The sequence below is a fragment of the Engystomops pustulosus genome, chromosome 10 (genome assembly GCF_040894005.1).
Source record: "Engystomops pustulosus chromosome 10, aEngPut4.maternal, whole genome shotgun sequence".
In the NCBI taxonomy this organism is placed as follows: domain Eukaryota; kingdom Metazoa; phylum Chordata; class Amphibia; order Anura; family Leptodactylidae; genus Engystomops; species Engystomops pustulosus.
The window spans coordinates 61,066,036-61,187,823 of NC_092420.1; the positions used below are offsets into that span (position 1 = coordinate 61,066,036).

At 43.5% G+C, this 121,788-nt stretch overlaps 3 protein-coding genes across 10 annotated transcripts; 2 read left to right on the top strand and 1 right to left on the bottom strand.

Moving 5' to 3' along the window:
- Positions 1-24,496: 24,496 nt before the first annotated feature.
- Positions 24,497-61,254, top strand: PRRC2C (proline rich coiled-coil 2C). 7 transcript variants are annotated; one of them, XM_072127364.1, is made up of 35 exons: positions 24,497-24,846; positions 30,932-31,104; positions 32,407-32,584; positions 32,676-32,785; positions 34,420-34,545; positions 35,274-35,515; positions 35,602-35,681; positions 35,813-35,931; positions 37,715-37,805; positions 40,005-40,161; positions 41,895-41,978; positions 42,501-42,987; positions 43,327-43,607; positions 44,270-44,516; positions 44,616-44,829; positions 44,968-47,265; positions 47,485-47,714; positions 48,335-48,486; positions 48,813-49,149; positions 49,399-49,484; positions 49,584-49,769; positions 51,487-51,738; positions 51,827-51,919; positions 52,231-52,332; positions 52,772-53,030; positions 53,113-53,316; positions 53,596-53,717; positions 53,833-53,951; positions 54,066-54,297; positions 54,387-54,488; positions 55,228-55,434; positions 55,772-55,878; positions 55,965-56,100; positions 58,411-58,638; positions 60,066-61,254. In XM_072127364.1, exons 2-35 carry the CDS (start codon positions 30,993-30,995, stop codon positions 60,339-60,341), a joined length of 8,256 nt encoding a protein of 2,751 aa, XP_071983465.1. In that variant the 5' UTR covers positions 24,497-24,846; positions 30,932-30,992; the 3' UTR covers positions 60,342-61,254. The 7 variants fall into 7 exon arrangements, with proteins under 7 accessions (XP_071983465.1, XP_071983467.1, XP_071983463.1 ...); XM_072127366.1 differs by having other exon boundaries at positions 55,246-55,434; positions 60,057-61,254; XM_072127362.1 differs by having other exon boundaries at positions 43,330-43,607; positions 60,057-61,254.
- Positions 61,255-68,622: 7,368 nt separating this feature from the next.
- Positions 68,623-80,868, top strand: LOC140104135 (allograft inflammatory factor 1-like). Of its 2 annotated transcripts, none has more exons than XM_072127520.1 (6): positions 68,623-68,706; positions 68,925-68,980; positions 72,003-72,069; positions 75,262-75,303; positions 76,293-76,455; positions 80,583-80,868. In XM_072127520.1, the coding sequence occupies exons 2-6, from the start codon at positions 68,957-68,959 to the stop codon at positions 80,785-80,787; spliced, it is 501 nt and encodes a 166-aa protein (XP_071983621.1). In that variant the 5' UTR covers positions 68,623-68,706; positions 68,925-68,956; the 3' UTR covers positions 80,788-80,868. The 2 variants fall into 2 exon arrangements, with proteins under 2 accessions (XP_071983621.1, XP_071983620.1); XM_072127519.1 differs by having other exon boundaries at positions 68,684-68,770.
- Positions 80,869-87,330: 6,462 nt separating this feature from the next.
- MYOC (myocilin) lies at positions 87,331-95,727 on the bottom strand. Its single transcript, XM_072127071.1, has 4 exons — positions 95,036-95,727; positions 92,740-92,814; positions 91,879-92,007; positions 87,331-90,931 (listed from the first exon to the last, which is right to left on the bottom strand). The coding sequence occupies exons 1-4, from the start codon at positions 95,568-95,570 to the stop codon at positions 90,147-90,149; spliced, it is 1,524 nt and encodes a 507-aa protein (XP_071983172.1). The 5' UTR covers positions 95,571-95,727; the 3' UTR covers positions 87,331-90,146.
- Between the last annotated feature and the right edge of the window lie 26,061 nt (positions 95,728-121,788).

Below are 121,788 nucleotides of genomic sequence, written 5' to 3' on the forward strand. Positions count from 1 at the left end.
TAAAGATCCCTGGCTACTAGCTTGTTCCGCGTTTCCTGGGTCTCTTCAAGGTACTGAGTTGCATCAATCCAGTGTCCTTTAAGCTGCGCCTTCCTCCCACTATGTGTATACTGAACTCCTTCCATGTCTCGATGCTCAAGCCTGTCATCCTGAACCACTTCTCCCGACAAGTGCTTCCTCCTGCTCCTGAGGCTGACTCCACCAAAATCTTTGAGGTAAAAGAGATCCTAGATATGAAGACGGTGAGAGGTAAGTGGTTCTTTTTGGTTGACTGGAAGGGGTTCGGGTCAGAGGAGAGATCTTGGGAGCCCGAGGACAATATCCTGGACCATGATCTTCTGCAGAGATTTCTCCAGACCAAGAGAGGGAGGCCAAAGGGGGGGGGGGACTGTCACGGGTTCTCCCGTGACCCATATTGTATCTCACTTGTCCTCGTTCCTGCTTCCAGCGTCCCTGGTTACTAGGGCGCCCATGCCGGCTTCAGCAGATTTAAAGGGCCAGCGCACCATTAATCGGCGCTGGCTATCTCCCACAATGCTATTTAAACTGGCTGCTGCCAGCCCTGACATTCTGCTCTGCCTCTGACCCTGACCCTTTGCCGCCTGTCTTTGACCTCTTGTCTGTCCCCGACCACAAACCTGCCTTCCATTTATGTACCTCGCCTTGGCAGCTACCACAGGAAAAGTTGCACATGTGGAACGGCCAGGTGGTACCACTCTGGTGAAGACTGGATGCCACATAGACTCCAGTCCCAGGTGTCAGCTTACGTCATCATTCGCGGACTCCGGTCCCATCGTCCGCAGTTGTTCAGGGGATTCACTACCTCCAATACTGACTTAGGCTATAAGGAATAACTGTTATATATACAGTACAAACAAAAAGTTTCCTTCTCATTAAAAGAGTTTTCAGTATTTTCATGACTGTAAAAATTGTAGATTCACACTGAAGGCATAAAAACTATGAATTAACATATAGAACTATATATTCAACAAAGAGTGAAACAACTGAAAATATGTCTTATATTCTAGCTCTTCAATGTAGCCACTGTCAGGCGCCAAGGGTAGTGGACTCACTGGACCACCGCGGACGATGACGTAAGTCAACACCTGGAAGCGGAGTCTAAGTGGCAACCGGTTTTCACCAGAGCCTGCCACAAAACGAGTTAGACTTGCTGCGGAGTGGTAAAACCAGGCCACTCCACAGGCGCGAATTTGACCCATTCATGAGGCAGAAGCGTGGTCAGGGACAGGCAGAAGGTCGATATAGGCAGCACAGAATCAGAGTCGGGGACGTAGCAGTAGGTCAGAACAGGCAGCACAAGAGCTAAGTCAGGAACGGAATTGAGGTCACAATGGGAAATCAGGATAAATGCACAGGGCAGGGAACACAGCTTTCTCTCAGGTATAGAGCACTAATATCCAGCAAAGGACACATGAAGGGCCTTACAGAATCTGCGTGCATGCGCCCTAGGAGACGGGAACTCTGGGGGCACAAGAAGGCACACGGGTGCGCCTGCGACCTGAGATACGTGACAGTACCCCCCTTCGGCCTCCCCCTCTTCTTGGAATGGAGGAACCTGTGGAGAAGAGCACGATCCAGAATGTTGTTCTCAGGCTCATAAGGCCTCTCCTTTGGGCCGAACCCCCTCCAGTCGACAGTCGTCTTTATATCAAGGACCTCTTTCACCTCGAAGACATTAGTAGTATCAGCTTCAGGAGCAGGAAGGCTTACTTGCCAGGAGAAGCGATTCAGGATGACAGGTTTCAGCAGGGAGAGATGAAGGCGGAGCTTATACTCCACAGGATCTTCAAGATGGCAGGAGGCCTAAGTTTTGGTGAGGGCGGACGCTTGAAGCAGAGACTGACGAGTCTGTTCCCAGATGGATTCAAGGTCTTCTAACAACTCTTCCATGGCAGGAACATCAGCAGACATGGTAGAAGTAGATGTGAATGTCTTCCATATACAAGAAAGAACGCAGTGGCACTGGCAGTCTCAGAGTCCATGGAGCTGTAGGAGAACTCTGCCCATGGCAGCAGAGTGGACCAGTTGTCCCGTCAGTCGGAGACAAAATGGCGGAGATAGCAGCCTTGAATCTGATTAATCCTCTCGACTTGTCCATTAGACTGAGGGTGATATGCTGAAGAAAAGTCCAATTTCACCTGAAGTTGGCTGCACAGAGAACGCCAGAACCTGGACAAAAACTGGACCCCACGGTCTGATACAATATGCAGAGGAAGACCGTGAAGCCAGAAGATGTGGGTGAAGAACAAGCTGGCAAGGTGTGGGGCATATGGCAGACCTGCAAGAGAAACAAAGTGGGACATCTTGGAAAAGTGGTTGGTTACCACCCAGATAACAGTATTACCTGAGGAAGATGGGAGATTGGTGATAAAGTCCATTGCCACGTGAGTCCACGGGCAGCTGGGTATCGGTAATGGCTGAAGAAGACCAGCTGGTTTAAGACAAGATGGCTTATTTCAGGCACAGGAAGTGCAGGAGCCCACAAAATCCTGTACATCTTTGACTAGATCTGGCCACCAGTAGAAACGGGAAATGAGGGCGACAGAGCGTTGCACCCCAGGATGCCCAGCCACACGAGAGCAGTGTCCCCAAGTCAGTATCTTATTCCACAGAGCAGGTTGGATGTAAGGCTTGCCGGGAGGAAGTTGCCGAAGGTCCACTGGAACAGCAAGAACCAGCCGTTCAGGAGGAACAATATGACAACTACATCCGAGGCACGAGAGAGGCCATCGACCTTAATATTTTTCTCTGCAGGATGAAAGGGTACTATAAAGTTGAAACGATAAAAGAAAAGGGAAAAACAAGCCTGACGAGGATTGAGACGCTGAGCAGTCTGGAGATAAAGGAGGTTCTTGTGTTCTTTGTAGTTACAGACTGGAAGACAAGCTCCTTCCAGCAGATAACGCCATTGTTCCAAAGCTAGCTTTATGGCCATAAGGTCTTGGAGAAGAAGCCGCAAGTAAGGGTTTGACCTTTGGGCCCTTTCTGGGTGAGAACAGCTCCAGTACCAACCAATGAGGTGTCAACCTCTAGCAGGAACGTTCTCTCTGTATCAGGCAGGGGGATAACGGAAGCAACGCCACAATGGGAGACATGAGAGAGGAGGAATGCAGTATAAACTGCCGTTAGTAGTTAGCGAAGCACAGGAACCTCTGGATAGCACATAGTCCTACTGGTCGAGGCCACTGAAGTACCGCAGATAGCTTGTCAGGGTCCATCTGAAGTCCCTTGTCAGAGATGATGTACCCAAAGAAAGGAAGATTCTTTTGATTGAACTGGCACTTCTCGAGTTTGGCGTAAAGGTGATTGGCCCTTAGACGTCTGGGGACTTGCCGTACATGGGACTGGTGAGACAAAAGGTCCATAGAGAACACCAGGATATCATTGAGGTAGACCATGACCCAGATATATAACAAGTCTCTGAAAATGTCAATGACAAACTCCTGAAAAACAGCTGGAGCGTTACAGAGTCCAAATGGCATGACCAGATACTTGAAGTGCCCATCACAAGTATTGAAAGCGGTCTTCCACTCATCGCTTTCGCGGATACGGATTAGGTTACACGCCCCACGTAGGTCAAGTTTGGTAAAGACCTTGGCTCCAAGTAAGCGGTCGAACAATTCAGTTATAAACGACAAAGGGTAGAGGCTCTTCACAGTGATCTTCTTAAGGCCGCAATCATCTATGCAGGGTTGGAATGACCCATCCTTTTTGGCCACAAAGAAAAATCCTGGACTTGCGTATGAATGCCCTCTCCTGGTTCTCCTTCATGTAGGCAGACGTGGCCACGGTTTCAGGTACAGAAAGAGGACCCACGAAACCCTGTGGAGGAGACGTGCCCGGCAATAGGTCTACAGGGCAGTCATAGGGGTAGTGCAGTGGCAGAGTCTCTTCTTATTTTTCTTAGAAGACAACAGCAAAGTCCCAATATGGAGTGGGGAGACCCACCAATGGTTTGAATGACATCGGAGAAGACACGGTGGAGACGGGACAAGGTACCTCCAAACTGCGTGACTGGCATTCCGATCCCCATCAGAGAACTTCACTGGTCAGCCAGTTGAACACAGGTGTGTGGCACTGCAACCACGGAAGGCCAAGAAGAACAGATGACGTTCATCCGGGAAAGCATGTAAAAAGAAAGTCTCTCCTTGTGCGAGACATAGGGGCTCAGTGTGGTACCGGACTGGGTCGTAGAGAATCTGCCCACTGACAGAGGAGATAACCAACCATAGACAGATGATGCTGAGAGACCAGAGCAGCATCCATGAAATTTCCTACAGAACTGAAATATAGGAAGGCAGAGACTTGAACCTGATTACCTGTCCCAAATCTGACATGTATACAAAGACATGTATGTTCAGACAAGCTTTGTTCACACCTAGGGACGCTTCTCCCAAGAATCCTAGGTGCGTGCGTTTCCTGTACGCTGTGGACGGACTGGACACGACATAAGGAAGTGTTCTGGACTGGCACAATAGATGCAGAGGTTCTCCTGTCTTCGTCTGCAACGCTCTTGGGAAGACACAGAAGATGGCTGAGGTGGTCTTTGGAAGACTGGGGCCCGGCAGGACAGACATCGGGTCCTGATTTGCGGTTGTTCCAGACGTTGCTCCTCAGAGCGCTCACTAAACCGGATGTCAATTGGAGTGGCCAGATAGATGACATCACTCAACGTAGATGGCAGAGAGGGCCTCTTCGATCCGCCCAGACAGTCCTTTTTTTAAAGTAGCAGGCAAGGCTGCATAATTCCAATCCAGCTTGGAGGTTTAAGTACAGAACTGGACCGCATAGTCTCCAACAGAGGAGTCCCCTTGATGCAGGTTCAGCAGTGCAATCTCGGCGTAAGATGGCCGGGCAGGTTCCTCAAAGACAGGCTGGAATCCAATGAGGAACGCAGTGAGAGTAAGCGTGACCAAATTGTACCTGTCCCAGAGGGGAGTAGCCCATACCAGGGCTTTCCTGCAAAGAACAGGAACCAAAAAGAAGTAGGCCATACATTAATCAATACTATAAGTCATCTGACAGTAATGTGACATTTCAAACACAGCAGGTCTTTGTCAAGGAGTCTTTTGTCATCCCTTGACAAAGACCTGCTGCAGTTGAAACACACGTCGGAGTTGCACGCCAGGTAATAGTTTGACCTCTTTTCTGTCATCTCAGTGCTACTTTCACCACTTTTTGGCATCTGTCTATCACTAGTTGTTTTGTGTTCCTGTAACTTTGGGCCTATATTTTCGGTAGCCTTATACAGGCTTTACACCATCACTATTTTAGCATGTATATGTATACTGGTCTCTGTATTGTGCTACTTTTGGCCTCATTACATCTGCTCTTGTGATTTTATACTATTTACTATTTGTACTATTTTCATTACATTTTGTTTATTCAGGAACTATTACCTGGCGTGCATTGTGTGTCTCGTCCTGTGATGTACTTATTTTATTTTATAGACACATTTTATGGTTTCTATTTGTAATAAAGATTACCATTTCTTACTAGTTATTTCATAGCCTTGTGTTCTTTTTTCCTCTTTTGTTGTTCTTCTTGGGTACTTCATGTTATTTCCTGGAAAGAAGGCTGATCACAAACGCGGAACCTTGGCAAGATCCATGGCCAGATCTTACTGTCAGGAACCAGGGTTAGTGGACACACTGGACCACTGCGGACAATGACGTAAGCCAACAGCTGTGACCAGGGTCTAAGTAGTACCCAGTTTTCATGTGAGCCCGTCGCAAAGCTGATTGGACTTGATGCTGCATGGTACCACCAGGTCATTCCACAAGGTGAGGTGAGGTGCAGAATTTGAACTGAGTCGCCTGTTCCAAAACTGAGAAGAACAGAAACATTCAGACAAGGAGAAGCTTTGCTCTCACCTAGGGACACTACTCCCAAGAAGGACTGGACAAAGCATAAGAAAGTGCTCTTCTGGAACGCTCTTGGAAAGACAGACAAGCTCTATCCACCTGCATGGGCTCCTCTGCAGCAGAGACGGAATACAGCTGAGGTGGTCTTTGGAAGACAGGAGCCAGGCAGGGCAGACATCAGATCTTGACTTACACTTGTTCAAGACGCTGCTCCTCAGAGCGCTCAGTAAACTGGTTGTCTATCTGAGTGGCCAGAAAGATGAGACCACTCAGCGTAGATGGCAGGTCACATGCAGACAGTGTCTAGAAAGCCCGTTTTTTAAAGGTTGCAACCAAGCCGGCTTCATTCCAGGCTAGCTCTGAAGCCAGGGTACGGAACTGAACCTTATAATCACCGACAGATAAGTCCCCATGCCGCAAGTTCAGCAGAAGAAGCCCGGGCTGGTTCCTCAAAGACAGGCTAGAACTCGGCAAAGAAGGTGGTGATATTAGCCATGAACGGGTCTTTCTTGTCCCAGAGGGGAGAAACCCATGACAGGGCCCATGAGGAGGCAGATGATGAAAGCCACTTTAGACCGTTCTGTGATGAACTGCGTAGGCATAAGTTCAATGTGCAAGGAGCACTGGGTGCCACTGCACAACCTGAGGTTGCCATCATATTTAGAGGGCATGGAGAGTTTCAGCTTGGGCTCTGCGGAAGGTGGACAAACCAGAGTAGAAGGAACCACGGGAACTTGACGCAACTTCGGAGTAGCCATCAATTGCTGCTACATGGCAGTGACTTGTCCGAGTTGCTGACCTTGCACAGAAATCTGCTGGGACAGCTGGACCACGACGGTGGTAAGATCAGGTCAGGTCACGGAACCTTGGCGGGAACCATGGCCGGATCTTACTGTGCGGCACCAGGAATAGTGGTGCCAAGTAAGCCAAGTGGCAACCGTTTTTCATCTGAGCTCACCGCAAAGCGGGTTGGACTTTCTGCAGCATGGTACCACCAGATCGCTCTACAGGCATGACTCTGTCCATGGTTGCAGCCAAGGCAAGGTACAAAATTGTGAGGCAGACACGGAGTCCTGGATAGGCAGGAGGTCAGGACAAGCAGCACGGGATAAGAGTCGGGGACATAGCAGAAGGTCAGGACAGGCAGCACGGGAGCAAAGTCAGCGTCGGAATCGAGGTCATAACGGAAAATTACAATAAGCGCAGAGGACATAGGGAACAAGCTTTCTTTAAGGCACGAAAATCCGGCAGGGGACACAGGAAGGGGCAAGCTATTTAACAGAATTGGCAGCCAGCTAGCTCCAAAAAGCAGCTCACTGGCCCTTTAAACTTTATAGAGCGCGTGCCCTAGCAGTCGGGGATGCTCGTGCTGAGCCACGGCAGATGCCACTGGAACCTAGAGAGGTAAGTGAGGCAGAGGTGCACAGGGAGTAGCAGGGGTGTGCCTGCGACCTGAGACATGGGTCACAGGGTCACCTGTGACAGGAGGTATATAGTTGCTATGTAATAGATATTTTATATAATAAATAGAGATGAGCGAACATGCTCGTCCGAGCTTGATGCTCGGTCGAGCATTAGGGTACTCGAAACTGCTCGTTACTCGGACGAATACTTCGCCCGCTCGAGAAAATGGCAGCTCCCGCCGTTTTGCTTTTTGGCGGCCAGAAACAGAGCCAATCACAAGCCAGGAGACTCTGCACTCCACCCAGCATGACGTGGTACCCTTACACGTCGATAGCAGTGGTTGGCTGGCCAGATCAGGTGACCCTGGGATAGACTAGCCGCTGGCCGCGCTGCTCGGATCATTCTGTCTCTGGATGCCGCTAGGGAGAGAGCTGCTGCTGGTCAGGGAAAGCGTTAGGGTGTTCTATTAGCTTACTGTTAGGCAGGAGTGATTCTCAAAGAACCCAACAGCCCTTCTTAGGGCTACAATAACGTTCTACTTTTTTATTTTAATTTGCATCTTTTACCATTTTGTGAGGAATTAGCAGGGGGACTTGCTACCGTTGTGTTTAGCTCTTAGTGGCACACATATCCATAGCAAAGACCGAAGTGGGAAAATTCAGTAGGGGTTGGATTTCTATTAGGCAATAACTCAGTGTCATCTCATCTGGCATAGTAGTGTGCTTCCTTTGATACTTGGCTAGAAAATAGCCATAGGAGAATACAAACAGCTTCTTGAAGCCTACAGTAGCGTTCTATATATTTGATTTCTGGTTGATCTGCTGGTGGCTGTAGTTTCTGCAGTGCATGTACTTGCCAATTCTGAGCAATTTGTAGTGAGACTTGCGACCGCTGTGTTCTGCGCTTAGTGGCGCACATATCCATAGCAAAGGCCGAAGTGGCAAAATTCAGTAGGGGTTGGATTTCTATTAGGCAATAACTCAGTGTCATCTCATCTGGCATAGTAGTGTGCTTCCTTTGATACTTGGCTAGAAAATAGCCATAGGAGAATACAAACAGCTTCTTGAAGCCTACAGTAGCGTTCTATATATTTGATTTCTGGTTGATCTGCTGGTGGCTGTAGTTTCTGCAGTGCATGTACTTGCCAATTCTGAGCAATTTGTAGTGAGACTTGCGACCGCTGTGTTCTGCACTTAGTGGCGCACATATCCATAGCAAAGGCCGAAGTGGCAAAATTCAGTAGGGGTTGGATTTCTATTAGGCAATAACTCAGTGTCATCTCATCTGGCATAGTAGTGTGCTTCCTTTGATACTTGGCTAGAAAATAGCCATAGGAGAATACAAAAAGCTTCTTGAAGCCTACAGTAGCGTTCTATATATTTGATTTCTGGTTGATCTGCTGGTGGCTGTAGTTTCTGCAGTGCATGTACTTGCCAATTCTGAGCAATTTGTAGTGAGACTTGCGACCGCTGTGTTCTGCGCTTAGTGGCGCACATATCCATAGCAAAGGCCGAAGTGGGAAAATTCAGTAGGGGTTGGATTTCTATTAGGCAATAACTCAGTGTCATCTCATCTGGCATAGTAGTGTGCTTCCTTTGATACTTGGCTAGAAAATAGCCATAGGAGAATACAAACAGCTTCTTGAAGCCTACAGTAGCGTTCTATATATTTGATTTCTGGTTGATCTGCTGGTGGCTGTAGTTTCTGCAGTGCATGTACTTGCCAATTCTGAGCAATTTGTAGTGAGACTTGCGACCGCTGTGTTCTGCGCTTAGTGGCGCACATATCCATAGCAAAGGCCGAAGTGGCAAAATTCAGTAGGGGTTGGATTTCTATTAGGCAATAACTCAGTGTCATCTCATCTGGCATAGTAGTGTGCTTCCTTTGATACTTGGCTAGAAAATAGCCATAGGAGAATACAAACAGCTTCTTGAAGCCTACAGTAGCGTTCTATATATTTGATTTCTGGTTGATCTGCTGGTGGCTGTAGTTTCTGTAGTGCATGTACTTGCCAATTCTGAGCAATTTGTAGTGAGACTTGCGACCGCTGTGTTCTGCGCTTAGTGGCGCACATATCCATAGCAAAGGCCGAAGTGGCAAAATTCAGTAGGGGTTGGATTTCTATTAGGCAATAACTCAGTGTCATCTCATCTGGCATAGTAGTGTGCTTCCTTTGATACTTGGCTAGAAAATAGCCATAGGAGAATACAAACAGCTTCTTGAAGCCTACAGTAGCGTTCTATATATTTGATTTCTGGTTGATCTGCTGGTGGCTGTAGTTTCTGCAGTGCATGTACTTGCCAATTCTGAGCAATTTGTAGTGAGACTTGCGACCGCTGTGTTCTGCGCTTAGTGGCGCACATATCCATAGCAAAGGCCGAAGTGGCAAAATTCAGTAGGGGTTGGATTTCTATTAGGCAATAACTCAGTGTCATCTCATCTGGCATAGTAGTGTGCTTCCTTTGATACTTGGCTAGAAAATAGCCATAGGAGAATACAAACAGCTTCTTGAAGCCTACAGTAGCGTTCTATATATTTGATTTCTGGTTGATCTGCTGGTGGCTGTAGTTTCTGCAGTGCATGTACTTGCCAATTCTGAGCAATTTGTAGTGAGACTTGCGACCGCTGTGTTCTGCGCTTAGTGGCGCACATATCCATAGCAAAGGCCGAAGTGGCAAAATTCAGTAGGGGTTGGATTTCTATTAGGCAATAACTCAGTGTCATCTCATCTGGCATAGTAGTGTGCTTCCTTTGATACTTGGCTAGAAAATAGCCATAGGAGAATACAAACAGCTTCTTGAAGCCTACAGTAGCGTTCTATATATTTGATTTCTGGTTGATCTGCTGGTGGCTGTAGTTTCTGCAGTGCATGTACTTGCCAATTCTGAGCAATTTGTAGTGAGACTTGCGACCGCTGTGTTCTGCGCTTAGTGGCGCACATATCCATAGCAAAGGCCGAAGTGGGAAAATTCAGTAGGGGTTGGATTTCTATTAGGCAATAACTCAGTGTCATCTCATCTGGCATAGTAGTGTGCTTCCTTTGATACTTGGCTAGAAAATAGCCATAGGAGAATACAAACAGCTTCTTGAAGCCTACAGTAGCGTTCTATATATTTGATTTCTGGTTGATCTGCTGGTGGCTGTAGTTTCTGCAGTGCATGTACTTGCCAATTCTGAGCAATTTGTAGTGAGACTTGCGACCGCTGTGTTCTGCGCTTAGTGGCGCACATATCCATAGCAAAGGCCGAAGTGGCAAAATTCAGTAGGGGTTGGATTTCTATTAGGCAATAACTCAGTGTCATCTCATCTGGCATAGTAGTGTGCTTCCTTTGATACTTGGCTAGAAAATAGCCATAGGAGAATACAAACAGCTTCTTGAAGCCTACAGTAGCGTTCTATATATTTGATTTCTGGTTGATCTGCTGGTGGCTGTAGTTTCTGCAGTGCATGTACTTGCCAATTCTGAGCAATTTGTAGTGAGACTTGCGACCGCTGTGTTCTGCGCTTAGTGGCGCACATATCCATAGCAAAGGCCGAAGTGGCAAAATTCAGTAGGGGTTGGATTTCTATTAGGCAATAACTCAGTGTCATCTCATCTGGCATAGTAGTGTGCTTCCTTTGATACTTGGCTAGAAAATAGCCATAGGAGAATACAAACAGCTTCTTGAAGCCTACAGTAGCGTTCTATATATTTGATTTCTGGTTGATCTGCTGGTGGCTGTAGTTTCTGCAGTGCATGTACTTGCCAATTCTGAGCAATTTGTAGTGAGACTTGCGACCGCTGTGTTCTGCGCTTAGTGGCGCACATATCCATAGCAAAGGCCGAAGTGGCAAAATTCAGTAGGGGTTGGATTTCTATTAGGCAATAACTCAGTGTCATCTCATCTGGCATAGTAGTGTGCTTCCTTTGATACTTGGCTAGAAAATAGCCATAGGAGAATACAAACAGCTTCTTGAAGCCTACAGTAGCGTTCTATATATTTGATTTCTGGTTGATCTGCTGGTGGCTGTAGTTTCTGCAGTGCATGTACTTGCCAATTCTGAGCAATTTGTAGTGAGACTTGCGACCGCTGTGTTCTGCGCTTAGTGGCGCACATATCCATAGCAAAGGCCGAAGTGGCAAAATTCAGTAGGGGTTGGATTTCTATTAGGCACTAACTCAGTGTCATCTCATCTGGCATAGTAGTGTGCTTCCTTTGATACTTGGCTAGAAAATAGCCATAGCAATAGGATAGGATTGTTTGGTTTTAAAAACTCAAAAAAAAAAAAAAAACACAAAAAAACACAAAAAAAACAAAAAGAAGTAAAAAAAAAAAAAAAGTTATAACTCTCATTTTAAAAATGTTTAACCCGAGGGCTAGGGGTAGAGGACGAGGGCGGGGACGTGGGCGTCCAACTACTGCAGGGGTCAGAGGCCGTGGTCCTGGGCGGGGTGAGACACCACCTGCTGATGAGGGAGCAGGGGAACGCCGCAGAGCTACACTCCCTAGGTTCATGTCTGAAGTTACTGGGACTCGTGGTAGAGCACTGTTGAGGCCAGAACAGTGCGAACAGGTGATGCCGTGGATTGCTGACAATGCTTCGAGCAATTTGTCCACCACCAGTCAGTCTTCCACGCAGTCCACCCATGTCACCGAAATCCCCACTCCTCCAGCTCCTGCACCTCAGCCTCCTCCCCCCCAGTCTGCCCCCTCCCAGGAAAATTTGGCATTTGAACCGGCATACTCTGAGGAACTGTTTTCTGGACCCTTCCCACAGTCACAAACCACTTGTCCGGTTGCTGCTGAGCAATTTTCCGATGCCCAGGTTTTCCACCAGTCACAGTCTGTGGGTGATGATGACCTTCTTGACGTAGTGGAAGTGTGTAAAGAGGTGTCCGACGATGAGGAGACACGGTTGTCAGACAGTGGGGAAGTTGTTGTCAGGGCAGGAAGTCCGAGGGGGGAGCAGACTGAGGGATCGGAGGATGATGAGGTGACAGACCCAAGCTGGGTTGAGAGGCCGGGTGAACACAGTGCTTCTGAGACGGAGGAGAGTCCTCGACCTGAACAGGTTGGAAGAGGCAGTGGTGGGGCCAGACGGAGAGGCAGGGCCAGAGCTGGTGCATCAGCGCCACTGTCAACTAGTGAAGCTCCCGTGGTGAGGGCTCTTGCGGCGAGGGCTAGATCTTCAGAAGTGTGGAGGTTCTTTAAGGAAACACCGGATGACCGACGGACTGTGGTGTGCAACATTTGCCAAACCAGGCTCAGCAGGGGTTCCACCACTACTAGCTTAACTACCACCAGTATGCGCAGGCATATGAATGCTAAGCACCCCACTCAGTGGCAACAAGCCCGTTCACCTCCGGCCGTGCACACCACTGCTCCTTCCCCTGTGTCAGCTGCTAGTCAGCCCCCTGCCCAGGACCCTGGCACAAAAACCCCATCGTCGCCTCCACGATCCTCCACAGCATCCACCAGCGTTCAGCTCTCCATACCCCAGACGCTGGAGCGGAAACGCAAATATAGTGCAACCCACCCGCACGCCCAAGCCCTTAATGTGCACATCTCCAGATTGCTTAGCCTGGAGATGCTGCCCTATAGGCTAGTAGAGACCGAGGCCTTTCGCAACCTCATGGCGGCGGCCGCCCCTCGGTATTCGGTCCCCAGCCGCCACTACTTTTCCCGATGTGCCGTCCCAGCCCTGCACCAGCACGTGTCAGACAACATCATCCGTGCCCTGACCAACGCCGTTTCTGACAAGGTCCACCTGACCACGGACACGTGGACGAGTGCTGCCGGGCAGGGCCACTATATATCGCTGACGGCACATTGGGTTAACTTGGTGGAGGCTGGGACCAAGTCTGACCCTGGGGCTGCTCATATACTGCCGACGCCGAGGATTGCGGGGCCTACCTCGGTCCAGGTGTTTCAGGCCTACTATGCCTCCTCCTCCTCCCACCCCTCCTCCACCTCCTCCTCCGAACTACCATCCGTGGGCACGGCGCCATCAGTCGGTAGCTCTAGGCACAGCAGCAGTGCCGTCGCTAAGCGACAGCAGGCGGTGCTCAAACTGCTGAGCCTAGGCGACAAAAGGCACACCGCCCAAGAGCTATTACAGGGCATTCCACATCAAAGTTGTTAACTTTGTCGCCACCCTGCTGTGTAATCCACAAAATATACTTGCAAACTTTTACCATTTAGGGATATTATTTCAGCGCTTCTTGCGCATCTGTTTACATTCCCCTCACCCGCCATATCCTAAACTTATAAGAACGCTACTACACTTGATCTTATACAAAAGGTTCTTAGAAGTGCTGTTTGGGGAGTAGCCTATAGACAGGGGCTTGGATTGGCGAAAGCTCGCCTGGCAGCGGAGCGCCAGCTCCATGCCAAGATCCAACTAACATAGTTTTAACTGCAGCACCTTTAATCTACTACTAGTTCACTGCCTCCATACATGGTCCCCTTATCAAACGAGCTGTGTCAGGCAGAATTTTGGGTTGTTTTCATGGCTTCCATGTTAACTTTGTCGCCACCCTGCTGTGTAATCCACAAAATATACTGGCAAACTTTTATCATGTACCGATATTATTTGAGCGCTTCTTGCTCACCTCCTTTGGTTCCTCTCTGCCACCCATTGGTTTGAAGCCTGAGTCCATTTAGGGTATGTCGCCATGACACTCTCTAGCCTGCTGCCGCTGCCTCTGCATGCCGTCCCCTATAGTGTCAGGGTCAATTATTGGATGTTTTAGATGCTATCTAGCTTCATTCTGTCACTCTGTCATGGCCATGCTGTTGCCCATAATTTTGGCATAATGGTGCGATTAGGCAGCCTCAGAGGCATCCATGCATGCTGCCCCTGCTGTTTCCTGTCCATTTCCGTGGTGTTTCCATCCTTTTCTGAGGTTCCCAGGTGTTTGGCCAAGCTTCCCTGTGCAGAGCCTTGGTCCCCTTGAAAAATGCTCGAGTCTCCCATTGACTTCAATGGGGTTCGTTATTCGAGACGAGCACTCGAGCATCGGGAAAAGTTCGTCTCGAATAACGAGTACCCGAGCATTTTAGTGTTCGCTCATCTCTAATAATAAACCGAGGTGCCTGTGGGTCCTGTATACAATTATACCTGGGGGGAATGTGTAATGAACTATGGAGGGCTGTACATAATTTAATCGTGGTGGCTCTATACATAGTTTAATTGTGGGGGTGTTTTATATGGCTTACTGCATGTAATCCAACTGGGGGGGGTCTGTATATGGTGTACTGTATATACTTATTGAGGCCTAAAAATAAATTAGAGGCACTAAATGTGCAAATTAGTGGGGAGCTGTATATAAATAACTGGAAGGGGCTGTAGAGAAATACATTATTGGGGGCTGTATATATAAATTATTGGGGGCTATATATAAAAACTTTAGGGAGCTGCATATAAATAAATTTGGGGGATGTTTATAAATTTATTTGGGGAGTGCTATTTATATTCATTAGTCAGGTAAGTCTATTTGGGGGCCTGTATATAAATTAGGAGGGTGCGGTATGTAAATTAATATAAAATATATTAATTATATAACCAAACACATAAGAGTTTTGCTTAACAAGTTTTAGTAACTTGTGTTTACTTGTGTTAATCATTATTGCTAAGTTTCAAAGGCAAAACTTATGTTGTTATCTATATAAATGAATTTGAATCCTGAATCTGTACACTTCACAGGCAAACAGCACATAGTACAGTTTGCACTACTTTTGATAAATGTGGCCATAAAGTTGAAATTGGGAACCACCACCCCATGTTGCACATCATCAAGCTTAAGACTTAGCAACATATTGGTTGTTGTTATGTTCAGTCTTGCATCTTTTCACTGTAGGCAGGGCCGGCGCCAGCACTGGGCATACCTGGGCAAGTGCCGGGGCCCAGGGCTCCGGAGGGGGCCCACATAAGGCTGTACATAAGGAATCCATGGGGGTGTAGTTAATGAATCTATAGGGGATGAGGGGGGCTTTATATAAAATAACCATAAGGGAGCTGCATATAAAAAACCATGAGGGGGCTGTTTGGTATGATAAACTAGAGAATATTTTAGTGAACAGGAGACTGTTTTCATTTGTGAATTTTTAATGCCACAACGTGAGTCACGCAGGGGCCTACAGAAACCTGGAGCCATCCCTGACTGTAGGACTTTAAGTACATTTAATTTTATGGTATATTTTTGTTACTTGGTCATCCGTTGTTAATTATGGAGTAAATTTAATAGCCTATAGAGCAACCTAATTGAATTGCATACCAATAATATGATGAGGCAAACAGACTTATTTGTTAGCCTGTTTATCAAGCTTATCTTTAACCCCTTAAGGACGCAGCCATTTTACAGCTTAAGGCTCAGTCCCATTTTTTGGATTCTGGCCTGCGTCTCTTTATATGGTTATAACTTTTGAACACTTTTACTTATCAAAGCGATTCTGAGATTGTTTTTTCCCCACATGTTGTACTTCATTTTAGTGGTAAATTTTGGCTGATAAGTTTTGCATTTATTTACAAAAAAAGGAAAAAAATGATGAATTTTTAGAAAAATTTGCCATTTTCGAAATTCAAAATCACCGCGTTTTCAGGCAGATCGATTTACCACCTAAATAACTTGCCAAATAACATTTCCCATTTGTCTACTTTACATTTTCATAATTTTTGAAATGTTTGGATAATTTATTTTGACGTCACGCGGCCTACAAATCGAATAGCGATTTTCCGTATTTTCAGAATTGACTATTTTGGGGATAAATACTGTTTGAAATTAAATTTTACATATTTAGCATCAAAAACCCCCTATATAACCAACCCATTTTCAAATCTGCACCCCACAAACTATCAGAAACAGCATTTACAAAGATTGTTAACCCCTTGAGATCTTCATAGTAATTGAATCAAAATGGCGGTGAAATTTAGAATGATCAAATTTTGTCGGTTATACGTTCATTTAGCCCTAAAATTTACACATTTCCAAAAGATAAAAAGAGAAAACCCACCATAAAATTTGTTCTACAATTTCTCCTGAGTGCAGCGAGGCGCAGAAGGGAAGGAGCACCCTGCAGCTGCCAGGGTTTTAGTTTTCTCGTTGCCCCCTTTTGAAGGCTATAAAATTTTTGCTTTTCCGTTATTTGGGTCATGTGACTGCATTTTTTTTGCGTGATGAGATGCTTTTTCCAGTGTTACCATTTTGGGGTTGGTATCACCTATTGTTGAAAATTTAGGAACTTTTTTGAGGTCATGAGTAGAAAAGCATCAATTCTGTAGTGGATTTTTTACTCTTTTTTTTTTCGTGTTCACCGTATAGCCTAATAATCCTGTTATCTTTATTCTATGGGTCGATACGATTACGGGGATACCAGACATGAATATTTTTTCTTATGTTTTACTAAATTTGCCAAATAAAACCCTAATGTGGGGAAAAATCTATCATTTTTGCATCGCCGTCTTCCAAGTGGCATAACATTATTAAGTTTTTGGCTACAGAGCTGGTTGATGGCTTGTTTTTTGCGGGATATGTTGTTCTTTGCAACAGTATCATTCTGGAGTACATATGTTTTGTTGATCAGTTTTTATTGCATTTTTAGTGGGATATAATAGGTAAAAATCATAATTTTGGGCGGGTTTCTAACGTTTTTTTTTACGGCGTTCATCATATGGGTTCAATAGTTATTTAGTTTTATTCTATGGATTGTTACGGACGCGGTGATACTATATATGTGGGGTTTGTGTTATGATTTAGACTTTTTTGAGCGTTACATGTCTCTTTATATGTTTTGGGGCTTATGGGCATTTTTAGTGATTTATAAAGTTATTTTTTATTGAAAAACATTTTGTTTTACATTTTTTACTTGATCCACCATGGGATATGAACAAGCAATCATTTGATTGCTTGTTCATGATAATACTCTGCAGTACTGATGTATTGCAGGGTATTAGCAGTGCCAGCCTATGCAGATGCCATCTTAAAGGCACTGCCTTCAGGCTTCTCTGGGGTCCCGATCGGACCCCAGAGGTGCCATAGCAGCGATCAGCCCGCTGAAAACGGCGCGGGGGGGGGCCATCGTGGGGTAAAGACCCGCGGAAGGCATGTTAAATGCCACGGTCGCGTTGACCGCGGCATTTAACGGGTTAAACGCCCGCGATCGGAGCCCACGGGTAGATTACCGTTGAAATCCCGCGGCTAACGATGCCGGTTCGGCTGCTATGCAGCGCTGAACCGGCATCGTCTCTGCGCAGTAGCTGTACTGCGCTGAGCGCTATTCGCGGGACTCAGCGCAGTACAGCTACGGCGCAGAGCGCTAAGGGGTTAAAGTGTAGTGGGATGTCCCTCCAACCAGAGCCATATGGGCGATTTTACCCGAAGGAGTGTACATACAGCATTGAGGGCAAGTTGGCACTCCCCCCCCCCCCCCGACCCGCCTAGATTTTGGAATGTACCCATTTTTAAGTAAATTCATTTTAATTAATGATTGCTGTAGCCCATCTACTATAATACATTGCTTTGTAACATGGGCCTTAGTAGACAAAAAGTCAACTTAAAGCTTAGTTCCTTTTCTTTTGCATTTCCAAGAGAACTAACAGAGGAATGTCTAATTTTCATGTGGAGAAATATCTGTGCTATATAAGATACTAGTTGTAGCTCCAATTATTGCCCGGGATAGTAAGTAACTGCTCTTAGCTATAACAAAATATAATGGGCTAGCAAAAAATATTTTGTATGCATCTCTCTCTCTGTTTCTGACTGTCTCTGGACTGTCTCTCTAGACTCTCTCTCTCTCTGTACTGTCTCTCTGAACATGACTGTCTCTCAGTCTGTCTCTGACTGTCTCTCTGTTTTCCTCTGACTGTCTCTCTAAACATGACTGTCTCTCTGCCTGTCTCTCTATAAGTGACTGTCTCTGGACTGTCTCTCTGACTGTCTGTCTCTCTGCCTGTCTCTCTGTACTGTCTCTCTCTATATCTTTATCCCTGCCTCTACCAATATTAGCACAAACATAAGTGTCTTATACTCATTGCCTATAGCAGTGGTAGCGAACCTATGGCACTGGTGCCAGAGGTGGCACTCAGAGCCTTTTCTGTGGGCACTCAGGCCATCACTGCAGGACAGAGTTCACCAAATAGGACCAAATCCACCAAATCTTCCTGCAATCCCAGGCAACTTAAGAGATGCTGCTTTTAAAGTGAAACATCATTGGCTGTTTGGAACTGCGGGGAAAGTGAGAAGGTGTTGACAGAACTGCAATACCTTTGGAGGTCCTCATTCTGGACCCACCATTCTTCCTCTACAGAGAGATCCTGGAGAGAAGCTACAATAAGAGTCTTTCTTTCAACTGTATTGGTGGCCTCAGGTGCCGATACGATTGAAAGATGTAAAACAACAGGTAGAAATAAGTTACTGCTTAAAATGCCATGTTGGTTGTAGCTTGGGCACTCTGTCTCCAAAAGGTTCGCCATCACTGGCCTATAGTAACCAATCAAAGCTCAGAGCACATATTAATGACCTATTGCAAAATGTTAACCAATCATGACTCAGCTCCGAACAGCCGCAGCAGCAGAGAATGGCTCCATATATGGTGGTTAATAAGTGAATTTTGGAAATGTGAAAATTTGGTTGAAAACCTAACGGTGCAGATTCCTTTACCGGACATACTTACACACACATATACTCAGCTTTCTGTATTAGATTTTAAAAATCTTATTTACTATAATAGTACTGTACACATGGAAACCAAGCTTCATTCAAGCCCCGGGTGCAGCTGGTTTTTGCAATTGTTTTTACATGTGCTCTTTTTTGTGGATATCACACTGAGGAACGTGAAAAATATAGACACATATCCTGGGTCGCAGGTGCACCCATGTACCTATGTGTGCCCCAGCCGGTAACTCACCTATCCTAGCTCCAGCAGGGGTCCTTGTGATGTCCACGCTCCGGCGCACGCTTTCCCATGTCCTAGGGCACACATGCGTCGGCTCTGTAAAATTTTAAGGGCCAGCGCGCCGATAATTGCCGCTGGTCAGCTGCCTGCCCTGATAAATTCCAGCCCCTTTCAATTCCCCTGCCGCATCTGTGTGCTTCCATGCCTCAGAGAAAGCTGTATTCCAAGCCCTCTGTGATTATCCTGATTTCCCGTTGCGACCTTTTTTCCATTCCTGACACCGATCCCATGCTGCCTGTCCCGACCTACCACTACGTCACCGACTCTGATCCTGTGCTGCCTGTCTCAACCTGCCTGTTCCCGACGACGAGTTTGCTTTACGTTTCTGCACTATGCCTTGGCCGACACCGTGGACAAAGTTGAACCTGTGAAACAACCTGGTGGTACCACGCCGCAACAAGTCCAACCTGCGTTGCGGTGGGCTCTAGTGAACCGGGTACCACTTAGAGTCTGGTCCCAGGTGTCAGCTTACGTCATCGCCCGTGGTGGTACAGAGGATCCACTACCACCGATCCTGACTGTAATATGTGGCCATGGATCCCCCCATGGTTCCGCTACCTGTTTTGGCACATCTTCCCACCATCGTGGCTCAGCAGACCCAGCAAGTTGCCTTGCAAGGTCAGCAACGCAGACAGGTCTCCGCTATGCTACAACAGCTATTGTCATCCCAGCAGCAGCAGCAGCAGCATCCGGTTCCTGCGGTACCCTCCACTTTATCTTCTGCAGAATCCAGACTCGTCTATCTATGCCATCTAAATATGATGGGGTTTTGCAGGGGCTTTATCAATGTGCTCCGTGCACATTGAATTCATGCCTAAGCAGTTTGCCACAGAACGGTCTAAAGTGGCTTTCATCATCAGCCTCCTCTCCGGGAAGGCTCTGGCATGGGCTAATCCCCTCTGGGACAGGAGAGACCCAGTCACAGCTAATATCACCACCTTCTTTGCCGAGTTCCAGTCCATCTTTGAGGAACCAGCCCCGGGTTCTTCTGTCGAGAGTTCCCTACTCAACGTGCGTCAAGGGGACTCATCTGTCAGGGACTATACGGTTCAGTTCCGTACCCTGGCTTCTGAGCTTGACTGGAATGAATTCGCCCCATTCAAAAAGGGATTGTCTGGTCAGATCAAAGACGCCCTGTCTGCACAGGATCTTCTGTCTAAGCTGAGTGAACTAATCTCTCTGGCCACTCAGATAGACATCCGGTTTACTGGGCGCTCTGAGGAGAAACGCCTGGAACAAGTTACATGCGCACCCGTACCCCTCTCTGCTGCTCCGGGTCCCTGGTGATCCACTGATCACTCTGGCAGCGCGGCATGCATGGCCCTGCCTCTTAGGGCATGTGCGCGGAAGCTTCAAAAAATTTAAAGGGAACCTGTCACCAGGAGACCCATTTTTAGCACTCCCCCAGTCCCCACAGAGCATAGTACATACACTGCCAAAGTGCTTTTGTATAAAAAATAGGTTTTACAGAAAAAAAGATATGTTATATTGTACCTTTCATTAGCATCTGCTGTGTGACTAGGTAGTTGCCTTTTGGGAGGAGATGGAAAGGAGCAGCTTCCCCCCCACCCTTGGGATTCAGCTTCTCCATGTGACCTTTTCAAATATATGAAAACACCCATCACTGGGCTTAGCGACACCTCCTGCTCCTCTACAGCCAATCCCGAGTGTGGGGAGTTATTCATATATTTGAAAAGGTCACATGTTTCCCAAGGGTGGGGGAAACTGCTCCTTTCCAGCTCCTCCCAAAAGGCAACTGCCTAGTCACACAGCATATGCTAATGAAAGGTACAATATAACATATCTTTTTTTCTGTAAAACCTATTTTTTAGACAAAAACACTTTGGCAGTGTATGTACTATGCTCTGTGGGGACCGGGGGAGTGCTAAAAATGGGTCTCCTGGTGACAGGTTCCCTTTAAAGGGCCAGTGCGCTGATACTTGGCGCTGGCCGGCCAGTCATATTGCTTAAATTTCCAACCTCTTCCTGTGTCTCCTGCTGGGCTAAGGTGGCATTCGTGATGAGCCTTCTCTCCGGGAAAGCCCTGGCATGGGCTACTCCCGTCTGGGACAAAAAAGACCCAGCGACAGCTGACATCACCTCCTTCTTTGCTGAGTTCCGGTCTGTCTTTGAGGAATCTGCCTGAGCATCTTCAGCTGAGACCACACTCCTGAACCTAAGGTCAAGGAGACTCATCTGTGGGAGACTACACAGTCCAGTTCCATACCGTAGCCTCCGAGCTGGATGGGAATGAGGCAGCCTTCCTTGCTTCCTGTTTGAGCATTCCTGTCTTACTCAGCTCCAGGATGGGTAAACCGTTTTCAGCCTCTGCTTTATTGGATTCCGGTTCAGCAGAAAACTTCATGGATGCTGCCTTGGTCTCTTAGTACCATCTTCCTATGGTCCGTCTCGAGAAACCGTTGGTCATCTCATCAGTCAGTGGGCAGATTCTCCAGGACCCGATCCGTCAGTATCTATACAGATCACAAAAACCTCCTGTACCTGCAGACTACCCAGTGTCTCAATCCAAGACAGGCTCTTCGGTCTCTCTTCTTCTACTGATTTGATTTCCTGATACATTTCCATTCTGCAGAGAAGAATGTTAAGGTCAACGCGCTCTCGTTGGGGAGGATCCAGCTCCTAGACATATCGTTCCTCCTGAACGGCTGGTTCTTGCTGCTCCAGTGGACTTTCAGCAGCTTCCTCCTGGTAAGACTTATGTCCGACCTGCCCTTTGGATAAAGATACTAACTTGGGGACATTGTTCTTGTGTGGCTGGGCATCCTGTGGTGCAACGCTCTGTCGCCCGCATTTTCTGCTTCTACTGGTGGCCAGATCTGGCCGAGGATGTACAGGATTTTGTGGGCTCCTGCACTTCCTGCACCCTTAAACTTGCTGGTCTTCTTCTGCCGTTACCGATGCCCAGCTGGCAATGGACTTTATCACACAGCGTGGGGAGCTTGTCACCCCTGTGTTTTCCTCTGCCTGTTTGCCAGCCTAACCAGAGCACTTAAGTTGCCGTTACTTAGGTATTATTTGCACTTTTAGATCTATTTATTTTTTGCAATATCTGATATGCTTGACTTGCTTTTTGGCAGTTTTCAGGACTTGTGAAAGAATTGGTCCGAGATCTCAGATCCATCTGGGAGCAAACACGTCAATCTTTGCTTCGGGCATCCATCCGCGCCAAAACGCAGGCTGACAAGAGATGCAGGCCTCCTACAGTCTTCTCTCCAGGAGATAAGGTGTGACTGTCTTCAAAATATGCCTGGCTTAAGGATCTCTGCATCAAGCTTGGTCCCTGCTATCTGGGTCCATTTAAAGCACTTCAATCCCGTGGCTTTCCTCCCACCAAGCGCATTCCGAGTTCCTTCCACATCTCCCTCCTGAACCCAGTCATCCTAAACTGCTTCTCTCGGCAAGTACCACCTTCGCCTACTAAGGCGCATTCCACCGATGTCTATGAGGTAAAAGAGGTCCTGTGTATGAAGTCAGTCAGAGGGAAGTGGGTCTTTCTTGTTGACTGGAAGGGATTCGGGCCAGAGGAGAGGTCTTGGGAGCCCGAGGATAACATCCTGGATTGTGCTCTTCTGCAAAGGTTCCTACAGTCCAAAAAGAGGACTGACAGTGGTCCCTACGATGTCCTGCTCCGGCACGCACGTTCCCGTGTCCTAGAGCACGCGCACGCACTGGCTGTGTAAAATTTAAAGGGCCAGCGCACCGATAATAGGCGCTGGCTAGCTGCTTGCCCTGATACATTCCAGCCCCTTCCTATGTCCCCAGCCGGATCTCTGTGCTTCCATGCCTGAGAGAAAGGCATATTCCAAGCCCTTTGCGATTATCCAGATTTTCTGTTTCTGACTCCAATCCCGTGCTGCCTGTCCTGACCTACCACCTGTCCCCGACCACGAGTTTGCCTTACGCTTCTGTACAACGCCTTGGCTGCCACCGTGGACAAAGTCGCACCTCTGTAATGACCTAGTGGTCATTCGCAACAAGTCCAACCTGCTTTGCAGCAAGCTCTGTTGAAAACCGGGTACCACTTAGACTCTGGTTCAAGAGTACAGAAGATCCACTACCACCGATCCTGACAGACACCAATCAATCTGTGTGCGGTCCATATTTGTGGATCAGTTGCTAGGTAACATAATAATGACTTTTCAAGGGGTTGAAACTGGCAAGGTATTTTTTGTGGATACGCAAAAACGGATGACACACGAACTGCATAAACGGACCATAAATCTGTTGTTTGCGGCCCAAGAACAGCAGTGTCTATACAAGTTTAAGCTACCTGCACATACAGATGCCAGCAGGAATAAGGCCTGCTCTATCTTTTTTTTTTTTTTGTCAAGGCCGCTTGGCTCATATATAGGGCCGGGGATTTCACAGTGTTGTGCATGGGCCCAAAACAGTGAATAAGGACGTGTGCTCGCTGTAGACAAAAAGCTAGCAGACTTCTAGAATTCTACGTCCTGCACTGGTTGCCTTCCACTGAACACAAAAGGAGACATAAGATTCTGATCTAGGGGCCAACTGCTAGGACCCCCACCAATTACAAGAACTATCTATGACAATGCTGGAGATAGATAGACCCCCTTCTCTTGCTCCATCAATTAGTGAGAACAGGACTACTGTTTTTGTGATCTAAAGGGGTCCCAGAAATTTGCCCCCCACCAATCAGATTATGATCCCATCTCCTGTGGAAAGGGTTTAACAATCACACAATGTACAACCCCATTAAGGCAAGGTGACACAAGTAGTTACCATAGTATTGTTTTATCTACCTGTGGGGGCTACAGTGTGAGCCCTCAACACTTGGCCTGTCAAGGGCTATCAATTTGGTAAAGCTAAAAAACCACTATGAACTAATGACCTTTAACAAATAATCAGACGACGTCTTTTATTTCAGATCTGCTGTGAAAGAACTGAACGATGCTTTTGATTGGTTGCTAGGGTCATCACACACACTGTACGCTTCTATACAGGTTACATCTATGGTCCACTTGGGGTCATCTTTTAGTGACCAGGCGTTTGGAGTGTGTACATATCACTGTCTATTAGTAAGATCCGGATTGTATGATAATGTAGCATCTCGCTCATCACCACGAATCCAGTCTCGGCATACAAAGCCGTCAGCCAAGCCCAGCACCTCCTTTCTCTCGTGCCTTTTGTATCCTCGTGCCCACACTAATCATGGCTGACCAACAATGCTCCACCATTCTTCGAACGTCCACCATCATAGGCCGGGAACGGCGTGCGCCATCTTTGTTTCTGGCAACTTCCGTAGAACGCCGCCTAGCCACGCTTCTACGCCTGCGTGCTGACGTTGTCCGTTGGCGGTCGGCCATCTTTTCTGGCGCCGGGGCTTTCGCTCTGTGGTGTGTGCGGAGGGGAGGATAACGGGAGTCCAGGCTGCGGGTGAGTGCTTGCGGCCTGTGCGACTCCTAGGTTGATTTAGTTTACAGTAACAGTCGCATAAGGAACGGCGATTAAGCAGACGCAGCAGCTGCATCCGTGCCGACCTCGTCCACAAGCGTCATAACTACGCGCCACCAGCACCGCCATTCACTCCGCTGCCGGGAACACACCGCTCAGGAACCGCGGGGAAGACGCAGGGCACCCAGGTGAGCGCTCCCTCCCATCCATTGTGCTTTCTTGTGGCCTTTCTGTAGAGATTGCCGGATGTGTCCGCTGTGTGGTGCCTGGCGCCGTGCAGGCCGCAGGGTCCTTACATCCTGCCCCATCACATAGTGGATGCAAGCGCTCAGCTCCTACACCTGGATCGGAGCCATTGCTCGTACGATCAATCGAAGATCGCACACGAGGGATGTGAGATGAAGCCCTGGTGGGCACTATGGCTCCCCGTATACTGTATAATTGTGCTTATAGCAAGTGATCTATTGTATGGAGGATCTGATTGTTACTGTAAGAGGGAATTTGTGGGATTCTGCTTCATATAAAATGTCTGGTCCCAACGCTGTGGGAGATTGCGCCTGATGGGGTCCCATTGCAGGGCTGGAAATGGGGGGGCTCAAGGGGTCCCGTTGTTGGGCTGGAAACGGGGGGGGGGGGTGGAAAGGGTCCCATATCTGGGATTGAAGGGGGAGCTGAAAGGGTTCCCGTTGCTGTGCCATAGGGGGGGGGGTGAAGGTACCATATCTGTGCATATGGAGAGTGGATGTGAAATCCCCAGGGTCCTCCATTGATTGATGTTAATATGATGAAAGGTACAGGCTCAGGGTTGTGTAATCTGCTCTATGGATTTCCGGTGCTGTGCTGGTTAATGGAATGGATGCTATTACATCTGTCTCCACCTGCTCCTCTCCTGACTCTCCTCTCTAGCCTTGCTTTCCTCCCTATAGTCCCTTGTATTGCTATATCACAGCACATACATGGTAGTATTATTTATAATGTATTTTCATGTTATATGCTTATTGCAGTACTGATTACATCTTGTGGTAGCTCCATGTATAGCAATACCTGCCAAGTAGATGTGAGATCCATTGTAATGTAGTATGTGGCTCCATCTCTTCCCATGTAGTGATATTTTACCCGCTTATTGCATAAGATAAGATGGGGGTGTAAGACCACCAGATGGGACAGTACCGCATTATCTTTGTCCCAGTATGGCCTCCCTGGGAGTTTAGAGACAATCTGTACACAAAAGGTTTCAGCTCATTATCTTCACAATGAAATCAGGAAGTGAGCTAATCACTGCTGCCCCTACCTCCCTTTGTGGTGTGAGCCAATAGTGGGACCACCTGGGCATTGTTTAACCCATTGGTTGCCTCCTGATACACAATGAATTGTCCATTATCATTGTAAATACTTTGCAACACTGTTTTGTGATACTGAGGTTTTTTTTTTACCAGTGTGATAAACACACAAATATGTACTATGTCCCATATTATTTCTAGCAGCAAATTGTACTAGATTGTACAATAATACGATCTTGTGGAAAATCAATAGTGGTTTTGTTTTTTTGTTTTTTAATGAAAACTACTTGAAATAATGCCTAAAAGAGTGGGTTTTTTCTTTGCTTCTTTTCCTCCAGTTGTAATGGCTGCAGATCTTTCTAGTGTTGAGGCCTGGTGTGCAGTTCCGTGACTTTGCAGGTGCAGATGTTCCATAACATTTTCTTTATATCCATTGTGGATAGGGCCTGATGACTGACCCCTGACCTTATGGTTATTTTAGCTATAATATGCACTTTTTCTTATGAAGGAGCTGTCTAGATCTATTGTTTTTGTATTGATCACTTATCCTTATCCTAGGTGATCAATATCAGAGCTGTGATCTCATAGGCAGCACCCCTAGTGGTCAGCTGTCATGTGGCCTGTCCCATTCAAGTCAGTATGGCTTTTTTTTTTTAATCTTCTGTTCACAGTAATAGGGTAGAATTGTGTAAAAGATGAGGGTCTGCTAAGGTTATTGTCTATTCACTTCTGTGGGCAGTGATGGACATCCCAATGGTACCACACACTTAAAAGGTTAAAGTACATGGCAGTGGTTGCTATAGTAAATCTGGGACTGTCTGGTGGCCGTATTTCATGGACTGACCAGACTCTAGCATCATAATATGTATAGTTCCTTCTTCCCTGTAGAACAGTGTCGAACTGTAATCAAAGAACGAGGGTCTCCTTGTATCATATATACTATAATGCTCAACCTGATATAAAGTTATTGCCAAGTCGGATGCCTGGACGTATAGTTATGTCCTGCTGCACAAAGGGGTTAAAATTCCCTGCTTCTCAGCTCCACTGATCATTGATCTTCCCAGTGAGATGGGTTGCCATACTTCATTGTGACCCCTGCAGCCTTTACATCTCTACTGCAAATGTGTATTGTGCATCCAGTTTGATGCTCCACATACCGCTCCACGCCTATATCATATCTTACATGACTGAAGTCAGTATCTGAGAGATTCAGAAAGGAACAGCAAAAATGTCCTAAATTGATAAGTCAAACATAACTTCACAGATTTAGGCCCCTATCACATGGACGTTGTGTGGGCGTACATCTTTAAGACCGGCTATGGCGCCTGGCCGCACACATGTGGCACTGTACTGTGCATGGGAGACATTCTACATGCTATACCTTTTCCCGTTTACGGCCAGACACTATGCCTTGTTATGGAGAGGGGAGGGGTGAGCAGCGCTCATCCCTTCACCTCTCCATTGAGTGGCTGTATATACCGCAGGGCCAGCATATGTCCATGTGTGCATATGGCCTTACTCTCCTGCTGGCAGTTTTGGTCATACATTGGCCGTCCTTTAGAATCCATAACCCGCTGTGCTCTTGTAGGCCGAGATATACACAGTGGGACCAGTCTCTTCAGACTATGGGAGTCTATGATGGAACAGCAAAAGGCAAATCTCCTATTCTCTAAAATGGTTTCCTATTGTATTTGTTTGTTTGTTTTTTTTTTGTTCAAGTTGGGTTTTTGTTAGATAAGCAGCCCAGGCATGCCTGGGGGCACCCAGTGATCACGTGAATGCCAAGTACCAAGGAGACAGGGGAAATGCCACTTCCTCTGCCTTACACTTCTATATAGTCAGTTGTTGACTTGTTTCTGCTAGGTTTCAGGAGCAGAAAAGTAACAGCAAGGATGTGTTTTGGTGCCTTTAACCCCAAAACCACCAGGCATCAAAGGACGGTGACAGATTTCTAAGAAATTAGGAAACCTACTGCAGTGAACCCCCCAACCATGTACCTTATTAGGGTCTCAGACCCCTCCGCACATTGGATAATAACTGGCTACATTTACTTGCGCTCTGGCGTGAAGACCAGACCACCTGGGTCATCCCAGCAATGAGCAAGAATCTCCTATCAACCATATCTGCTGAGCACCGTTGTGACCCTTGAAGCCTAAACCCCCATTCCTTGTCACGTGCCACCACCAGTAAAATTGCTCTGTGAAATTGAGAGCAGAATAAAGTTAACATTAAAAAAAATTAAATAGTAATAAAAGAATCTCCCTGTTAAATATGTACATAAATTATATATGGCATCAGTCAGTATGCTGGGGATTATTGATACCTCTGACTTTGTTAATGATATCAGGTATCTCATGAATATATTAAAGGTAAAGCTTCTTAATAGCATAAGTATGGTAACTGGAGAGACCCCCTCGCCGGTCTGGTTATCTCCGCAACCAAATTTATATTCTTGTCCCTCTGCTCATAACATGAGCTATTCATTATAGGTCAGCAGACGACCATAGTGACAGACGGCACACACTACATCTAGTCTCCTCCTGCACTTATATTTTCTTCCATCTCTTCCCTGTAATGTGACAGTAGGATTGCACTGTCCATAAGTTTTTCAGGGAACTCGCCGATCATCATTCAAAGCTTTCAAACCCACCCCTCCACCAACTGTGTGCTGAAACTTCATCTGCTGCAGAGGGAGGGGAAAGTGCTCTGGGTGTATGGGTGTAGAGGAGAAGGGTGAGACAGTGTAACACCCTGTGAAGCTGCAACATTGAGTGGCTTTGGTAACATTCCCATGAGGCGTTCAGGCTATTTATCATAATTTTAAAGATTTGTTTAGAAGAAAGGAGGCCATGGATAACAAATATAAAGTGCCTAGATCTATGAGTAAGTGCCCCTAGTTTATCATACCCTATTCTGATGGTAAATTTCCTTTGAGATGTACCATGTGGATGAAATTGGTAAAAATTGTTGTGATTGAACACTGGTCCTAAGTTGGTCAATATCGGATCAATCGGTGTCAATCACCTGGACCCCTTTTCCCCCACTGGTCAGCAGTTTTTTTTCCAGCTTCATAGGCTGTTACACAGGATCACTGTGTGCTGTGTCTTCCTGTGCTGCTATGATATTACACAATGAAATAGCCTTTGAAGCTACATCAAAAAGGGTCTCTGGTTTCGCTAACCCTTATAGCTTATTGGAATAATTGTAAAAGTTGTATTTTAGTAGGTAGGCCATGGATAATGGTAACGGTCCCTGGATATATGAGTAAGTGTCCTTTGACAGATAAGTCTTATAAAGGTGTGTAGGACTCATGTCTAGTAGTCTCTCCTGTAGTCGTGTTAGTGTCCCAGGTCGCCCCAGTGGCTTATGTTTTTATATAATGTTGAGGTACTGTAGACGCTTCCATACAATGTTCTGGCGCAGATACACATTTGGGGTTTTGGGATGAGCTGGGAGCTTTCTCCTGGGCAGCCATTAGCCTGAGGCTGGGTAAACTGCTAATAATTACCATTACCCTGAGGTGCGCTATTTATACAGAGAGGTCTCCGAGCGCAGCACATAACCATGACATTCAGCGCCTCCGCATACACAGGAAATATTCGTACACAAATTTTCCTCCCATTCATCTAGGGGAGATTCCGCTTGGAAACCAGTAGAATAAGTGATGCACTTTTCCCCCCACAAATTGGTCTTTGTGTTCCTTTTCAAATCCGTGAGATGGATTTTTTTTGACGTTTTTTTTTTTCCATGTCAAAATCAGCCTTGTGAACACACACTTAAAGGGGATTTCCTTGGGATTGGTAGCCTCCCTGGTCAGCTTTTTAAAGGGAATTTCTCGGCAAAATCTATTTGTGACTTATCAATATGTAATTGTTGGAGGAGGGGGGAAACTGGTTCTTCAAAAGATCCGCGGCTTTATGCGATGCTTTGGTTTGTCAGTGGTGGAGCGGCCATCCTGGCTCATTGTAGACTTATAGTGATACGCGAGTGGGGCCCGCACTGGCTGGGACAGCCATTGCACTCACCCCATGATCACCAATAGCTAGGTCATTGATAGGTTTTGCTTGGCATACTAAATGACCATAGCTTTCGGCTGTATTAATTTCCGGGACACTTATGGTAATATATTTGGTCCTTTTTAAGTGGAATAAAATCCAGATATGCATAAGTGTTCAGACGTGGCATTTGCATTGTGTTTTATAATGGAATATACTAGCTGAAGAGAGCATGCTTGCCTAATTACATTGTGTTAACATTGTATTGTAAATACAAATGTTAACACTGTGTTTACAGCATGTTAACAAATCTCTGTTGAAAGCGGCAGGTGTGAATGCAGCCTCCTAATACCAGGCCAGGATTGATGTTACATTATCAGTGTAGGGTGGTGTATAGTATTGTCGGTGCCTATCTGTTCCATGTTACAGGTACCTGATATTGGTCGGGTTTCTGAAACATTTCATGCCGTTTCCCATCTGTGCCAATTGTTTGCTTGTTAAATCTGTAAAATGTTCTCTATTTTATGTCATTTGCATTAGCATTCCTTTTCTACCTTGAGTTGAGAATGGGGCAACAAAGGTGATTTTCTTACCAGGCAGTAGTGTGTGGAAGCTGGGATGATCTGTCGCCCTCATATGGGATTGAATCTCGGCAGCCGCTGTATCCACTGGGGGTCATAAACACCAATTAAACTGTTATAGTCATTCTTCCCTACTTTCCATTACACGTTACTCCTGTTTGAACATGATTTATAGTATTTGCCATAAATGTCTGATATTTTGGCGTTCAAGCATTTGCTTTTCATAATGGCTGCACTTGAGCTTAATGCACTTGGCTGTCTTCCTTATCCTCCATCGCCAGTCACGGTCGTACTATATACCATTGATATCATATGCCATATGTCTAGAGGGACACATGGATAGAAGAAGGGTTTGCTACATGAATTCTCAGGATGTTCAGACTGATAACATTACTAACCCTGATTTCCTGTGTTTAGGTGAGAGCTGGGCATAAAATCGAGGCAGGGGCTGTATCAGACTCGATGAGTTTCTTCCGTCATGTCGGAGAAGTCGGGCCAGAGCACAAAAGCAAAGGATGGGAAAAAGTACGCGACCCTCAGCCTGTTTAATACGTACAAAGGAAAGTCACTAGAGACTCAGAAAACTACAGGTAAGTTACGGCATCGTCTTGTCTTTGGCTGGAAATGTGCTGTGTATTTTCCTTGTATGTGTGCTTGTTTTACATGTGCACAGGTATTGTGTGCCATGCCAAGCCTTGGTTTAGTCTAATTCAGACAATTTCATCTCATGGTTTCTACTGGTAAACCATCGTAATCTATTCTTGTAGTAAGTGCTGGGTTGTATGTACTTTAGCTGAATTGTGGGACAGCATGACAAACCTACACCCCCATTCACATTTAATACATTTTCTGGGCCATCCTTGGTATAGGTGGTAATTATGTGATCAATGGGGGTTAATACTTGGCACCCCCACTTGTTTAAATCCAGCAAGGCAATTCCTCTGACATCTGCATGTGTGGATTAGTCTGGAGCTATGGCTGGCTTCTTTAATATACATACTCTATACCCATTTTTATTCTCTTGCTAAAAGCATCAATGTTTGGTGACAAATGCAATGTTAAATCAATGGATGTGCAGCCATAGACATGTGAAGGGGAGACCTTCTGTGTTTGTGGGCTGGAGCTCTGCCATCCCTCTACTGGAGGGTTATGTGTCAGTCTATCTGATGTGAAATACATTCAAAATTAATCAGTATGATCTGTAATTGAATTTTCCTTCTAAATTAATGTCTCTCACCCATGATGATCTTATAAAACCATTTATTGGATTCATTGTTAGTTTATATCTTTTATTTCCATTCATAATAACCATTATGGCTGCACTTTGTTGAATTCAGTGCATTTCTAATCATATATTTAGATGTATTAATTGCTATAGATGTGATCATCTGTGTGTATAATCTCCTGTCACTTTCTCCATTTACAAGTAATTTGTACTTGTGCAGAGGATGTAATTTTAGTATTAGATAACAAAATATGATACTTAATTGTCAAACTATAATAATTTATGCAACAATTAGCCTAACCTGGCGATCATCACTGCAGCTGCAAACCGATGCTATAAGTCTCCTAGTAATGCAGGGACCACGCTGTGTAGAGCGCTGATGTACTGACGGGTCAGGATTTGCAGACGGTCACAGGTGCATCAGATCTGCTTTGCCTCTTCGTTCCTCTAGTTTGATGTTACTGTGGTTCAGCGACGGCCATTGCACATGTTGTAACCTGAGGACCCTGTAACTCGAGGCCTCACTGTGGTCGGTGATCTCGATAGAGGTTTTGCAAATTTAAAGCTGTAGCTGTTATTTTAATGAAAGGCACGAACACAAATGTTATGTTTTTGGGTTTTATGTTAACATTGTGTTTAATTTTTTTTTTCCTTTTTCAATGTGAAGTTGCTGCACGCCATGGTCTACAAAGCTTGGGAAAAGTTGCCGTGTCCCGGCGCATGCCACCACCTGCAAATTTACCTAGTCTAAAGGCGGAAAATAAAGGCAATGACCCAAATGTCAATATAGTTCCCAAAGATGGCACTGGCTGGGCATCCAAGCAAGAGCAGGCTGAAGAGGAAAAGTAAGCCGTCACCCACTTATTGTAATAACTTGTCAATCCTATAATGAAGAGTTGAAAGCAACTTAATTTTTATGTTTTCCTAATACTTTAGAACACCGGAAGTGCCTCCTCCACCTCCTAAGCCAGTGGCTCCCCCAACAGCTGAGGTTCCTACGGTGACTAAATCTTGGGCCAATACCAAGCCAGGTGGGCAAGGAGATGGTAAGATGTGTTTTGTTATTTATTTTCCGCCCTTTCCTTTTGTTATCTCGGTTCGCAATGATGGTTTCATGTAGAGTAACTAAAAAGTCCGTGCCTCTTCAATTTATTGCTGGCTGCGGCCAGTGACATTTGCTCACATTATTGCTGAGTACATTCCCTGCTCTGTGTATAGGTCCGTTCTGAGCCCAATGCTTGTCTACAGGGGTGGCCAGCACATCACCTGGCGACACCCAAACAGAAGCCTCGGAAAGTATGCTGGAATTGGGTATCAGATTAGTTTACTTATTTTAACACTACACTGATGTAGCTCTGAGTATATGTACCTTTATTAACTTTATGGGAACAGGTTTATAGAACATCCTAACCATACGAAGAGATGGTTATTAAGACATGTTAGGAGTTTGTAGAACTCAAGTGGCAACAATGGGGTCCCATCCTTATCCATATCACACACCTTCATGAAGAACATGTAGCCAGACCTTCTCATTCACTGTGTCTGGCCTCACAAATGCTCATGTCATAACATGGACAGGAATCCCCACACTTTTTGACGTTTGGAGAATATTTCAGAGCCTACATATAAGATGGCTAAGTGCCTGAGGTTTATTGTGGGGTGGCTTCCTAGATGTGTCATTTTTTATAGAACGTTTAATCAAAATTAATGGTTATGTGTGAACATGTACAGGCGGTCCCCTACTTAAGGACACCCGACTTACAGACGACTCATAGTTACAGACGGACCCCTCTGCCCACTGTGACCTCTGGTGAAGCTCTCTGGATGCTTTACTATAGTCCCAGTCTGCAATGATCATCTGTAAGGTGTCTGTAATGAAGCTTTATTGATAATTCTTGGTCCAATTACAGCAAAAATTTTGAAACTCCAATTGTCACTGGGACAAAAGAAAAAAAATTTGTCTAGAACTTCAATGATAAAATATACAGTTTCGACTTGCATACAAATTCAACTTAAGAACAAACCTCCGGACCCTATCTTGTACTTAACCCGGGGACTGCCTGTACTTATATGAGCATTGCATGGATACAGAGTTCCCCACCTCTGCATATATCAGTACACATCCAAAAAAGGAAAACACCATGCAAACAGATCAATTTCTTATATCTTTTAGTGAAAATTGTCATATAATACAAATATTTTCTTTTTTAATAATGATCCATAATCCTTTTGAGTAATACGTCCAAGGAAGCACATTATACTACATTCAGTTTGTAGATTACCTTCTTAGTCCTCTTTCTTTGAAGGATATTGCAGTCTTCCTATAGTTGGGTATGTCCATACTTCATATAACCCATGGTGTTAAATGTCCTAAAAATACAATGACAAAATAGTTACCCTTTTGTCATATTTCAATATTTTAGCTTAAAAGAGATGTATATTGTACAATTCTTTGTGTAATGTATCATATATCGCTTATTGTTAACCAGCACTACTATTAGGACCTATAGCTTCACATAACTCAAACCTGTCAGTCTGAGTAGGACCGCCCACTTGACTCTTAAGAGCTACTCCATAATTTGCATCAGGTCGTCTCCTGCTCTGTAACTTGACAGATTGCTGGCATGCTCAACAGAAAAAGATGACTGTAGATACTATATCTGATGTGTTTCCGCTCCAGGTGTTCAGGTGAACAGCTACTTCCAGCAAGAATTCCCCAGTCTGCAGGCAGCCGGGGATCCAGAAAAAAAAGAAAAGGATGCCACCGATGATAATTATGGACCTGGACCCAGTTTGCGACCACAAAGTAATGCATTTATCATAGTCCTAACTTGAAATTTTCTGCTACCTCTCCATTCTGCCCAGCTATAAAATAGTAGTCTGCTGTTCCCAGTTCTTAAAATAATTGTGGGTCCTAGTGGTGAGAGCCACAACAATCAGGTGTTCATGATCTTTCCCATGGATATGTCATTTATACCCAATATAAAAGCCAGCAGCTATACACTTTAATGACATTTTTAGTTAGTGTTAGGCATTTTGGGTATCTTTGTCTTGTTTGTTTTACCTGGTGAGAAGGGAACACCTGGCATCCTGAGAGCCTTGTTGTCCGCCACAATACTACATGCAGGTTGGGGGTGGACATCTCAGTCCCTTGTGTAGACTCGGCTTTCTCAGTAGATGGGTTATTAATACTTTTTGCCTGGAAAACGCTTTGGTCCAGGATTTAAACTTGTTAATATATGACGTGGGGGGGCTTGAAAAATGTACTTGTCTTTTTCCCTGCTTCTGTTCAATAACAGCGTCACCTCTCAGTGCCAGCCTCTGCTTCGTACACGTCCCAAACACTGCTGCGCACCCGCCACCACGTTAGTTTCCGGCTGTTGCAGTGGTTATTTGTAGTCAACCCCTTTTAAACATGGTGAAATCACTGTTCAACTAAAAAGCCATCAGTCATCTTTTTGGTGCTAGAGATGAATGTTTTGTTTAAATTTGTTACGTCTCATTTCTAACTTCCTGAATCTGCCCTGTACACAGCTGATGTGGCCAGTTGGCGGGAAGGTGGAGGAAGGAACCTTGGAACTCCGCTAGCACCATCTGACCAAGAAAATGCTGCATCACTACCGGAGGAAGGATCGGCACATCCGGCTCTCCCTAGTGCTGCAGATCAAAGCAAGATTGCTGAGAAACGTGCTGCCACCACACAGCTAAAACTGAATGGACAGCAACCAGGCCTACCTCCTCAATACCGGGGCATGATGCCTCAATTTGCTGGAAATGTAAGGAGTCTCTTTACTTTACTTGGATGTTTATTTTTAAGTATTTACACAAATTTCTTACAAATTTTTTTTCTTTTTGCATCCAGATGTTTCCTTCCTATCCCCGACTTCCGTTTCCTCCTGTACAGGGGCAAACAAGATACCCTGCACCGGCAGATGCCAACAGGTAAACTTTTTATATGTGATGGAAGGAGGGCAGCCTCCATATGTACCTGATTAAGTGCTATAATAACTATAGCAATGTCACTGTAGATCTTGGGGATTGCAAAAAATTTCTCAATTATTTCATATTTTCAGACCACCCCGACGACCACAAGCATGGGCCGCAGAGGGCATAGAGCGCCCCTCAATCATTAGCGCTAATGAACTGAAAGAGCTGGATAATCTGGACACTGAAGCGGATGAGGGCTGGGCAGGTAAATTCTACTTTGTATACCCTATGGTGCAAAAAAAAAAAAAACCTACGTATTGGGTATCACCACATCGGTAACAACCCGTACAATAAAATAAAATTGTCACTTAGTCCGTACAGTGAATGCCGTTAAAGAAACTGCAAAAAAAATCTCACAAATTATGAAATTTTCACATCTAAAAAGTAACATTTACCCCGACATTGTATCAAGAAAAAGTACAGCTTGTCCCACCAAAAGCGGCCAAAAATAAAAATGTTACCCATCCATTAATACATGATGATGCAATCGAATTTCTCACAAAATAAGTTCTATATTCTGTAATATAAGTCATCCATAAAAAAGCTATATAAATTGCTTATCAGGGTACCGTGGCGACCCATAGAATAAAGATAACACATTTTTATGGTTACGGTGAATGGCCGGGAAAAAAAATGCTATAAACTATATATATATAATTTTTTTTTTTTTATTTTTTTTTTAACCACCACCAAGAAAGAGCTTATTAAATGTCATCACTAACTATAGAACCCCCACTAAATGATGTACATGAAAAGTGCATCTCATCCCGCAAAAAAAATGTCCAAATTGCAAAAATATAAAGATTTTATAGCCTGTAAAATGAGACCGTGCAGATCTGATCTGCATGGCGCCTCCTTCCCTTCTATCCCTCGCCGTGCGCCCATACAGCAGTTTATCAACACATATGGGGATCCTCATATTCAGGAGAAATTGTGTATAAACTTTGAAGAACTTTTCGTCATTTAATACTTTGCGACTGTTTAATTTTTTGCTAAAATTAATGTGTTGTCTAAGAAAAATTAGTTTGTAAATTCCACCTCCATTTTTTTAACCCATGTGAAACATCTTAAGGGTTATCACACTACATTTCATACGTTGATACATTGAGAGGTGTAGTTTCTAAAGTGGCATAATTTGAGGTTTTACTGTTACTTAGTCCTCTCAAAGTCACTTGAAGCTGAGCATGTGCCTCTAAATAAGGGTTTTGGCTTCTTCTTTTTTTTCATAAAAATAAGAAAAATGGCACCCAAAATTCTGAACCTGCAAACAACCTAGGAAAAAGAGGATGCATAAAACCCTATGCTAATATAAAGCAGGCATTTGGAAACTTTATAACTACCTTATATACTCGAGTATAAGCCTAGTTTTTCAGCACAAAAAAATGTGCTGAAAACCCAAACTCGGCTTATGTTTTTGTGGTAAAATTAGGGGCCTCGGCTTATACTTGGGTCGGCTTATACTCGAGTATATACGGTATCTGTCTTAAAAGCATAAAATTAGAACTTTGAAAAATGAATAATTTATATAATATTTTTTTTTTCCAAATTTCAGTTTTTTCTAATTAAAAAAGTTCTTAAAAATGTTCTATTCATTTGAAGTACAATCTCAAAATCCCCTGGATGAAGTGTATAACCTCGTAGAATGATACAGGGCAGATTGTAAAAAATCAGGCCTTGTCCCAAAGCCCTAAAATGGCCAAAACACGAAGGGGTTAAAGGAGTGTTATGGTCGCAGTACTTCGCTCCTTGAATTTGTATGGGACTGCCAGAAGTAGCCAACCAGTGAGCCTCACCAATCAATACATTTGAATGTACCACTGAGTCCGTATAGCAGCCCCTACAGAATGATATACTAATGTCCACCAGTGTGAGGTGGGGAAAGGTCCTCTTTAAACCCCCTTAATTACTAAAATTAAGAATTTACCTTCTCATAATTTGTAACTACAAAAGTGTGTGAAATATCTTGACACGTATTTGGTCTCTTCTAGGAGCACAGAGTGAAGTGGATTACACAGAGCAGCTGAACTTCAGTGATGACGATGAGCAGTCTCCAAATCAGAAAGAGAAATCAGAAAGCTGGTAATCTACCCCCTTTTGTTTCTTATCAATTATCCGTGTATCCACTGTGAAACCTTAAGACTCTTATGTATATGTAATGTAGTTGTGTAACTTGTAGCTTTTGTATTTGTTTTTCAACTGTTTGTATTTATCCCCTTTTTGTACTTTGAATTAAAATACAGCTTTTTGTACTCTTCAAGCGTTCTCCCCTGTATTTTATTTGGGCACACTAACCACCTAAGAATTGACTATTTACTGTCCGTAATGGTAGAGTGCAACCCAGACACTAATGTTTAGAACAAAATCCTGCAACTCTTGAGGTGAAGCTTTAACTACAAAATTGGATTTTATGTTACACTAAGGGGAAGACTTATCAAGCCTGCCCGAGAGTAAGAATGTGTGTTTAGTTGCCCATGGCAACCAATTACAGCTCAGCTTTCATTTTACCAGTGCTCATGAATATTTTAAAGGGGAGCTGTGATTGGTTGTCATGGGCAGCTAAGCACATTCTTACTCTGAGTCAGCTTGATAAATCTCCCTCTTAGTGTAACATAAAATCCAATTTTATAGTTAAAGCTTCACCTCAGACTATAGAAAATCATGTGATCATCCGCATCTTGACTGAACAGAGCTGGAAGGAGTCATGGAGGTTGAGAATAGACACTGGGATGCACCCTTATAGCTTGCTTGATGTCCTATAGGGCAGGTAAAGCATCATAAATCGGTGGGTGGCAGCGGCTGAAGGTCTCTTATGGTGGTGGACTAGTCCTGTGTGACTTCATTCAGCTATAAGTGGTCAGAACTGTGTAACTCTGCTCTGCCCTGTGACTCTGAATACTACAGTATGTTCAGTATTTTTCTGTGCTGAATCTCCCACAATATAGGACATAATCATGATCCATCATGATCATGTTAGCTATATGTGGGCTTTAATTGTCACAACAGTTTGCACGCAAGGTCTACAAAAGGGTTAAATAATTTGGTCTTGTCAATAATATTTGGTTTGTGTAAAAATGTGACCAACTTTCAAAGGAAATTTACCACACGGATGCAGTGCTTCAAAACCCAGCACACTTACATGCTGGTGTGTGCTTCCAGAAATGGCATTCTTTGGTGTGTTTTTTTTTTTTTTTTTTTTTTTTCTTTTTTCTTCTGATAGCTTAGTTTTTGAGAAAAGTCTTTTACAATTATTCAAATGAGCCTCAGTCACTGAATCCTTTTCTGGCTCATCTTATTTTCCATGCAAATATTTAGTAGATGCCTTCGCCTGGGGCCCCTGAGACTCATTTGCATAATTTGAAGACGTTTTTCGCAGGAAGAACGGGGGGTTTTTTGGTGTTTTTTTTGTTTGTTTGGTGTTTTTTTTGTTGTTGTTTTGCTTTTTTCAGGTGCCACACTCTAACAACTTAGCAAGTATGTGTTCTCGGATTCGGAGCAATGTATCCAAGTGGTAGATTGCCTTTAACAAAATCAAAACCTATTAAAAGGGTCCATATATAGTCTATTTTTGTTTGGAAAATTCGGAAGCAAAAGATAAACTGCATCTTAAATCTATTCAAAGAACAAACTTGGGTATATAGTTTGCCAACAGGTCTGCTCTGATAATTTGGGCATGTGCTCTTTCACACTCAATCTCCTAACCCATTGGGGACAATTCTTCACAAACTGCTAAAAGTTATGTGCAGTAGATTTGTGTGCAATGAGATTAGTATATGGGTGCCGTGGATTTATTGTTGGAATCAAACCTTTCCTATCCCTCAGTCTTCTTTGATTATTGGCCTGGGTGAAATGTCCCTTTGTTTAAGGCCTTGCTCTTGGCTGAAGCTTTACTTGCCATAGACCCTGTCAGAGAAATGGACAATGGAAGAACTGGTTCTAATTTTCTCATTACAATGCAGAATAAGATAGTGAAAGGAAAATAACAGCATAGGCAAACAGAACCTTCTAGAATTAATCATGTACATGGTAGATCTACAAACTGTTAAGCAGTGATCATTGTGGTGTGAATGTAATAACACTAAAATGGTGAAAAACATGTACCAACTATAGTCCCTGGGTTGTATCTGGCTACACATCAAGCAATTACTACAGCAACAATGAGTGGTCCCATATCTTACACTAAACAAGCTCAGAGATTCCATTCCTATATGTATCTGTAATGTCAGTGGACTATGTAAATAACATATTCACATTAGATCTATATGAAACTTTTGTACTTAGGGATGATCGCATTGCAAAAACTGAGCAGGTTCAATCAAAACCTATTGATGACTTAGAAATCTGCCAAGAGACTGAAGAGCGGCCTGCCAGCGCATCTTCACAAGGCCCCGCCGGGCAGAAATCTCTACTTGGGAAAGGTCCACCCCCTGATACACAGGTAGGTTGGACTCTGCTTTTTCATATACTGGATATTCTAAAACATTTTGAAGTCGTTGATGGTTGGATGCAGAATCTTTGTCCATCACATGGTATTCCTGAAAAAGTCACCAATATTAATGACTGCAGTAGCCATGGTCTATACAGCTACATCTGCCATGCAGGTGTTCATTGTTATGCGGCCTTTGGCATTTGGACTAGGTAGACAAATGAATGTGTTAAAATTTCCCCCTCCTGCTTTTCTTAGAGAATAAGGCTACATTCACACGGACGTATCCGTACCGTTTTTTTACAGGCTACATACGGCCACATTCATTTCAATGGACAATATTGAAATCTATATTTCATTTATATTGACGTTTTTTAAACTGGAGCGTACCGTACCGTATACTAGCCGTATAAAAATATAGAGCATGTCCTATTTTCTCCTGTATTTCAGTTCCGTATGCTATAGAAGTCTATGGGGATTTATAAAATACGGTTACATACATGCTGCATACGGATGAAAAACGTCACGTATATACGGGCTGATACGGCCCGTAAATACGGGACTGGAGAAATCACACGGTCGTGTGAATGTAGCCTATTTAGACAAGAACATTTATACAAGATAATATGTATTCGCATGTCAGAATTTCACAACTTGACTGTGTGTAGTAGTAGGTGGTATTGTGTTTGTGTGGGTTTTTTTTTTTTTTTTTTGTTACCTAATTTTGACTTGGTACCAAGTGAGCCAAAGTGATACTACAGTGTCATATGTAGAAAACTGCTTACCTCTAGCCCCATGGTCATAAGCCTTGGATAACAAGGCACACAGTGCCGGATTCAAATCAACCATGCAGACGAAATACAGGTTTAATCCTTGTGTCCATGAGCTGGTTTGGGCTGATAAATTTTGTCAGTGGATTTTCTGGACCTGAACTAACAAACTGATTTAAGTTTGATTTCAGGCCCAAGAAATCCTAGCAGCGTGGCAGACTGAGCTTGCCTGTGGGCAACAGACTTGTGAACAACTTGAATTCTATGTATATCTGCTCACCTAATGGATCAGAATGTTGCCTCTATGGTTTAAAAAATACATAATCTAAAAAAAAAAAAAAAATTAGGATTCCTTGTTTAACACCTTTTGATCTCAGTCTAAGGCTGCATTTACACTGACATACGCCGACGTACATCCGCTGCGATGGTGAGGAGGAGGGGTAACCCCTCTCCATACAATGCATTGGTTACGGGTCGTAACACTGGGAAAAATAGGACATGTCCTATCTGTTTCCTGTGTACAGAGCAGTACGGTACTGTATCCCTCTGTGTGGCCATAGTCGTCTATGGAAGACCCTTCTCATAGTTTCTTATTAGGGGACAGAGATGCTTTGCAGCATGTACAAATGGGAAGAGGGGTACAAGCCACTACTATACGGTGTTGCCTGTAGCTTTGCCATGAAAACAATAAGACAAATGTCCCCCAAATGTCAGTTTGACTTTTCTGTTCACTTAAACCCTTATTATTGTACAGTCAGTTATTTCAGGCTCATAGAAATACTATACAAGAACTGAAAAATGTAAAGTTAACATAAATACTGGATTTTCCTACTAATATCCCTAATCCTGTGGTGAGTTAAAAAGGGTTAAGTGTCTGATTGCTCAGGAACCCCTGTCAATGCTCTGCCACCTCTTTCTTTTGGCATGCTTCATTTTTTTTTTGTCTTTATCATTTACTTTTTTGTCATGTTACAGGAGAGGCGCCAAATGCCTCCATCCCTATTATCTCTTGATAAGACTATTCCACCGCTATTGCAACCCAAAGGTGCTCCTCAACAGGTATCAGGTTTTGTTTTGTTTGTTTTAAGTTTTCATCTTTAATTTTAATATCCCCTTTCAGCAAATTGAGAGAACTTGCAGATAGGTTAGGATCTCCCTGTAGGATCTTCAAAATTACTCTTGTTTATATGGTGTATGAATGTAAATCGAAACTAGTATATTTTATAATTTGTAGCTCCAGACGAAAAAATTTCGTCCCAATTGGATTTTCAAGATTTTGTGCTTTCATGGGAATACGGATTATCAATAAGTCTCATTAGAGACTCCTTAAAGCTGATCATTGCAGCCTGTGACTAAAGTAAAGCATCCAGAGAGCTTCACTCTACTTTGCACAGTAAAATAAAATATGGTGTAGAATATATTTTCTATGTATACATTTCATAGCACTCTATAGGTGGGCAGATGTGTATATATAAAATTTTACTATAATTTTTTTTTTTTTACATATTAAAAACCTAGAACACCAGATTTTCCATTTAAGACCATGTTAACCAAATGAAAAACCAACTTTACATGTTACAGCATCCGTCTCAAAGCCGTCAAGCAGCACCCTCAAGACCGGCACCTTTACAGTCCCGTCCCAGTGAGGATGAGATATGGAAACAAAGGCGAAGACAACAAACAGAAGTTTCTGCCGCTGTGGAGCGAGCCCGTAAAAGGCGTGAGGAGGAGGAAAGGCGAATGGAAGAGCAGAGAAAAGCTGCGTGCGCTGAAAAGTTAAAGCGCTTGAATGAGAAGTTTGCCACTGCTGAAAAAACATCTGAGAGACCTGCATCTGAAAAACCCCTGGATGACAAACAAGTAACAGAGTTGTCTCCCCAAGAACCCTCCATCTCTCAGGAGGAAGAGGATGTGTCTAACCATGTGCATCCTGTGCAAGAAAAGGAGCCGGAGAGGGCCGAAACTCCAGTGCAACATGAAATTGAGGACGTGATCTCTCAGCCTGATACTGAACCTCCTGAAGAAAATGGCAGCATCAGTGGGTTGGAAGCCAAATCTCCAGAGCCAGGTATGAAATCTTTTGTAGACCATTTGCAGACCATGGAAACTCATTTGTGTGCTGGTTAGATCTCATGGACCAAGCACATTGCACTGGGTAGGAGTCCTTGCATCATAGTGATATCATACTCTGCCGACCAGACAGCAGTGCAGATGTTGAAACAATTGTCTGCAGGTAGACAGGTGATTCTGTCTCCCAAACCTGATGGAAAGGGGGGGTTGGAGCCATTGAGAATAGTTTGAGTATATTAATATTTGTGCTATTTAAAACAGTAAATGGTTGATCCCAATTTTTATTACCTTAATCCTGATTTAAACATGCAAATGTGTTGTGTTTTTTTCCCCCCAGTAGTGGCTGAAGAACCACCATTTGCAAGAAAAGATAGCATTTCAAGTGACAGAGCACACACTCCTCCTGATGTACCCATCCAGCTGCCATCACCTATTCTTCAGACCCCTTCAGTTTCATCTTCAGTGTCTAGTCTGCCACCTTCACCATCACCAGTCTCCGAGCCAATGATGCCACATGAGAGCGAATCTGAAAGTGGAACACAGACACGTCCTCCGCTTTCTTCTGGATACTCAAAACAGTTTCAGAAGTCTTTACCTCCAAGATTTCAGAGACAGCAGGTAAAATTCTTAAGACATCTTTACATGTTATAGCCTTGGCTCCCTACCGAGTGCCTTTTTTGTCTGCATGTATGAAAAAGTGAATAAGCCTTAAGAGTAGTATTCTGTTAACCCTGAAAACCCCTGGCTGACAGAAAAAGGTTCTTAAAGGGCTTGTCTCATCGTAGCAAGTTAGACCCCCACCGTTCAGCAAGTTAGGGCCTAAGTGATGGGACACCGACAATGACGAGACTTCGGGCCGATGTACCCCCTTCGCACCCCTAGATGACCAAAGCAGCATGAGTATGGCACTTGGCAATCTGAGTCAGCTCCATAGAGATGAACGGGGAAGCCTGCGCATGTGCAAACAGCTGCACCGATAATCTCGAGTTCACTGGGGGTAAGTCAGACCCGTTCTCGTAGTCTGTGGGGGTCCCATCACTGATAAACCCCACCGATCAGCAAGTTAAGCCCTATCCAGTGGATAGGGCCTATTTTGTTATGACGGGACAACCCCTTTAAAGTGAGAAGAAGGTTTTCTGAGTATAAAGAGTCTGTAGAGGAAGAAACTATAAAATTTAGTCAGGTCCTATAATTAGTCCTCGTGTGCACCATTATGATTATTCCAGGTTATGTGGAGGCATGATCCTCAGTGCCATTTATTTCCTTTTTATTTTTCTCAGGAACAGATGAAACAGCAGCAGTGGCAGCAACAACAACAAGGTGTACTATCCCAGCCAGCCCAGTCTCAACCTTCTAGTAGCCCTGTTCCACCACCCCAACACAGGCCTCTCTACCAGCCCTTAGGACCCCATCCTCAGCATTTGGCTTCCATGGCCTTTGATCCTCGCTGGTTAATGATGCAACCTTACATGGATCCCCGAATGATGTCTGGAAGGCCAGCAATGGACATTCCACAAATGCATCCTGGTAAAATATATTAATTTTTATTTTATTTTTTGTGTTCTGATCAATATTTTTTTTCTACTTGACATTATACCTTATACCTTGTGCTCTCTGTTTATGCAGGAATGATACCAACCAAACCCCTAATGAGACGTGAACAGATTGAACCCTCATCATCTGCTTCTGAACCATATGAGCACATGGCTCGATCAGTTAGAGACCACGGTGTCCCAATATCTGAGCCTCGTATGATGTGGGGAGCTGAGCCCTACCCACACCCTGACAGCCCACAGGTTCCTTCATCAACAAAAGAGCCAGAAGAACCTGAAGATTACAGGTAGGATTGTATGTCTTCTCCTACTGCATGTACATCGGTGCAGATCATTATCCTTAGCAGGGACTTCCTACCCACTGACCTCAGCAGTGGATTTTAGACTTCCCAAATATTCTTAATCAATTATTTTTATTGTTTTAGGTCTGAAACACCGCTGGAACAAGATGTTATGACTGAAAGCTACTCATTGGACCATAGTCCTTTTGAACCCCAGCACAAAGTAGATTTTTTCTCAAGAACACGAGAGCCAGATCTTCACAGTGCGCCTATTAGACAAAGCGAACCTATTCAACTACCTCAATCTGAAGAAAAAGATGCAGGAATATCTGCATATGAACCAGAGAAGCAAGTATCTCCCGAGGAAGTATCTCGCATTGATATTCAGCCTGTGTTAAAAAGGACTTTGTCCAATGAGTCAGGTCACGCACAGAAACAAGATGAGAGGAGGGTGGATACAATACATGTGAGTGCTAAAATATCTGTTAGGCCACCAGAACCGTCAAAGGAATCCATGGATGATAAGCCAAGGAAAGAAAGTTTTCAGAGTTCTAAGCCACTTGATATCTTGAAGACCGAAAAACCCTTCAAACCCAAGTCCGAAACCAGATGGGGCCCAAGACCAGGTTCCCGAAGTCGGGAAGAAGGTATTGATAGACCAGTAAGGCGTTCAGGCCCTATTAAAAAACCTATTCTTCGTGACATGAAGGAGGAGCGTGAAATGAGGAGAGAGAAGGAAGAGGAAAAGAGTGGGCATGAAAAACCTATGAGACATGAAAAAGTTGAAAAGAAAACACTACAACAGCAGCCAGTGCCAAGTTCTATGTCAACTACTACTAAAGCTGAGCTAGATAAGCCTTCAACTGAACCAGCTACTCTACCTAAAGTGTCAAATACTAGCGCATTAAATTCAGAAAAGTCATTGGAAAACACTTCAGATTCAATATCCAAGCCAATAGCCCAGCAGGCTTCAACTGCCCAGCCAAATAAGGAGGATAAAATGGTGCGAGTGGTTAGTAAAGAAAATAAAGAACCACCTCCTGAGAAGCCCAAGACCGATTCTAAGCCTCCATTAGCATCTCAGCCCACGCATACAATGGTACCACACCGAAGGGACCCAATTCTTCCACCCAGGGCTTACAGGAAAGAGGCTAGAGACAGAGACTGGTTTCCTGATCAGGGGTATAGAGGTAGAGGCCGGGGAGAGTATTACTCTAGAGGAAGAAGTTATAGGGGTTCCTATGGAGGCAGGGGACGTGGAGGTAGAGGACAAAACAGAGATTATCCCCATTACAGAGATTCTAAGGCACGTTCTGATCCTGCTCCCCCTGGAGCTTTAAGGCGTAGGGATGAAAGTGAAACGCGTAGTGAAAGCTCTGATTTTGAGGTCTTGCCAAAAAGGAGAAGACAACATGGTTCAGAAACTGACTCGGATAGTGAAGCCCATGAAAGCGCAAGTGACACTCCTCTTTCTGATAAGGAGACTGCCAGTCGGAGTAAACCTCGTAGAGATGAGCGCATGGATATTAAAAGAGCACCCAAATCTGTCTCTACTCTAAAGTCAGAAGCTGGAACTTCAAGGGCAGAAATCAGACCAGTCGAAAGGCATTATTCTAGAGACGACGAAAGCCGAACAAAACCTGGCTTCTTGCCAAAAGGCGAGCCTTCCCGTAGAGGCAGAGGAGCTGGAAGTTTTCGCCGTGGTGGTAGAGATCCTGGCATGCGTCCAACACGCCCCCCTCCTCCAAGAAGACCCAATTATAGAGACAATCAGTGGATTCCACGGCAGCAGGATTCAAGACCTCCACCACCTCCACGTTTAGACGAAGTTGACAACCGACATCAAGATCACCAAGTATTACCTTCAGGTGACAAGAGACCACCTATGAAGTTCGAACGCAAGTTTGATCCTTCCAGAGACAGACCAAGGAGGCAGAGACCTACTCGACCACCCAGGCAGGATAAGCCTCCACGTTTTAGGCGTTTAAAAGAGCGAGAGCGGGAAGATGCTGGCAAACCAGTGGAAGTGAGTGGATCTTCTAATCAAGGAGCACCAGCACCAAACAGTGTCCATGAACTCCCATCAGATTTTTCAGGGAACAAGACCCCAGATTTGTCCAATCACAATTCTTCTGACCAAGCCAATGAAGAATGGGAAACAGCGTCTGAGAGCAGCGACTTTAATGAACGGAGAGAGAGGGACGAGCGGAAAGCCGCAACATCTGCTAGCATCCAGACACCTGCCCCTAGCAAAACGACTGATGGTTTGGCACAATCGCCACCCAAAAGGGAAATCGCAAAAAGAAGTTTCTCTAGTCAGCGACCTGGTATGGATCGCCAGAATAGACGTGGCAATACCAGCGCTCCAAAACCTGGAAGACACTACTCTGGTCCCAGGGGTGAAAGGCGAGGTGGAACATCATTACAAAGGGGAAAACGCGGGTAAGACTTCTGCTAATGCTTCTGTATTTGTATAAAGATGGAGGCAGGAGCTGCCAATGATATAATAAACGTAAAGCAACCCTTAATCTTCTCCACTCTAACCAAGATCAATGGGAAATCCGATTGATGTTTTTTTTGCAATACCTTTTTAGATATGTTTATTCTAAATGCAGTATTTTGAAGAGGTGATCATTTTTTTTTTTATTGTTGATTTACTAGGACGGTCGATGAACAGATATCAGGATTAGGTGGAGTAGATGCATCCGGTGGCAACTCTCATCATCATTATCACAACTATCACCAACATTCTGAAGATGGGGGTTCCTCAGCCCAATCCAAAGCTGCCAAGGATGCCCCTGGCAAGAAAAAAGAAGAACCTAAGCTGGTTGTCAAGAAACCTAAAGAGAAAGTGGATGCTTTGTCACAGTTTGACCTGAACAACTATGCAAGTATGTTTCTTTTACCTATATTAAGCTTTATATAATGGTTTTTCCTGAAAGAAAGGAGATATAATTTTGGAAAATGACTGTTCTAGGTTTTTGGATTTTACTTTTGCACAGTGGCTTTTAGTCTACTGATATCTTAAGTTTAGAAGGTAATTGAGATAGTTTATGGAATGTTTATCTTCATATTTAACCTTTTTTGCTGCTTTTTACAGCTGTTGTGTTTTTCAAAATGACTGGTTCACTCCTGTGGTATAGTTTAAGGCCTATATTAATATAAGCGCTATTAAAGGGAATTTGCTTATAGATAAAGTAAGCATAACGTGTCCTGCCTCATAATCTTTCTTCAAAAAAATCTATGGCACTTTGAATCAGGTCTCATTGGATGGTGCTGGTTGATCTCCAGAACCTTGAATTCTGCAATAGTTGGGGCATGTCTAGAAACTCGCAAAACTGAAATTCTGCATCAGATGTGTCAATCAAATCCAGATGTTGTGTTGAAATGTTGCTGCAATGTCTTACCTGTCGGAGACTAGTAATTACTAGCATAGCTGATATGACTATCTAGTATTGCACTTGCTGCTTCATGTTATGCAGTAGATAATTGTGGTCATCTTTGGTCTCAGGTGTTGTAATAATAGATGATCATCCTGAAGTTACCACACTAGAAGACTCTCAGTCCAACCTGAATGATGGCTTTACAGAAGTAGTCTCCAAAAAGCAGCAAAAACGCTTACAGGATGAAGAACGCAGGAAGAAAGAAGAGCAAACGGTACAGGTATAATGTTCTTACAGCGCACAATCCAAAAAAACTTGCTGGTCCCAGAACAGCGAGTTATTTTAATGTTGAACAAATAGTAGAGATGGATGTGCACTGAGCTTATTCAAGGGAATGAAGTGAAATAAGCAAAGTCTGTGGCAACATGTATTTTAGTGCAAGCCTCTCCACATCATGTACACGCAGCCTTGTAGTATTTGCCATCTTGTCAGTGCTTTAGGATCGGAGTGCGCAAAATTGCCAAAAATGATCGAAAACTTGTTTAAAAATTGACTTTAATTTGTTTTCACATTAATTTCTGATGACCCTTCCCTTGCATTTTGTAGGTTTGGAATAAAAAAGGCTCAGGAGAGAAAGGACGAGGCCAAAATTCTAAGCTTCCACCCCGTTTTGTGAAGAAACAGCAGCAGCAGCAAGCAGCTGCATTACAGGCCCAGTCCTCAGGGCTTACTGCTCCACAAAGTATAACACCCACAGTATCTGCTTCATTGCCTCCAAGTCAACCTCCAGCTTCTGCTCAGACACAGGCAGCCACAAATGGCTCCGATTTTTCTGGACCTGTAAAACCACAACCTCCATCACAGGCACCCAGTGCGTTGGGGACAGAACTTTGGGAAAACAAGATGACGACCCCAAGTGTTCTGAATGATTTGTCCAAAAAATGTAAGTCATGTGTTACTGTGTTAGGCTACCTTAATACAAAGATGTACATTATTTGGCTGCAAACAACGGACCACGACTTGTGTGACAATTTTGGTCTTTTAATTTCAATGAAAGAATCAATGGCAGGGAATGTCTTTTGGAAATGCTGACTTGTGTGAAAATGGTCTAGATGGCTAATGCCAATATCTTAAACATAGTGAGGAATTGTAACATAATGAAAAACTTAATTTCTTCTACTTTTTCTTTCAGTGGGACCTATAAATCCTCCTCAGCCGCCATCTTCCAGTGCCTGGAATAAACCTCTGACAGGTTTTGTGCCGGCACCAAACTCTGAGGTACTATTTAGCTCACAGTTTTCTGATAGTATCCATGCTTATAGTAGAGATGGATTATGTTGTGATATTTAATAAATTCTGACATTTTTTGTGCTATAGACCTCTAAAAACGGCCAAGATGTTTCTGTTGACTTAACAATGGAAGCTATTCAGTTTGGTGCCCCGGCATCCAGCAACAGTGACAATGAAGGTACACCGTCCCTCTCTGAGAAAAGTGAGTCTCTACCAGAGCCGAAGGAGCAGAGGCAAAAGCAGCCCAGAGCCGGCCCCATCAAGACCCAGAAGGTAACAGTGTTGGCGAACAGGCAGTGTTGGCGAACAGGCAGTGTTGGCGAACAGGCAGTGTTGGCGAACAGGCAGTGTTGGCGAACAGGCAGTGTTGGCGAACCTATGGCACGGGTGCCAGAGGTGGCCTCTCAGTGGGCACTCAGGCTGTTGCCCTTCACAGAATTAACCAAACAGTACTTGAGGGATCCTCCTGCAGACCCAGGTAGGTCAGGACCTGAAGCATCTGGGTCTACCTGAGACTGCAGGAAGATGAGGTGTGGACAGGGTCAGATTATCATTGGAGCCATTGAAGCTCCTGGTCCTGGCCCCACAATTCTTCCTGTTCAGGGAAGCTCCAATGGCAATTCTCCCACCTTCTGTCAATGATATTGATGTCCTCCGGACCGTTGAAAGCTGTGGTATAACACGGAGCAAGAAGATTTTAATAATTTAATGCTAGAATTGCTGTGTTGGCACTGTGCAATAAATAAGTTGGCCTGGTTTGCATTTTGGGCACTCGGTCTCTAAAAGGTTCGCCATCACTGATTTATGGTGTAGCTGTGTTTTGTGGGAGGTGTCATGTAAGGCATGAAAAGGTCAGGTTTTGACCAACAAACATGAATTTTTATATATGTTATGGATTAATCTGCACTTTTGTACATGTAAAATGCTACACTTATCACCCTATTCAGACTTTTGGCTTAATAATAGAAACTGCTCCCAGGTGATAGAAAAGTGATGTCTTAGTACAGTGATGGCGGAGCAATGGCAGGGGTGCCACTCGGAGCCATTTCTGTGAGCACCCAGGCTGTCACCCCAGGACAGAGTTCACCAGACAGGACTCAAATGTTCCTGCAGTCCCACACAACTTAAAAAACCGCTGAAAACAGCATCTCTTAAGGTGACACATACTTGGCTGAGGTAACTGCAGGAAGAGTGAGAAGGTGTGAACAGGGCCAGATTATCTTTGGACGGCCCCTGCTGGTCCCATATTTCTTCCTCTACATAGAGACCCGAGAGAGAAGCTAGAATGTATGATTTGGCCCTCCTTCTTTAAACTGCATTGGTGTACTGAGGGGGTGTATATGATTGACTGTTGTGGAAGAATGCAGAGCAATATGTTACTTTTGTTATCTTGGCACTTGTCGGTAAATAAGTGGGTTTTTGTGGGGCACCCAGTCTCTAAAAGCTTTGCCATCACTGTCTTGGCATATACTTAAAGGGGTTGTCCAACACCCTATGAAAATTAGATATGTGGCCAGGGGGTGTTGGCTGTGTTAAAAAACAAACTTGTGCTTACCTCTGCCGTTCCACCCAGGAACCCTTGACCACAGTCTCCAGTTTGTTTACAGGGGCACAGAATCTGCGCTGTGAACAGCTTCTGGCCGGCCACCCATACCCATATCTCGGACCCTGATGCAGCGCTGGGAATGGTGTTTGGTGGACATGGCCAACTAGAAGCTGTTCACAGCGCAGGACACCAAAAGGGACCATCAAAGTACAAGTTTATTTTTTTAAGCAGCCCTCTTTGGCCGCATAACTATTTTCCATGGGGTCTTTGACAACCCCTTTAACAATAAAAATGTCACTGAATTTAACCATGCTGTGGCAGTAAAGTTTCTTATTGTTAACAATTACTTTTTGCTCTCATAACTGTTGTCTAGTATATTATTTTTGGGTGACACATGTTCCACATTGCATGAGTTTTTTTGTTGTTTTTTTTTTTTTGTTCTAGATTCAGGAACTTAATGTAATTCAGAGCAAGGAATATAAGCCAGGACCTATTGGTAAGGAGCGATCTTTAAAGAACCGTAAAGTAAAAGAGGGTCAGCAGTCTGAGCCTGAGACGCAGGAGAAGCAGATCCCAAATACAGTGCATACACCAGAACCGGTTCCAGCAAAGGACAGTAAAGTCATAACTGAAGTCACCACAGAAATCACCAGTATGTTATCTGTGTCTGCACCTGAATTTGGAACAAGCACTAAGGTAACTATCAGCAGATCTCCTGATTGGAAGCAATGCAGATTTATTTTGGAGGTAGTGAACAATAAATTCTTTCTTCCTTGTCTCTCAGGAAACTGTAACAGACTACACAAGCCTATCCACCACCCTCCCCAATACTGCATCATCTGGCAGCTCAAAAATGGAGTCCACTCTGGTGCCCAATGTAAGTTTACTCATAGTAAGCCTTTGCTTGTAAAGGGGGTTTCCTGGTCTTTGTTTGCTCACCCTAGGTATTCAATATCTGATCATTTGTGGTCTGACTTCTGGCACCTCTGATCAGTGAAAGTCTGTCCGTTTTTCACATGACCAGCTCTGTCCCATTTAAAGATTCCACATCAAGCCCTTTTGCTGTACAGAGCTGCACTTGTTGAGCCGTGTAGAAACTGCAGGATTTGTTAATATTTGGAAATCTACAAAGAGCTGCTAGTTTTTGGGTTGGAAACTTGACACTAACATGGAGTTATGTTGTTTCAGGTACCTCTTCCCCACAGCCTTCCCCTTTCACGAAGAGAGACCCTGCAGCAGAGTTCAGGCCTAACGCCTGTGTCTCCTGCAACTGTGGACCTGACTCTCAAGGTACTGAACATGTCATGTATAACATTCTGCCACCTTGCAGGTGTAGGTTTTATCAATGTGTGGAATGTATAATAAGCATTTGCCAATTTTTTTGAGTCTCCTATCTTTACATCTTGACCATAGACACATTAGTCAACTATAGTCATATGTTATTGAATTCGCAATTGATGGCGAGCTTGTGTAACTTCTACCAAGTCTTTAGATCTGTATTTGGATATTACCCATTGAAAATCTGCATTTGATCCTGGTTAGTGAAATGGTTTGTGACAAAATACATGCACAAATAGGTTTTCCTGCATGGAAAATGGAATGCTGCCTCCTTTTGGAACTCAGACCACTGTTTGCAGAGAAGGGTTTGTAGATCAGGAGGAGCAGTGTATCTACTACTTTATCTGCTTAACGCCAAACAAAATCTAAACTTTTGTGAATTTCTCTCCAGATGGAGTCGGCACGTAAGGCATGGGAAAATTCCCCAAGTGTTGCTGAAAAAGGATCCCCAATCACCTCTGCTGCACCTCCTACCAGCACATCAGGAGTAGGGGCCTCCTCCAATTCCAACCCAGTAGTTGGTAGTGTGTCTGCAAACAGTGGAAACGCTGGCCCTCCTCCGCCCAGCAGTGTGCCGTACAATTCTTTCTCCAGTGCGTCTATGCCACCAATCCCAGTAGCTTCGGTAACGCCAACCACCTCCTTGTCAGGTAAATGGAAAAGAGAATGTGTTTCTAATGCTGCACAGCATTCATTATATACCTGTGATATGCTAAGTCTATTTCTGTCTAGGTGCTGGAACATACACAACTTCATCGCACAGCACAAAAACCACGACAACCTCCGACCCTCCAAACATCTGCAAAGTGAAGCCTCAGCAGCTCCAGATCAGCAGCAGTATGCCCTCTGCCAGTCACTTCTCCCAGCTCAGCTGTATGCCCTCCTTGATGGCCCAGCAGCAGAGTCCGCAGGTGTATGTCTCCCAGTCTGCAGCAGGTATGTTTACTCTCTTACAATGTGAAAGTCTAATAGAACCATTTTATACCCGCATACATCAGCCATTGCTTTTATAATGATGATACTAAAAAGCCTCTGTCTAGGTTTATTGGAAAATACTCCCTTGTGTTTATATTGTGAAGGGAAGTGACATTTATAACGTCTCGTCTGTAGCATACTATGCCAAGCAGCTACTTTCCCCAATTAAAAAGGTTGTTGGATATTTTTTTTTATGGTTTACTGTGTGTACATTTTTTAATGCTGCTTCTTGTGACACAGGACCGGCTGCACAGATACCTGCCTTCTATATGGACACAAGTCACTTATTTAATACACAGCATGCACGGTTAGCTCCTCCAACCCTAACCCAACAGCAAGGATTCCAGCCGGGTCTCTCCCAAGTGAGTTTATTTTACATATTGATATTACAACCTTATTGGTACAAGGTCTTATGAGATCAAAGTCTTTCCACCTTAAGAACTTCTCATAAACATATTTGTCAATTTGCTTTTTTAGATTCCAATCCCCATCTACGCACCCCTGCAAGGTCAACACCAGGCTCAGCTCGGCCTAGCACCTGCTCCCCCGGTGTCTCAAGCCCAGGAGTTATTCACTCCCTCTCTCCAGCCCTACAGGTGAGAAAGTTCTGTCCTGTCTGTGAGTAACCTGTACAGAGAATGTGAAACTATAAATGCCAAGTGATAAGTGTGTTGCTAACTTTCATGATTGGATCTCTGTGCTTTTTACAGGTCTCAGCAGGCCTATCTACAGGGCAATTTGTCTCAGCCTTCTCCAGTGGTCTTGTCTGGTGCTGCCTTACACAATTTCCCTGGAGTACAACACCAAGACCTTGCTAAAGCTCAGTCTAGTCTGGCATATCAGCAGACAACCAATACACAGCCCATTCCTATTCTATATGAACATCAGCTGAGTCAGTCTGGCCTGGGAGGGTCTCAGCTTATCGATACACACATTCTACAGGTGAGAATTGCATTTCGGCAGATCAGTTTTGTGCTATGTTGCAATCTTTTTGTTGATGAAACTTAAAATGTTACAACTTATCCCGGCAGACACGACAAGGTATTGGACAGCCTTCTAATCTTTACTCTGGACAGCAGCCGAGTCAGACCAGCTTCTACAACACTGCTCAGTCCCCTACAGCTCTTCAGCAGGTGAGAATTGGCCACATATCACAAATGTTGTTGGGCATAGGAGTTGTGTGTGTTTTCAACGCCGTGTGATGCTTCAACCTGGCCTCATTCAGTTAAACCAGATTGTGTGGGCATCAGACCTGAGGATATATTCCACACAATGCGCGGCAGGGCACATGACAAGGCAACCTTTTTAGCGCCCATTGAGGTTTTTGCATGAATGTGATTATAGATGGTTGCCTTGACTAGCATGTATATGGTCTCCCCTTGATTTATGTGAGTTCTTTTCTCTTTAAAGGACATCTACCATCAGATTACCTGATGGTAGATTATTACAACTCACCTCTCCATCCGTTCCCCCGTTGAACAAATCATCTTTCACTATAACTTTGAACTGCCACATTTAGTAAAAAAAATATAGGTTTATAAAACATTCAAATGAGCCTAAGGTGCTCTGCGGTATTCCCCTGGGCTCCACTGCTCTGTAACTTGTTCATGCCCCTAGCCCGACTGGCACTGCCTACAGTGTATTCAGAGAACCTGTGACGTCACATCAAATGTTTTCTAATTTATTGAGGTACCCAAGAACAATGGGATAAGCATTTTTCACTACAAGGTAGCATACACTTGTCAAAAGAAAAACACTGTTGTAAAACGTATCCCTTTAACATTTTGTGTAGTGGTGCCTGGTTTTCACTCATGTTCTGTTAACCTGAATGACATTTATGTATTAGTGAGATTCTTAACCTTGTAATTCCAGATGACGGTATCTTTGCAGGGATCACAGCTGTCCTTGCCCAACTTTGGTTCTACTGGGGGGCAGCCCCTCATTGCTCTATCTCAAACTCTGCCACCCGCACCTCAAGCTCAACATCAGAATCTCTCTAGGACTGGCCAAGTGAGCCAGGCCTACCGTGGCCTAATCGCTTCCGGCAGTCCGCATGGAATGATCGCTGCCCCTGGAAAGGTGACAACTATGATTACATGTACATTATTATTTCCAGGAAGCGCAATCTAATTTGTCAACAGTCTGGGTTTCCTTAACTGGTGCTTGTGGCATTTGCTAAGAGAAGCCTGTTTTATCTCTTTAGCATTCATGTACAAGGAAGAGCGGTGTTGCTTCATAGTACCCGTGTCCCCAATTGTGTTGGAGAGATGACTATACTGTCACTTGATTAAATACTTAATACTTTGTAACATCAAATCGTATGGATGTCACGATACAGGAACGCCCTAATTTACTACAGAGAAAACAAAGTAAATAAGCTGTTTTTACTAACCTGACATTTTCTTTCTTTGTATAGATGACTGATCTAGATCTTAAACCTTATGGCAGTGGGTTGGACCATGTGAAGCCTGGCACCCCACCTGTTGGAGGCAGAAGCACCACACCTACTTCCAGTCCTTTTCGGTATGTTGAAATGTAACACGCAAAGCACCTGACCATTACCGTAGTTCTTGCATTACAGCTTTTCCATTCTTTCTGTGTCTCTCCAGGGCCAGTTCCACCAGCCCCAATAGCCAATCCAGTAAAATGAACAGCTTGATTTATCAGAAGCATCAGTTTTCTTCAACAGCGGCCAGTGTAAGAATGGGTCAACCACCGTTCCCCGCACCACAGTTCCCCCCTCAGGTAAGTGGTTATACATGTAATACACACATTATCCATCCCTTCTGTACTAAACGCATATTTTCCCATGAGTGTAGTACAGAATCGGAGGATAATGGGTTTTCTTTTGATAAAGTCTTCTATTCCTTCCCACATAAGAATTATGTATTCAGCCCCATATAGTGACATCAGTAAGAGCTGGAGTGCCAGACACATTAGACTATATTATTCTCATAATAATGAGTTTGTTGAGCTGCAGAAATGGTTTACACATACTTACTTGTGGCCGACCACTCAGGCGTCACACTGCTTATGCTCCTTCGGAGATCAATTCACTAATAGCACCCTATGCTTTGTCCTCATCATGGTAATATATGTTGTAAGGAGACCCTTCCTTGTATCCTATATCGATATGATGCTTGGAGTCCCGTCCATAAGAAATGAAAGCACAATCTGTTACACAAACTGACCACATCTGTGTGATTTGTCTATTTCCCAATAGAATTAAAAATACTTGGACGTTTATGGTGAAGATCATTATAAAGAGGTGGCTGCAGAAACTGCATATTAGCTCTTGTTCTTAAATCAATCTGTTTTGATGGTCATCAGTATAAAACTGAGTAGGAGACCAGAAAGCCCCTTTCACTCATGATTTCCCTCGATCATATGGCCGGCTCATCCGCTGCTGCTGTATTGCTGTCCACAGACTTGGCAGTCCCATTAGATCCCTTTCCCAACCTGAACATGCAGGGCTGCATACACTATGCTACTCCGTGTATTTCCCTGTCAACAATGGCACCTTGTATTCTTACACTGTACACTGCATTTTCAAAAATTCCTACACGTAGGGTCAAGGACACTGAGGTATTTACAAGGATAAAGGAATGTAATTGAGTAGCATTTAAGTAGGAAAACCTCCATCTGTTCTGCCTCTGGGCACACAGGTTTACTCTGGCAGTACTATTTACAGTGCATTGAAATCTATCCTTGATCTGCTAATTCCCACAGTAACTCCTCCTGCATAATCCAAAACTGTACCAAAATAAGCAGTGCCGCACTTTACATTGCGGTGGTGATGCAGCTTGTGAACACATCTTAATGCTACATGTGCTGGTCTCTGGCTCAGATCTATGGTCAATTTTGTGGTTGTGTTAAAGGGAACCCGTCACCACTATTTTCACAAATACAGCTAGTGACAGGTTCCTATAGAGCTCTAATAACTATTTGACACCCTGCTTGTAGCTAAAAATTATGCCCCTGAGATTCCCATATATTCAACTTTATAGTTTTATCTGGTAACTAAGCATGGCTACATGTAGTCCAGGTGGGCGTGGCCTCCTCGGGCTGAATCCAGCAGCTCCTCCCCATCCCTATCTCTGTATGCTGCTATAATGTCATGTGACCAGGGTGACATCATCGCAGGTCCTATAGCTTTTGTAGCATTAGGAACTGTACACTATGAAATCACAGTATATTTTATCAAATGAAATCACAGCAGGCTGCATGGAGAGGACTAGAAGTCCATGGAGGCTGCTGTGATGGTTTTATGTGGTCAGATATGTACATGGGGTATAGTTTTCATATTAAGTAGCTCAAGGACCTTTGATGATGTCACCCTGGTCACATGACATTAGGCCACGCCCCCGTGGACTAGCTCCAAAGCTGCATAGATACCAGGCAAGATTATAACTCTGATTTTATGGGGATCTGAGGGGAACAATTTTTAGCTAAAAGCAGGGTGTCAGATAGTTACTAGAGCTCTATAGGAACCTGCCACTACCTGTATTTATGAAAATAGTGGTGACGGGTTCCCTTTAAAGAAAATTGTCATACCATTAAAAATTAGGATTATTTAAACTAGGTACTGTAAATGTGGTAATCCCATGTTTGTTATCCATGGCCTCCTATCTGAAAGGCTCTGGAGCTTTACCAGAGCTCCTCTGGTAACACATAGAAGTACATTACCATAGTCACAGTGCTTGGGTAAGTGCCCCTGGTTCATCCTGCTTGACTTTGATGGTAAATTTTCTTTAACTGGCAAATCATCCGAAAACTGACGTGTATCAAGAAGTATTTCACATTCCCGTAGACTTCTATGGGAAGGAAAAGGATACAAACATGGGCAGGAATAGGAATAATTTTCTACAGCCTTCTCACTGATCAGTGAAAATACGATGATGTTCATGAGTCCATTGAAATGAATGTGCCACCGTGTCATCTTCAAAAAAGCATCACACAGACAAGAACAACATTCATGTAGCCTAAGAGTCAAAAAAAAGTTTTGAATTGTGAAAGTAATCTTCTTGTTTTTCTATTATAACCCGCCTTTTTCAGATACTGTCTCAGCCTAATTTGGTTCCTCCAATGGTCAGAGGGCCACATCCAAACGCGTTCCAGCCTCCAGTTCAGCGTCCACCTATCCCACTGACAAGTCAGATGCCCCCACAGATGCCCACAGGCTTAATGAACCATCCACGCCTTCATCATGTGTCTCGAGCCCCTCCTGTTCCACCCTCTGGTGTGCGGGTTAATGCTGCAATAAAGGCAGAGCAGGATCTGAAGGTCAGTTTGGTTTCTGGCATGAGCCACCTGTGCCAAATAATAAACTGTGAGCGGGGAAAACCACTTTAATTTCTATAAGACATTCGGGGAGGTTTATCAGAAATGTTCTAGTTGCCCATAGTATCCAATCACCCCACAGCAGTTTATAAAATGAAAGATGATTAGTTTCCATGGACAACTAGCACAGTTTTACCTCTTAAACACTTAATCTCCCCCATTGTAATTATCTTGATAAATGAAATGGTCGGGTGCGCCTTGCTTCTTCCACAATAATGGATAAGTAGTCGATAACCAGTCGGGCAATACCTGATGCACATTAACGGCTGTGTTCTGTTGTATTCATGTCAATTGAAAGTGCCTGATGAGGCATGGCGGCTGCACCAGGGCTGTGCATAATAGACCTCTATAGGGGCTGTGATCTAAGCACAATTTGTGCAGCTAGTTCACGGCCCCCATATACGATTGTGTGCATGAGGCCTAACCCCTATAGGACTGAGAACTCCCTTTTGTTAATATGTCAATTACACAAAGGCCACAAACCGTGGAACCACAATCTGTTTTTGCAGCGTGAAAAGGCAAACACTTGTGTCTGGTAGATTAGTTCTGTAAAACTGATAAATGCTGCTCTGCTTAGCATTACCTAATGGATGAGAGGTCCTGCTTTTCCGTGACACTTTAAACTCCAATTGTGCTTGGATACTCATGCAGTTTACACCTAAACGCTTGTGGCGGGAAACAAGCAACACGTGTTTTGCCTTGTTAACCAGCAAAACACAATGTTGCTTGTTCCCGAACACAAACGTGTAAGTCCAAACTGCATCTGCACTTGAATTGAGAGTCAAAACACATTTCAAGCACATACGTGTTAACGTGGCCTTAATTGAGACTTTATGAGCCTTAGAAGGGTTATCCGAGAGTAACAATAAATTAGGGGAGGGCTTTAAAAAAATATATATATATATAGTGTACTCACCTCCTCCGGAAAACAGCTGGGATATGGTGACGGATGTGAGTGACCAGCTGGAAGCTCCCTGAGCGCAGCTTTGCAGGGGCACGGATCGGAGGGACCGCGGAGCAGGATATCAGGACCGCTGGAGAGTACAGGTTCGGTTTTTAAAAAAATAAATCTGACCCAGCCCTGTCCCTAATTTATTGCTACTCTCAGATAACCCCAATAATGTAGGTATCCTCTTTACTAATTGCTCCCATTTTGGTGGACCCGTCTCATCTAATGCTTTTATATAGAGGCTCCTCATCTGTCAGTATTTCTCCTGGAGATCCTGAAGCTTCATAATGTTGTTTTCACTTTCAGCATTGCAGATGAGCGGTATAATGAAACAATTGCCTAAATATACCTTGACACATCTTAATTTATGGGACACGTCTTTTTTTTCCCCCTTTCTCTCCTTTCCCTTAAGGCAAAACAGAGAGCAGAGGTTTTACAGTCGACACATCGCTTCTTTGAACAGCAGCAACATCAGCAGAGCAAACCTATCATCCCCAAACCTCAGAAACCTGCATTGGGCCCTTTGAAGCCTTCAGACACCATAACGGAGCCTTCTATGGTCTCGCAGGAGAAGGTAGAAGAGAATTCAGCTGCTTCTGCTGCCTTGCCTCAAGCTGCGGTGCCGACCACCACAAAACCCATCAGAACTGGACCAATAAAACCTCAAGCCATCAAAACTGAAGACACAAAATCATAGAGGCGGCTAGGACAGTGCTACACCTATGTGTATGGAGAAGAATCAAATGTTTACTGAAAACCGCAGCAGCTGATCTAAGATTAGGAAGGAGAAGAGCAGCCTTAGAGATCAGAGTATAGTGTCTTTCCATCCTTCAGGCATCTCATGGCGTGAAACAGAGGAGACTACTTTGGAGTCTTCTAGTTTCTGCTAGGGGGTTGTCTGTGACTAGTGAGCGCAGCACAATGCTGGCATGTTACTATACCCAGTGTATAACACTGTATACCACCTGGGGAAGCTCACACTGAAACACTACCCCCCGAGTTCTCAACAATAACCCCCAGTGAGCTGAAGTGCAGCGTCGTCATATATGTACACCCAAACACGCTTTATGGTCTTGTTTAGGGTTACATAGTTGCCTCACCACAGTGTTAGCTCTCCCAGTATCTGGCTTCTCTCTGTGTGTCGTGTGTATGTTGTGCCCCCCGATTTACATGACATTCTCCCGAAATGCTTTCAAGCGATTTATTAAGGTTTGGATCCTCACAGACCCGACTCAAGAAAGAGCGTGCATGTGGTCTTTAAAGGTTGCAGGTGAAGGCATTGAGTATATACCCCCTCCCTGAGGCAATTCTGAGGTCATACATAGATATATGGTCAGTTGTGTAGAAAGTAAAACCAATTCCAATGCCGCTGCTGTCAAATATCAGTCTATACTGTACGTTTCAGATCCAACCTCTGTGACTTTTTTTTTTTCCTTCCTTTTAAAGTGAAATCACGTTCTTCTGCGACCTTTTTATAGAAATAATAGGAAAGCAGGAGTTCACTTTTTGTTCTGGACAAGACAGAAAAAACCTGTACATTATGAGATATCTTGTAAATGCGGCTTTGTTGTGGTAAAGGTGTTCTTATTAAACTTAAAGAAAAAAACTTATTTTGCGCAATATAAGGGTTTTGCTTTTGTTTTTGTTTTGTTTTTTCACCAAATATCTACAAAAGAAACTAATAAAGAGAAGTCCCCAGAGTTTATAAAGAATTGGTGTCTGCCTAAATCAAGGAAGAAGGAAATCGTGTTAAAGGGATGTTATACACTAATTGTTGGTCCCTCATTAGGGAGTGTGGCCCTTTAAATTACGGTTTATCAGTGGTCAGTCACTAGTCCTTATCCTTAGTACTTGTGTTGCCAGTAACTTCCATTTAGTATAGGATGACCTGTTCCTAAGCTGCTGATTTATTTTTTTGTGTGTTTGTTTTTTATGTGTACTGCTTCCCAGAAGTCATACTCCCATTTGGCCTGCTGTACAGATTAGATGCAGATAAAAGAGCAAGCTGCAGTTTAGTTGTATTTTTTCTTTCTTTCTTTTTTTTTTAATATAAATATATAAATATATATAAATATACAATTTTCTTTTCTTTTTAGCCGTTTTTTGTCATTTATTTGCAATTTAAGATTGGGGATAGTATAGATTTCCCTGGCATCCTTTTGGCTTTGTACAGAGTTTCCAGCTACCCTTAGCCCCTGCATTGTGGAGAGAGAGTCAGAGAACTATGTTGTATGAAAATATGTAAGGTCTTTACTTTATCCAGGTTTGATTACGGGAACTAATAAAGTATTCTCTAAATAAATGAAGATTGCTGCTTGTCATGCGTGCATAGATTTCTTTTGTGCTAGAGGATGAGTAGCGGCTCTGCTGCTGTATCTACCTGTTCTGCAGGTGCTTTTATCTTGTTTTTTATGCTGACAGAACAGGCGGCCTCACCTCTTACAAGACGAAAAGAGTTAAACCAGCACTCCACCTACCCTGTATGGTAATCCAAATCTCTGCCACATCCCAAACTTCTCCCATCTTCCTCAGTGTTCACTCGTTTACCACGCTACAGACATTAACATGCCATTCTCGACAACATATCTAGGTAAATGGAAATCCCAGTGATAGTTTTGACTAGTTTTGTGTTTGTAGAGATGTACGTTTTACATTTTACCTCTATCCACTCTATTCTTAAAGGGAATCAGCCACCACCTATACCAGTGATGGCGAACCTTTTAGAGGCCGAGTGCCCAAACTACAACCAAGACCCGCTTATTTATCGCAAAGTGCCAAAACAGAAATTTAATTTGTGATTTATGCTCCCTCCTTTGTCACAGTTTTCATTGATACCAGCACCCTGAGGACACAAATAAAGCAGAAAATAGTCCCAGGTAGAGCTGTCACTTTAAAATAGCTCTGTGCACAGCAAGCCCTGGGCTGTCTGGGACTGTAGGAAGATACCTGGAGTCATCTCTAGTGATGGCCTGAGTGCCCACAGAAAGGGCTCCGAGTGCCACCTCTGGCACCAGTGCCATAGGTTAGCCATCACTGACCTATACTATGCCTACACATGCCACCCATACCTTTGCTTTTATTTTCCGGTAGCTCCTTCCATGCCAAAACGCCACTTTACAAATATAATAATAATAATATAACTATCTTTGTACACAGTGCACAGGCTTAGCGGTGACATTTAGGGATAGGGTTGCAGACATGTTATGTTATAATCAATACTATACAAACTGAGTTACACAAACTAGAAAGTTTACACTTGATGCTTGCTTAGTCTTGCTGGTTACATGGTTACAGACGTACATATACACGTACATAGCACTGTTCATAGGGATTCAAAAATTGGTGTGTGAGGGGAGGGGGGGGATTGCTGTAGGACTTTTTTAAGCTAGTATTGGAATAACTTGCATCTCAGCAGTTAGTTTAGGTGCAGCCAGGTACCGGTGCTCTATGGCACCTGACCATCGCCCCGATGTAATCCAGTGTCGTTGGCTTGTGCGCTGGTGTCATCACAGGTAGCTCTTCCAAAGCAGGGTAGCATCGTGCTGGGAATTCACCGAGGGCTTGTGGACTTAATTGTGAGCTGGTGGTGGCGATGGTCTCATCAGGGTTATGTCCTGAAGAAGTGTCTCAGGAGCATTGTCACGTATAGGTGGTCAGTATGCTGCAGCAGCCAGCTGTGTGGAGAACGGAAGGAAGGCCAAAGAGGGAGCAGCCCCAGGTGTTAGGCCAGAGCTGGCCGGCACTCTGTGGTCCATTCAGTAGAGACGGCCTACTATTCCCAGACTTGAGCGCAGGAGGAGCAGCAGTGGGTACTTTGCTAGTCTCTAGGAGCCAGCGTCCGATCAGGTGGTGCTTCGGCGTTGCCGGTCTGGCGCAGGTCAGGCTGTGTCCTCCAGCCTCAGCAACACATGGGGGCAGCTGAAGGGACCCATGGTGGAAAATATGCAAATAAGGCAAACGTTGTATGAGCACCTCTGGAGTCCTGATCTATATCTTGTGCCCAAGAGTGACTTAAATGAAAGGGTGCTGTGCAACTCGCCCCCAAAACACTAATTTGCATATTTCTAAAGTTTAACTTTAGGCCAGGAAGGAGCAGCAGTAAAGTAACATAACAGATATGTCTGGTATGTGTGGGCATACCCTGGTATAACATGGCAATTGGTTGTCTGGAGTTTAATGAACATGGCTGCTTTCTTCAAAAAATAACATCTCCACAGCTGAGTAGTGTGTGGTATTGTAGTTAAAGGGATTGGCCACTTCAGGGTTTTTTTTTTTAAATCTGACTAATTGTGGGGAACAGGATATTAGGTAATTTACCAAAATACATCTATAACAGTCATCTGACAGACATTCCTGACCATAAAATGGCTGCAGATGGAGGGTCATGTGATCTCTGTCCATGAACAATTGCCCTATCAGGACCTTGATTTTTATATTTTATGAATACTATCATAAGGTCCTGGTGCTTGCTCCTGGTCATAGGTCACATGACCCTCCATCTGCAGCCATGGTGACACCAATCCCACTTATAAGATGGGCTTAATAATTCCAAAATAAATAAAGACTTCATAAACCATGTTGGGTTAAAAATTGGCCGCAATTGTTTATTATTGGGTTAATCAAAATAAATAATCAACCCCTTCAGGACTCAGCCTATTTTGGACCTTAGGATGCAGCCGTTTACCATACCATAAAAATAGTATATTATTTTTATTCTATGGGTCCACACGATCACGAAAATACTTCATTTACATATTTTAGCATCGCCGTCTTTCATATGCAGTGATAAAGGGGATTTGGGGATTGGGTTTTTACTTAGTTCCAATAGGTTTCAGTGGTTCTGTCCAATCCCTTAGTCGGTGCTATTTACCATAAGCACCTACTCCAGTCCCTCATACATCACAAGAGTAACATACAACCCTCGCAGATACTTTTATATAAAAAGACTTTACTAACAACATACATGTGACAAAGTAACTACGTAAAATACAATACAAAATACATAGAGAACACAACTACAGACAGAGGCCTCCTTTCCTGCCCCCTCCTGGACCCCAGTAATGTGTATGTATATACAATATATTCTAACACTACCGCAGCTCCTGGAGATATCCTGAAGCAGGAGTCACATCCAGTACCTGACCATATACATGTACATATAGAGACTCATGCACAATAGCATATACTGTATATCTACTCCACGTGTGCACAGCACAGATCCACGTGTGAATGGGATAAATATACAAGTATTTACACACTCACTGCAGATAGTTATGTATATATAGTAAAACACATAACTCCTGGAATATCTATAGGTACACGTATAAAGTCTACTATATTATAATAAGTATTATGTTATAATTACTCTTATAAAGTTATATACATACACAGAAAGCACACACAATATATAACCTGGTTCCTTATGTTAAGTGGGGGGGGGGCATGGGTCAGGAATCAAAGAGAGATTTCTGGTTTTACCAGCCTAGATACCCCTTATAACTCCACCCTAAGACCCTTCAGGACAGACCCCAGTGTGTGCAGGGAATCTCACACCTGGTTCATGGTGGCTTCTTACTGTTCAAAGCCTTTTGATATGTTAATGACCCAATGGCTGCAGTACACACACATCTCACCACAGAATATCAGTGACGGTTACAGACGCAGTGTTACCAAATATGTGGGGGGGGGGGGGGTGTTGTGTATTTTATTTCATTTTACTGAATAAAAACTGATTTGGAGAAAATCTTGTTCATTTTAGCGTCACCATCTTTTCCTATGCATAACTTATTTATTTTTCGGCTGACAAATCTGGTTAGGGGCTTATTTTTTGCCAGAAGAGTTGTTCTGTTTAGTGGGCTTATTTTAGAGTGCAGAACTTTTTTTCAGTACTTTTTAAAGCATTTTTTAAAGGCATTAATTCAATTTTTTTTTGGAACGTTTTTGCGTTTTATGTTTACAGTGCAGGTCCATTGTAGAGCAGTGTAAACTATCTGAGCATGCAGATGCATGCACAGAGAGTTTACAGTCGGACCCGGAAGGGATCTGGCTGCCCTGAAGTTGATTGGATCCCCCGGTCAGAGGCACGGGGATCCGATCTATAGGGGGAACACTTTTACACAGCGCGGTCATGCTTGACTGTGACATGTAACACTCGCGATCTGAGCCGGCTCCGATTGCAGGTGTTAGCGCGCGGTGTCAGCTGTAGAAGCTGCTGCTTCTGGTCCTGGCTCTGTTCGTGAGCCGGTGCCTGAAGCGGGAAGTATCTGCATGTAGGGACGGACTATAACGTCCTGGTGCATGTAGGGGTTAAATCAATAATTTTATTAAATAAACAGAATCATTCAGACCTACAGATTAACAACATACCGTAACATGATGAGCTGGGAGACAAAACCCCCACCAATAAGCCCTGCGACGGTCAGGAGAAATAATACATTAGGGCGGTCTGGGTGGGATTCTTCTTCACACTGGCCCAGACACCCTGCTGACAGCTCAATTTATGGGTAAGTTACTGTAGCCACCTGCCAATCAGCTGTCTGCCTAAAATAGTTTGCCTGGTTACAATGCTGCCATAGATCCAGCTGTTTACCAATCACAGCTGATCTTCACCTTCAGCCCATCAGCAGGCAGTATCTGTGAAAACAAACATCTGGCAGAAAAGTGCACAAAACTACCTCCCGGAAAAAACGGGAAACAGAACATAAAATTACCAAAAATATATAAAAATATGCCAAAATATAATCCTCCTTGTTAATGAACCCTTGAGAACCATTTTAGGGGATTGTGTTACCATGTTCCCCCTTCAATAAAATTATCAGGTGCCCCTGGTCATGGTAACACAAATTAAACATGTTGGGTTAAAAATTGGCCGCACTGCTTTATTATTGGGTTGCCAAAATAAATAATTATATCAATAATTTTATTAAATAAACAGAATACTTCAAAACTACAGATTAACAGCATAACAATATTATATAAATTATGGCAATGTGACGTGGGATCTCCAGTTGTGGGCTGTAAGTGACTACTAGGGGCACTCTGACCTCCTGTTGGGTCTCCTTATATTTGAGTAAATCATCTCTGTTGATGGCTGCTGCTTTACCTATTTGGTTGTCAGTCACTTTTGGTCTGTAGCCCAACTGGAGAAATTCAGACCTGAGCTCCAGGAAGTGTTTACATCTGTGTTTTGTTAACGCTTTGTTAACTAGGGGTATAGTTAGCATTTTAACCCCACAGGTGGACCCCTAAAAAGTACATAATGGATAGTGCATAGTAAAAAATATCCATTATGTCATATTGTGCCCAGCTCCTGCCACGGGAGACAAACACCCTAAAAATCATGATGCATGTTTTCCCGGGTAAAGCATACGGGGCAGTAATCTACAGGCTGGGCACATGGCAAAGCTTAGAAGGGAAGGTGCGGCATGCGGCATGATGTATAAGCTGTGCATAGTACATCAGGGTAACAACAGGGTACTCTAAAAATCCAGGGATGTATGATAAATTCGGAAGCAATCTTTCATACATAACCCTGGTTTTTCTAGGCATATCTCACAGTGATGAATGGTGTCCTTCTGAATACCATTTTTGGAGCACACCCTGCACCTCTTCTGTGACCTTCCCTTCTTGGCAGTTTGAGGAACTACTCCTGGAGAGTGCTTCCCTGGTACATTACGTGATGTGGCCTCACTTCCAGAAGTGCTACGGTGCCTTCTTGGGGGGTCCTTCCAGGTCACTGGAAGATGAGCAGGAGGATGATGATAGTTAAAAGGGACCATCATCCCCACTAGCTGACTCAGTGTCAGAGGCAAGCATGTTATATGCCTCCAACACGGTGTACGTCTTCTGAGACATTGCACACAAAAAATAAGAACCTGCACAAGAAAAAAAATAGAGAACTTACACCAGAAAAATTAGATGATGTGCACCCAACTACACAGATAAACCGTCTAGCAGACACAAAAAATTATATAATGCGCACCAAACTACACGGACAAGCCGCACAGATGGCACACACAAAAAATTATATAATGCACACCAAACTACACGGACAAGCCGCACAGATGGCACACACAAAAATAGCTAAGTGCACCCAACTACGGGTACACCTACGGCGCTCTGGAAAAAAAAAAAATATGTGCACCGCGCAAAAAGGCGCTATAAATGCACCTGGCTTGCCCTAAGACAAACTAACTACTGCTAAAGATACTGTGCAGCGCTATTCACACGGAGCACTGAAAAGTGCATCCAGTGCAGAACAACGCTACCACAGCGCACTGGAAAGTGCTTTGGGTTCAGAAGGGACAGACAGACAAAAACGGAAGACAAGAGACAAGTGTGATCACACAGGGAACACACAAGACACAGGAAAAAACAGATAGGGATAGGGATTTATAGGGAACAATAGGGTCAGATAGGGATCAGAATAGTGTAATAATGCAAATGTGTATTTTGGTGCACACAGTAACGCTCTATTCCTCTCTCCAGTGATACCAAACCAAAATGGTGCCGCTGGAGGAAGGAGCCAAAACCACGTTTTTAGCCCAAAAACGCTGCAATTGGCTGGCCAATCGCAGCGATCGGGTGGCGGGACCGATTTGATTGGTCGGGTGACGCCGACAGGAACTCCTCTTGCCTCCGTCACCCAAGTCCCATCCCGATATCACCATGTCTCGCGACGTGGTGACACTTAGAAGAAAGGATACGCTCGCGCAGTAGCTGTACTGAGCTGAGCGCTATTCGGTGGAACCAGCGCCGTACAGCTACGGCGCGGAGCGCTAAGGGGTTAATGAGCCAGAAGTGCTATAGGGGCATTACTAGAGCCCCTCCGTGCTTTGGCTTCATAGGCTAAGTGATAACATATAATGGAAAGATGTTACTCCTCCTCTTCTTTTCACTCCACTCCTGGTTTGAACATTGAAAACTGCAATAGAAAAACTGAATGTGTGAACGCAGCCGGAAAACGCACCCTCACAGCCTGTATCTGACCACAATTGATCCAGGAGCCCCTATGTGTAGCCCGATCATATGGAGCCTTTAATTACCTGTGTTCTTCAGCAGGTGTAGGTCATTCCTTAAATTCTTTCAGCTTAGACCTCTTGTCTGAGTGTTTTACAATGGATCTGGGTGAGACCGATTTAGTAGCTTTAAAAACTTTTTGTAAAGTTTTTGCTCATGTTTATTGTTATTGTCACCATCAACTGATAATATGTGGCGTGAATGCACTTGGAGTAGTTTGAGAGTTTATATCGTAATTAAATAAATTTTCTGTCTTATTCAGGGGAACAGATTAAAAGACGAGCTCATCTAGAGATGGACATTAATCATACAAATAAGGTTGGTATACATTTGTAAGGGTGGGTTCACACTGGCCCGTTTTTTTTTTTTCCTTCTTCACATCAGTGATATTCCACTCAACCTTTCATTTCAATGGGCTTTTTCACACTTTAGTTTTTTTTCCACTGATCCGATGTAGTCAGTGAACACAAAAAAGAATCGGTTCTAAACTGATCAGTGAAAAAGCTTTTAGGACGCGGTCACACTGTGCGTTTCATTGCATTTTGAAACAATTATAAAAGCTGAAATGAGGTGATTTGCCTAATTACTGTTAACATTTGCGTTTACAAACGCAGTGTAAATGCACTGTCACGTAAAAACACATGTTAACAGTAATGTAATTAGGCAAATCACCTCATCTCAGCTGTTGTAATGCGTTTCAAAATGCAATGAAAATGCAACCAAAATACACAGTGTGACCGAAGAATGGGTCAGTAAAAAATCAATGATGTGAAAAAAACCACCAGTGTGAATCCGTCCTAAGACCGTGTTACAATTATCTGCACTGCTGTACTGTAAATGTTACAAAAAACTCTTAGGGTGAAGACACACATGGCGTTTTTGGGCCGTTTTTACTAAGTGCGTTTTCAGATCGTTAAAAACGCATGCGTTAAAAACCGCATGCGTTTTTTAAAAATGCATGCGTTTTTGTCCGTTTTTCATTTCAATTTCGGAAAAACGGACAAAAACGCATGCGTGGCGTTTTTGGGCCGTTTTTAGTTAGTGCGTTTTCAGATCGTTAAAAACGCATGTGTTAAAAAACATCTGTTTTTTAAAAACGCATCCGTTTTTTGAAAATGCATGCATTTTTGTCCGTTTTTAATTGCGCAATTTCGGTAAAACTGACAAAACGCATGTGTTTTAAAAAAACGTTTTTCAAAATTAACGCAAAACACCGGCGGCTCGTTCCCGATCGCAGGCGTTTCCATAGAAACGCTGATGCGAGCGGGCCGAGGCCCGCCCCGGTGGGCGCGACTTTGTTTGTACTTCAAAGTGTTAGAAAACGCAATCTCAGAATCCCTTGGATATGTTAAAGCGTGACAAAGGTATAACCTCCTATAATGACCCAGGGCAAATTTTAAAAATCAGGCCTGGTCCTAAGGCCCTAAAATGGCTTTAGACCTGAAGAGGTTAAAGCAGCCAAACGCATGGTAAACATCCAAAAACGCATGCATTTAAATAGACTGAAAATGCACGCTTTAAAAATGCTACGACTACGTCTTCCATACATGGCATGCACTACTCTTACTTCTACTATCACAACACACTTAAAGTGCGGTTGGGGGGAGGACTGACAATGGGGACCATAACGCAAGAAAAAACCGACGGTGCTGGGAATAACGTAAGAAAAACGGACAATTGGGGGGGGGGGGTTGTGATTTGTGTAACAGTACCTACAGGACACGTATCTCTCCAACGCCACCAAATGCAGATTGGTGGCATTAGAGAGCGGCAGATCTCACCTGACTTACTTCAGTCATGACATAGCTCAGTGGCCAGTTTTAGCCATTGACCTTGCAGGACCAATTGAATTGGTCCTGTGATGTCAGCGGGTGGTTGTCGCCACCCTGTCTCGAGACAGGGTAATGTCCCAGAACCAGGAAGCGTTCGCGTCTGATGTATCGGACGCTGAGTGCAAAGTCACTGAGCTCACCCGCCGATATATTGGACGCTGAGGGCAAACCGGTTAAATGCGTCCGTTTTTGTATATATACCATGCGTTTGGCTGGATTGAATCTGTTTTTCTCCATTTCTGGATGTGTAAGCAGCTGTGAAACAGATTCAAGCCAGCCAAACCCATTATTAAACATGCAAAAACACACCAAGAACAGTCCAAGAACGCACCATGTGACGGCACCCTTACTTATCTGTTAAATCCCCTGTCATCACAGTCGTCCAATGTTATCTCTGCCCCCTACACATGCAGAATATATTGTGAGGCCCAGCCTACTGATATATCCGTCAGGCAGCTGCGCTATATCCCTTGCGTTGGTTACTTAAAGAAAGTCAACCATTTTAAATTTACTAATTTACACTAAACATACGTCCCTGTTGTCTTCTCAGAGTTCCCGGCACATGTTTTCAGAAAGCTTGGTACCGGTGGGTACCTGTAAAAAGACTTTTACAAATTTGCTAATTGCCTTCACGGCACAGGCACTCCAAGCTAATAGTTATGCACACCCTCTGATGCGATGCAATACTCGCCTCCTCTCCCCTGCTGGATCCTGGTCATGTGCATAATTATAAGTCAAGAGGTTCTTGGCGTGACGAACACAGAGAATCTGGTGCTCTAGGCCATCTGTGTGACATCACCAGGATCCAAAAGGGTAGAGGAGGTCTCCTATGGGTAGCAGGCATCAGAGATTACACAGAATACCTGCTATCTATATAGGGTATAAACTTACCTGGAGAAGTGGACATTGTCTCTTCTCTGTCCATCCTCTTCAAAATTGCAGCTCCTCCAGGCTTCACCGTCACCACGGTTGTTGCAATGTTGGGTCAGTCATGGACCAGGGTGGGCGGATTAGTCGTGGCTCCTCCCTCCTGCTCCTTCACAGAGGTCACAGCCTGGTGAGCTGTCATCCGTGGGGGAGGAAGGACCTGTACAGGAGCACAAAGGTGGGGACCAAGATCTGAGGAGTGAGTAGCACAGACTAGTCACGTGTTGTTTTTTTGAAATTCATCCAAACCAAAGTCCAACCCCTGGGACTACACAGAGGATTTTGTCAGGTTGCAAGGTAAGTTATAACACATAATTATATTGTAATATAAATGCTTGGAAAAAGCAGAAAGGCATATTTGCACTGCAGGTGTGATCATATTCTATCACCATCATATTCTGTAGCGCTTTACAGATTAATAAATGTATATTAAAAACACACACCACTTCTGACATGCAGAGCAGCCACGTCTGGGGTTATTGTGATATGAGCCACCATTTTCATACATGAGCTTCTATGTGAATAGGTGTATGGGCAGCTCTACTTCAGTGATAGTAACTGACCTTTTCTTTTCACACCAGGAGTATACTGAAGATGGACCCTTTCAGGATATTGCACACCTGACTGTTAAACTGGAGAGACTGAAACGTGAGCGAGTTCAGCATTTGATATTTTTGCAGAGAACTGATTAAGAATAATGTGAATAATGTATCCCAGCATTCACATGTAGCACTGAATTTATGGAGGGATCATTCCCTCTTGTATTGTCTGTAGGGGAGTTCAGCACCATACACACAGCAGGTGCCTCACTTTTCAACAAACTTTGCAGAAATTGGTAATCCAGTAAATTCACCTGTCTTCAGCGCCGGTTTTAGAGCCGGAAGTGGAGACCCAAAATAAAACTATTTTATTAACAGTCACAGTCCGTAAGAAGCTGCTTTGCCCCTGCACAATAATAACACTTTGTAGTTACACACAGTAGTATGGTAAGAAAATCTGTAAAATGGGACTGTATGAGAATTTTATAGTAGATAGATGATGGGTATACTCTGAGAACACAACTGATACAACAATCCGATAAAAATGTGATATTTATTCAAAAATTCATTAAAAATTTACAAAAAGGATCAATAACATGGAAGAGGTGTGCAGGCAAAAATACATTTTTGAATAAATATCACATTTTTATCGGATTGTTGTATCATAAGATGGATCATATTGCGTTCTCGAAGTGTAGTTGAATCCTTTGGCGGAGGCTGACCCGAGCTTTCCATTTCTGCCCTGGGTGTCCAGATGAGCTGACTTTTTCTTATCAAGTTATTTGATAGATGATACGTAGATTTTTGATAGAAGTATTAAAGGAGATATAGATTTATAGATGCAGTCATTTAAAGTATACAGGCGGTCCCCTACTTAAGGACACCCGACTTACAGACAACCCATAGTTACAGACAGACCCATCTGACCTGTGGTGACGCTTGCTGAATGCTTTACTATAGTCCCAGATTGCAATAATCAGCTGTAAGGTGTCTGTAATGAAGCTTTATTGATAATCCTTGGTCCCATTACAGCAAAAAATGTTTAAACTCTAATTATTACTGGGGCCAACATTTTTTTTTGTCTGGATCTACAATTATAAAATATACAGTTTTTCGACTTGCATACAAATTCAACTTAAGACCAAACTCCGGACTGCCTGTATTTTATATAGATAGCTACATAGAAGATTGATTGATAGATGGATAGATAGATAGATAGATAATAGGAGATAGGAAGACTGATATATAGATGGGAAACATACAAATTATAGGAGGTACATAACTAGACAGATGATAGATATAGACAGGAGATCGATGATAAGCATCTTCACCCGGGCATTCAACCAAGGAGTATTAACCCCTTAACGCTCTGCGCCGTAGCTCTACGGCGCAGAGGTATAAGGAGTGTAAGAAGAGGGCTCACGGGCTGAGTCCTCTTCATACAAAGGTGGGGGTTTTTGCATTTTGCAGAAAACCCCCACCGCTAATAACCACTGTGGCGCTTTCTCAAGCCGATCACAAAAGCGCCACAGTGCGTGAAACGGCCCCGTTGCCGGAATCTGTCTGTTTACCCCCCTGCATGCTTCCCCACCAATAAAGGACGCTTTTCATGCTTTTGGAACCGGTGAGTGCCGTCATCTCTTTCTATGTTTATGTATGGACATCTTCTTATATACATTGATTGAGCACCGCTGGAAAGTCCTGCCGTGATCACCCCTGCCCCTGGAGAGTCGGGCCACGCGTTGGGCTGTCGGCGGTATCGTTGGGGCTGTGCCCGCCAGAGACTTTTCTCCATTTAATATTGGTAGCAATGAAAACGTCGCCGCATTTCGCAAAAAATGACACCTCACACATCTCCGTACCCCAAAGTATGAAAAAGTTATTAGCGTCAGAAGATGGCAATTTTTTTTTTTTCTTTTTTGTACACATTCGTTTCATTTTTGAAAATGTATTAAAACACAATAAAACCTGTATAAATTTGGTATCACCGCGATTGCACCAAACCAAAAAATAAAGCTGAGGTGTTATTTTGAGTGCACAGTCAAAGTCGAAAAAACTGAGCCCACAAGAACGTGACGCACGTGCGGTTTTTTTTCAATTTTTCCATATTTGGAATTTTTTTTCAGCTTCACAGTACACGGCATGTTAAAATAAATAACATTACGGGAAAGTAAAATTTGTTATGCACAAAATAAGCCCTGACACAGGTCTGTACACGTAAAAATTAAAAAGTTATGGATTTTTGAAGTTGGAGAGCGAGAAATGAGCGGAAAAACCCTGCGTCCTTAAGGGGTTAAAGCAGCAATACATCCTCTGCCCACAATAGTCCACACGAAGAGGTCCTTTAGGACAGCGGGTCCTGGGCAAATGCCCAGTTTGCCGGCCCTGCCTGTTTTCCTGAATATCATGATGTCTAAATTCATTTTCCAGCAGCTGTGCCTCACCCTTACCTCCACTCTCAATGAATAGAATTTGTTTGTAATTTGGCACCTCAGGCTACATCTGGGCACAGCTTTTTTTTTTTTTTTGGACACGTCCAGTGTAAACACTGACTTAAACCAAAGACTTATACTAGGAAATGGTGGCATCTTTCTTGCATCTGTCTACAATGTATACGTCTCGTGTGTTTTTGGTTTTTTTGTTTTGTTTTTTTTTTATGTAAAATCTCACTTTACCTAAGAGGGAATACAATAAAGGATATTTCATACCCCACTAGGTAGGTTAGTGTAAGACCTGTTGAGAGTGTCCCTGTATTTAAAGGAAACCTACCATTTCAAATCGTCGGTGTAAGCTGTAAACACCGAGCACCAGCTCAGGGTGAGCTGGTGCCGGTGCTTAGTTTCGTTAGTGTTATAAACCGCGGTATCGCGGTTTTAACACTTTTTAAACTTTATAGCAGAAGCCGCTTCGGCTATAGCAGAAGCCCTGCGGCATTAGCAGAAGCCCTGCGGCATTTCCTATGTAAGCGCGCGCACGATGCGCCAAAGCAGTTTCTGCTATAAAGTTTAAAAAGTGTTAAAACCGCGATACCGCGGTTTATAACACTAACAAAACTAAGCACCGGCACCAGCTCACCCTGAGCTGGTGCTCGGTGTTTACAGCTTACACCGACGATCTGAAATGGTAGGTTTCCTTTAAGGGACTGAGCCTATGGAATTTGTAGTTCCTGGAAGTATCCTTATAGATAAAGTAGCCTTATGTCTTGTGAAGGAGTCCTATGCTGTCTGTGTCCACTGCTGTGATGTCCCCTCTAATAGTTAATGGTACTTGGGTTTATTATAATACATTTGTGTCCCTTTAGGTGTATTCCTGAGGCACAACCCTACCAGTGATGGAGAAATTGGTAAGTCCCCCACAGCTATTGAAGACTTCTTAAGGCCTTGAACAGTTGGGCTGGACAAAATGTTCATTGTGGTCATTCTGTTTTGATGGCCTTTAAACATGACCATGACATGCAATTGTTGAGTTCCGAAACAAAGTTCTAAATTGCTGGATGTGACCAGACTTGTGGAGTATGAAGAGCAAGTCAATACATAAGTCAGTTTTTGTCAAACCATTTCTCTACTGTATTTGGTCATGGAATACCATTGATGTATTTGGATGTAACAATGTTTAGGTAGGCAGTGTATATAGGAGCACACACTTTGCCATCACAGTATCGGTGCTGCTGTTTAGAGGTGGAAGCTGGGAATCCTTGCATCATAGATCCATCTAATGCAAGGAATCCCGTGCCCAGCATGGTCCGTGATAACTGCATGTGTACTGCAGCCCTAACTCTATCAGATTTTTTTTTTTTTTTTTTTTTTTCATCATACTATCCAGGCTTTGACACCCATGACTACAGATGAACTTTCCATTTGGCCCGCACAACCCGGGCATATTGCCGGATTGGCTGCCTAACAGCCAATACAGCATAATAATGGCCCTAGCTAGTAGCCATGGCTGTGATTGGCCAAGGGGACACCCTTGGCCAATCAAAGCCATGGCTAACTGCTGGGGGCATTGACATGCCGTATTGGCTTTTTGGCAGCCAATCTGGCAATATGTCCTGCCTCCGCCCGAACAGGAAGTTCAGGTCTGCTCACCTCTACCCATGATCTATTCAGCATTCACCTGTTGTGCTTCAGTTTTATTTTGGAGATGCTGTTACCCAATCGCTTACTCATCACATTTTGTGTACTATTTGTCAGTAACTGTACAGTCTAATATGCAATGCCTATACAGCATCCAATACTATCCATTTCAGTGGATTAATGTCGTTTTTCTACAGGTTTCTTCAGCTTTTACATTTTTCCCCGATTTGTTATAATGATTAAAAAATATATATTGTAGATTACGTTGCACTACACGCTATGGCTATGGACCTTGGCATTGTCAGGACTTTGCCTGATCTGAAGAAGAGAGTGCAGTATGTAACGGGAAATACAAGAAGTACATTAAACTACAAAGACTGTGCCATGGCAATGCTGGGACGGCGCTCTACTATGTGTCAGAGGTAAATCCCGAAACCAGAGATCATTGGTTTCAACTCTTAAAAATGTACAGTATGTCTTTCAAGATGGAATTGGCTAAAGGTAGATGAGGATTTTTTTTTTTTCCTTTTCGCTAGAATAAATGCTATATTGTGAGCAAAATATGAGAATATATACCTTTTAACGCTTAAAAAAATCCCTGGTACAACCCAAATAATCCATAGTTTAAAAATAGAAAAAATAGTGTAGACGGCCTGCAGAATCTTCATTGTCCCACAGGTTTCTCCTTTTGAAATTCTGCTCAGGAAAAGGTGTTCTCGGGTGAAACCCAAACCAAGTTTATATATTTTTTTTTTTTTTTTGACTATTGAAGACATTTAAAGGTGTAAAGACACAACAAGTAAGCCCCCATCCACAGTATAAGGGCTAATTTGCTGATTAGTAGTGGGACCCTGCATATCACAAGACCCCCTTTGCACCTCAATGGAATGGAGTGGCAGGTCGGGCACGCACAATGCTGCTCCATTCACTGTCAACAATGGACCCCGTTCTTGTGATCCATGGGGGTCCCACCACTGAGATCAGCAAGTTATCCCCTATACTGTGTATAGAGTCTAACTTGTTGAGACTGGATAACCCCTTTGATACCCCAAATATATGGGCAGTCCCATGGTTACGTACAAAATTGGTTCTTAAAGGGGTTTTCCCATGAAGACAGGTTAGGCCCTATTCCGTGGATAGGGCCTAGCTTACTGATCAATGGGGGGTCTCAGTGCTGAGATTCCCACAGATGGTGAAAAGGAGGGGTCTTTCCTCTGCAATCTCCATCAGCTCCATAGAGATTAATGGATCAGAACGGTCATATGCGGCCGTCTGCTCCATTAGTCTGAAGTGCGACGAGGGGTCGGTGGGACCCCTCATTTTTGCGATCTGGGGAGGTCTCGGCACTGAGATCCCCACTGATCAGGAAGTTAGGCCCTATCCTGTGCACACACCTTTGATAACTCTTACAGTAGATCATTGCAACCTGGTTCTAAAGATGAGTAAATTAGAAACATCCAGAGAACACCGTCTGTAACTAGAGATCATCTGTAAGTTGGGAGTTCTGCTGGTACTTGAATATGCATTTATCACTAAAATATCATTTAGGCACCAGTCAATTAAAACGCAGCTTGGATTGGTTGAGTGGTCTGTAGGCCCCCTTCTTCATAACCACCCCCCTTTTTAAGTGTTTGTAGATTTGAGCAAATATCCTTAGCACACCCCACCGGCCACTCCTAGAGGATTGATTAGGACGTGCAGACAGCAATAATTACTCAGCACCTCCCTCTTCCAGAAGACCGAGACGGGACCTAACGTGAAATCGTAGCTCTGCTCGCCGGCAGGATCATGTGACTGGTGGCTCAAAGGAAGGTTTAAAGGAACACTTCAGTCAAAGCTAATTCCTTGAATGGTGCATAATTCTGGGCCTCATGGGAGGAGCATGACTCATTTTAACTATTCCTAGAGCCTAAGTGTTACCCAAGTATAACATGGGTAACCCTATTAGAGCCACCAACTTAAGCTGTTAGGGTCACCCCTTTAAGATAGTGAGTATAGGATAACATTAGGCCCCGTGCACATGAAAGTGCTTGGTCCATTACATACTGTAATATATGTAAGCCAACAGAAAGGCTGTCCATCCTTCGAGGTATTCCCACAAAGACTATATTCTTAAGTATACTCGGGATAACAAAATAACACATTCTCAAATTCATTTTATTACGAAAAGTCCAGCATTTCAGATACAATTCCAACCTGTCTCTATCAGTTCTGGTGTATACATTTTTGGTTGCCCCAGAATCCAACCGTAAATCAGAAGTCTAGGGTCAGGCAGGACAGATTTTTCTCCTGTCTGACGCTGCACTAAGCTCCTCTCTGCATCGGCCCCTTACATAGCAAGATGAGCTCACACACACTTCCTCCTGGCAAGCAACAGTGTGAGGAGACCTAATCTACAAGCTACAGACAGATAAGGTCTTTATCCAGGGGAAGGAGGCATATAGCAGAGCTGAAAATTTTATGTTATGGCTGAGATAGTAGAGCTGAGAATGTCATATTGTGTTATATGCATCTCTCCGATTTAATCTCTGAACTCTCTCTTTCTATGTGTCAGATACTAGTGAAAGTTCAGAAGCTAAATAAACATGTAGATAAACCCTGAACCATGATACTCTAAGCACATTGTCAGCACACAACATCTAGAGGGAGATTAATGTGTCTGCTTAGAGAGGCCCCATCCAGTGGAATTTTACACTGATCAGCCTAGGGAGTAATAGTAAACTTGTAAAGTAAGGGGTTAAAATGATCTTTATTGTGTAAACATCACTAAGGGATTGAAATTTAAGAAATGTTTTTTTGAGTGAACCCCTTTAAGAGCAGTGCCAACGGTGAGTTATTTCTGTATAATACAAGGACTCCCATCCATTACACTGTGCTCAGTCTGTGGAATGTGTTTGTCACATTTGTGTGTGTCGAGGGAGCCTTCTGGTGTCCTTGTCCAGTTGAATGTTTGATATTCTCTGAGGGTGGTCACTTGTGGCATTTACATTGTGTTTTGAAAAGAAATTAAACAGCATTGGAGAGGAGATGTACCTAATTATAGATGCACAATATAAACACAGTGGGGATTATTTATCATGTTTTTATTTTTTTGTTATTTATTTTATTATTTTATTAAATTGCTAAAAACCCTGGTGTGTATGCTGCTATGATTATTTTACCTGTCTGTGTTTTTTTATTATTTTGTGATTATTTAAAAAAAAAAAAAAAACACTGCTGAGAGATTGATGAACCCCTTAATGCCGAGACCCTTTTTCGTTTTTGCGTTTTTCATTTTTCACCTTTTAAAAATCTGTGAGTGCTTGTTTTCTGCTTAACAAATTGCACTTCATAGTGACAGTATTTAATATTAAATGCCGTGTACTGGGAAGCGGGGAAAAAAATTCCAAATGCAGTGAAATTGGTAAACAAACCACATTTGCGCTGTTTTCTTGTGGGCCTGGATTTTACAGCTTTCACTGCGCGCCCAAAATTACATGTCTACTTTATTCTATGGGTTGGTTCGATCCCAGGGTTAACAAATTTGTGTAGGTTTTATAATGTTTTCATACTTTTACAAGAATTAAAACCTCCTGTACAAAAAAAAAAAATATATTTTGCCATCTTCTGGCGCTAATAACTTTTTCATACTTTGAAGTATGGAGCTTTGGGTAATGTAATTTTTTTTGCAACTTTTGACTTTTCATTGCTTCTATTTTTGTGGCTTTTTGATCGCTTTTTCTAGAATTTTTAAAATATTTTTCAAAATGGCAAAACATTTTCAAATGTTTTATTTGTTACAGGGTTAAACACACTGAAAAACCATTATTATATTTTGATTGGGCATTTTTGGACGTGGGGATACCTAACTTGTTTGGTTTTTTTTTTTTTTTTTTTTTTTTTTTACTGTTTTATATCAGTTCTAGGGAAAGAGGGGTGATTTGAAAATTTTTTTTTTTTTTTAATATAAATTTTAACTTTTTTTACTATTTTTCAGGGTACCTTAGCCCTAGGTTGTCTGATTTTCCTCCTCATTCATTACAATGTGGTAATTGCACATCGTAATGAATGGGTTAAAACAAGACAGCGGTGGGGGACCTGGGGCTGTCATGGCGACCAATCGGTGCTTCTTGATGACGTCATGTGGATCTTTTCTAAGCCGCCAGCAGCTTTGCTGGTGGCAATGGACGGTTAACACCATCTAGCACTGATCGCGGGAGTTACCGGTAAGTGTTTGCTGCAATATGCAGCAAAGACTTACCAACTATGGAGAGGGCTCAGACTGTGAGCCCTCACTATTCACCCACAGCCGTCATGTGATGTAGTACTACGTTGCATGTCTGTAAGGGGTTAAAGGGTCAAAAACAGATTTATTAAATGGGCAGGGGAGCTCCAAAGGCAGACATAGAACTATTGTAAGGAGCCGCCTAATGATAAATAATCCCCATAGTGTTAATATTATGTCTTGTAAATGGGCTGATAACTTGATGTTAATGCAATGTAAACTCCAGGTGTGACCTCGCCCTGAAATCACATTCCATATGGTCCCTAACATCCCTTATCTTTCAAGGATATTGAGGTTCAGTGGTCAAGATGGAGAATATGAGAAGAGACCCTGCTGGTTGGATCGTATGACCCCATCTTACATCAGTCACTTAGAATTTACTGTAACTTCTGGCCTTCTTTCTCCAATCGCACTCCTTCCCCCTCCCCCACCACCATCCCCTGCTGATGTGGGTGCTATGCAAAATACAGGCACTTATCCTGCAGCATGAACCGCTGTTTTCGAAGACTTTGATAAAACGTTACTTATTTCTGCAAAAGATTGGACTTAATAAATGTATCATGCAAAGGTTTGAAGGTGTTTTGTACCTTTTAAACAGCTATTTCATTGGAAGTGGCATCTGACTTTTTTTCCGCTGTGTAGTGTGATAGCTTATGTAAGTATCTTTTCTTAAAGGGAACCTGTCACCAGGGACCTCATTTTCACTAAAGACAGGTTGCAGAAGCTTATTACACCTGCAATGCACATCTGCCTTTTTGCCTTTTCTTAGCATTTGCATTACAATATAATTGTGTGTTATAACTTACTCTTGAATCCTGACAAAATCCTGGGGTAGTCACAGGGGCTGGACTTTGGTTTGGGTGCATTTAAAAAAAACAACGTGTGAATTGTCTTTGTTACTCACTCCTCAGAGCTTTTTTCTCCAGCAGAGCTCCTCCTCAGAGGTCACAGCTTGGTGAGCAGACATCAGCGGGGGAGGGACAAGCTGTACAGGAGCACAAAGATGGAGGCAGCCTGCAGCTCAAACAAGTCACATGTTTTTTGATATGCATCCAAACCAAAGCCCCCAGAATTTTGTCAGGATGCAAGAGTAAGTTATAACACACAATTATATTGTAATGCAAATGCTTAGAAAAGGCAGAGAGGCATTTTGCACTGCAGGTGTCATGGGCTTTTGCAACCTGTCTTTGGTGAAAATGAGGTCCCTGGTGACAGGTTCCCTTTAACTCCTCTCTGCTCGCCCGCTGACTTTAGAAGTCAGCGGGCTCTGGTCCGGAGCGACGTCTTTAGACTAATCCCGCTAATCGCGGGAGCAGGACCCAGTCTGGGACTTCTGATGTGCCTAGGTACAAGGACACTGTTTATCCACAGTGGCATGACATGGGCTGCATACATTTCTTCCCACTTTAGCACATTTGAGAAAACTGGGGGGGGGGTTTCTATTGTACTGGTATCTTAGGGTCACCACAACACCAGTCTAGTGACAAGGTTGCTCCAAAGGCAAAATGTCGGCCCTTACATTCTCAGCCCTGCTGTGTGCCCAGCCTGTTACTCGGGACAACCCAAAGAATGATTTTTGGGGTGTTGGTCTAAAGTGACATGAGTTGGGTACAGTATATTAGGCGTTAAAATGACATTTTTGAGATAAAAACACCATTTTTAATATGCATCATTTACATTGCATTAAATTTTGACCATCATGTTGGGGTTAAAATGCTTGACACAACCCCAGATAAATTCTTTGAGGGGTCTAGTTTCCAACATATAATTTCTCGGAGTATTGCACTGGTACCTCACGGGTCCTGCGAACTTGACATGGCACTCCAAATCTAGACAGGTGAAAATGGAGCTCCAAAAGCAATTTGCTCCTTCCCTTCTCAGACCTGCTGTGTGCCCAGCCTGTCAATTTTTGACACATGTGTGGTATTGCCGTATTCGGGGCAACCCGCAGAATGATTTTTGGGGTGTTTATCTAAAGTGGCATGGGTGGGATACAAAATTATATAAAAACGCATTTTTTACTCTGCACCATTTATTTTGGATTACCGTATATACTGGTGTATAAGCCACAGAAAAATGTCCCCTCGGCTTATACACGAGTCAATGCAGAGTAAAAAATACTTAAAAATTAATAAACTTATATACTCACCCTCCGGTGGCCCCGATGTGCAGCGCTGCTCCCCCGATGTCCGCGAGGACGATGGCGACGCCAAGTTTATTATTTTTTTTTTTAAGGCTGGGCTGGCTGTATACTACGGGGGGCAGGCTGGGCTGGCTGTATACTACGGGGGGCAGGCTGGGCTGGCTGTATACTACGGGGGGGCAGGCTGGGCTGGCTGTATACTACGGGGGGGCAAGCTGGGCTGGCTGTATACTACGGGGGGGCAAGCTGGGCAGGCTGTATACTACGGGGGGCAAGCTGGGCAGGCTGTATACTACGGGGGGGCAAGCTGGGCAGGCTGTATACTACGGGGGGGCAAGCTGGGCAGGCTGTATACTACGCGGGGGCAAGCTGGGCAGGCTGTATACTACGGGGGGCAAGCTGGGTAGGCTGTATACTACGGGGGGCAAGCTGGGCAGGCTGTATACTACGGGGGGCAAGCTGGGCAGGCTGTATACTACTGGGGGCAAGCTGGGCAGGCTGTATACTACTGGGGGCTGGCTGGCTATATACTGGGGGGGGGGTTGTGACCAATGCATTTCCCACCCTCGGCTTATACTCGAATCAATAGGTTTTCCCAGTTTTTGGTGGTAAAATTAGGGGTCTCGGCTTATACTCGGGTTGGCTTATACTCCAGCGTGTTGGGGTTAAAATGCTGACCCCAACCCCAGATAAATTCTTTGAGGGGTCTAGTTTCCTAAATGGTGACATCTTTTGGAGTTTTCTATTATACTTCAGGGGCTCTTCAGGTACACTGTGGCACCACAAAACATTTGCAACCAAATTGGCCTTCCAAAAACCCAATGGAACTCTGTTCAGGACATCGCTGTACGACTAAAAATGTATATGTATATTTACCTCAAATTCCTTCTGAATGGGTCCATTTTAGAGCTAAATGAAAATAATCTTATTCAAAAATTTAAATTTCTAAATTTCCAATCCATCTTTGTTTGCTTCCAGAGAAAGATTTGAATGGTTAACAGACTTCTCAAATGCTGATTTGAATAGTTTGAGATGTTAAGTTCATAAAATGGTGTTACTTGTGGGGGTATATAGTTCCCCCTACAAGTAGGGCACTTTGCTAAATTTTTAGTGACCATTTCAGTTACATTTTTCAAATCTCTTGAAAATCTGAGCAGTTGCTACTAAAACTTGAAACCTTCTCAGATCTGTAAAAAAATGGAAATGTAAAACAAATTATGGAAAACAATTGTGGTATGACTTTTTGTCTAAAAAGTAGAGCATTGTGAATATTGTCATTTTTTTTTAAAATTTTTCCTAAATTATAGAATTTTTACCCCCCCCCCCAAAAAAAGAAACTGATCACTGAAATGACACTACTAACATAAACTATGTCTTACGAGAAAACATTCTAAAAATCACAAGATATCTTAAAGTGTTGAAAAGTAGTTACCACAAGAAAAGACACTGGTCAAATTTTTTTTAAAAAAGGTCTGAGCATTAACTTAAAAACGGGCTGCTTCATTAAGGAGTTAAAAGGGTACTATCAATATTATGACATATCCCACCTCTGGCTGTGCAGCCTCTCTCCATATTTGGGAGAAACATAAATAGAAGAAAATATAGGGGCACATTTATCACCTCCGGGGCACTTCTACTGCAGGTCTGTTACCCTAACTAGCTCTTGCTGTGGGAGGGGGCACTCTGCTTTGCCTAGGTGCCGCCATGGTGCCCAATGCATTGAGCAGCCTGGCCCTGGCAACCACCTAGGCTGCTGGATACAGCGCTACACCCTTCTAGTGGCTAATGATGATTACTTCAACCAGTGGCGTAACTAGAAGCTGATGGGCCCCAGTGCAAAGTCTGTGCCAGGCCCCGACTATAATGTATGGTTTATAGTAATAGTCTTCTTATATGGGAAAGTGACACCATAAGGGCCCCCTAAGACTCTTGGGCCCAAGTGCGATCCCAACCTCTGCACCCCCTCAAGTTACGCCTCTGACTTCAACAATGGTTACAGTTACCAGGTACACGTGGTGGTGGGGGATAGCTGGTATCGGAACTTACATCTTGGTGTCTGGATCAGGTGCTCTGTGCTGCCAGGTTCTAGCACTCTGGTGCACCTGACCCAGCACTCTGATGTACCTGAAGCCGTTTGGGCGCTCCTGATCTTCAGGTGTTTGGCTCTCATGGTCTTACATTTTTTGGGCCTGAAGGGTGACTACTGGCTGGGTCTGGTCTGCTGTAACTGGTGTATGACCCTTTAATTCCATGTAGTATACGTAATGATCGCTTTAACCAGGGATATGGTGCCTACCCATTTTTACATGGATGTATTCTCTTCAGTGGTGCCACGTGCAGCACCAGGAGTAGGGTACTGTTTGTTTTATATATTTCATTGTTACCTGGGCCTAGCCTTTTTAGGTGACTGGAGGAAGTCGGGGTCCTCATAATCTGAGTGGCTGGCTAGTGCGTCACAGTGGTATCACGAGCGGAGGCCTTGTCCACAGCCTGGAAGGTCTCCAGCAGGTGGTGTGTGCAAGGTTCTCCCTGGGGCAACCCTGATGTGTGGATAGGGATCCACGTTGATGGAGGATGGGACACCCTTGGTAGTAGACAGCCTGATCCAGGAATCGCTCAGAGACAATGTTGGCAAAACATAACTTGCAGTCCTTTTATTGGCAATGGCCACAACAGGAGCAAACTTTAGCTAGGTAGAGCTGGCTGGTTGGATCTTTAGTCCTCAGGAAGATGTGCACAGCCTGGATTAATAAGTTCAGGCTGGCGTAAGAGAGTTGACTGTTTTCAGCAGCGGAGTTGGAGCAGATTCCTGATGGTGGACCTGGTGGGCCTGGTCTCCTAGCAGGCCAAGGTGTCATGGCAGCATGCAACAGATACCTCTGCTTCCTGGGCGCCCTGTATCCAAAGACCTTGAACTTTCCACCCCCAGGGGGTTTTATAACCTCCCCTTGTGAGGTGGCAGCTCCTTTATTCAACCAGCTTGTATTTCCCATTACATTGGTAAAGAACATTCTCTTGGTCAACAATACTTCACAGGCAGAGTCCTTGTGGATTAGTAAATATGCACATGTTTTTATCCTTTCATGTGAGTAGATTGAGAAATACATTTTTCTGATTATTTGGAACAGTCTACGCTAAGTCTGAATATCTTCTCTACATAGAAGATTGAGCTATGGAGGATATTTGAGGAGAGAGGACGGCAGCGGATGATGGCCATTTATGTGAATGGTCAGTAGATGGCGCCCCAGTGTTTATAAGTGTGTACACTTCACACTCGGGTTTATGGAGTAGCGTATATTAATTCGCTATTCGCCAATAGCGAAACTGTGATTTCCTATACTGTGAAACGTTATATAGCTGGCTCCAAATCTCACGAGTAATAGCTGCCCCTTCCTCTTACTCTACATATAGCAAAATGAATCCTTCCCAAAGTGATTCCTGTGTTGTAAGACTCTATAGTCGCTGACACTAACTATATATTAAATGAGATTAGACTATATATATGAAATTAGATGAGGAGGGGGTCTGTATATATGAAATTAGATGAGGAGGGGGACTGTATATATGGAACTGATTGAGGAGGGGGTGTATATATAAAATGAAAGGAGAGGAGGGTGTATGTGAATTTTTAATCTGTATATAAGGAACTAAATGAGGAGGGGACTGTATATATATAAGATTAAATGAGGAGCGTGGGCAATAGAAATTACTCCAAATAAAATAATAGGGTCAGACGGTACTCTCTTAAAAAAAGCCCCCACATGGTTGCTACAAATTTTGGCACATACGGGAGGAGGCAAGGATCCACCCATGCAAAATGTATCACGGTACCATACAGAGACTCCGAGATAGATAGATCCTCATGAGAATCTTGTATGCAATACTCTTCATTAAAAGGATAGATTTGTTGGTTCCATATGAAACTTGTACCTCCTGACTAGCGGGTGACAGAAATGGCCGGGCAACTGTTAATTTTTTTTTAATTTTTTTTTTTGCTGTCTACTCATAATACCTGTATTTCTTATATGTTGTGTTATACATGTATTATTGAAAGTTTGTCTTGTTATCACTGATTTGAAATTAATAAACTGATTTAAATATAAATGAGGAGTGTGCCTTATATATAAAATTAGATGAGGACGGCGGCTGTACATATGGAACTAAATGAGGAGGGGGCTGTATATATATGATTAAATGAGGAGCGTGCCTTATATATAAAATTAGAGGAGGAGGGGGAAGGTATATATGGAACTAAATGAGGGGGCTGTATATATATGAAATTAAATGAGGGGGCTTTATTTATAAAAATGAAAGGGGAAGAAGGTGTATGTACAATGAAAAGGGGCTCTTTATACACAGACACACAGTACACAAAATGTCTAGAAATTCCCAGAACCCAGACTGCCAAGATCTAGGTAAAATTTCTATGCAGCAGTGGGATAGGCCCCCATAATGGATTTTAATGGTGGGCCCTAGGTACCCCAGTCCGACCCTGCAAACCATCTTTCTCTCCCCTTTCCTCCTCTGCTAGCTACAGCTAACGGTACCTAATAAAGTGTCGAATGACTTAACTCTTTATGGAAAGTCTCTGGATAGTCTATTTTCCCCAGAGAGCTGATTCATCAAAAGAAATAGACTGTACAGTAGGTATGGGTAGAGTTAATCATGATCTGTCTGAAGTGGATGGACCTAAGAAGGCTCTCAGATGCACTACTCACTACAGGAGAAAGAAGCAGAAGCAAGACAAAGAAGAGGATTTAGTTATTGATGTATATTAAAGTTTCATATTATCACCTTCTTTATTAATTTCTTTAAGGTTAAGTTACTCTTTAAAGGATCTACTACTTGAAAACCGGACAGCTCAAAAAAAAAAAAGATAACTTCATAAGATAATTGGTAGAAAATATTTATTTTATTTTTATAATATACAAGATTTGAGAACATCATTTTATATTTTAATACATAATACCAAGTTTAATAGAACAATACTCTTAATATATTTTTCAGTAAATAACAATGCCTGCAGTAAGGAAAATATCGCAATCCTATCATAACAATAAATTGGAATGTATTTCAGGTATTTTTCGTGTCTGATGAAGATTTTTCTTTTTTTTTTAATGTCTTGCAGTATTAATGATTTGTTTAAAGACCAGACTAAAAGTTTAATGAAATCTCATCAATATAGTAACTCTTTAAAGAGGACCTGTCGCCATGAAAAACGGCACTAGGAGCTGTTTTTCAAAAGTAAGCAGCTCCTCATGCTAAAACAAACGCAGCAGTGTTACAATGATGACGATCATGCTAATACTGCAGCGCTGTATATTACAAACGCCAGACCGTATTCATGAGGGGGAGGTCGGAGGAGCTGCCTCTTCCTGGACCTCCCCGCTCACTCCATAGCCAGCGGTGACTGCGGCACGTGATGCGGCAGTAAACGCCCCTAATCCCGCCCCCTCATGATTACGCCGGACCCTCTTTGAGACCGGTCCGGCATTTGTAGTGTACAGTGCAGCGGTGTTAGCGTTATCAGAGATTTCCGATAACGCTATCGTTGTAACACTGCTGCGTTTGTTTTAGCACTAGGAGCTGCTTACCTTAGTTTTTCAGGGTACATGTATATATACAACTTACATTCTGAGTCATACATTCATGACACTGCATTGCATAATATGTCGGTATCGGTAGTGGTTAGGACATCACTATGAATAGATTTTTTCAAATATATGTTACTGGCAATGGTTGGAAGCATTGCTCAAAGTAGATTTCACCTCTTTTTTTAAGAAAATTGGTCTTACTATAAAATAATTCCTCTACCTGGGACCACCTGTCCACCTGTCCAGAGATTGAAAAATATGGCTTCCTTCTTCCAAAAACAGCACCATACCTGACCATGGTTTGCTGCATGGAGATAAATGGAACTGAGCTGCACTACCAGTACAAACCATGGTACGGTGTGCTGCAGTTTTTGGGCAATAGCAGCCATATTTTTCAACCTCCAGACAACCCTGTTATATAGCAATGAAGTGATTCGGAGTGGACAGTCTTTTACAGCTCAAACTGTTGCATGCAATCATTAGCAAAAAAGTATAAACAGGTAACTCGTCAATGAACAATATATTAGGGCTCATTACAATGACAATTTATTCAGAACATGTGCTAGGCATTGTTTCAACAGCTATCACATGTCCCCATTCACTTCTATGTGCTCATGCACACGGATGTGGATTTCACAACCCTGTGTATAAGCTGACTGCCTGAGAGGCAGAAGATAAAGCAGATCTTGGACAGTTTTTCAAGACAAGCAGAACGCAAACAACAGTCCCCGTATAACTGCACACGTCATTATGAATGGTGTCATTATTGATTTTCCAAAAACTGGGCCCTATTGTGGAGGCAGTATGTGACGTATCAAATACACCTTCACTACTTCAATAAAAAATGAGGGTTCGTACCAGCTCTTCGTTAACTGATCATCAGCAAGTGTGACCACTTCTTTAAAAGCAGAAGTGTGTAGGTCTGGCACTTACAGACATGTGAAAAAGTAGGAAAGAGGTCAGCAATGACCTTCAGAAAGCCAATACTATCCAATCTGGGAAGGTTAACTGGAACATTTGATGACCATGATTCTACAGTGAGAAAGATCATTCACAAGCGGGTGAAATTCAAGAGAGGTGACACTGTTCCCAGCAGTGGATACCCTGACGTAATCAAGGTCAGACTAACAACTGCTCAAAGAACTCTACAGAACTCAGCATGTTACTTTTCTGCAAAGCTTTTCACAGCATCAAGTTTCCACCTTGAAGAAACCATTAGATTTTTTCGATAGTAAAGTCAACGTGTTTGGCCATAATGGATTACTTCACATTTGTTAAAAACAAAACTTTATATATTGGCACAAATGCCTAAAGTCTTTCCGAAGCTGGTCTAATTAACAGCCACTACAGTAAATCTGTAGAATGGCTGAAAAAGAATAACCTAGTCCAGACCCAAATGAAGATCTTAAAAGAAATGTGCATAAATGAATCCTAACAAACCTAAATGAACTAAGCAGTCAAAATTCATCCAAAATAATGTGGGACTGATAAATTCATGCAAAAAGATTACTTCTTTTACACACATGGCTTTTCCAATATGGCCTAGTTTCGGTAAATAACGAAATGGTGTTGTGTTTTGTTCCTCTGCCCATTTGTAGGATCTTCTGAGAAGCATATACTATTATATAAACCATAATGTATTTACCTAATTGTAGGATCGTCTGAGCAGATTATATCCTGATACATAAACCATAGAATCTACAGAGGGTGGACTTTCTATTTCTTATGACTGTGTCTTGGTGATTAGAAGAACCTTCTCTCTTTTTGTGTTTCTATGAATAAAATTGCCAACATAACTAACCAAAATGCATCACACAGTATCTCTTTAGGTTCTTCGTTTGACTGTGACATCTTATGTGAAAACCTATGCAAAGCGTTATTTGTTCCCCATTTACTTGTGTCAGTAAATGGTACCTAACTGCTAGAAAGAACATTTTTCCAGTGGCTAAAGCACAGATAATACTGGGAGACAATTGAGAGGTAGCTCCTCTTAGTTCTTGGCTTTCTATGTCAGCAAAGCTTGTCCCTCCCTGCAAATTTACCCTATGCCAACTGGTCATTTCGTATTTCTCCCTACCCTTTTCTCATAGGATGCCCCAATTCCTTGTTTCCTCACATTTTGGAAAGTCTGACATCATAGGTCACCATGTTATAATTATCCCAGCCATATAATTTTTTCTCTGTTGGGTTGTAATCCACCATACTAGCATAGCCATAGAGGTTCTGAAATGGAATGCTGGTTTGCTTCTGGACACCCGTGTGGGTATCAAAAGCAAAATTGACAGTGGTGGTTGGCGAGGAATAGCTTCCTACAGTGTACAACGTGCCACACAGCATGAATGCATTAGCCACTGATTGCTTACGAATTGTGCTGTTCCAGCTCTGCTTTACCTCCAAGGTTTTGGGATCTAACTTGGAAACAACTATAGATCCTTTAGCATTCTCTGTGCTATAGATCACCCACAGACCCATCTCATCAACTGCCAGATCAATATCTGTATAGCCTCCCCAGGAATATGGGTATTTACCATGAAATCCAGCATCTACAAGTTCCTTCTGGATTGCAACAGTTTCTGTCTTGAAGTCGTATTTCACTAGTATCCTAGATTTTTTGCGTATATAATAGAGAGAGCCCTTGTAAACTACAGCCCCATTGCTCTCCATGGAACGAGGCATCACATATACTTTGGTAGGATAACCTTTGACCAGTTGATCAAGATTTTCATACTCAAAAACCTGACGTATGTCTGCTCCCACAGTGTTGATTCTCCAAATTGTGTCCAGGGTAAATGGAGATGCTGGTTCTGGGTCTCTCATCCAAACTCCATATTTACCGGCAATATTATCCGCCTTTCGGTAAGTAGTAGGTTCTCCGATCCAGGTCAGTTCCCCACATTCTGGAAAAGAGTTATTATAGATTTACATTTATTTTAACTTCATCGTAGAAAAAAATACAACATATTTCTTATTCTTTACCATTTAATAGCCAATGACGTACCTCAAATAGAGGCAGATCAGAAAGCTGCTATGGAACCTGTTGAGTAATGAGGTCCACCCTCTGTTTCAATCAAGTCAAACCAGTAGATGAGTAGTATTTAATTTTCCTCCCCTCTCAAGCCCTGCAACTACAGTTCTGTGTAAGCCTATGCCTGCCTTCTCTCCTAAGCTATTGCCAAAATTGTCACAACATCAAGCAGGCTACGAGTGATCCTTTGTTTACTGACCAGCTGGGTCTTCTAACAGTTTTGGCCTCTATGAATGACACCAGAGCTCCACTTCTTTCCATGTTGGTGCTCCTACTCACACATATCCAAGAATCAGATGGAAGAGGCAATGTGGTTTCATGTTGCTGACCAACACTGACAGTTCCCCACTCAAGCCAGGACTGTTCGAAGCACTGTGCCCACCTACTGGAGCTGTAGGTAAGTGCAGATAACACTCTAGAAACTTTGGGATGGGAGAGGACATCACCTTGAAAGAATGATTATATAGAACTTATATTCAATGTGTACGAGAGTGAGGTAGAGGCATTTCTACTCCGTGATTTAAATATAAATGCTGATTCACATTGTTCTTTTGTTAAGAGAAATTATTTTGATGTGTTGGCCTTGAATATGGTGACTGACCTATTCCCAGTTGCCTAGATATAATACAACTTTTTCATTGCATCTACTACAGAAATGGAACTGAATAATCATCTGCATGAGGTAACTTTTTAATAAGCTATGGTCAAGATTTTAATGGTCTATTTGGGAAAAGCTAGTGGAACCTTTTATGTTAGATTGGTGAAATATAAGGATGGTGCGATAATGTATCCAAACATTTTATTTCTTTTTAATTGTACCATTTGTCCCCATTCTCTCTGTGCTTGGACTCGCTGAATGACTTTCTGGAAACATCCTGGAAGCAGGAAGGGCTGTAAGCTCGGATTTCAACTCCTGGTACCCCACCTCATCCGCTCCCCAGCGAGACACTAGAATATTAAAAAAGAAACAAAACACAGTATTAGAAGCCTGAAAAAAGAAAACAAAAAAAAGTTATATAAAAATTTTTTTATAAAGAAAGTGTATTAGCTATTACATTATATCTTTAGACATGATTAAGTGGCACACTTTGGGAAATTTTAGACCCACAATTGGGCCAGGATTTTGCATCATAGTATGAGCTCTAAAAAAAAAACAATATAAAAATTGTGTATTAAAATAGTTCCCACCTAGATTTCTATGTCTTTAATTATAAACTACGGTATTTTAATATGTTATTTAAAGGGGTGATTCTGGCAGTGCCACTACTCTCATACTCTACTCAGACACAGCCTTTCAGTTCAGCAGTTCTGCCTGGGTCACCTGTTGATCTCTACTTTCTTGGTCCCTCTCGATACACAGGAAATGACTGCTCAGCCCATTACTTGTAGTAGTTTTTAGTCTTCGTCAGTGATTGGCTGAGAAGTTTTTCCTGTGTATTGAGAGGGATCAAAAGACAGAGACCAGATCAGGGATGGAGAAGCTGAAGTATTACCTTTTTCTATTTATATTTTTTAACTCATTTTGAGCTCCTAATGAAAAAGGTTTATTTCCGGGCAAGCCTTGTACTTTTCCAGTGGCTAGGTACTAAAAATCAGAAATAACCCATTTTTATTCCTGTAATGGTGAGGAAAGGAGCTACTAATGTCTTTTACACTTCGCTATGAAGCAGATATTCTTACATTCAGATGGTCCACCTTTGCCATGTACTGCTGATGGCCTCCCTGCCCCTCCATGACTTCCTGTTGAAGATGATTCTGCAAAATAAAGTAATTTCAAAAGTTAGAGAAATGGTGGAAAAGCACAATATTGTTTGGTGAATTACATTGAATAACCATCTACGTGGTGTTAGTTAATATGTTTCTCTCTGGCGTTTTCGATAGGCTTTAGTACATGGGGTCATTTAAGCTTGTGGTGAGCATAGTCTGACCACTTTCTCTGAAGACAAGAACATCCTCTTACGAGTTCAGAGCTTGACATTATAGAGGGAGTCACCACAACACACCACAGGGTGTTTAAGTTTCAGAAGACCACCTCATCTGAATCAGTCATTTGACCTGCATATGGATAATAACAGAACTTCACTACGCTGCTGATTCTATACAATTCTGTACTATAAATTGTAATGTAGGCCATGTTATTGTGGAAATTCCAACCTAAAGGCCTTGCTTTTAGAAGAGATTATGGTTCTTCAATTCAGGAGGCAATGCCAAGAATACGGACCAAGATGTATATTTGCTAATTGCACAGTATTACAGACTCCTCAAAAGCTTTATGTTGTAACCTGACAACTACACAATACATTGTTAGAAACATCAAAGGGATTCAGTAGAAATAACAGAAATGTGTAAAGTTTCATTAGAAAAAGCTGTTAGATTCTTATTAGGATGTTTGGCATAAATAAGATATATTAGGTCGGAGTCAGATGACTGTCCACGTGCCAATTTCTATTACTAGGGCCCTGAATAAACCTCTGAGATGCTGCTGGGCCGTGGACTTGTATAGTTATTATCAGAGACTGTAAATTCTTTGCTGACACTAGATATAGGCATCACATTAAGTATGTCCTGTATCACATTACCAGTCCTTGCAACCTAAGGAATATGTTGCCACTTAAATAACACTAGAGAGCGGGTCGTGATCTTTCTTGACGTAACATCAAGGGGCAACTCAATAGGGTAATATAAATAAACAGGTCAACACACTTGTGAGTCAAAGGCTGGTGAACGTCATATATGTGTTTTGGAAATGTCGTCGGTCAACAAAAAAATACATTTTTATAAAATAATCTTTTTTTTTTTTTATGTCACCACTTGTGACTTGAAAATATCTGACAGCTTTGTTTCTCCCCCTGATTTGGCTTGATGCTTGCAGTAACTCAGATTGATTAGTGGGTGTGGAGGCGCAGGTAGAGTAGAAAAATGTTGGGGTTAGGGTCACATCTTCAGAGTGTAGCTACTTTAACTATAAACAGCACATTCAAGGTGGTTGTTCATACACATTTAAGAATCAGAATATGAATCTGAAATATAATTTTATGAAACTGAAATATGAATCAGATGAAGTATCCGGAAACGGGGACTGATGGATTTGAGACAAAGAAAATGAAGGAGCAATAAATGTGATAACAAGGTTCAAACATTAATGTGGTATGGGTTCTCGGCTCACACAAGTGGCTGACCTTTGTAGGTGACAGGTGCAGCGGAGAAAAGGTCAAGCACTGATGCACATTTTTAAGTCTTAGATCTTTGTGTAACAATCACAATCTTTTAGTAGTTAGAAAATCTAAATGACAAAATAAACACAAAAATGTAACTCAATTAAGTCAACAATTTTCCTACATTTTTGATAAATAAAAACAAGCATACAGTTTCATACCTGCCTGTAGATGCCTACTTAAACTATACATGCATATGCTCATTATTTACATAGGTAATGTCCATGGAAAATTAATAGGCATACAAGTTGATCATTTTTTGTCCAGAAATGGCACCACCCTTGTATCTGTGGGTTGTCTGGAGTAGGATTGAAGTGTGATACCAAACATGGCCTATCCATAATGGTGGCACTGTTCGGACAGGAATACCTTTTGTTATCACACACAAACCATTAAACAATTTATATCATTTTTAAAATCTGTAACTTGTAGACAATCTTTCAGTCAATTTATGGATCTTGGATCAGGACTTGGTAATTCTAAAAAGAGTAAGCAGGCATCTTTTCTACATACATAGGGCTACTGTATATCTCGGTAGATAAATAAGAAACAGATGTCTAGTGATTTGGCAGAGAGGATGATGAAGAGAACTGTTTTTTTAAAGTCCCTTGTGGTATAACGAAATACTTTTTATTCTAACTGTCTACAGGCATCTCTACTTCTTCTTCTAACCCCTATGAGATCTTTAGCTTTTAGCTTATTCGTATCAGTCCTAATATAAAATATTTCATTTGTTAGTTCTAAGTGATGTTAAGACTCACCTTGCCTTGAAGGTATTGGTTGGTCTCTATTTCGAGGTGTTTCAGCAGCTTGAGGACACTGCTTTTGCTGCACCTTCTCAAGTCTCTCGGTTAACCTTTGTTTTTCCTCTTCCAAGGAAGACTTCTCCTTCAGGAGGTCGGAATAAGCCAGCTCCAGACTACCCCTCTGACTTTCCCATTCATCCTTTTCCAACTTCAGCCTCTGCAATTCAAACTGAGTGTCTGTAAATGACTGGGGTGAAGAAGTGGATTGCCCAGCTTCACCTCCCAATAACTTGTTCACCACCTTCTCCAATAGGCTCACTCTGATTTTCAAAGCATCTGTTTCTTGTTTGACAGCAGCATTTTCACGTTGCTGTTCCCTTATAGCTGTCATTGCTTCTCCAGGTTCTGTGCAGGTGCCTTCCCTTGGGCTGGGGACTGTGAAAGTGTAAGTGCATTGTCCTTGCCGATCATTTGCTCTTCGAAGTTGGGGACTTCCTTGTGTCACACAAAACATAAGTGAGAGCATAATTAGAAGAGTACGAGGCCCCATTGCACAGCACTGTGTCCTGTGTCGGTTCTTTAAAAGTTGTAAAAGTAAGTTTCCAATAAAAGTTAACACAAGGAGACAAGTATCACAATGAAAAATTTCAGCTCCTCACTGTAGTAAACTATCCCAAACTCCTCTGTTTGGAGACACTCACCTCAACATCTCCTTTATACACTGAGGATGGATGAGGGATGGTATGGGGGCGTGCCGAGAAAAGGGGCATAGATAAAATGACAAGAATCTTCCAGACTCCTGTGTACCGTGGAGTGACACCAAGCCTGTAGACAGCTCAGATTGCAGATTCTTGCTCTTTGGTAGTTGCTGTTCTCAAGAAAACTAAATCAACATGAAAACAGCCTGTACTATGAATGTTGACAGACCAAAGCAGAAGCTGAGTTACTAAGAGCCTGAGATACCATCAAGAATTATTTATACTGCTATTATACTACTAGGATTTCTTTGAAATAACCACAGTTTTGACCAATATTTAGAACTTTATTATTAAAATGAACAACCCCTCTAAATAATTGGATAAATGGATATTTGCTATATCAAACCTAAATGCACCCTGAAAGTGTTCTCTAATTTTGATCTCCAGTCAGAGGCATAGCTACCAGGGGGCCGTGGGGGAGCAGTGCTCTGGGCCCCTGAACTTTTAAGGGCCCACTATAGAGCTTTCATCTCTATCTGTGTCTGTAGTAGGAACACAGATATATGTTTCCAGTTGTTTCCAGCTATATCCAACCTAAGAATAAAATTAAATTCAGCAATGAAATATAAGGTCTGTGTTATTTCCTAGCAATAGAATTTAAGCAGTTTTCTGCAATTTACATAAAACACAACTTGCCTCTACAAGCTGCCTTACCTCCCGCAGAGATGACCTCATGTACAGGCGGTCCCCTACGTAAGGATACCCAACTCGCAGATGACCCCAAGTTAAAGACGGACCCCTCTGCCCACTGTGACCCCTGGTGAAGCTCTCTGGATGCTTTACTATAGTCCCAGACTGCAATGATCATCTGTAAAGTGCCTGCAATGAAGCTTTATTGATAATCCTTAGTTCTATTACAGCTAAATATTTTAAAACTGTCACTCGGGAAAAAGAAAATCTACAATTATTAAATATACAGTTTTGACTTACATACAAATTCAACTTAAGAACAAACTTAATGACCCTATCTTGTATGTAACCCGGGGACTGCCTGTACTCAGTAACCACTGTGACCATTCACTGGTCTCATTGATCATACGCCAATGAGACCAGTAATTGTTTATAGCCTTCATATAATTAATGTATGGCATAAGATCATGGCTGGAAGTAAGTAGAATGGTTCATGTGGCCCCTGAGCTATTGGATGGGAAACATTGCTGCAAGTGAAACTGAAATACTATGTTATATATAGTACAAGAACTTTGGGAGGGGGTATTCCCAGGACTTTTGACCTTCAAATCCTGCACTTGGCATAACACAGGAAAAAAGTGTTTCCATTTTTCCTGGAGAGTTTTCTTAACCATTGATAATTAGAATTGTTATTGATGGTATTGGGCAATATGTCTGGTAATGTAGTGATGGCTAATGGCTTCTTTCTTTATCGTGGAGCTAGGTCATGTTTAAAAATGGTGGAAATTGGTTCCAGGCAGAAAAGGGTAGAGGACATGGGATGAATGGGGGAGAGGCTGTAGAGTGAGGCTCCAAATTCCAGAGGCCATTTGAAGGCAAGTCATATTAGTGAAAACATGGAGGGAGGGGTAAAGTGATATATGACTGCATGCATAACCGTGTACCCCAACCTTACCAACCCCTTCATCCCCTTTAATAAAAACTCAGACACAAGTATATATTTAAACTTATGGTATGACATCAGGGAGTCGGCCACAGCGTTATTAAAATAATTTAACTCTTTAACTTCTACTCTTAGAGTAGCAACTTTATTAACTCTTTAATATCAAGAAACATATCAAGAACATATTAACGGGGCACCTGAAATGCCAGCCTCGTTAGAGGGCATGTAGGTCCTCACCCCCTTCTAGAGAACCGCCAGCTGTGACATTTAGCACCTAAAACAATATAAAGGGTGGGAGGGAGGGAAGATTCCCTGGAAGAGGGTGAGTGGAATCACCAGCCCTCTTTTAAATCTTAAGCCCAGCCCCCAGGTGTGGCTATTAATCGCCCAGCCCCTGGTCACGTAGCCCACAGCCCGCCAAATACTTAACCCTTAAAGGGGATGCCATAAATTCACCTCTCCTTGACCCCTAATTGCCTGCAGTCCCTAGCCCCACGGCTATACGCCTACGGGCTATCAAGACTGTGCTTTATTAAAATAATTTAACTCTTTAACTTCTACTCTTAGAGTAGCAACTTTATTAACTCTTTAATATCAAGAAACATATCAAGAACATATTAACGGGGCACCTGAAATGCCAGCCTCATTAGAGGGCATGTAGGTCCTCACCCCCTTCTAGAGAACCGCCAAGGAGGAGAACATGTACCCCTACATGTCTCTCCGACCCCCCCACTAGAAGGGACATAGCCCTCTCGATCCCATCCTGAAGACCAGATAGGAAGATGTCCAATCCTATATCCGTTAAATGGACACCGTCCGGTAGCAACATGCCACGATTGTCCCCCTCCAACTCCCTGTGTCTGACAACAACGCCTCCCCTCTCACGCACAAAAGCGTGACACCTTGGTATTCAACAATCTCCTGCTTCTTTCAATGCCTGCCCCATCCCTAGCCCCTTCCCAGATTGCCCTGGGAATAATTTCGGACCACACTAAAACAAAGCGCGAAAAGAAAACCTTTCCAAATCGGATTGGATCAGTGGGATCAGTTCCCCCAAACGCACAGAGCATAAATCATTACCCCCGAGATGCAAAACGAGTATTGAGGGAGACTGAGTAGCGACTGATGTCCACCATTTCAGGCAAGGCTTGTAACCATCGCAGGCCCTTAATTCCACGCCAGCGAACATCTGCGTTGAAAAAACCGAGTGACCTTCCACCCGGACCATGGCCCGTTGTTCGGCCCAATAGATGAAAGAGTGTCCCAAGATCCATATTGTTGGCCGAGAATCTAAAGAAAGAGGGGAAGGGAGTAGGGGATTTAGGAAGGAAAAACAAATCAATTAATAAGCAGATCAGGGCGAATATAACCTGCAAAACATTCAGACTTCCAACGCCCAATCCTCTGAACTTCCGCGTCAGGAAGCCCCAATTCGCTTGCAGTAGTAGCTGCGCCTATTCTGAATGAGTGGGTGCCAAACTCGCCCGGAGGGAGTCCGACAGCAGCCAGCGCTTTTTTGAAAATTACAGTAAATTGAAAACAAGTTAGAGGAGAACCATCAGCATGCGCCAGAAAAGGAACCCCACCCACCCTTAATGTCAAATAACGTTCAACTGCGGCAACCGGGCATGCCAACCCTCCAACCGGACGCAGCGACACCCAACAGCCTGGCCCGAATACATCCGTTTTGGATCTACGGATCCTAAAACACAGACCCCCAGCAGACACACAGACATCCTCAAACAAAAGCCCCCCCGATTTTGTCGCACTCGGAGGGACCAATTCAGATATCCTAAGGGCACCGAAAAATGCTAGGACAAAGGCTGCATGGAATAAGGTGGCCTCAAAAACATCCTGACACAGAGTCTCCAACTGAGGCAATAAGCGGATAAGAACAGAATAGGAAACAGGACGCCTGCTAACCGCCGTTGAGCGCACAACCCAGATAGCCCTTGCTCCCTTAAACCTTCTAAATACCGCAGTGTAACCTCCAAACGAGTCTCTCCTGTTAAAAAACCCAATTCCCCAGCCACCTTGCACCACTCCCCCCATGCTTTACCGTGTGCGCTGCCCAGGTAGACGGGGCGACAGACGACCGGATCAAAGGGAAAAGTTGACCTCCAGGGTGGACCACAGGGAGCCTGGGCACGGGGTCCCCTCCGCGTCCGCCAAAGGGCATAGCGCCCGAAATACCTGCCAATTAAAACGAGAAAGGGCATCAGCAACTCTGTTCTCGACCCCTGGAACATTCTTGGCCCTAAACGAAATGTTAAACTGCAGACAACGTAGTACAAAACGACGCAATAAACATAGAACTGGAAGAGAAGATGACGAAAGCCCGTTCACCACCTGCACTACACTCATATTGTCCGTCCAGAACACTACCGACTTATTCGCCAGCCGGCCTCCCCATAATTCCACAGCAATTACAATGGGAAAGAATTCTAGAAGCGTCAAGTTCCCACACCAACCCCGTTCCTGCCAACTCGGCGGCCAACATTCCGCACACCACGTGGAGCCTAGCAATACACCAAAACCCAAACCGCCCGCAGCGTCAGAGAACAACAAAATCTGGGCTAGCTATTTCCGCCTCACGCCAGCAGGTCCGCCCATTATAACTTGCTAGAAAGATGTCCCACACTCGCAAATCTGCTTTAATCCCCTTAGTTAAACGGATACGGTGATGTGGAGCGCGAACTCCGGCAGTAGCCAATGAGAGCCGTCTTGAAAAAACCCGACCCATTGGCATGATGCGGCAAGCAAAGACCAATGACCCCAACAATGATTGAATCTGCTGTAGAGAAGCTTTCTGGACTGCTAAGCAATTCGCCAATGCCGCGCGCAATTTAACTAGCTTTTCACGGGGTAGCCGAAACTCCATTGCAACTGAATCTATTTCTATTCCCAAGAAGGACAGAGCAGTACATGGGCCTTCAGTCTTTTCGGCTGACAAAGGTACCCCGAAACGCTGCGCAATATGGCAAAAGGAGGTTAGCAGAAATGAACAATGACCTGATTCCCGGGGGCCTACAAATAAAAAATCGTCCAAATAATGGGTTACCAGCGAGGAGGACGTATCCTGTCTGAGGACCCACTCCAAAAAAGTGCTAAAGACCTCGAAATAGTAACAGGAAATAGAACAGCCCATAGGCAAACACATTTCGTAGTAAAATTCGCCGTCCAGCTGGCAACCCAATAAATGAAAACAATCAGAATGTACTGGGAGGAGCCTGAAGGCAGATTCTATATCAGACAAGGCCGATAGCTTTATCAAAGGAGGCATAAGACACGGACACCAAATCCTTATTAATGCCATCATTTACCGAAGATCCTTTTGGATGGGACAAGTGATGTATGAGCCTGAATTTTCCAGGCTCCTTTTTCGGCACAACCCCAAGGGGAGAAACCCGCAAATTAGGAAAAGGTAATCCCTGGAACGGTCCTGCCATTCTTCCCCATTCGACTTCCTTAGCTATCTTACTACGAGCAACATCTGGAAGCTCCAAAACAGATTTTAAATTCTTTGAAAAAACCGGGGAGTCGCTTGGGAAGAATGGGATAAAAAAGCCAAAGGAAAAGCCCGTCCTAAGTAGCGCGGCCTCCGCCCTCTTGGGATACTGGGCGAGCCACGGCAGCATCTCTAGTACGCGTACCGGCGTCCTCCGGCCTACCAACACTCTGAGAACGGGGGGCAGTGACTGCCGGACGGGAACAGCGGATGGAAGCATGTGCTCCGCCACAATTGGAGCATTCGTGCCTGAATTTACATGACCCATAGAAACGACAGTGGCCCTCGTTATACATCCAGCATGTTCCCGACCTTCGGGCCGCCCCCGGCCCAAGGGAACCAGCCAGAGTTGAGAATGAGGAGGAGGAGGAGGCGGCCGTTGGAAAGGGTTTTGGACTCGACATAATTCTAAGCCATACATCCGTGGCTTTACTATCCCAACCAACTTCAGGCTATTGAGCCAGCCGCCTCCTGAACTCCTCATCATACCCCCACCATGCAGTACCACCATGAGTTCGGAAAGCATTAAAAATAACATCCAAATATACAAACAACTGAGGTGCCTTATCAGGCGACTTCTGTGTCAGGACGCAACCCAACACAGAAAAAGCCTGAATCCAATTGTGGAACGTTTTAGCCACTTTCGGCTTTTTCTCAACACCACGTTCAACACATCTTTCCATGTCAACCGTCACCGAAACCAGGGACCAGATATCCACATAATCATTGCGGTAAATCTTGTCCTTTGTGTCGTCGGAAAGATGATAGCCAAGAAGGGAAACACCGCAAAACTAGGTATCCCTAAAAGCGGTTATTGACGGGGTAAATGTGGATGTGGATGCTTCCGCCATGGGCTTTTCCTGAGAGGACAGCGACTGAGTGGCCGGAACCAACGCAGCCGGTGATCCCAGTAATGACCTTATAGATGACAGCAAAGCAGCATCAGAACCCGACCCGCCCCATGCCTGCAAGCAGGCTGACTCACCAGCCACCGGAGAAGGCACCACTGCTGACGTCTCTGCTGCAGATGCTGTAGCCGGAGGTGCAGGCGCTGTATTCCTGCAGGAGCGACCCGAACCAACGGAACCCCGACGGGACCTGCTCCCGCCATGTCGCCGCTTTGGAGACGGAGTCCTGGAGGAGTCTGAAGATGCGCGCCGGGAGGAGCGGGAAGACACAGACCTGGACGAGGACCGACCATCACGTGGACGGCGCCGCTTGCTCCGCTCAGACCGCGAGCGGGAAGCCGCCCACCGCCTGGAGGAGGCGGAGCGTCGACTAGAACTGGAGCTGACCCTGGACAGCACGGAGGAAGCCCTGCGGGACCCTTGGGCCAGCACATAACCAGGGCCAAGCTCCCCAGCCATCATGGGTGCCACTAGTGGGGCCGGAACCACCAGTGTGCGTGGATCAAGCGGCATAAGGTCAGTTCCCAGGAGTTCATCCTCTGAGGCACCATCATCAGCATCAGCCGTCCCTATAGCGGATGAAGGAGGGTGATTAAAATCCAGAATAGCAGGACGCATGGAAGGGGGGTTAACAGCCAAGGCCTGAGGCTGGGTGGGCAGTAGTAAACCAGCTGCCCTCAGGCCTGGCACTTCAACTAAGGCAGGAGCAGAGGAGGAAGTGGGGCCAGGAAGCGCCCTAACACTAGCTGCGGTGCGGGAGGCTACACAGCTGATGCCGGCACCGCGTGGACGGGAGGGATTAACCCCTCGCTTCCCGGCGCCAGCGCTAGCTAAAGGCCGCCGGCCCCGGCCTGACATAGAAGCGGCCGGCACCGGAGTTGGGGGAACAAAGTCGGGAGACTCCCCTCTCCTAGCCGCGACCACCGGCCGTGGCGTCGCAGGGGGTTCGCGCCTCCCGACCGAGTCAGGAGGAGAGGCGCTGCACTGAGAGGAGGGCACTACCGGGGTACGCGCAGCCGCCGGCGCTGAAGGGGACAAGCGCTGCGGCGGCCGCGTTTGCCTACCAGAGCGGCGCAGGTCCGGAGCGGGCGAAGTTGTAGCCAGGGATGATCCAGCCTGGGCCTCCGCTAGCAAGGAAGCCAGGCAGAACCCTCTGTACGGAGATGCTGACGAACGGCGTCATCAGAAGCCATGGTCCTCACAGAAGAAAGAAGATTCCCTGGAAGAGGGTGAGTGGAATCACCAGCCCTCTTTTAAATCTTAAGCCCAGCCCTCAGGTGTGGCTATTAATCGCCCAGCCCCTGGTCACGTAGCCCACAGCCTGCCAAATACTTAACCCTTAAAGGGGATGCCATAAATTCACCTCTCCTTGACCCCTAATTGCCTGCAGTCCTTAGCCCCACGGCTATACGCCTACGGGCTATCAAAATGTTCTCCCATGTTTTAAAAAAGGGTTTATTGGGGCTTGCATAGACAATGAAAAGGGTTTACTTTGCACATTTCATGTCCCTATTGCATTTTTAAGACTCATTTCTAGGTACCTAGCAGAGCTCGATGGCTTTAAATGAAATCTACCATCAGGAATCTACTTACTTAGTAGATCCAGATGGTAAATTCCCCAAATCTATCTCAGCCCTATACAGCTTTTACTATTTTCAGGAATGCAGCCTAAATGTTTTAATACTTTATTTTATTCAGATGTTAATTTCTTTGCAGAATCTACTCAGACGTGGAATAGCCTCTGCACAGCTGCCCCCTGCGTGTCCATGTCACCTGTAAATGTGACAGTACAGAAGCGAATGGTTCCCGTGGTGGCTTTGCTGAGCGCTCCTGGAGGCACTGTGTCTGTGCGGGCCGTGCCGTCGTGTGCACAGGTGTCTAGGTTGTCTTCTATTGAATAGGAGTATATGGCGTTTTTGCACACGCACATCAGCAGAAATGACTAATCCTGGGGTCTTAAAAAGACTCCAGGCTTTCATGGCGATGGTTCGTCGCTCCCCGATGAAGCCATGGGGAGTGACGATCACAGCCAAGATGGCAGTGACCGTGCGCCTCCGGCTGTTACATGCTGTCAAACCCACACCCGTGAAGAGGGCTCAGCCTGTGACCCCTCTCCATACATCCTTTGCCCCACACCGGCATATTATCACTTAGGTTTGCAGCAAGGGATTAAGTATTATCTGGAATTGTAATTTTATATTGCTTTTTGGTAGGTTGCATACTGTGGGTGTGATAGTTATAATAATAATTTTATCTTTTACATACGTACCTGGATTTTTGTTCCCCCATTTGCAAACGCAGCAACGCAGAGATCCATTTTTCTTCTTTTCCTTCATGTAACTTCTCTCTAGGAGTCTTAGTTTTTATATAAAGTCAGGTTGGGGCAAACTATGGGCAAAATAATTTTCTGTGTCTTCTTCTAGGATAGACTAGGCTATACAGGTTGATGGTGGAGGAAAGGATTACCTCTGACCTCAATTGGCACTTGCTTCAATGTTAAGTGTAGTATTGTGGGCAATATATGTGACTATTCTAGGCATTGCCACATCCATGTTACTGCAAAGTGGTAAAATAATAGTGGTAGAATATAAAAATATACTGCAATCTTCCAACCCTTCCCAGACTGGTTGTTTGTAGGATCTGTTGGCCCTGTAGTGCTTTGTGCTCCTAGGTATATTATTGAATCAGTATGAAATAGGAATGTCCTGGTATATAATTGTCTTACAGGCCTCTTAGGTTGAAGTGCTTCCATTTTGTCTAGATATTGTATAGCAGAAACAGGTTTCGCATTCTGATCAGCTCTTGTAGAACATGGGAGAGGGTTTATTCTGGGTAAGCAAGAATCGGAAATATATCATCAGCAAATGCTGCAGTTTTGAAATCTATGTCTCCCTTTTGAATTCCTTGTAAAAAGCTAATCTTTTTTGCATATGTCAAAGTAAAAGTTCTGTGGAGAGGTCAAAAAGTTGGGATGAGAGTGAGCAGTTGTGTCCTCTCTATATATTCTATGCAACTTGGAATTTTATATGTTTTATATGTTTTTCAGTTATACATACGGTATACTTTTTCAAAATTGAGTTAGCAGGAGGGATAGTAGTAACCTTCTGAAATCAATTTCCCTGACATAAGGATAATTTTAGTTGGCCAAAGGATTCCATTCATTTTCAATATCTATCACAGGTCACCTATTGGCTGTTAGAAGATAATAACTCACTTTAGTCATTAATAAAGCAATAGTTTCCTATCATCTACTGTACGTGGCTTAGGATAACATTATAACATATGTACCAAATGACAGTTAAAGGGAGCCTGCCAGCAAAATTTAACCCAAAAAAAACTTCCAGTATATTGTGAAGCAGAGTAACATCTTACAGATCATGTTTCATTGCCCAGGGTGGTTGGAACATCTACTTTGAAGCTGGATGTAAGTTGGTTTTATAAAGTCATTGAGGTGTAGAGTTTAGCACTGAAGTCAAGCTCTCTCGCCTTGCACAACCTGCTATTGTGATGGAAGTCATTTATCAGATTTCAGGGGAGATGGTAAGTTATGTCCCTGGATGCAGGGTTCCCAATCACAGCAGATGGGGCATTCTGAGACAGGGAAAGCTAACCTCATGTCATTTCAAAGTTGAGTCTCAGAATGATGACACCAAGAGAGAAAAATGATCTGAATGGATGAGATTTTTGAATCTAAGACCATATTAATTCTGAGTGAATACCTCATTTTTAACCCTCCAGGGATGCATTGGCTGGATTTCTGACATAACCTTACAGGTCCATTGAATTTGGGCAGAGGAGTGAACATTGGTAGTAGCCAGTGATTGGTTGCTGCCATCGTTCAGAGTATTTCCTCAGTTACATCACTGGGAATCTCCCAGAACATACGCTCAGTGGAGGTTTGGGATGGATGCTATCTAGTTGGCATCCGTCTCCCATAAGCTACTAAAGTCTCCACCCATGGTGTTTACTGCAAAATAGATGTATATGGATATGTTCAGAATATATGCCAGGAGATTTCCTGGCGTATACACTGAATGTATCCATGATTTGTTTGTACCCTAAGATATGGGGGAGAATGGGTGCAAATATTATGTTATTATAATATGTTGCCAATTCTGCAACAAAAATCCACTGCAAACATCTATTTTGGGTTTTATGAAACTCCAAGCACTGAAAAGCAAAAAAAAAAAACCTGCTTGCATCTTGTATCCTATTTATTCAACCATATAGCTTTACCAGACAATAAGAACAAAACTAGAAATAGAAATGCTACTTTTACCTTGTACCTCTATTTCCAGCATTACACCCTACGTCTTGGCAGCCGGGAATATAAACACTGTTTAGTGACACTTTTCTGCAGTTTCATAGGTTTATTATTTGACTCACATTAAACCCAGTCTTCAATATTCAATTTGTCTATTTTTCTACTATTGCTTTGAAATGGGTGTGACATCTTGTTAGGTGTTTCACAAGATTTTATATTCTAGTAAAATAAAATTCAGACTTTGGGTTGAAAACTGCAAAACAACAGATCTTATTTTCCCAGTCTTCTCCCACCTGCTGTTCTGGGTTTTGCCCATCATAAAATTCCCTCCTTTTCTTGGAAGCTTCCTGATTTCTGCTTCAGTTAATTTGTCTTACACATGACACTGAATTACTGGTCTCAGAGGGAGTAGGTTGGCATAGTATGCACAGCCTGCTATGGCGCCTATTACCGTAGACACAAGTTCAATGCCAGGGTCTAAAAGGACTGGCATACTGCTATTCTATGGCAGAGAAATGATTGTTATTACATCGAAATATTTACTTTTACTAGAATAGCTTCAAGAAACATGTCACAATATTGACTTTTGGTAATTCTATTATTGTAGACCATGTGCTACAGTGGTGGCCAAAAGTATTGGCACCCCTGCAATTCTGTCAGATAATACTGATTTTATTCCAGAAAATGATTGCAATTACAAACTCTTTGGTATTAATATCTCCATTTATTTTGCTTGCAATGAAAAAACAGAATGAAAAAAAGTCAAATCAAATAACTGCGAGCAACGGCGTCCGGTAACCATCAATGAGTTTCTTACAATGCTCCGTTGTAATTTTAGGCCATTCTTCTTTGGCAAACTGCTCCAGGTCCCTGAGATGTGAAGGCGCCTTCTCCAAACTGCCATTGTGAGATCTCTACACAGGTGTTCTATGGGATTCAGGTCTGCACTCATTGCTGCCACTATACAAGTCTCCAGTGCTTTCTCTCAAACCATTTTCTAGTGCTTTTTGAAGTGTGTTTTGAGTCATTGTCCTGCTGGAAGACCATGACCTCTGAGGGAGATACAGCTTTCTCACACTGGGCCCTACATTATGCTGCAAAATCTGTTGGTAGTCTTCAGACTTCATAATGCCATGCACACGATCAAGCAGCCCAGTGCCAAAGGCAGCAAAGCAACACCAAAACATCAGTGAACCTCCGCCATGTGTGACTGTAGGGACCCTGTTCTTTACATTGAAAGCCTCTTTATTTCCTGTAAACTCTGTTGATGCCTTTTTCCCAAAAAGCTCTACTTTTGTCTCATCTGACCAGAGAACATTCTCCCAGAACATTTTAGGCTTTCTCAGGAAAGTTTTGGCAAACTTCAACCATGGCTTTTTTATGTTTCTGTGTAAGAAGGGTCTTCCTGGGTATCCTACCATACAGTCCCTTTTCATTCAGACGCCGACGGACAGTACGGGTTGACACTGCTGTACCCTCGGACTGCAGGGCAGCTTGATCTTGTTTGGATGTTACTCGAGGTTCTTTATCCACCATCCGCACAATCTTGCGTGGAAATCTCTCGTCAATTTTCTTTTCCGTCCACATCTAGGAAGGTGCCACACTGCCAGGGGCTTTACACTTCTTCATCTAGGGAGGTGCCACAATGCCATGGGCTTTACACTTCTTGATGACACTGCGCACGGTAGACACAGGAACATTCAGGTCTTTGGAGATGGACTTGTAGCCTTGAGATTGCTCATGTTTCCTCACAATTTTGATTCTCAAGTCCTCAGACCGTTATTTGGTCTTTTTCTTTTCTCCATGCTCAATGTGGTGCACACAAGGACACAGGACAGGGGTTCAGTCAACTTTAATCCATTTCTACTGGCTGCAAGTGTGATTTAGTTATTGCCACCACCTGTTAGGTGCCACAGGTAAGTTACAGGCGCTGTTAATTACACAAATTAGAGAAGCATCACATGATTTTTCAGACGGTGCCAATACTTTTGTCCACCCCCTTTTTATGTTTGGTGTGGAATTACCTTATATACTCAAGTATAAGCCTAGTTTTTCAGCGCAAAAAATGTGCTGAAAAACCCAAACTCGGCTTATACTCGAGTCAAAAAAATAAATATATCTAAACTCACCTTTCCGGCGACCCCTGTATATCTTCTGTGCAATCTGTCCGGCAGCGGCGGCAGGCTATATACACTGGGGCAGGGTCTGGCAGGCTATATACACTGGGGCAGGGTCTGGCAGGCTATATACACTGGGGCAGGGGCTGGCAGGCTATATACACTGGGGCAGGGGCTGGTAGGCTATATACACTGGGGCAGGGGCTGGCAGTCTATATACACTGGGGCAGGGTCTGGCAGGCTATATACACTGGGGCAGGGGCTGGTAGGCTATATACACTGGGGCAGGGGCTGGCAGGCTATATACACTGGGGCAGGGGCTGGCAGGCTATATACACTGGGGCGGCTGTGACCAATGCATTTCCGACCCTCGCCTTATACTCGAGTCAATAGGTTTTCCCAGTATTTTGTGGTAAAATTAGGGGCCTCGGCTTATACTCGGGTCGGCTTATACTCGAGTATATACGGTATATCCAATTTGGCTTTTTGACAATTCTTTTTGTGGTTTTCCATTGAAGACAAATGCGGAAAGAAGGATAGTCCCTCTCTAAGGCTACCTGCACAAGAACGATCAAAATTCGGGCACACTATGAATAACATTAACAGCCTCAGTGGAGTCATTTGCAGTGATCTCAAGTGGCGGCATTAAAAATTCATAAACTATTATTTTATATAGTTTTGTATAGTACAGCCACCTCATAATTTAACTATATACAGCTCCCTCAAAGTTTATTTATATATAGCCCCCCTCCTTGGATTCAGCTTATACAGCCCCTCCCCCTCACAAGGTGCCCCCAGGCTGCTCGGGACTGAGATTCCGCCGGGGGGAGGGGCCCTGTCGGCTCTGGGCCCCAGGACTTGCCTGGTGCTGGCGCCGGCCATGACAAATCCTCATAAACCTTAGTCTATAAGTGACCTGTTAAAAACAGCTTAGCATATTGGGGCAACTGATGAGTGGGAACATAGTGGCCGGCTTAATGGCGACTTAGTCACAGATGTCACAGGTAGCTCAGCTCTACTGTAGGCCTCATTCGCAACCATCAGGGCCAGTGGGATGAAGCAAAAAAAGTGGGAGGCCCCATAATAGTAAAGGTTCTCCCAGTGTAGGTGACAGATCCCCAGCAGTTTGTAAAAGAGAGGTAGCAACTTTAAAATCTTAAATGGGAACCCCCATTTTTTATTGCAGATTCAGATTCCCCAGAAAAACAAATGACATTTATTCAGTCTGCAATTCAAGTCATTTTTCCATAACTGATGGCACAGTAATGGCCAAAAATCAAAATGGGTTAAAAACATGGGATCTAGATAAATACGCATCGGATCAGAAAACAAAAAAATAAGTGACAAGTAGTGACGTAGTAGTTTTCTGTTTTCTTGCTGCTTACAAAATTTTCAAATATCGAATGCTCATCTCAAATTTGGTAACATTGGATAGCTTAGAGAAAAATATTGCATACGTCTATATTAAAATCTGATGTGTATTTATCTAAATATCTAATTATCGGCTGCATTTGAGCAGTGGCAGGTCTATTGACACTATTTTGCCATGCACATGTCATGTTTTTTACAGTCCATTGATCCAATCCGATCCTATCTGTTTGGTATGAGAAACTAGGGAATATTTTAGAACAGGAGACTGTTTTAGTTTTCGAATTTTGAATTCTGCCACGTGAGTTTACTGCAAAGGGACCCACTGAGGCCCAGGGGCCTACTGGAACCTACAGGCGACTCTGCCTACCTACAAGGAAAATCTGCACTGTCCTCTCTATCGCAGTATTGCCATTTTAAATTTTCCTACAATATCCAACTGTTCCCTGTTTCCCTTTCTCACACTTTGAGGAATTACACACATAGAGGTATGTGGAATTGTAAAATCCATTTCTCAGTATTGTAAATTACCTTTGCTATGCGTGAACACATGAGAGAGAGTAATCCTAGCCTGCTCCATTATGAGAGGCAGCTGGGGACTATCTGCTGGGGCAGTCACATGGCCCATTTTTACATAGAAGCTTTTGTAAATGATCCGTGCAGAGGAAAGCCGTGCTAAGATCAGCAATTGTTTATTGTCACTTGTGGGTCCCAACATGACAGGTTTTATTATAACAAGTGCAGATTTTCTTCATTTTCTGTATGTATTCATTGTTCTGTTTTGTATTACTTTGACTGTTCTGCTGTAGTATGAGTCATTTGTACTTTACTACTATCCCCGAGGTAAATAGGGAAAAAACAGCAAAATGTAAAATAGGAGTGAAAGCCAAGTACATGGAGGTATCTCTATATATAATACACTACATTTTTATTTAAGACATTTATTGGGAAGTAAAGCATAAACAAACAGAGCATATGATATATAATGTCAAAAGCAGTAATGGATTATATTATAGGCGGGTTTGGGCGATATCCTGGGGCCCAAGCCTACTATGCGGCCCATGGCCACTCAAACCACCCACCAAATCTTATACTTAGAATTATCTTCACCCATGAAATCCTCGTACATCTGTTCCTGCTCTCAATACACATGTACACAAGCCATTTCAGGACCTTTGAAGGTCCTCCAAAGGTCCTACAACTGCAGTTTGTAAGCAGTCAGAACAGACACATCCAATATTGTACAAAAAAAACTTGGTCCTAGTATCATATTTAGGAAGTGAATTCTAGTCTTGTAGGGGCTATAATATTCATACAGCCCTGGGCCATGGCAGTCCTAATCAACCCCTGGTTAAAAGCCTAGTCCAATCTGATTCTGTGTCCTATGTTCTGTTGATTTCTATTGGACTTCTGATCCCAGAATTCCTTGTCTCACTGGGACTTGTGGTTAATAGGGGGGTACGTGGCATAAATGGATACAGAGAGGGTACAATCAAATCCTTTAGCCAAATTCAGGTAAAGGTAAGGCCCCTTCCACACTTGCGTTGCAGATCATGTCAGAGTTTGATCAGGGAGCGATCAGGGTTTGGTCAGAGAAAAACTGACATTTTACATCAGAGTGCAATCAGTTTTCAGTCAGAGTTTGTTCAGTGTCTCAGTTTTTCACACGCGTTTTCAATGCAATTTCAATGCGTTTTTCACGTGCAGAAAATGCGCGTGAAATGCACTCAGGACTGAGCTCTATCTTTTCTATGGCAATTGATGTGTGAAAAACGCATTGCACTTGCATTGCACTTGCAAGTGTCTCAGAGTGCAATGCGTTTTTGATGCGTCTCCATAGACTTGTATGGTGCGTTTTTCACGTGCGTGACTTGCAAAAGTAGAGCATGTCGAGATTTAAACGCGCGTTAAAAAAAACGTGCGTGTGTGTGTGAAAAAAATGCAAGTCTGAAAAGACCCAACGATTACAATGGGTCAGAGTGCAATGCAAGTTCTGCGCGTCAAAAGCACGCACAGAAAACGCGCGTGAAAAACGCAAGTGTGAAAGGTGCCTAAGAAAGGATATGATCCCTCGCTGTGAGATTCTAAGGAAGCAGTAGGAGTATGCACTCATGCATCATAGTAATAGGAAGCAAAGATTCACTTTGCCCAAATTTCCATGCTGGAGCAGGAATGTGTACTTGGCACATATCGGGATGGAAGCTTTATATGACCGTTACTTTTCCAATAACACAGTGAGATCCTTAAACATATTTGGAAATTCAATGGAAAAGAAATCTTCTTTGCAGAACATTTAACAGAACATGTTAGCAACATTAATTCTTCATACATCAATATTAAGATTTATGGAAAACCCTTTAGAGGGAATCTGCCAACAAACTGCTCTTTAAGGGACTCATACAACTGAATGGAGAAGGAGGATGCATGCTTGTCCTGTTAAAAAAACCCTTATAGAGAACAGGACCCCCCATTCGCTGAGCCTATCCTGAGACTTCTACTAGAAGAAAGAGGAATCCTTTTTGCCTCCATCAGCAAAGTATAGGTTAGATCCTGCCGGAAATACAGGATGTAAAGACACAGCAGGTGTCCAGTTTGCTTACACCCGCCTGAGAATCTATGGGGTATTGTCAAAAGGAAGATGAGAGACACCAGACCCAACAATGCAGAGAAGCTGATGGCTGCTATCAAGGCAACTTGGGCATTGCCATCAGCTGATCGCCTCCTTGCCATGCCACAATGATGTCGCCGTCATTCATGCAAAAGGAGCCCTAACCAAGTATTGAGTGCATTTACTATACATACTTTTCATAAGGCCCACAGTTTTGTGCTCAAAATTTTTCTTTAATAGTATTTTAATTTTCTGAGATAATGGGGCTCATTTACTAAGGGTTGCGCTGTTCAATTTCATCGGACTTTGCACGGTTTTCGGGGATTACATGGCTTGGACAGGTATTTAACAGGTGTCTGCACTGGAAATTTGGCACACGCAATCTTTTTTTGGCGCAGCTGCGCTCTCTTCCATGAGAGACAAATTTTGGGACGTGCCGTCGGACGATCTGAATGATTCAGACTGTGCGCGGGATTTAACTTTCAAATTGTGTCGAAAGCACAAGCACTTACATGTACCACTTAAAAGATGGTGAAATCTGTCGGACCTAAGCGGGGAAGCGACACAATCATGATATCAGGTGCATGATCTCACTGAATCACTGCACACTGCATTATCATCAGACAATGCCCTTTCGGTGAACTCCAGTGAAGTTAAGTAAGTAAATGTGCCCCAATGACTTTTGGGTTTTCCTTGGCTATACGACATAATCATTAAGACTTACAGAAATAAACACCTGAAAAAGGTCACTCTGTTTGTAAAGATTCAATACAATATATGAGTTTCACTTTTTGAATTGAATTACTGATTTTACTGATATTCTATTTTATTGAGATGTGCAGTTTACCTGTAGCGGGTGCAGTGTGTGAGTCATGAAATGTGTTGCACATTCTTCATGAACCTGGCACCCTTTAACAAAGTGTCAGGCTCAGAGTCAGTGGACCCATTGGACCACCGCGGATGATGACGTCATCTGACACCTGGCAGCGGAGTCTAAGTGGCACCAGAGCCAGCCGCAAAGTGGGTTGGACTTGCTGCAGCGTGATACCACTAGGGCGCTCCACAGGCACAACTTTGTCCGCGGTGGTGACCAAGACAAGGTACAGAGTCGTAAGGCAGAATCTCGGTCGGGGACAGGCAGGAGGTCGAGACAGAAAGCACGGGTTCAGAGTCGGGGATGTAGCGGAAGGTCATGACAGGTGGCAGAGAATCGCAGTCAGTAGCGGAGCAGAAGGTCGGGGCTGGAGGCAGAGGGGCGGAGTCAGGAACAGAACCGGGGTCGCAACAGGTATTCACAACACAAGCACAGGGCATAAGGAACAGCTTTATCAAAGGCTTGAAGCACAAAGATCTGGCAGAGGACACAGGAAGGGGCCAGCGCAAATTATTGGCGCACTGGCCCTTTCAATCTCGGAACACACGCACGTGCGCACCCTGGGAGGGAGACTTACGGTGGAACGTGGACAGGTCAGTGTAGGGAAGAGGGAGGAACAGGGAGACACACGGTTTGAGGGGTCGCAGGAGCACCCGTGACACATAGACTGTCCGACTGTGCATTGGAACGCCTTTTTCAGTGCAGAATAATGCAGTTGGTGTCGGGGACACTTCTGAAATACATGTACAAGCAGTTTGCCCTGAAAAGATTGTGCAAAGTCCGACAGAAAACTGGCACAGGGGCTTTAATAAATCTGTCCATAGAATATGGGAAAATGGCTTAAATTGTTAAATACTAGGAATCACCTTTTGAGGTTAGTGGCTATAAAAATTACAAATGAGGTTTGAAGGTTTAATAGAGGCCATAAAACTTCACAATAACTTCCAGTATTGATAGTAACATCCACAACAACATAGCAACATTTGGGGCAGACCCATAACTTTAAGCTCCCAAGTCCCAGTTCAAACTCTGTAACTGGATCCCTTAAATATCATATGTAATATGGACCAGATGGATCTTTAGGGTCCCGAAGGTGCCAGGGCCCTGATTCTTTACAGTCTCAGCACCCCCATAGCTATGCAGAGCAGGAGGTAAATTATGTTATACAATAAACACCCTGGCTGATAGCAGATATTTAGATGGAAGTTTGGGAAATGGACTGGTAATGCCTCTAAATACCCCCAAAGAAACTCCAGGAGGCAAGAGAAACAAAAACAGACCGAAAGTGCTAGTCTAGTGTAGTACATTTGAAAGACAAATACTGTAGTAGCAAAAAGGTAAAAAGCTCCTCACCCTCTTGCATAGACTTATGCACATGTAAAAGTTGCACAGGCAGCCGACAACCTCCAAATGACAGCGTCTCCCGTTCTAGGACCACAGGGTGAAAGTGAAGGAGACCCAGAGGGGATCAGAAGGGATTCCGGCACCCAGAGAAATCTTCAAGGAAACAATGAGATATCCAATAAGTTTATTATAAAAGGTTCAAAGCAACACGTTTCGGCACATGGTGGGTGCCACACTTATATACAAACCATCAATGTAACAAAACAAAAACGGGAATTGCCGGGGAATCACAGTCTGAATGATGTAGTCTGTAAATTACAGTAAAAATGAGCTGTAAAATTAAAAGATCTAAATTTAAAAATCTAAAATAAACGAGGAATCTACCTATCTTAAAATACTACAGAAACAGGGTTTCTTTTCTATATAAAAAGATGGAAGTTTGAGTTTTATGACCAGCACTGAGTGACTGATATAAAGTTCTATACTGAAGAGCAAAAGGGTAATATAATTTTATAGACTTCTGCCAGCCCCCCTGTAGTATACAGCCAGCACCATGTAGTATATAGCCAGCCAGCCCCCTGTAGTATAAGCCAGCCAGTCCCCAATAGTATGTAGCCTGCCAGCCCCCTGTAGTATATAGCCTGCCAACCCCCTGTAGTATATAGCCTGCCAGCCCCCTTTAGTATATAGCCTGCCAGCCCCCTGTAGTGTATAGCCAGCCAGTCCCCTGCAGTGTATAGCCAGCCATCCCCCTGTATTGTATAGCCTGCCAGCCCCCTGTAGTATATAGCCTTTCAGCCCATGTAGTATAAAGCCGAGCCGTAAAAAAAAAATAAACTCCGTACTCACCATTCTGAAGGCTCGGGCAGCTCCTCTTCTATCTTCATGTTTGCAGCAGGTCTGCGACAGCTCCGTGTAACGGCCACGCCTCTTCTTTCTTCATGCTGGCGCAAGGTCCGCAACAGCTCCGTGCGAACGACGCGGCCGGCGCACAACTGTGATGTCAACTGTGATTATTTAGCATATGTTTAGTTATGCTGATTCTTGCCATATAACTGCATTGTTACTGTTTAGTTAGCATTTTTTATATCCATCTTTGGCTTTTAACACTGCCTGAAAACTTTTAGGAATCTCAATCAGATTCAAACATGTCTCAACCAAATTGATTTGTAAAGTGCTGTGGAATATTTTTTATTAATACTAATCTAATCCAAGGTCTCTCTGATATCAGTGCAGTTTTGGTCAGTCTTGCATTGCCCCCAACTCTCAACGCTAAAGCGCAGGTGCCTTGACTTTCGACTAAAGAGCTGCTGTGAGTTCTGCGTAACCACGTCAGCAACACTCAGTAATTTCTGTAAGCTCTATAGAGTTGACTGGAGCAGAAAGGACACACATGGGCACCTGCTCCATTCATCTCTGGGAGCGACAAGGGGTTCGACGGAGGTAACTGGTACCTCATCGGACCCCTCATTCTTGCGATCTGTGGGCGTCTCATCACTGAAACTCCCATCAATCAGCAAGTTAGGCCCTATCCTGTGGGTAGGACCTAACTTGTTTGGTGGGAAAATCCTTTAAGGGAAAAAAAATTAGCGAAAAGAAGGGTGTTAGCTGGTTTATAGGGCTCTACTGTGGTTAAACACCTACACCCACTCATATTATGCACTGTACATGCATGAGCTTTGCTGTATGTCTCTAGTAAATTATGCTATTCTCATATTCTTTGCAGGGTTACATTTTCTGGCATAGGAAAAATTTACAAATCGATATATTTATAGCGGAAATCTGAATATGTAGATTTACATTATCTGTGTCACAATGTCGACATATTTCATGATGAGCCATGCACCGGTTTTGATAAATAACCTCTGTTAGTGTTAATGGAAATCCCAGTTAGCAACTAGATTGACAGCAATGATCATAAGAGACTGTTGGTAAACTTTGATAAATAGGTTTTCTCTCCAGGTTTTATTGTTTGGATTCCACATGAGCTTCACGTGCTACTCAAGTGACTACACAGGCCACCCAGGAGGTTGGTGTTACTCTAGGGATACGGCAGAATTCCACTTGGAGAATGTCGGGACTTAGATCTTGCTGTAAATATCTCCAGGTCATGTGCTAAGGTCTCGGAGGAAATTGCACTTTAACTAACGAACAAATCTCTTTCAGCACTCTGGTTTAGTCGGGCATATTTTATAAGGAAGGCCTTGATCTTTGGTGGTTTGGAATTATAGTACAATGATAATACAACAATGTTTTGTTAAATTTACAATCTTGTGGTTTATTATAATATTATTTTGTGTATTGAGATTTCAGAGAACATATAATCTTGGTGTCATAGAGGAGACAAGGGAATTTTGTTGGCTTTATAAACTTTGGAACATTCTGAAACTTCAATGTAGTGAACATTACTGACACAATGGGCAACAGCTCACAAATCTGTCAATAAAAAGATAAAAAGCACTTATTGTATTGGCTCGTATTGTTAAAGGGGTATTCCCATCAGGGCATTTACATTTAATTAAATTCATTTGCCATATGTAAACATTTCTTCAATTGGATGTTAATAAAAAAAATGTTCCTGTGTGAAGATAATTTCTCATAAATGTAGTCATGCTGTCCCTTAGAAACCAGATGGCTTCCTCGGATACGACCACGTCACACTCTGGCAGCGGTGGCCAGACTTGCGCTATAGAGTCCTGCCGGACCATTAGGATTCAGCAAACAATCCACAGGACGGCTGTGGGACTTGCAGTAACTCCCGGACATTTCATATACAAAAACTTTTTGTTTCTTTGTGCAATCTCTCCAGTAGAGGTGGCCGTATCCGAGGAAGCAATCTCGTTTCTAAGGGACAACATGACTATATTTATGAGAAATTATCTTCACACAGGAACATTTTTTTTAATAACGTCCAATTGAAGAAATGTTTACATATGGCAGATTAATGAAACTGAATGTGAGTGCCGAGACGAGAATACCCCTTTAACTTGTTGACGCAACAAAACCTAAATAATTATGGTATATTATGGTGCAGGCTTCTTTAATTGTATATGTGTCCCCGCCAATGGCCAGAAAGAAATGCCTTTAATAAATGGTCTCAGCAGTCTTGTCCCATATAAACATTACTAGTGAGACCACTGATAACAAGTAGAGGTCACATACATAGTGCACCAGTCCATCACTGCGGGGGAAGTCTATAAGACCAGCAAGGACCCCCACACTGCTACCAATGGAGTGGTGGGTCATGGACCAAGAATAAATCACTGATTTGTTTTTATTTTACCAGATTTCCATCAGGTTCTCTACCTTTTTTATACGTAGTAACAAGAATTTACCCACAAGGAACAAAAAGAAATGGACTGTGCAAACCACCGTAGCTCCAAGTAAAACTTTATTAGCTTCCAAACATGATGTCTAACAAAGTGCCAGCCTCTTATTAAGATGAACATGGATCTATGTTTATCTGACGTATCAACTGACCCCCTGTTATGCTTGATGTTTGCAACCCTCTAAAGTTTTAACTGGAAAGTCGTCCACAGCATGGTCACAAATAATTTTGCTCAGCATGTATTCTTACATTCTTGTTGTTGCGTCACACAGTTTGGCTCCACAGAAGCACAGAAGCAGCTACAGGACCAATGGCAGTTGTCAAACTATTCACAAACATGGGGGCATAGCGACAGTTTTTGCTAGCACCTGAGATTATTTTGCCTTCTCCGCCACCTTCACAGCAGTGGAGCGTAAAGGAGTGTGAGGTGGGGGGGCACGGATGGGAGTGGGCCGGCACGGGGAGTTCTTGTTGTAATACAATCTGCATTATGACACATAGCAGAGTGGCAAAGCGTAGAAAAAGCTCCAACGGCCCCGGGTGCAGAAGAGGGGCCCGCAGAGGCAAATGTTTTTTTTTTTTATCTGATTTGGGTATCCATTGTTATTTTATGTCTTATCAGGGTGCTCTGTTGTAATTAGATGTCTGATCTGGGGTCTTCATTCTGGTAATATGTCTGCTCTATGGACTCCACTATTATTATTATTCGTCTTCTCTATTATTAATACTCTGGTCTGGGTTCTCGAGCACTAGTTATCTACTCTGGGATCTCCTGTATTATTTGTCTGCTCTGGGATCTCCAGTATTATTAGTCTGCTTTAGAGTCACAAATATTATTATTCTACTTTGAGGGACTCCAGTATTATCCATCTGCTCAGGGGATCTCCAGTATTATTATTGTCTGTTCTTGGGAATCATGTGTTATTATTGTCTGCTCTGGGGATCTATTATTCATCCCCTTGCGGAGGATAAAGATGCAATATTTGCAAATTTGAAAAATACTTTTTCCTCTGCAAATAACAATGAAACTTTCACCATTTCCAACATAATTAATTGCAACAGTTCCTACGTCATGCACATGGCAACAAGCACACAATGCCATATCCAATATATTGGGAGTCCCATTAGAATGTTGAAAACATGATTATCCAAACACATTAGGGAAGCCTGAAAAACAGTCTCTAACCACTAAAAACATGTCAGCATTATCTAAACACTTTTTCGATACAAAGGAGATATCACAGGTCTGCAAATCACAGCAATTGAAAAAGTCACTGCTTCCAAAAGAGAAGATAGAATACACAAACTTTGCAACAGAGCTATACTAGATCTTGAAGCGCAACACACATTCACCAAAAGGTTTAAACAAAAGATCTGATACTATGTATTTCTACTAAATTAACATATGTGATACAGTACATTGTATATTACACAATGACGTTTGTAAACTTTGAGCTTGCATGCTCTATGTTTTTAGTCTTTTTCTACCTATCCCGACTATTTAAACTGGAATGAAATAAAGCTCTAATATGTCTTTTATATCACACAATTGCTGGACTCCCGTTGTACATAAAGGCGCAGAAGGATCATTATACATGCAACACCCCTGGTAATGTATAGGCAAGGTGGTAGTTGTGAACAGCGCTCTCTCCCTGTCAGGATCTATCTGGTGAGCCTGTGCAACTCATCTAGAGGATAATGCCGGGAGAACTTAGGTGAATTGCTGTGGACCACTCTCTATTACCACTCCAGTACCAGAATCCAGATCTGCTGTTTGACCGTTTTGGCCCGTTGCCTGCTATCTGCTGTTCAATAAAGAACCCTAAGTTGATTTGCACAACGTTGCCTCCGTCTGATCCCTGGATATGGCTGCTTACCTTCACGGGCTTCCCCATTCATTACCCAGGGACTTAGGGGTTGCCCAGGGAGAAACCAGTACATCAGCCTTTCCCTCCATATTTCTTGCACACACCACCTGCTTGAGACCTGCCAGGCTGTAGGTCAGCCCTCCGGTCCCCATACCTAGTACCGTGACAACAGGGTGCCCTAGGCCGCACTAGTCAACCACTGTGGTATTCTGGGCCCCGGCTGTTTCTAGATCACCAAGAGAAGGCTAGGCCCCAGTGGGGGATGTTGCATACATGATATCTGAAGGTGAATAACAGTCAAATACTCATATTAAGCCTAAATAATGTGGGTCATAATCTTACACTAGTCCACGCACTATGCTTGTAGCTGCCAAGTGAAAAATAGTGAAGGTGAGATATACAGTATGTAGATCCAGTGTAGAGCCCTCTACACCTCTGCATCAAGAAGCAGCTGTAAGGCCATTTGGTACACAGCCATATTGAATACATCAACAGACTGGTTCTCCTCACAGATTAGATGTTGTTGATTTTTAGGCTTAATTTTGACATTTCTCACCACAGTAAATTAACTTGATTCAAGTGACATTTCTTGGTGACATCATCAGACATCACAGGTGTACATTACTGAAAGGAATTATTGGACTAATGGCAGGCTGAGGGACTTCCTGGATACAAGCCATAACACACAATGATCTAAGAACACAAACATGTAAGGATTAATATATATTAAATTAAAATATACATAATGGGGAACATGTATCATACTTTTTGCTTGCCTTTTTCTTAAATTTTTGAGACCTTATACGGTGCATGTGCTCATTTGTGACTTTTAATGTGCCCAGAACAGTGTCCTTTGAAAGTTCGTCATTGTCTAGTTTTCTGCAGTGCTCACTGAGTTATCACCTGAATCCAGATGTCAAAGTTGACACATTTTTGTGCTCAATAAACTTTATTGAAATTAGCCAATGACAAAGTTTAGAGTAATTACTATGGTCTCAAATACAAAACTGAATCAAATACACACATCTTAAAAGCATTACAAACAGAGACATAGCACATCCAAGAGCTAAACTGATTACAAATGGAGAGCCTCATAGTATACAAATCAAGGTTCTTGCCAAAGTATGGGGCTAACTCCCCTTGTGAGTTGTATATAAAAATGTACAATATGTCTGGTGAATCTAGTGATCTGGGAATCCGCCAACCCCTCCATGGCACTCATCTCCTCCATTCTCATGATGTTATGTAGGGCTTCTGCTCACTGAGCCCCGGTTGGGCATACACTTGACTTCCAGGCTGGGAATGATCTAATGGGTGGCAGAAATGCAATGCCTCAAAAAGCCTTTTTTATCGCTGAAATTGAGCCAGGAATCATAGACAACAACCCAATCTCTGGAATTGGTGTAATATTACCTGACCATAGTTTATTGTACAAAGACCTCACCCCACACATCTCTGACCCCAGGGCTGGGCAACCATATATGCAGCATGGAACCATGTTCCTGGCTGCATCTCCAGCAGGTAGTTGAGACTTTTTTAAACAGAAGTAAATTTAGGCGCAAATCTACGGATGCCCCCGGAACTGATGAAAATGGCGCTTTTTTGCCATTTTGCAAAATATTAAAAAATTATGATCAAAAAGTTAACAAAAGCCTTCACAGTCCTCAAAATGGTAGTATTGAAAACGTCATCTCGTTTCACAAAAAAATGACACGTAGCTTTGTACACTGAAGTATGCAAAAAGTTTTTAGTGCCAGAAAACAGCAAAATGAAGAATTTTTTTGTACAAGAGGTTTTAATTTTTGTAAAAAAATACCATCACTATGAAGTGCAATTTGTTACACAGAAAACAACCCCTTAAACAGCTCTTTACATGGAAAATTTTAAAAAATTATGCATTTTTGAAGGTTTAGAGTAAAAAATGAAAACACAAAAACGAAAAAGGGCCTGGTCGTTATGGGATTAAAATAAGAATCAAAAATAATCTTAAATTAGTGAAAAGTAATTGGAATTTTTGGAAATTAAAAGGACCTCTTTTTGAAAATAAAAAAAGATGAAAACTTCATTCCCCACATCCATATAAAAGAGCAGTAATCAGGAGAGACAGGAGATTTGTCAGTCTACCCTTTGCCTATGAGTCTCTTGGATGTTTTACTATTCACTTTTCATCTATACACAGGGGTGCACCAGCCATGAGGTGAGTTGAGATTCTTGCCTCAGACAACACCACCTTCAGCATTAGCGGTGCAG

What these genes read in the sequence shown, in the direction of transcription:
- PRRC2C (XM_072127361.1), top strand. Translation starts at nt 30,993, where the DNA reads ATGTCGGAGAAGTCGGGCCAGAGCACAAAAGCAAAGGATGGGAAAAAG. An exon ending in TTACAAAGGGGAAAACGCGG is followed by an intron (nt 47,266 to 47,484) that starts GTAAGACTTCTG and finishes TTGATTTACTAG; the next exon opens with GACGGTCGATGAACAGATAT. An exon ending in GCCAACCACCTCCTTGTCAG is followed by an intron (nt 53,031 to 53,112) that starts GTAAATGGAAAA and finishes ATTTCTGTCTAG; the next exon opens with GTGCTGGAACATACACAACT.
- LOC140104135 (XM_072127519.1), top strand. An exon ending in TAAACTGGAGAGACTGAAAC is followed by an intron (nt 72,070 to 75,261) that starts GTGAGCGAGTTC and finishes GTGTCCCTTTAG; the next exon opens with GTGTATTCCTGAGGCACAAC. An exon ending in CGCTCTACTATGTGTCAGAG is followed by an intron (nt 76,456 to 80,582) that starts GTAAATCCCGAA and finishes TTATCTTTCAAG; the next exon opens with GATATTGAGGTTCAGTGGTC.
- MYOC (XM_072127071.1), bottom strand. Translation starts at nt 95,570, where the DNA reads ATGGGGCCTCGTACTCTTCTAATTATGCTCTCACTTATGTTTTGTGTG. An exon ending in ACCAATACCTTCAAGGCAAG is followed by an intron (nt 92,815 to 95,035) that starts GTGAGTCTTAAC and finishes TTTATTTTGCAG; the next exon opens with AATCATCTTCAACAGGAAGT. An exon ending in CAAAGGTGGACCATCTGAAT is followed by an intron (nt 92,008 to 92,739) that starts GTAAGAATATCT and finishes TTAATATTCTAG; the next exon opens with TGTCTCGCTGGGGAGCGGAT.